Source organism: Ruditapes philippinarum, unplaced genomic scaffold (assembly GCF_026571515.1).
Source record: "Ruditapes philippinarum isolate M1 unplaced genomic scaffold, ASM2657151v2 ctg4791_1_1_1_1, whole genome shotgun sequence".
Classification (NCBI taxonomy): domain Eukaryota; kingdom Metazoa; phylum Mollusca; class Bivalvia; order Venerida; family Veneridae; genus Ruditapes; species Ruditapes philippinarum.
Window position 1 is genome coordinate 62,982 of NW_026863119.1, and position 119,642 is coordinate 182,623.

A 119,642-nucleotide genomic window follows, 5' to 3' on the forward strand; every position below is an offset into this window, starting at 1 on the left:
TGGGTTTGCGACCAGCATGGATCCAGACCAGCCTGCGCATCCGCGCAGTCTGATCAGGATCCATGCTGTTCGCTTACGAACTCTATTACAAGTAGAGAAACTGATAGGGAACAGTATGGATCCTGATCAGACTGCGCGGATGCGCAGGCTGGTCTGGATCCATGCTGGTCGCAAACCCACTATGTTGGTTTTGTCGTGACGCGGCTCAAATAATTCATTATTGTGTGTTTTAATTTATGTAGTTGTGTTTTAATCATACTCAACATTTAAACTTAAATACCGAGTCAACTTAATATTACACATGTAAATGTATAGGCAGCCTTCTGAAGGTATATGTGTCTCTTATACGTACATTGTATATCTTATACCAGACAATATAAAAATCTGGCTTTCACAAAAGTACCATGCTACACTAACTGATCAGGAGAAGTAACCGTTGATGGCATATTGCTGGTACACTACAATGATTACTTCCCCTGGTCAATAACTAAGAGAGATTTAAATAAATAACACGACTGTAGGAGATCCTTAATAAACATTCTTGAAAGAAGGTGCATGGTTGTTTTGTTGTTGTTGTTGTTGTTGTTGTTGTTTTCATTTCTGACTAGTGTGATAAATCTTAAAGTAGACATTTTATTTAAACAAATGTACTATTAGAAGGCGCGGAAAAAACAAGCATATACATATACATCATACTAATATATTTAATAGCTGGCATATCATTTTGCATGTAATGTATCAGAGATATTGCCGGTGAATTGGCAGTGTCATTAACTCGTTGTCTGCTTGTATAAATAATGAGATGTTCATCGCTTAAAAATCTGAAAGGAGTAAAAAAATATTACTGTCTCTGATTACTGTTTTTATTATTGACCCCGTTTTGCGACCGGTGATATAATTGATGGTTGCTAGGGTTTTCTTGTTTTAAAAATTGTTAGAAATATTGCCTTGTATTGGAAATTGGCACATTAATTCATTAATACCAGGACCTTACGATACTCAATTTTGGATATTAAATAGTGATTCACACTGGAATTATTAGACAAAAACAAAAAACAATGGATATTTAGTGCCTGAGGCGCAGTGACTCTTTGTGTTATTCAGCCATTTTGGAGTCGATATAAGAAATAGGTATATAAAAACAGCGGATTATGAATGACTTTTTATGTACTGTTAACAATTCAAATAAAGTCCGTACTAACCAGCGCCCTACGGCCTAGATTCAATTATAATGTGGAAAGATTAAACGATCACTCACCCATACTGACAGAGGTTTTCGTCACGCTTGAGTGCAGCGCAGATTGAAATACGCGCTTGTAGCTTCTCTTTTGGAGCTTTTCTTTAATTCTGTGTTTAACTTTTGAGACAATTAGACGTAATCACTTTTTCTTTTTTGTCTTTATTTCAAAAATTGATGCTTGCAAGCATATAACTAACGCTCACTATTCAGGATTCTAAGTGGATTAATATTTTCTGGATTATACACTTGCTTATTCATACTACAGTGTTTATGATTTGTGCATAAAGCAACATAATGGAGAGTAGCGCCGATTATGCGGAATTAGAGCCAGTGACAGTTTCTCAAAACACAGAAGTAAAAATCCCCGTTTGTGTGTCAACTAACACGTCTGACTGGCGTCACATCAAATCAATACCATCTGACCTGATTTCGGAGTGTGTGATTATGCGGAACCCCTCTATTATTGATAGTTCAACTTACATAGCTGACTCGCTGTTTGAAGACTACGAAACTGCTGATGATCTGATTGAACTAAATACTTTACAGAAAATGCTTAGGGACTTTCCAGGCGATTTATTTATTGACCGGCTGTTAATCGAATATACCAACTCTGAACCTAACCTTGATAAACTCCGAAGAATGCTCTTCGATATTGTGAAAGAATTTGACGGCTTCCCATATGACCGTGAAAATGAATTAAAAAAGCGTGTAACGACACGAAGTGGAGACCCAGTAAATGTGAAACTGGCTTGCGATATTAAAATACTTCTTAATGTGATGGAGGGTGAGGACTTTTCACTGCTTAAGGATATAATAAGTGTAACTCGACGCTCACAACGCCGTAAATCCATACGAACTCTCCCATCAATTCCAGGATGTAATGACCACAGCCAATGCCGAGCAGAATTCAACCATTTAAAGGCAACCATCGCTGCTCTGCAAGCTGATATCGTGATGATTAAACAGACATTAACGCTTAGCGAATCGTCAACGAATGCGGCATATTCTCGTAAAAGACAATAAATTGAAAGTTCACCGTATCCAAGAAGAGCAACAACTTGATCCATTCCTTCTTAACCCACCAAGAAATGAAGGTTCAGCCTAAAAGGTTTAACATTTGATATGATAAAAATATTCCTCTATGACATTGAATATGCTAAAGTTCAAAGGTAGAACTTGAACATACATTCTGAACTAACTTATATACAACATAAGTGAACCAATGCATGTTGTCTAAATTCTGTACTACATATTTTATGTTGTAAACCAGTGTATTTAGCGTCTTATTGGCAATAAGCTATTCATAACTAACTTAACGAACCATGTAGTTAATTGATCTACTCGTTACAATGTTTTGTATGATAAGTGATAGTAGTTCAATTCTTCTTTAAGACATGTATCTTTTGAATCGTATAGTTCTTAATATACACACTAGTGATACATTTGTAATGTCATTTGCAGTCTATGTTGTTTTTTTTGTTGTTTTTTTTTTGTGTTTCATTATGTGCTGATACCGAATCATTTATGTTTATAATCTGTTATACTATCTTAATGTACACACATAAATTACATGTACATGTACCTAATGTAGATATACATCAGTTTGGACATAATTATTACATTTTTTTTTTATTAAGACGTAATGGTCTATTAATGCTGAAAGTCTTTTCATATTATAGCATTTTACACTTATAAATAATGGTCTGATCTAATATTTGCCTTAATTAATGTTGTTTTTTTAATTTGAATATGTCCACGTTTTGATTTTTTTGATTGTCATATATACCAAGTTACAACACTATTACAAGTAACATGTCTTATATAATTATAGACGGTTGTTTGTTTCAAACAATGAATATCACTTCTTTCTATAGTGTGTGTTCTAAAGCACTTTTATGAACAGTAATATTTACTAAAATATGTGTATTCAAAGTTAGTTTAAGATTTCAGAGTTGTCTATTTAATATTGATTGCGCTATTTAAATTGCAATTTGTTTTTTCATTTTCAAGATACGTATGGGTGAGGATACGAATGTCGACTTATCTATTTTAGTGTTTATCCTGCGGAAAATGTATTTTATGTGTTTATAAACCGAATAAGCAGTTAAGATCAAAGCAAAAAAAAAATAAAATCAATAATGTAGAAAGTAAACATGTACAAGTATGTCGTATATCTGCGGCTTCTTGTTGTAATTGGTCATGTATGCAATCTTATATACATGTATAAGTAACAGTTAACAGTGTGATTTACTAATTTGCATTAGTATCCGATTGTCCGATAGGTATTTTAGTTTGAATTAGTCATGAAATGATCTTCCATTATAACACCTAACGTGTTAGTATGTTGACATCAAACTGAAGACCAAATGCAGATTAAATAATATCTTATGCCACATTTTTTACTACTGATATTCATCTGCACTATAGCGTAACATTTTTTCCTTTTTTTTTTCAACATTCCATTTATATTGTTCCCCAAACACATGCTCTATATTTTTTCATTTAAATATTATGTTTCTTTTTTTTCTTCCGTATTTGTTTTCTGTTTGTTTAGTTATATTTTTTCATATTGTACTGTTTTTAAGTTCGAGGCTTCTTTTTTTTCTTGTCTTGTCTATTGTAGACTATTATATTATATATGTTTGTGCTGTTACTTGTAGTCCATGGTCGCATGTTCAAAACCTATGCTTAGTTTTATTACCTAATGGGTAACGATTTAGCTTCATACAGAGCGAGCATTGGACTTTTTAACTGTAGAATTCAAAAGCTTCATAAGAATGAATTATATTTATCTCAATTATTCCCTGATATTTCGACTGAAAATATTTTTGCTTTACTTATTACTCTCAAGTTATATTTCAGTATATTTTTACGGAAAATTTTAACATGCGTCTTAAATCTAGAATTTGTATTTTTATTAATGATATTATTGATAAATTCAGGAGACGTTGAAACGAATCCGGGTCCTCTAGTTCAAACTTCTGATGAATCAAGCATATCAATTCTACATCTTAACATTAGGTCTATTAGAAACAAAACTTGATTTTATAAAGGAAAACTTGTTAGACTACGATATTCTTTGTTTTACTGAAACACACCTTACAGACAGTATAGGAACCAATGAGTTATTACTAGAGAGTTCACACACTTGTGTTTATCGTAGAGATGTAACTGCTCATTCTAGTGGAATTTTTGATTTATGTATCTGAAAATTTACTTTCATGTAGAAAAGTAGAGTATGAAATGCATTCTGTTGACGCAATATGTTTAGAAATTAAGTTTCGTTGCAATTTCCTTTTTACTTTGTTGTGTATATAGAGCTCCCAGCAAACCCGTAGCTTTTCTGGAATGATTTTGGAATAATGATTGACAATGCTTTAGATAAATATGAAAACATAGCAATTGTAGGTGACATAAATGAGAACCAACTAATAGACAATACCTATCTTAAACAAATCATGCTTTTATACAATCTTACAAATGTTATTTCGTCACCAACTAGAGTAACAAATTCAACATCTACACTTATAGACCCTATACTCATATCTGATGGTTTAATATGTTTACACAGTGACGTGTTACCAGTTCCTTCTAACACGAGCGACCATAAAGCAACAAATATATTTTTAAAATCTCCTTCAAGATGTCATAAAACAATAAAAAGAAAAGTCTGGTTATACAATAAAGCTGATTTTAATAGTTTTAAATAACTGTATATCAAATACAAATTGGAATTTTATTAAATAATATGAATATTGACGATGGTGCTGTTCTATTTACAGAAAAGTTAATCGAAATTACGGAGAAATTTATTCCACATAAAGAAGTAACAATTCGGCCGTATGATAAACCATGGTACGACTCTAAAATTAGATTATATTCAAGAAAAAGGGATAGACAAAAATCAATAGCAATTTCTACAAAAAATACTAACCATTGGACAATGTATAAACATTTTAAGGAACAAAGTAAACAATCTAAAGAAAAAATGCCAAAGAAAAGTTTTATTCTAATTTAGAGAACACTTTAATAGAAACAAATGCAAATAATCCTAAACAATATTGGAAGTTAATACGCCAGTTCATAAAAACAGAAAGATGTTCAGAAATTATTCCGCCTTTAAAGACTACAAATAACGATGGAACAGAATCATTATATTTCTCAGACTTAGAGAAGGCCAATTGCTTAAACCAATATTTTGCGTCCATTTCTCATTTAAACGATACGGACAAGACCCTTCCCACTTTAGATGATTACACGCATTCTATTATTTCTGAAATAGCTATAACCGAAAATGAAGTAATTGATATTATAAGGAATTTAGATGTAAATAAGGCAGTCGGTGAAGATCTTATTAGTCATAAATTGCTCAAAAATATATGTAGTACTGTGTGTAAACCCTATGTTTATTACTAAATAGGTCATTAGCAGAGTGTATATTTCCTTCCATATGGAAATCCGCTATTGTAATGCCTCTTTTTAAGAAAGGTGATACAAATTTAACTTCAAATTATCGTCCGATTTCTTTATTAAGTTGTATAGGAAAATTAATGGAGAGAATTGTTTATAAACATATATACAATCATTTAATAGCCAATAATTTGATTTATTCAAAACAGTCAGGGTTCCTTCAAGGTCATTCAACGATTTTTCAATTATTAGATATATATCACCAAATAGTTAAATCTTTAGATGATAGAACATTTACTTGTGCAGTGTTTTGTGACATATCTAAAGCGTTTGACAGAGTATGGCACAAGGGTTTACTTCTGAAACTTCAGAAAAATGGTATCAAAGGTAACTTGTTGAAATGGATTGAAAGTTATCTAATTAATAGAAGTCAAAAGGTCTTTGTAGGGTCTTCTTTATCACAACCACTGACTGTAAACGCAGGGGTCCCCCAAGGCTCGGTGCTTGGGCCATTATTCTTCCTTGTGTACGTTAATGATATTGTAGAAAATTTGCTATGTATAACTCGTTTATTTGCAGACGACACCTCTTTGTCTTGTACAACATCATCAATATCCGATCTAGAAGGAATTATTAATCATGATTTAGCTTTGATAAACTTATGGTCTAAAAAATGGCTTGTAGATTTTAATCCTAACAAAACAGAAGCGATTATTTTTACTTTACAATCCAACGTTAACAATCCAAAAATTACAATTTTGATGGCATACCGGTAAAATTTGTTGAAAGTCATAATAAACATTTAGGCTTAACTTTTAGTTCTAATGGAAAATGGCACGATCATATTAAAAGTATAACATTATCGGCTTCTAAATTACTAGGTACAATGAGAAAACTGAAATATTCCTTTAACAGGGAAACCCTAAACCAAATTTACATTTCATTTCTTAGACCTCTTTTAGAATATGCTTCTGTAGTCTGGGATGGGTGTACAGATTATGAAAAAGATACGTTAGATAAAATACAGCATGAGGCAGCCAGAATCGTAAGCGGCCTAACCCGTTCAGTTTCTCTCCAAAATTTATATAAAGAAATTAATTGGCTCTCACTATCTGATAGAAGAACGTACCAAAAACTTATTTTAACATATAGAATTCATAATGGAGACGTTCCTGATTATTTAAGTAATATTTTTCCAGAAAGAGTTCATAATACAACACCATACAATCTTAGAAACTCAGATGACTTTGCAACTTTAAACAGACGGACTCATATATTTTCTTCTTCTTTTGTGCCTTCGTCCGTAATGCTATGGAACAACTTGCAACCTGAAACAAGATCTGTAGAAACTCTGTCACATTTTAAATCTCTATTAAAGAAATCAATCTTTCGATCTACAGACACTCCAAAATGGTACCTTACAGGTGAAAGAAAACTCTCAGTTTTACACTGCAGACTAAGAAATGCATGCAGTAACTTAAATTTCCACTTATTCTGCAATCACTTGTCACAGGATGCAAATTGTTCATGCGGTTATGAGATAGAAGATGTTAACCATTTTTTGTTTACTTGTCCGAAATATCGAAATGAGAGAATCGATCTTTTTAACGAATTAAGGCAATTTCACCCTTTAAATGTCCAATTACTTTTAGTTGGTAACAAAGAGTTGTCTTTAGAAAATAATAATAAAATATTTTTGACTGTTCAGCATTTCATAAAAGTAAGCAAACGCTTTTGATTTTTGAAAACAAACCAGCACAATCTCAATAAATGTTAATGTATTTTTGTTTCATTTTTGCAAAACAATAGACAAGATTCTTTTTCTTTCTTCTTCTATTTTTTTTTTTTTATTCTATATTTCATTTTCTCAAAATCTATTTTTGAATTTGGTATATTCGGCAAATGTACATGTTTTCTAAGTCATTTTTACGCAAATATATATAAATCAGTTAACATCGTTAAATACCATTCAAGCTAGAGAACATGTACACCCAATCATTTTTATTGTTCTTTCTTACCTAAAATCATTTTTAAAGCCAAGTACTATATATGTGTGAGTTTTGTTACTTCTATCTAACTGATAGTCATTCTTGTAAAATAAGTTATTGTAATTTATTGCATCAGGGAAGACCCGTTGCTAATGTTGAGAGAACTTGTGGGTCAACCCTTTTGCCAAATATGTCATGTCATTGTATTGTAACTGTCTACATGTATGTATATGTCTTATTTTTGGCAATAAAATATGTTTAAATCAACGAATGCGGCACATAAAAATGCAAAAGAAGTGTCTCAGACGTTAGATAAAGAAATTAACAGTGTAAAATCATTGACAAACGATGTCAACAAGCGCCTTATTGAGACGGAGTCCAAAATCGAGAATGATGTACACGCGTGTAAAACATATATACACCAGAATCAAGAAAAATCAAAATCAAAACAGGAATCGGTGATTTACCTTTCATCTGAATTTCAAAATGCTAAAACGCGCATAGTTTATAACATTTCAAACGAGTCTGGTCTATCCGGCAAAGTGACAGATATAGGCTCAATGCCACCACCAAACAAACATGAACCTATATACCAACCTCGGGCTTCGGAAGAGCGGGCTTTGCATGCCCCACTTATGTCATATGTTCCATATGTTGCAACCCCTGCCGATACTATTATAACTGATAGAAGTAAGCAAAAACACAAAGAACATGGTGCACCACGTTTCAGAAAAAACAATATAAATGTGAAAAGAAATGATAACAAACTCGGCTGTAATACGCATCAACTCGGTCGTGTAATAGACCGACAGCAGGAATTATCTACTGCGCGAGATACTGAAGGACCTATTAACAATATTAATGTACTACATAACCCTAAATGTGATCCCACTTGGAACGCGGTCAGTGAACAAACTGAGAATGTTGATGATTTTTCTCAATATGTGCGCATGCGCACCAAACGATTTTACGTTGGCGGTTTTAAGCCACAAATCACGGAAGCGAAGGTAGCAGCTTATATCAGATCAAAGGGACCCAAAGTAACAAAAGTATCCATTTTCCGAAATAAACAGAAACGGACTACGGTTGTTCGCGTAAATGTTGAAAATGACGAAAACGCGTCAATGTTATCTGATGACCCTTACTTCTGGCCTCGTGGTATTATTTGTCGACCATGGGTGTCTGGGAATAATTATCGTAAAAGAGAAAGTGTAGAAAGTACAAACACAAGTATGCAATTCATGGACAGCAAATATAATGACTACAAAAGCCATAACAGGCATAGGTACGACACAAACTATAATAGGTTTGATGTGTTAGATATCGATGTAGAATAAAATTGCAGTAACCATGGAAACCGGAACTCGAATATTAAATTTTGCAACTTGGAATGCGAACGGCGTTATGTCTAGTGCTAGCTATTTAAGTGACCTTTTAATATCTCAGAATATTCATATATGCGGACTATCAGAACACTGGCTGTACCGTGCTGACCTGTCCTTTCTTGACACCATAAATACTAACTACATTAGCTATGCAATTTCCGATCCTTCACTGGACACCCTATCACGTAGAAAGGTAGGAAAAGGAGGCTTAGCGTTTATGTGGAGAACAGAAATAAATCATATGATCCCACCTTTAGACTTGAATTCGGAGCAGTGTATAGGAATACAAATTATGACCTCTCCAGAAACTTATGTTTATCTCATTCAGGTGTATTTACCTTGTAAAAATCATTCTATGATGTCATATTCAACATATGTCGAAGAATTAGAGAACGTCATTTGTAAATTTATCAGTAAAGGTACTGTGATCATTTTGGGTGACTTTAATACGGAACTTCCGTCTGTAAGAAGTTCTGACACAGTTATAGACTCTAGAGGTGTTAAACTATTAGATATTACAAGTAATTATAATTTAACTTCTTTAACTACATCATCTATGTGTCAAGGGTGTATATATAGCAATGTTCCTTACAACTCATGTAGAGAAACACTAATTGATCATATTTTTGTTCCAGAATGGTCATTACAAAACTTTATACAATGTGAAATTATAGAAGACAATTCACTATGTGTCTCTACACATAGACCTATTGTGTGCAAATATGTAATTCCGAGAATTGAGTGCACACGTCCTAGAGAACGAAAAGACGTCATTAACTGGCACAACGTCAAATCAAAGAATCTCGAGGATTATAAGACTTTCCTTGAAAATAGTGATGTTTTACATTTAGCAAATAAGATGCCAATACGTTCAATTTCCGATATTGATGAACTTTACTCTGGAATAGTTGTGATTGTTAATCTAGCAACAGATTTATACATACCTAAGGTAAAATTTAAACCCTACATCAAACCTTACTGGAATGACAGTCTAAAAACTGCGCATAAAAATATGACACAAGCGCGAGCACAATGGATAAGCGACGGAAAGCCACGTGACACGACTTCCGGAAGTTACAAACGTTTCAAAATAGCCAAGACCCTCTTTCGGAAAACACATCGCCAATCCGTTCTATCTTTCCTAGATAAAGAGGAATGTATGCTAGACAAAGCATCGGAATTAGATAACAATGAATTTTGGAGATTGGTTAATAAAAATAATTCAAAAACCAAATATACACCCGGTTTTGAAATGACTTTCAATGGAATTACTGTATCAGATCCGCAGGAAGTAAACGAGGGTTGGAAATCTTATTTCTCGCAACTATACTCAATAAATAATGATGAAAATTTTGATTCTGATTACAAATCATATGTAGAAGGTGAACTTGAAACAATTAAAAGTAACTATCGAAGCGAACAACATGCAAAATACATTATCACCAGCGATATGGTAAAAATAGCGCTTAATTCTTGCAAGAAAAAGAAAGCCTGTGGCCAAGACAATCTCTTTTATGAGAACTTCATTTATGGCGGAGATTTATTGATAAAATGTATCACCAAACTCTTCAATCATATGTTTGAATTCTCACACACACCTACAGATATGAAAAAAGGCATAATAACAGTTTTATTTAAGGGAGGTAACAAAAAGAGAAATGATCCAGCTAGTTACAGAGCTATCTCCCTTTGTTCCGCCTTGTTAAAATTATTTGAAAAGGTCGTTCTACAAATTGCAGAAATGGATGGTGGCATTCATTTAAATCCATCACAAGGTGGTTTTCAAAAAAAGGTTAGCTGTTTGATGACAGCATTTATGCTTCGCGAATGTGTACAATACTCCATAGAAAATAATTCTCCAATGTATACATGTTTTTTAGATGCGAAACAAGCATTTGATCACACTTGGATTTCTTCATTGTTACTTAAACTGTATCAAAGTGGTATTGATATATCTCTGTTTCAAATATTTAAATCGTTCTTCGAAAACTGTTACAGTTGTGTAAAATCAAATGGATTTGTCTCCGACTGGTTCCCCGTGCTGCAAGGTACACGTCAAGGACAATGTTGTAGTCCTCAATTCTACATCCTCTTTATAAATGAGCTACTGAACAGGATTGACATGTGTAAAAGTAGCTATAAAATTCACAACATAGTATGTGCATGTCCAACCTCAGCTGATGACATGGTCATCATTTCAAATGTCAAAAAAGGGCTCGATGAACTTTTAGATATATGCTTCAATTATGCCAAAAAGGAACGTTACTTTTATAACGCAACGAAATGCAAAGTTCTCGTTTTCAATGATAAATGTAGCAACAAAAGACAATGGAAAATGGGAAATAAAATTATAAGTGAAACAAACTCATATACCCATCTAGGCATTCTTTGCACAAATGACATGAACCTTCGCGAAAACATAACCGAAAGCTGCCATAAACTTAGGAAAACATTCTTTAGCTTAACTAACAGTGGAATAGGGAAAAATGGACTAAACCCTATCACCTCAAGGCGTATCTACGAAACTAAAGTTCTCCCAGCTGCGCTCTACGGGAGTGAATTATGGAGCGGTGTCAACGCGACACAGTTACTTCCCTTGGAACGGGCACATAGACAATGCGTCAAATGGATTCAAGGCGTTCCATACGGAACTCGTACTGACATTGCTCTCAGTTGTTTAGGGATTTATCCGATATCTAACCTTATTGATATAAGAAAACTTATCTTTTTGTCCCAACTATGTCATGCAGATTCAAATATGAAGTTTAAGCAAATTTTTGTTAATCGTTTAACATCATATTATGCACGACCTGCTAAATCTAAAGGCTTCATTCCCGACGTGATCAGTGTTCTTGGAAAATATAAACTATTTTCATATCTAAGTGACTTTTCAGAAACAGGTTTCTTTCCGTCTAAATATGCTTGGAAAAGAATAACCAGAAAGGCGGTGCACGAGCATGTACTTTGTACTTGGAAATCTAGAGTAGAGCACGATGACGATATCAACCTATTTTTAAATATACATTCCACATACGACTTCAGTTCTATATGGATTTTTCAAAGACATTTCCCGGTTTATAAAACACAATGCTTTTCGTTGTTCAAACTGATGTGCAAATATTTCGAAAGAAAATATCCCATTGTGTGTGACTATTGCAAGACTGTAACATACGAATATGCGTTACATAAAGTGTTTTATTGCTTACATTATGATAACATTAGATATAGTCTATGGACAAAACTCATATCTTTACTAGGACACAATTATTTCCGCATGTTAAGCGGTATGAGCATTGAAAACCAACTTATAGAGATGTTAAGTGGGTTCACAAGTTTTGATATAAATGACAATATACGTATACAATGTTTTATCGCAGTTGCCAAATTCTCAACTGAAATATTGTATTAATATCAGCGGTGCCAAAGAAATCTTAGAAAATCGTTAAGAATGATTGTTCTATTTATCCATGCCAATGATTTACTAACAGTCATATGTCAATTTATATATGTTGATGTTTCATTGCCATATGTAAGCTTTCATATATGATCAATGTTTTGTTAACTATCATGCCATTTGTTTAGGAGGCTAATGCTTTATTAGTCATCGTATTAGTATATTTACTATCTGTGTTTCTGTTTTGTTAAAAATTATACTCTTACTTTGTAGATATAGAATCATATTTGCATTATAACATGTAACTCTTCAGTATTGGAGGAAATAAAGATATATATATCTATATGGGTACTATTTTTGATGGCGCTGTTTAAGGTTGAAATATGGCCCGTCTGTAGACGGAGGTTATTTTAACACATATGTTTGTCCTTGAATAAGGCGGGATTTCCACTTACCCGTCATCCGACTTCGTTGCCAATTTGCGACAATCCAATTATTGGACACAAGCTCAATGTGTGGTATTATTCCATATATAAGTCTGCGTTGTTCTGTCATTGGATACGCGAAAAAGAACGGACCTTGCAGCAGTCTTTTTATCGCAATCGGTCCATCGGATAGTATTTAAATAAAATGTAAACTTGAAAAAATTGCAAAAAAGAAACAAACATATCGAACTGGCCAGTATCAATCCGATTGTCTATGATTGCACTTTAAAGATAAAGATGTTGCTATAACACTTCGATCGCTGATGAATATGTGTTATTTCATTTAAGGGATTTCAGATCTGACAGATAGATATGTATGTCAGTATTTCTTTATATAAAATAAGAGAATTGCCATTTTAAACAAAACATTTACGTGCAAAAATGTTTTACTAAGGATAATCAAGTTGAATAAATCTAAAACTATAAGCATGAACCCCTAAAGTCAGGACGTAATTGCATTTTCACGAATAGATGGCATCATTGTCATAGATAAAAGGTAGCTCGAAGTTTCAGTTTTAGTGACCCTATATAAGAATGTTTCACCCACAATGATTAAAAATATTAGAGACTTACCACATAAAAATTGACAAAAACTATCAAATTAAAAGAACTTTTATGAAACAAACCTTTATTTAATGTACAGATAGGTATTCATTGTCCTTATTTCAGTCCCTGCACCACTAGTTAACCAGAACTTCAGCTAGCACAAAATGTGTTTTTTATTTGTTTGTATTTGACCAAACTAATAATGGTAGCGAAATAAATAAGGGTTACACACCCTACTTTAGAATAATATGGTTTCTTCAGGCTGTTATCTTATAACTTCCCCGTGGTTGAGGGGTTTACACGCTCGCTTAAGATGCGAGAGGTCTGGAGTTCAAATCCCATTCCTTTGCTAAATATACATTGAATTGAATATCAGTGTTGCAATTAGTCTTATAGCCAATTTACTACAGTTATAACACTGGAAACGGCATTGGTGGCACTATACAAAAACAATTTGGTTTATAATCTCACAACCTTCACCTTTCTGACATTCTAAGACCCAAACAAATTCAGCGCATTACATTATGTTTTAAACATTACATTATGTATATACCTACGCACTCATTTCAACAATTCAGTAGACAAAAATTTCCGCTTTTTTTAAAGACTGCTTCCTAATTTAGTCTAATAACTTTAAAATATATGTTTTTAACCTCATCGTTTGCCAACAGGTTCGTGGTGATCACCTCAATTGACTAAAACATGGGAGACAGGTTGACAAAACTTTTCTTTAGAAAATTTTATCATATTAAGCTTGTGTATAGTCTGATTTTATTGACCTGTCAATTATGAATACATTATAGCACTCATTTAAATATTCGATCCCACTTCGGTTGTGTCCGTTTATTTTACGAGAATTAATATGGAGTATATAAATAACGTTTGAAAAAAACTCCCACTAGCTTAATACAGGTTCTCGTAACATCCGCAATAGCACAATCGGTTAAGTGATTACCTAATGCGTGAGATGTCCGAGGTTCGATCCCTTCTTTCGGCATTCTTTTTAGACTTATTCTTTCTTTATTATTAAGAAATTTTTAATAAAATGGTCAAGCGCCTGCAAAATTGTCTACACGGATATGAAACACCTAAGAAACACTGAATTGTCACATTTTGTATTGTATTTTACGGTACTGAAATTACATTTATTGATTTTAATCCGAACGAATTTTCAGAATTAATTCTATTATAACAAACAGTTATCTAAATGTCGCACCAATACCGCTAAATGTCGCGACTGCCGCTAATTGTCGCAAAATCATTTGCCGTTAAATGTCGCAATGTTAACGTGCGAATGTCGCACGAATTTCCGCTACCGTTAAATGTCGCAACACTACCGTTAAATGTCGCAAGATATAAATTCATGTTAAAATCATGATTAAAAGTAGTAGTATTTTAATTTAAAACGCTCTCATAGTTATTTTTACTGTAATTGCCATTTACAAAAAGTATCTTTGTTTTAATTGTTTTCTTTTATGAACCTAGATATCGAGGATTTGAGCTGCTATATAATGTAATATTGACGCTAGAAAGCGTATTCTAGAAAGATACAATTGAAATTCAAGTCTCAATAGATAAGTATTTTTCTTTTGTCTCCCTTTTTCATTTATAACCCTGATTGACAACATCTTAAAAGTATTATGATATTGTCTCGATCAGAATTCGGTTTAAGTAATTTCATTGATTTGAAGACCTTTTTTTCTTGCTAGTACTAATAGTAATACTGTCATACCAGGGCGGTTTAAGCCCAAGTTACACAGTCCCGGTTTGCCACGGTTAAGTCAACCATGATCAACCATGGTAAACCGGCGTTGGGTCGTTGAAATTCCGTGAAGTAAAGGGACAAACCATGGTGAAACGGAACAAACTGAGAGATCACCATGGTTGTCTTCAAATGTTTAATACAACCGGGGCTCACCGGCACTCACCGAGAGGAAGCCCAAATCCGTGTTCTATCGGCTTGGAACAGGGAATTGCCGGGAAACCACCGTATCTATACTGCATCCATACCGTGACAAATCGTAGTAAACCGGGATGCGTGTCAATCAATGTCCAAACGGCAAATTCCCAGTGATGACACGATGTTGCCACGGTAAAACAGGCAGAGCTACGGTAGAGCCAGGGTACATTGAGGTCACTGGCAACAACGCTCCGGTAATGTCCCGGATATTGCAGACAAGTACGGTTATACAACGATGATAGACGGAAGGAACACGAGCATGGACAATTTGTTAAATGAGAGAAGGAAAAATTCTTCAGCTGGTGCATTTTCAGCTTCAGGTACCTCAACCTCTGAAGGTGTTGTAAACACAGTTTTTTTTCTAACTTCCATCCCCTTTCCTTCGGATGGCATCTCTGCTGTCTTTTTACCAAATGACTGATGTCAACGTGGTCAGTCAGTTTTATTCTCATAAACTTGAATAGGAAGCATCGGTGCATTACCAGGGCGTCACCGGCACAGTACCGGCATCACCAATAGCATTACCGTGGCAAAAACGGCGATGGTCGGGATGGACCGTGATGAAACCTTGTCTAGTCGTGTTTCCACCGGAATCAAGCGGGAATACACCGAGTTAGCATCGGCGCTTATCGTATATATCCGGTGCTATATCGGGTTCTGAACCGGGAATACACCTGGGCTCTGTCGGGGATGTGTAAACGCAATTTGATTTCTCAGAAAAACACCACGGAACACCTCGGTTCACCAGCTTAAGACACAGTAGTGATACCGTGACCATTACCGGGACAGTGTTAATTTGGGCTTTATCAAACGGAACCTGCAACATTTTCAATTTTGCCGTTTTGGACTTTCTTTAGGGGTTCTTTTTTTCTCTATTTTATCAATGACTGATGGTCCTCAACACACATCTGAACAACTTAAGTATTCAAGGAAAATATAGCACTCAAACCCACTGATCCGGGGCCCAAAGACCAAACAATTTTCATACAGTAAACCAGTGACATAACAATTAAGCTGATGCTTATGAAAGATTATACTTGAATGTCGAATATGATATCATTTAATTGTGGTTTCTTTGTTTCGCTAATATGTTTGTTAATACAACCGCAGCCAATGCATTTAAATTTAATAGACTACAATGTACTGTTAATTTCAACATGATAAAAGTTCAAATCTTATGTTTACTTGTAGCGTATCGTTAGTTAGGAGCTGATTTTATTAATCAGTTGCTCTAATAATTAATGTACATGCGGTTGTTATCTATCTTCCGATAATGTCAAACCCCTCGCGGGGACGTAAAAAATGGTTAACTTTGGTTTTGACATTGCCTTGTTTTGAAATGTTCAACGGGTTTCCAAATGCAATCACTTATGACTTGCATACTTAAGGGAATTAGGCGGCGGAAACTGATATGTGTTTGATGTTTGATATGATTGTATATCATATGTCATTACTTTCAGCTATTGTTTAACACAATATTTGCATTTCTATCAAAAGGTATGAGGGGCCTCCGTGACCAAATGACAGCTAACTATTTACTCCCGAGAAATGATTTTTTTCATAAATGAAAAGCTAAACGTGTCGGCGTTGGTTAACCTTTTTGGTTATGTTTTTGATTATGTTTTCGCCTTGATTAACCTTTTGGTTACGGCTTATTGCTTATTCACTTAAAACATAAAATACTTATTTTATATAAAAGTAAAATGCATTTCTAAAGGAATTAAGATGATCTTGAAAGGCATTTCTCCCTTTTTATATTTTCCCCAAAACCATCACACATATTCATTTCAAACTTGAAATATTGATTGAATATCAAGACAAAAATTTCATTTTAACAGAAACGGCAAATACGTGAAAAACATGCACAGTATGAAATGCACGGTCAACACGAAAATCGACAGACAAGCTTGGTCTTATTCGAAATGGGAAATGTTTTGGGCCATTTTGAAATCTTGCATTTAGCATTCGTATAGTACTCCTTGATCATTTAGTACTCCTCACAGGTTTGCCGATCCGCGGTCGGGTGTTAGATATGAGCGAATTTCACGATTAGCAGATATTATCATATTATATGCCGGCAGTTGAGTAAGCAGATGTCAAAATTAGAAAACGTACAGAAAAATTAGTACATTTTACCATTTGTCAAACACTATTTACGCTTGGACATTGTGGCATGTAATATTTTACTCGTCAAGTCGCTTTATATATACTATGATAGATTCTCAAATAAGAATAGTTTTTTTTAATCATACTGTCAGAGTTCTAATCAGGTTTAAAAAACCTTGATTTTAATAACTGTCAAATAAAAACAATGACTTATAAAAACAAAAACTTTAATATAGACATAAAAATTCATAGCCCTATTTTAATTTTACAAACCATGAATCAGCAAATAAGAACTCTTGCTGAGATTTGAACTCAGAACTCCTCTTATGTATGTGATACAATAAAGAGGCATTTTGACAATTAAACTACAAGAGCTTAAAACTTACTAACCATGACTTGTTATTAAAAGATTAACATTCTTCCTACTTTTTTGCATCTATATATAGTTTTCAAATAGCCAAATTTAGGTATATTATAAATGAAAAAAAAAACTGGCCAAAATTCATAATTTTATCCTGAAAATTCTTTTTTAAAACTTATTTAAAGGATTTTTCAGAATCATTTCAACTATTTAGTACAAAAGAATTAAAAAAAAAAAAAAAAAAAAAAAAAAACACACACACACTTAAAATGTTTCTTTTTCATATGATTACACATTTCTAAAAGATTTTGTAAAATATTGTCAATTTTCTATTCCTTATGGTTTTTATTTTACCAAAATAAGGCATGAGCTGTTCTGATTAATAAAAAAACAACACTAAATTGAATTATCAACAGGAATAAATTCTGTCATGTACGTAAATTTTGCTTCTATAGGAGAAGCAAGTAAATGACTGCATACATTGTGTGAAAATGTAACAAATTCGAAAAAAAATTACGGAACTAAATTTCAACATTGGTACTGTGACGTCATATGATGACGTCTTGAAAAAGAACGCATGACGTTATGCGGCAAAACAAGTAAAAATGACTTAAAATCACTAAAAAGACTGGTTTGACAATTTTGCTTGTAAAATATATCAGAATGATAAGAACTAGTCGATAACAGAAAAAATCGATAACAGGATAAATAGAATGATTGGTCCTATGGATGGAGAACTATCTGACCAAAGGCTCACCCAATAAATTCCTCCGCCTCGCCAGATCCAAGGCACCAACCTATTAATTATTCTCTATCACTTCAGACATCAAGGAAATGGTGAACAATGCAATCAAAAATGTAAAAATGTTTAGTGATATTATAATAACATTGATAATACAAATACAAAATTCATTTCTCCCCCTCTGCTTTTACCATGGCTTGGGACATGCTAGAAGTTAAAATTGCACACATCCAGATATTTTACTTTCTTCAAAAATCAATCAAAATTTAGGAAAAGTAAAAAAAAAACAGATATGCATATTTCTTTGATTCAATTCAAAATTAGCTTATTACAAAATTTAAAAATATTGTTATATTAATTCTAACCACTTATTAAAGGAATAATATTGACCCACTGTTACAAATATTTTAATACATAAAAGGAAATAAATATAACTCTTACTTATGGCTTAATAGTAAATTTTTGTAGTTTTCTGAACTTCAAATCTAAATATTTAACTTAATGATGGAACATATAATTATTTTCATTTATCTGGAAAAGTGCTGTTTTAAAACTAGGCAGCATTGGGAGAAGTGTAGCGATTGACCTTTTTGATACATACTGTTTTCCTGTAGTTACAGATTTAGCTCTGGGGGATTACACCTAATGAAGTATTATACACCTTATGAAGTATATAGAGGATATTCAATTTTTTTTATAAATACACAATTTATTTCATTGAGTGGTATGAAAACAAATATTTCATGAGTGGCTACCGCCACGAGTGAAATATGATAATTTTCATTACACAAGATGAAAATAAATCCTGTATTATAGAAAAAGACTTGAATTTTCTGTTTATTATATACATTGTTTTATATTAAAATTTGAAAGATTACTTCTTAAATTTTGTTCATTGGCTGAATTTAGAAGAAAGTAATCCGGCAAGACACAAGTAAAAATATGTAAAATATGTTAATTGCAGTGAAAAATATATCTTTTACAGTGAAAAATACGGAAAATGAAAATACAAATTTTATTTCATATTTCATTTATCAGTATATAATAAACACCATTATTATGAGATATATCTATTTTTTATAATTATTTTAGAGTTTCAGGTGGTTACTATCTATCGTATATTTTACACATTTGAGCCGCGTCATGACAAAAACAACATAGTGGGTTTGCAACCAGCATGGATCCAGACCAGCCTGCGCATCCGCGCAGTCTGATAAGGATCCATACTGTTCGCTTACAAACCCTATAACAAGTAGACAAACTGATAGCAAACAGCATGGATCCTGATCAGACTGCGCGGATGCGCAGGCTGGTCTGGATCCATGCTGGTCGCAAACTCATTATGTTGGTTTTGTCGTGACGCGGCTCATTTATTTGTTGATGTTGTGTTAGAATTGAAATAAGATATCCAAATCAGTGATTTTATAGCTTGATAAAATAATAAAATAACTCCAAACAGTGTTGTTTAGCTATACAATCACTGTTTGAGATATATTATTTCTTTAAGTTTAAGCAGAAAATCTCATTTTATTTCATGGAATTATTAATACAATGATATTCTAATTATTTTCTAACAATGAAATAATTGTTTTATTTCACTTTAATCTAAAAAAGGCCTAAAACATACAGATTGTTACATTATTACACAACATTTAGGTGAATTCCCGAGAGCTATGTACAGAAAGTACCGGAAAATGGTGTTTAGCTAGTTTTTCAAATTATTAACCTTTGATTGAAGCTCTGAAGAATGGTATGTCTGTCACTGTACAGTCTATAGTTTATGAAGTCGTGCGTTTTGGTTTTGCTACACATCCCCCACCATTCTATAATCAGAGCTTCAATATCCAATATCCATGTCTGACCAATAACCGGAGAAAGTTTTGGTCAATGATTGGGCTTTTAAAGTTAATCATGCCAAGTAGTTAAAGAAGTTGATTGGTCAACTAGGGAAAGCCATGGCTTATGGTCATCAAATGAGGTGATCAGGTTGGTAATGACTGGTAGATTTATCATTGATTAAGTTCAAGTCAAGGTAAATATCATCATAAAGGTGTTCAGATCAATAATTCAGGAACACTTTGACCCATTAAGATTAGATGTACAGGTTTGTCATGACTAGTAGATGTCTGGTCAATAAGTGTAGAACACTGTAAAAATAAGTAAAATAGATGAGTAAAGATAAATAAAAGTCAGAACAGTTTATTAAAGAAATAACATTAAAAACCGCATGGTCTGCACTTCCCCTTCACGGTAGAACTGGCCTAAAAGTGTAGAACAGTTGTTAAAGATAAAACACTATATAAAATTGAGCTGAAATAGAAAAAAAAAATAAGTAGATAAACTGCATGGTCTGCACTTCCCCTTCATGATGGACCTGGGCAAAAAGTGTAGAACAGATGTAAAAGATAAAAACACTATATAAAATTGAGCTGAAAAAGAAAAAAAGAATTTAAGCAGATAAACTGCATGGTCTGCACTTCCCCTCATGGTAGAACGGGCCAAAAGTGTAGAACAGTTGTAAAGATAAGTTATACAATAGAAATGTGTGTGAAACAGTCCAGAATGAAACAGTGGAAGCTGAGCTGATTGTCAGGCCTGTCCAGGGGATATGATGGTGCTGTATATTAACGAATGTGAGTGAATAAACAGTCCAAAATGAAAAAGTGGATGTCAAGCTGATTGTCAGGGCTGTCCAGGGGATATATTTGTGTTGTGTTTTGATGTATATGAGTGAAAAAAACCAGTCCAGAATGAAAAATGGAAGTCAAGCTGATAGTCAGGGCGGTCCAGGGGGGATATGTTTGTGTTGTGTAATGATAAATGTGAGTGAAAAAAACAGTCCAGAATGAAAAAGTGGAAGTCAGGCTGATTGTCAGGCCTGTCCAGGGGATACGTTTGTGTTGTGTTTTGATGAATATGAGTGAAAAAAAACAGTCCAGAATGAAAAAATGGAAGTCAAGCTGATAGTCAGGGCTGTCCAGGGGATATGTTTGTGTTGTATAATGATAAATGTGAGTGAAAAAAACAGTCCAGAATGAAAAAGTGGAAGTCAAGCTGATTGTCAGGGCTGTCCAGGGGATATGTTAATGTTGTGTTTTTATAAATGTGAGTGAAAAAAACAGTCCAGAATGAAAAAGTGGAAGTCAAGCTGATTGTCAGGGCTGTCCAGGGGATATGTTTGTGTTGTATATTAATGAATGTGAGTGAATAAACAGTCCAGAATGAAAAAGTGGAAGTCAGGCTGATTGTCAGGGCTGTCCAGGGGATATGTTTGTGTTGTGTTTTGATAAATGTGAGTGAAAAAACAGTCCAGAATGAAAAAGTGGAAGTCAGGCTGATTGTCAGGGCTGTCCAGGGGATATGTTTGTGTTGTATATTAATGAATGTGAGTGAATAAACAGTCCAGAATGAAAAAGTGGAAGTCAAGCTGATTGTCAGGGCTGTCCAGGGGATATGTTTGTGTTGTGTTTTGATGAATGTGAGTGAAAAAACAGTCCAGAATGAAAAAGTGGAAGTCAAGCTGATTGTCAGGGCTGTCCAGGGGATATGTTTGTGTTGTGTTTTGATGAATATGAGTGAAAAAAACAGTCCAGAATGAAAAAGTGGAAGTCAGGCTGATTGTCAGGGCTGTCCAGGGGATATGTTTGTGTTGTATATTAATGAATGTGAGTGAATAAACAGTCCAGAATGAAAAAGTGGAAGTCAAGCTGATTGTCAGGGCTGTCCAGGGGATATGTTTGTGTTGTATATTAATGAATGTGAGTGAATAAACAGTCCAGAATGAAAAAGTGGAAGTCAAGCTGATTGTCAGGGCTGTCCAGGGGATATGTTTGTGTTGTGTTTTGATGAATATGAGTAAAAAAAACAGTCCAGAATGAAAAAGTGGAAGTCAAGCTGATTGTCAGGGCTGTCCAGGAGATATGTTTGTGTTGTATATTAATGAATGTGAGTGAATAAACAGTCCAGAATGAAAAAGTGGAAGTCAAGCTGATTGTCAGGGCTGTCCAGGGGATATGTTTGTGTTGTGTTTTGATGAATATGAGTGAAAAAACAGTCCAGAATGAAAAAGTGGAAGTCAGGCTGATTGTCAGGGCTGTCCAGGGGATATGTTTGTGTTGTATATTAATGAATGTGAGTGAATAAACAGTCCAGAATGAAAAAGTGGAAGTCAGGCTGATTGTCAGGGCTGTCCAGGGGATATGTTTGTGTTGTATATTAATAAATGTGAGTGAATAAACAGTCCAGAATGAAAAAGTGGAACAAGCTGATTGTCAGGGCTGTCCAGGGGATATGTTTGTGTTGTGTTTTGATGAATATGAGTGAAAAAACAGTCCAGAATGAAAAAGTGGAAGTCAAGCTGATTGTCAGGGCTGTCCAGGAGATATGTTTGTGTTGTATATTAATGAATGTGAGTGAATAAACAGTCCAGAATGAAAAAGTGGAAGTCAAGCTGATTGTCAGGGCTGTCCAGGGGATATGTTTGTGTTGTGTTTTGATGAATATGAGTGAAAAAAAACAGTCCAGAATGAAAAAGTGGAAGTCAGGCTGATTGTCAGGGCTGTCCAGGGGAGATGTTTGTGTTGTGTTTTGATGAATTTGAGTAAAAAAAAAACAGTCCAGAATGAAAAAGTGGAAGTCAAGCTGATTGTCAGGGCTGTCCAGGGGATATGTTTGTGTTGTATATTAATGAATGTGAGTGAATAAACAGTCCAGAATGAAAAAGTGGAAGTCAAGCTGATTGTCAGGGCTGTCCAGGAGATATGTTTGTGTTGTATATTAAAGAATGTGAGTGAAAAAACAGTCCAGAATGAAAAAATTGAAGTCAGGCTGGTTGTCAGGGCTGTCCAGGGGGTATGTCTGTGTTGTGTTGTGATGAATATGAGTGGAAAAAACAGTCCAGAATGAAAAAATGGAAGTCGAGCTGATTGTCAGGGCTGTCCAGGGGATATGTTTGTGTATATGAGTGAATAAACAGTCCAGAATGAAAAAGTGGAAGTCAAGCTGATTGTCAGGGCTGTCCAGGGGATATGTTTGTGTTGTATATTGATGAATATGTGTGAGAAAAAAAACAGTCCAGAATGAAAAAGTGAAAGTCGAGAGCCGATTGTCAGACAAGGGCATTATTTCTGATTTATTATCATAAATTCATTATATTTATAGAGATTTACCTGGGGTTAACAAAACAACATTCCAATCTCATTTCTCAACATAAACCATATGTTGAACAAAGTCTTTTTAACTAAACAAATCACATTTGCTTTGTTGGTTCTTAAGTCATTTGACGACTCTCCATCTTTATTGGCAGAAAAATATGCCCCAAAATGGACAGACAAGGGCAGGTTAAAGGGTAGAACCACAGATATTCTAGTCTATCTAGTAATAGACTAGCTAAAATAGATCATTCCTATCAAATTGCATACTGACTGTGTCCATCTCTCTCCATACTGATGTACAAATCTACCAGCACAGAGATGTACCAAGCTATATTTGTTTTGTTGGTTCTCAAGTCATATGGCGACTCTCCACCTTTATTGGCAGAGAAAATATGCCCCAAAATGGACAGACAAGGGCATACTAATTTCTGAATTATTATCATAAATTCATTATATTTATAGGGATTTACCAATGAAATCAAAGAGCAAGGTTTACCGTACAATACACCGTGTCCATCTCTCTCCACACTGAAACAACTTCCAAATGTACAAATCTACCAGCAAAGAGGTGTACCAAGCTATTCCATACCATATCCTTCTTGCGAGTATATAGGCACTGGGACTCTCGAAGAATTGATAGTCTCGATCAACTTTCACAATGCATGTCAAGTACTCCAATACTCTGTCACTGAGTGGCTTTGACCATCCACACATCCATCCATCATCACCATGTTTCATGTCATTCTTGCAAATTTGCCTCCTTGGTCTTAAGATTAACTGAAAGTTCACTGGTGTTAACAAAACAACATTCCAATCTCATTTCTCAACATATACCATATGTTGAACAAAGTCTTTTTAACTAAACAAATCACATTTGGTTTATTGGTTCTTAAGTCATTTGACGACTCTCCACCTTTATTGGCAGAAAAAAATATGCCTCAAAACGGACAGACAAGGGCAGGTAAAAAGGTAAAAGGGTAGAACCACAGATATTCTAGTCTACTAGCTAAAGTAGATCATTCCTATCAAATTGCATACTGACTGTGTCCATCTCTCTCCACACTGAAATAACTTTCAAATGTACAAATCTACCAGCACAGAGATGTACCAAGCTATATTTGTTTTGTTGGTTCTCAAGTCATATGGCGACTCTCCACCTTTATTGGCAGAGAAAATATGCCCCAAAATGGACAGACAAGGGCATACTAATTTCTGAATTATTATCATAAATTCATTATATTTATAGGGATTTACCAATGAAATCAAAGAGCAAGGTTTACCGCACAATGCACCGTGTCCATCTCTCTCCACACTGAAACAACTTCCAAACGTACAAATCTACCAGCAAAGAGGTGTACCAAGCTATTCCATACCATATCCTTCTTGCGAGTATATAAGCACTGGGACTCTCGAAGAATTGATAGTCTCGATCAACTTTCACAATGCACGTCAAGTACTTCAATACTCTGTCACTGAGTGGCTTTGACCATCCACACATCCATCCATCATCACCATGTTTCATGTCATTCTTACAAATTTGCCTCCTTGGTCTTAAGATTAACTGAAAGTTCACTGGGGTTAACAAAACAACATTCCAATCTCATTTCTCAACATATACCATATGTTGAACAAAGTCTTTTTAACTAAACAAATCACATTTGTTTTGTTGTTTCCTAAGTCATTTGACGACTCTCCACCTTTATTGGCAGAAAAAATATGCCCCACAATGGACAGACAAGGGCAGGTAAAACGGTAAAAGGGTAGAACCACAGATATTCTAGTCTATCTAGTTATAGACTAGGTAAAATAGATCATTCCTATCAAATTGCATACTGACCGTGTCCATCTCTCTCCACACTGAAACAACTTCCAAATGTACAAATATACCAGCACGGAAATGTACCAAGCTATTCCATACCATATCCTTCTCGTGAGTATATAGGCACTGGGTCTCTCGAAGAAATGATAGTCTCGATCAACAAACACTTCACCACTGTTAAACAACAATCCATTTTCTGAAAAAAATATTTAATTTCATGTGAAAGTTATTTAGAGGTCGGCGGCGTACTATACAGATTTTTCCAAAAATATTGTGCAATGGAATTTATGCAAATTTGATTAGTTGACTTGGTGGTAAATTGTTTATCTGGCATTACACAGCTGTCAAAACATAGCATTGATCAAGGTTGATCGTCAGCATTATTTTAAGATGGTTAATGTTTTTTTTTATGAGATTACTTTGTTTATAACTCTTGAAATAAAGATGCTATAGTAATGGAACTTGTCATGCATGATGTGAGTATTGACAAAGGAAAATTATCCTAAGTCTAGAGTAGACATCATTTATAATACAAAAAAATAATACAAGTACATGTATATAAAAATATAACAATTTTCAAATAAATTCCAAGTTCAACAAGAGCTATCGGAGGACATCAATGCTCGACTTTTCGATATAGTTGTCACAAGGATGTTTCAATGAGTATAAAAGGGGCATAAATATGTAAATAAGTAAATCAGAGTAATGGGACCTGTGCCAATCATGTTAAAAAATCACAGTGATTGAAAATGTATGTTAAGTTTCATTCCATTCCCTTCAATAGTTAGGGAGATACCACCTAACAAGCAAAAAAAAAAAATAACCATGAGTTTCATCGAGTAAAAAATATTTTACTGCACCAAAACTTTAATCTGAAATCTGGAAGGGGACTCCGGGGCGAGTAGGACAGCTCTCTATATACTTCGTATAGTCGAGCTAAAAATTAAAATCATTGAAGGGCCATTTCTCTGACAAATATGATTGAACCCAAAAATGTTTACGAGATGCACAACTAGACTTGTAAAGTTTAGATGAAATTGCACTAGTAGTTTTTGAGTAGTCCGGACAGACAGACGGAAGTTCTTACGTGACTTTCCTTTGATCTTTTAGTCACATAAGGCTAAAAAGAAGACACACAAGTAAAACAGAATAAAAAGAATCGAAGAAAATGTACCAATACCTATTCTTTTCCTAGTCACCCATTTGTTTTGCACGGACAGACAAACCACGGAGAAGTGATCCCATTATGTCACCACTACTCTGTAGAGGCAACACAAAAAGTTACAGGCCCACCAACCCTGTTAGACAACTACAACTGACAATGCCTATCAAATGTATACTTTATTCATAAGTAATATAATACAATTGTATTTTGTAAGTAAACATAGACAGGGAATGGAACCCTAGTCTCCAAAATTGCCGACAGGATACTCAACTCTATATTCATTTGGCTCAAATTGCACAGGATTACAACCAAACTTGTATTTTGATTTTATTATGATTCATTATCTTTATTATGATTTACTATAGCATCAAAGAACAAGGTTTACCTTATGACACGCATCTTTCTTCACACTGGAACAACTTATTGTTGTACAAATCTGCCAGCACATAAATGTTCTAAGCTATTCCATACCATATCCTTCTTGCGAGTATATAGGCACTGGGACTCTCGAAGAACTGATAGTCTTATCCACTTCCGCTTCATCACTCCTCTATGGTCTGAAATATCACCAGGGTTTACAAAATAACATTCTAATCTTATAATGTTAATATTTATCATGTCTTTACAAATTACTTTTCAAGTAAGCAGGTAATTATCAATGTTTCATTGGTTTTATATTATATGAAGGCCCATTCTTTATTATATGGCAGATAAAGGCCGTCAAATGAGTTTCAGGTTAGGGCAAGTTCATGCCTAGTAGAACCACTTACCTTCCAGTCTAGCTAGCTAAAAGACTATCTCCAATAGACAATTCCTATCAACTGTATACTTTATTCATAAGTAATATAATAAAATTGTATTTTGTAAGTAAACGTAGACAGGGAATGGAATCCTTATCTCCTAAATGGCCGACAAGATACTCACCTCTATATTCATTTGGCTCAAATTGCACAGGATTTCAACCAAACTTGTATTTTGATTTTATTATGATTCATTATCTTTATTATGATTTACTATATAGCATCAAAGAACAAGGTTTACCTTATGACACGTATCTTTCTTCACACTGGAACAACTTATTGTTGTACAAATCTGCCAGCACATAAATGTACTAAGCTATTCCATACCATATCCTTCTTGCGAGTATATAGGCACTGGGACTCTCGAAGAACTGATAGTCTTATCCACTTCCGCTTCATTACTCCTCTATGGTCTGAAATATCACCAGGGTTTACAAAATAACATTCTAATCTTATAATGTTAATATTTATCATGTCTTTACAAATTACTTTTCAAGTAAGCAGGTAATTATTAATGTTTCATTTGTTTTTATATTATATGAATGCCCATTCTTTATTATATGGCAGATAAAGGCCGTCAAATGAGTTTCAGGGTAGGGCAAGTTCATGCCTAGTAGAACCACTTACCTTCCAGTCTAGCTAGCTAAAAGACTATCTCCAATAGACAATTCCTATCAACTGTTTGTTGAACTAGCTGAATTTTTTTATCTCTTAAATAGATGATACTATGCATACAAAAAAATCCTTAAAGAATAATATTGTTAAATACCTAATTGCTCCATCATGCCAGTTTCCAACCAATAATGCACATGCAGCTATCCACATCATCACGTCTCCGCCACAATGTAGAACTAGAACACCAACATCTTCTTTCCAGGGGGTTTCCAAAAACACAAAAAAAAAACACAAAACATTAGAATAGGGGAAAAACAAACAGTTAAAGAACCTGGCAAGTAGATCTGTAAAACAAAAATATAGGTATTAGAGCAAACAAATACAGGCATTTCAAAATCTAATTTATTATTTACATAATTAAACATATCAAACATAATCATAGTACACAAATTCTAAATACACACGTCATAGCATAAAAAGGGTAGGTTAAACATGAAGCAAGAGGTCTAAAGGAGATAGGAAGCATAAAACAAAAATTAAAAAAAAAACATATGATTATTTTATTGGTGAAAAAGATACAAATACATATCAAATACAATACTCGAGTATGAGTATATCAAAAAACCGCGGGCGCATCACGTAGCCTGGCCAGAATCACATTTTATAACAACAACCATCAACAATAACTTCTACTCAACACATTACTAACTACAGGGGGTACAGGGATAACGTACATAAAGATTTTTTTATAAATCGCGAGTATATAAAAAAAACGCGGGCGCATCACGTAGCCTGGCCAGATTCACATTTTATAACAAGCATTAACAATAACTTCAACTCAACACATAACTAAGTACTTGAATAACATATATAAAGATTTTTTATAAATCGTGAGTATATCAAAAAACCGCGGGCGCATCACGTAGCCTGGCCAGAATCACATTTTACAACAAGAACTTCTACTCAACACATTTCTAACTAAAGGGATAACATACATAAAGATCTTTTATAAATCGTGAGCATATAAAAAACAAACGCGGGCGCATCACGTAGCCTGGCCAGAATCACATTTTATAACAACAACCATCAACAATAACTTCAACTCTACACATTACTAACTACAGTGATAACATACATAAAGATTTCTTATAAATCACGAGTATATAAAAAACCGCGGGCACATCACGTAGTCTGGCCAGAATCACATTTTATGATAACAACCATCAACAATAACTTCAACTCAGCACATCACTTACTACAGGGGGTACAGGGATAACTTACATAAAGATTTTTTTTATAAATCGCGAGTATATCAACAAAACCGCGGGCGCATCACGTAGTCTGGCCAATCACATTTTATAACAACAACCATCAACAATAACTTCAACTCAACACATCACTTACTACAGGGGGTACAGGATAACTTACATAAAGATTTTTTTATAAATCGCGAGTATATCAACAAAACCGCGGGCGCATCACGTAGTCTGGCCAAATCACATTTTATAACAACAACCATCAACAATAACTTCAACTCAAAACATCACTTACTACAGGGGTTACAGGGATAACTTACATAAAGATTTTTTTATAAATCGCGAGTATATCAACAAACCGCGGCGCATCACGTAGTCTGGCCAAATCACATTTTATTACAACAACCATCAACAATAACTTCAACTCAACACATCACTTACTACAGGGGGTACAGGGATAACTTACATAAAGATTTTTTTATAAATCGCGAGTATATCAACAAAACCGCGGGCGCATCACGTAGTCTGGCCAAATCACATTTTATTACAACAACCATCAACAATAACTTCAACTCAACACATCACTTACTACAGGGGGTACAGGGACAACTTACATAAAGATTTTTTATAAATCGCGAGTATATCAACAAAACCGCGGGCGCATCACGTAGTCTGGCCAAATCACATTTTATTACAACAACCATCAACAATAACTTCAACTCTACACATTACTTACTACAGGGGGTACAGGGATAACTTACATAAAGATTTTTATAAATCGCGAGTATATCAACAAAACCGCGGGCGCATCACGTAGTCTGGCCAAATCACATTTTATAACAACAACCATCAACAATAACTTCAACTCAACACATCACTTACTACAGGGGGTACAGGGATAACTTACATAAAGATTTTTTTATAAATCGCGAGTATATCAACAAAACCGCGGGCGCATCACGTAGTCTGGCCAAATCACATTTTATTACAACAACCATCAACAATAACTTCAACTCAACACATCACTTACTACAGGGGGTACAGGGATAACTTACATAAAGATTTTTTTTTATAAATCGCGAGTATATCAACAAAACCGCGGGCGCATCACGTAGTGTGGCCAAATCACATATTATAACAACAACCATCAACAGTAACTTTAACTCAATACATCACTTACTACAGGGGTTACAGGGATAACTTACATAAAGATTTTTTTATAAATCGCGAGTAAATCAACAAAACCGCGGCGCATCACGTAGTCTGGCCAAATCACATTTTATTACAACAACCATCAACAATAACTTCAACTCAACACATCACTTACTACAGGGGGTACAGGGATAACTTACATAAAGATTTTTTATAAATCGCGAGTATATCAACAAAACCGCGGGCGCATCACGTAGTCTGGCCAAATCACATTTTATAAGAACCATCAACAATAACTTCAACTCAACTCATAACTAACTACAGGGATAACATACATATTTAAAGATATTTTATAAAGCGCGAGTACATAAAAAATAGCATACATCAAGAACAATATAAACGATCAAATACAAAAGTTGTAAAATATCATCACACTTACTCTATTCACAAAGAACGTCTTCTCGGCGCGAGTTTCCCACCAAAAATGACCTGTTAGCTAAAATGATCACGTGGTCTGTAATCTGTGAAGCGGGAAAATTCGGCATTTTCCGCCGTGTTTCTCAACTCTGACCTTTTCATTATTGAAATATTGTTGGGCAATATTGGCCAGAGACATTTGAATATTCAATAACCTTTTATCGGCAATCATCGGAATCCGGCATAACGGTATCGATTCAAATATGATCGAGAATGGGAAATCTTAATTTATAAGTACACGGGGGTGGCAGGATAAAGCCATATACGAAAACGCACCAACAGGCAAAACATTTGAAAGATAATATATGGCCTGTTAGAGTAGTGGTTAAGGTCCTTGTTTCGCATGCGGAAGGTCGTAAGCTCAAATCCCACAACGGGTGAAACTTTTATTAGGCCTTTGAATTAAATTATTCTATTTTTGTTTTACTTTTTAATTTATTTATTTTTTTATATTTCTTTAATTTATTAATAATCATTATTTTATATATTTTTCCATGTGTTTCATTTACGAGAATGATATAGCTTATAATGTATGGTGGCTGATTTGGAACACTTTGCGCGTTGCGTTGTCGATAGCGACATACAACCTATATCGGAATCGCCTTTTCGTCGCACTGACGTCTTGTCGCTTGGCGTATAAGCCAATCCTTTGATTTGAGCGACATCGCGACAACACGCCACACGACAACGTTCGCTAGCTACAAGACGGCGCACAAAAACGTTCCAAATCAGCCACCATAGAAATCAACTTTATTTCTCAACGGGAATGATTTGGAGTGCGGGTAACTGATGTCTGCACTCCAGTTAAATTACTGTGCATGTATATGTATACGATTTAACTGTGACACTTTTTCAAACTGGCAGATGGTGCAAGTCTTTTGTAGAACATGGTCGAAGGAAATGCACTTTATGTAATCAAAATGATATTGCCGATGAATTCCACTATATGTTAAAATGCCCTTTCTTCTGTTTTAGTAGGAGAAGCCTAATTCCAAGTAAATATTTCAATCGACCGAACACACTAAAATTCAAAGAACTGATGCAGTCAATGTGGCGCCGTTAAATGTCGCAACGCCACTAAATGTCACACTTGCCGCTAAATGTCGCACCATTGGCGCTAAATGCTGCGACCGCCGCTAAATATCGCAAAAACACTACCGTTAAATGTCGCAAGATTGAACTCAAGTTTTATTGTTGTATCAAATTAATTAAATCTGCCTACTCAAGACGAATTTTGTCTGTTTGAAAGCGAGTGAATTTATAATATATGGAACTGCGTTTCAATTTTGGCGACGATAATACTCATCTTGTTAACAATGTATATTGTTTTGCGTTGGATTTTAGCTGAACTTATGCAAGTAAATATTGATAATTATATAATTGTATACTTTTGTATGAAACTGCAAAATTGGCATTGTTCTGTAAATAGTTTTGTATAATCATGTCTGTAAAATTGGCAGAAGAGAAAGCCTAACTGTCTGGCTGCCTATGGTGGCAGTTTGATGGCCTTGTTGACTGAGGAGGCAAATTGTCTCGCAGTCGGAAGAGGAAGCCTAAATAGCTGACGACCTTGGCCTTAGGAGTTTGCCTAACGCCCTGGAAGCCTAACGTTGGCAGCCTAGTATCATGAGGAGGCCGCCTAACATCTTAACATCCTATCGATGTCAGCTTTGCAACCTGAAGTTGGCAATCTAACAGCCTAAAGTCGGCAGCCTAGTAGCTTAAAGTTAGTGACTTATATTATAAATATGGAAACAATTTAAAATACAGTAAAATCACTATGAAAGGTCTTGCAAAAGCACATACAAATGCATGATTATGGAAAAAACGCCTTTACCTTAAGGGCACTGAACTTTGCAGTCTAATAGCCTAAAGCTGGCAGTCTAGGAGCCTGGCAGCCTAAAATTGGTGTCATGTTATAAAAAATGGAACGATCAAAATAATAAAATGGCATGTTGGATTTTTCCTAAAATCTACTCGTACAAATGGCTTCATAATTTACACATTTATTAATCAATACAATATACTTGATCCTGGCAAGTTACATAATTATTGCATAAATTTTTATCAAATTATTGCCATTTTCAGCAGTTTGATAATGAATATCGTGAACCTAAACCGGCAAGATGGATTTTTTAAGTACTGTCTATACTTATGGCTTCATAATTTCCACACTTACTTATTTAGAGAAAGTTCATGATATTGCCAAGTTATATAACTCTGACATTCATTTTCCCAAGTTATATTCCTTTTTTTCACTTTGAAAATAGGACCTTGTATGGTTAACCTAATTTAGGCGCGTAGTGCTCGAGGTGTTTCATGAAATTCGTGACCAGGTATTTCCTAAACAGAAAGATCGATGTACGAGGCCGATATCCAACTAACACACCGTCAAACCATACATCTGGCCTGAGGAATGGCTGATCCGAAGCATTTGATGTAATGCACAAATATTATTTTTAACATAACGCATATACAGGTATGTTTTTTCAACGTTCTGCTTAAATACAATATATGTTTTGTATTTAACTTTGCTTTTCCCTTTTAGATAATAATAAAAAAGCTAAATGTGCAATTTGTCAATAATAAAGTGAATAGGACTGAAATGGAAGATATGTTAAAGAATGATTAATTATGTTGATAGTATTTCGTATCAGACAATGCAGATTCTAGGACATTTGCACTCGGACAGTTGCCCCCTCGGACGTTTGCCCCCCCCCCCCCTGTTTTTGCTGTTGCGACTTGTCACTTGTCAGAGGTCATCTTGTGTATAGATTTTTTGTATGCCAATAGAAACATTAAAGTTCATTTATTTATGGATGCTATTTTGACTATCACAAATTTGCGCGATATTTTAAGCACAATGAAATTTCGACAATAGGCGATGAATTTGGGTAGCAAACAATTCAACAATAAAATATTTTAACATTTTTTAAAACGGAGGGGGCACATGTCCGTCCTTCCAAAGATATGAGGGGGCGAATGACCGCTACTGCAAAAAGTGAGAAAACTTCCGAAGGGGCAACTGTCCGAAGGGTAATGTCCTGAAACCCAGAAGACTACGAAAAACTTACATATGTATATTGATGGCAAGTGTGAGATACATGAATCGAAACTATATCTTATAAAGCAGATTATAAAGTGTTCTAGACGGTTTTTTTGTTATTTATTTTTGATAATACAGTTCACTATCGTTCGTACTTATTTACTATTGTCATTTAATGTTTATTTATTTTCTCTACCACTTAAATACCATGTAGCATGTAATATCTATTGTTACCTTTTCTAAACTATCCCAGTCAATGACATACGTTTTCCACTATGTTTTTCTCGTGGTATAATTCTCCCAACATATCCACTAGTCAATGAAATACCTTACCTGATCACGATTTCCACGTGATCCAATTCTCGTAACATTATTTTGTTTTCTTATCACGCTTTACCCGTGCGTACCCCAATTCTCCCAACGTGCCTATTTACCATTTAAATTACAGATAATGATATTAACAAGGTCTACATAGTTTTAAATATTGTGTTAAATTGATTGACATGTTATTTACTTATTAACTTTGTATATATCTGTCCCCATCTATTTACCCATATTTCAATATAAAACAAAATGAATCATGCTATTACATGTCTGTAATCTGATATTAATAAAAGTAATTGTTGTTGTTGTTGCTGTTGTTGTAGAATAAAATATGATCGGTTATCATAATTTTTTTATACTAAGTCACTAATAACTTTATTAACATTTTAATATCGTAAGTATGCTGTGATTACTGCCTCATAGTTTCATAGATATAAACTTGAAGCGTCCATATTGTTATATTGTGAACTTAATGACAGAAAAACCACTTAGATTACTATTACTTTGAAAAATGACGCGATTAAATAAATGTTAAACGTGTCCTTACTTTGATATGCTATCCATTATTTTTATAGAAAGATTTAATATACGGATGCTGGAATAATTATTGCTAAGTGCATTCAATAAACATTATCTTATTTAAAAAATGTATCCTGATTTTGTAAGACATGAACATTATGACAATCATTTACATTTTATTTCAATTTTTAATTTTTGATTGCTTTTCCTGTTTTCTTTGTCTGCGCATTGACAGGTCTATTTTTCCACGTGTATTTCATGACCGGGTATGTCTGACTAGAATAGACCTGTGCACGTGCAAAAGAAAGACCTCATAACGGACTTTCTTTTGTTTAAACAGGTCTATCTGAAAAAAATAGACCTGTCACAAACAATACAGGAGGTCTGTAAAAGTGGTTACAGATATCTAACTAATATCTTCGTTACATATGTATTATTCATGTCTTGTGTTTTTCGAAAGATGTCAGATTTAATTTCATTGAAATATTTAAAATGAAGCTTACAGATTAAGATTTTCATTACAGCAAATGATATAAAAAGCCTAAATTCTCAGGCCAATACGGCAGGCCTATAGCTGGCACAAACAGCCCTTTTCAGGGATAAACACCTTTCCTATTGTCACAGGTTACTGTACATTTAGGTTCTCATTGACCGCCGTACAGTGACCTACTTTTGGCTCAAAATTCATATCTTTGGCTAATACTCCGTGGAAATTGCATGGAGGTAAATTATCACCATTTTGTGCTTCAAAATTAACTCTTTAAGGACATGACTGGTGACATGTCCGGGGTCCGTACTCGACAGCCCAAGCTGCATATTGTGCCCTCGCGGGCGGATGGACCCTCATTAAGCTTAAACTACTGACTGACTGGCCAATACGGCTAGCTGTCTTCAGCCAAATAGCAAGGCCAATATGAGCTTAACCCATTATTTGTATTCTTATTATATGGTATTTACTGAGAATCTTTCATAGGCGAGTAAAATATCAATTGCCACAATGTCAAAGCGTAAATAGTATAGGCGAGTCCTCCAGAAGTGTATTAGTCATTTTAGATTTTGGAGATAGTGCAATTACAGGTACAGAAAGATGCCCCAATTCCAGAAGCTTCCCCTGGTTCTTTAACGTGCCAAGTTGTTTAAGCACCCATACATGGGACCTCGATTAAAAGTGATATCCGAAAGACTGATTAGTAATTTTAGTTGGCCAGTCCGGGAATCGAACCCACAAGGTCGAGATTACAAGTCTCGCGCTCTAACCGATTGAGCTATGCGGGCTGGCTGCTAACAAAAATTCCGGTGCATATTATATGTGTTAATCGTAAAATTCGGTCATATCTAACGCCCGACTGCGGATCGAATACTACATGATCAAGGAGTACTACATGATAATTTTTGTTTTCGATTTTCGTATTGACCGTGCATTTCATACTATGTTTTTCACGTATTTGCCGTTTCTGATAAAATAAAAAAATTTGCCTTCACGTTTGAAGTGAATATTTAATATGTATTTTGGGGGGAAAATATAAAAAGGGAGTTATTTTAGGAAAAATACCTGTCAGGATCATCTGTCCTTTAGAAATGCATTAGTACTTTTATATGAAATAAGTATTTAAGTTTAAAGTGAATATGTTTGAAATTAGCCGTAACCAGCAAAAACATCTTAGAGAAATAAGGGGAATAACTTTGCAAACTATATCTAGGATTATCTGCCCTTTGATATTGCATCATATGATCATAGTAAACAAATAAACCACATTTAAAGTAAATTCGGTAGTGTCTGAGATAATAAATGAAATTACTTAAACCAAATTCTGAGAGCGACGATACCTTTTATCTGTTGTCAATCAGGGTTACAAATGAAAATGGGAAACAAAAGAAAAATACTTATTATTGAGAATTTAGTATCAATTATCGTTTCTAGCCTATAGATTACATTATATAGCAGCTCAAAACCTCGATATTTAGGTTCATTTATAAAGAAAACAAGTAAAACAAAGATGGCAATTACAATAGAAATAACTATGAGAATGTCAAAAAGTAATATAATACTACTTTAATCATGATTTTAATATGAATTTACATCTTGCGACATTTAACGGTAGTGTTGCGACATTTAACGGTAAGGGAAATTCGTGCGAAATTTAGCGTTAACATTGCGACATTTAACGGCAAATGATTTTGCGACATCAAATCAAATACCTTACTAATCCTATAAAATCTTTCTAAAATAAATTATCATCTATATAAATCATATGTGTCTGTCTTTGAACTGTTGAATAAAAATCTTTTTTTTTTTATTTAATCAATAGATTGATCAATGGAGGTTTAATTATTTAACTTATGTGATAACTTGTACTATTTTTGTAGTTTTTTTAGGGTTTTTTCCCCTCTTTTCTCCAGTGTTAGTATTTGCTGCATGAAGAGGAGTAAATTTACAGGACTTAGATCCCAACAGAAACGATGCTAATGAATGACGACGGCGACGACGAACATGATGATGACGATGATGATGAGCAGGACAACGAAGATGACTGTCAGTAGTGAAAGTGGGTTGTTATAAGTATGGCAGCTTTTATCCCTAACCTTCTCCAATCTGAGTATATCGATTTCCTCTTTTCCGTCTGTCCGCCCCGAAATAATGTGACATGAAGGTCTCCAGAGATTTTTACATTTATTCATTTGCGTATGAAGCTGTGTACATGCTTTAATTTGTTTTATTTCATTGTTACAGTAACGTCATAGTTATGGCCACTGTGATGATATTCTTTTCAGAATAATTTTGGGGGTTTTCATTTTGTCATACATAATTATATAAATGACAAAGTTATGCCCACTATGGAAATTTGTTTGATCGTCATTTTGTGGAACTCATTGCCTTTTAGCAACTATTGACGTTTTAGTGATAACCACTGCTCCTGCCCAAATCCTTGGGGGGGGGGGTGGATAGCGGGGACATAGTTGTTACATTTTTGACATTTCTGGCACTACGGGAGCAACTGCTATGTTTTGACAGATAGCAGATAAGTTAATTGCAAAGAGAAGGTCATAACCGCAGAGCGGATACATTACGTAGTAGTTATACCATCAGACCGTTCACTATATAAAACGTCATTTTTAATGTTTTGGCTGAAAGATCATTTGGTTTGGTTCACATTTAAACCGACCTTACTTGATCTTTGTCAGAATTACGTCTCTAAAAGTGTAGTTCAAAGCCTAGTCCAGTGAACACATACACACACACACACGCACGCACACACGCACCAACACACACACACACACACACACACACACAAAACTGGGTCTGATCTTGTAAGTTTTTTTGAAATAACTAATCGCTATCGTATATATGGTTTATTAACTTTATTTGGTTTGTTTATGTGACGAACGTGTGCCTTTTTTGCAACATAAACGCGTTGAAACTAACCACATATAAAACATCATCGGTCACGTTTATGCGACAAGAGCTGTTATATTTCGTTACAGTGGTTGCTGAACAGTGTTCTGGTAAATTCAAAATGACCTACTGCCGTAAGAGAATAAAATACACAATCAACCACCTCTAGGTTCTTTTGCTGTGTATTTTTGATGCTGTTATAATACATGTATATTACGATAGTACGTCTTTTTGGATAGCTACTTAACGTGCTGCGGTTGAATTTGATCGACTGACAATGAATTAAACTGTTCATATTGTCATGGAATCTATTTCTCCAATTCTTTTTACTTTATATGATCAGCATGTTTCAGTCAAATAAGAGCTCTTTCCGTTTATCATACAAAGCAGTGATAATAGTTATGATTTAATTGTATTGTTGTATTGATATATATCCTCCTCCACCTCCTCTTCCTGTCATGGAACTACTAATACAACAACTACAACTGCTGCTGCGACTGCTACTGTGGCTGTTACTGCTTTTGCAACTGCTATTGCTACTGCTGCTGCTTTGCTGCTACTGCTGCTGCTACTGCTTCTACTACTACTGCTTCTACTACTGCTGCTGCTACTGCTACTACTACTACTGCTACTACTACTACTGCTGCTGCTGCTGCTGCTGCTGCTGCTACTGCTACTGCTACTACTGCTACTACTACTGCTTCTGCTACTGCTACTGCTACTACTACTGCTTCTGCTACTGCTACTGCTACTGCTACTACTACTGCCACTACTACTGCTACTACTACTACTGCTACTACTACTACTGCTGCTGCTTCTGCTACTGCTACTGCTACTACTACTGCTACTACTACTGCTACTACTACTGCTGCTGCTAATACTGCTGCTGCTTCCACTACTACTACTGCAGGTACTACTACTACAATTATTACTACTGTAACAATTACAACTACTTCTACAATTACTACTACTGCAACAACTACAACTATTGCTACAACTACTATTACTGCAATAACCAAAACTACTGCTACAATTACTACTACTGAAACAACTACAACTACTGCTACAATTACTAGTACTGCAATAACCAGAACTACTACTACAATTACTACTACTGCAATAACCAGAACTACTGCTACAATTACTACTTCTGCAACAGCTACAACTACTGCTACAATTACTACTACTGCAATAACCAGAACTACTGCTACAATTACTACTACTGTAACAACTACAACTACTACTTCTACTGCAACAGCTACAACTACTGCTACAATTACTACTACTGCAATAACCAGAACTACTGCTACAATTACTACTACTGCAACAACTACAACTACTACTTCTACTGCAACAGCTACAACTACTGCTACAATTACTACTACTGTAACAACTACAACTACTACTTCTACTGCAACAGCTACAACTACTGCTACAATTACTACTACTGCAATAACCAGAACTACTGCTACAATTACTACTACTGCAACAACTACAACTACTACTTCTACTGCAACAGCTACAACTACTGCTACAATTACTACTACTGCAACAACTACAACTACTGCTACAATTACTACTACTGCAACAACTACAACTACTGCTACAATTACTACTACTGCAACAACTACAACTACTGCTACAATTACTACTACTGCAACAACTACAACTACTGCTACAATTACTACTACTGCAATAACCACAACTACTGCTACAATTACTACTACTGCAACAGCTACAACTACTGCTACAATTACTACTACTGCAACAACTACAACTACTACTACAATTACTACTACTGCAATAAGCAGAACTACTGCTACAATTACTACTACTGCAATAAGCAGATCTACTGTTACAATTACTACTACTGCAACAACTACTGCTACAATTACTACTACTGTAACAACTACAACTACTTCTTCTACTGCAACAACTACAACTACTGCTACAATTACTACTACTGCAACAACTACTGCTACTGCTACAATTACTACTACTGCAACAACTACAACTACTGCTACAATTACTACTACTGTAACAACTACAATTACTGCTACAATTACTACTACTACTGCAACAACTACTGCTACAATTGCTACTACTGCAACAACTACAACTTCTGCTACAATTACTACTACTACTGCAACAACTACTGCTACAATTGCTACTACTGCAACAACTACAACTACTGCTACAATTACTACTACTGCAACAACTACAACTACTGCTACAATTACTACTACTGTAACAACTACTGCTACAATTGCTACTACTGCAACAACTACAACTTCTGCTACAATTACTACTACTGAAACAATCAGAACTACTACTACTGCTACTGGGACTTTTCTTGACGAAAATATTTCTCTTTTTTCAGGGTTAATAATTTCGTTATTCGTTGCAAGCCCAATTAAGTGTCCATGATAAAGGTCCTCGGACAGCTATATTCTACAAGAGCTCTATACTTTGTATACGGCATTACAATGCACTATTAATTAATTGGTGTGAGTTAAAGAAGAGCGGCAACAAAAAACAGAAAAATAAAAACATGGTATTCTTATATTGAATGAATTGTCGGTAAAACAGAAAAATAAAAACCCGGTATTCTTATATAGAATGAATTGTCGGTAAAACTTATCGTTATTACATATCAAACTATCACGGTAAAATGAATTGCTATGTGTTTGGCAGGTGCACAAAATCTGTCACCAGAGATGGTCGGGGCAGCTGGCAACAAAAGCGCATTCACCAGCAGTCTGTCGCTTTGCTCTGACCACGAAATAATGACATCTTATCAGTACCTTTTAATAAAAGACTGCTTAAATTTTTAATAGTTGAACTTTAAGGCTCATTAAGCTCCATGAATGTTTTTATTTCTCATGTAACAGTTTTTCACTTTTGGTGTACTTTTACAGTTTTCAAAATGTTACTCATTGGCCAATTATTTGAATCATATTTGCTTCTGTTGCGTTCTGGACATTAGTAAAGTTATAGTGATTAAGTATTTTCTATGGACGTCAAAATACTACTTTCTTACATGGTGCAACTTTTGTGACGAAGTATTTCACATTTAGCGCTACTTTCTTCAGTTAACAGTCATCTTACATGCTCTAAAACCGTTATTTAAATATTATACATGCAAAACCAATGCTTGCCCTTTCTAAAGAAGTAAAAATTTATTCTATTTAAGGCAAACTGTGCCTTTGATAACAAAACCTAGCCTTTCCCGATAATGCAAGCTCTCAAAGAAAACTACTTGTGACTGGGGAAAATGAAATGCCTGTCAAAGTCACGCATTATGTTTAAATCCATCGACATGATTTCAGAACATTACATGAAGAGGCAGATAAATTCCTTGCTACAGATGGTTTACGTTGTCAAAGAAACCAGAAAAGACGTTTTAGTTATATCGGATGACACTGATGGTTTCCTGTTGCTCTTGTGCCATTTTGCAGAACAAGCTCTTCGTGAACAAATTATTATGGAATCACTTGTTCAGGAGAGGGTTGTTAATGACGACAATGGAACAGACAAGACCAATGAATATATTTTATCAGATATTCTCAGTAAGCGGATGAAGTGTCAGGTTTTACACAACATCCGGGACTTTAAAAATAGGTAAAGGAATGTTTCTTAAAGTGTTTTAAGAACAGGAAATGCTCCCTTGCAATCAATTTGAAATATTTCTGCTGACTTTAAATCGATGTGACTTTAAATCGGTGTTATATCAGTGTACACGTTTTGTGTCCGCCTGATATGGTGTTCATGCAGACACATTTGTAGAATGTCAAATACTTGGCAACGTGTTTGGGCGTCACCTTCTGCTGCACCAAAGTCGTATACGTATAGACCGACAGAAGAATCTTTTCAAGAAACGTGAATAGAGCACATCTTCAAACATGCATTTAGAAAATGCATTGGTTTCAGATACTTCAGGTGTAGATCCAACCTTGTTCGGACGTTAAAGTGTGGAAATAAAAGGTTGTTCGCCTAAGTCATTTGCCTGAAAGGGTTTAAACTATTACCACCGGATTTTTGCAGATAATTAAATGTTCCTGCGAAAGTCAGGCGACTTGTCCTTTGCTGAGATGTCGATGTTACCTTTATGTGAGCCGCGTCACGACAAAACCAACATAATGGGTTTGCGACCAGCATGGATCCAGACCAGCCTGCGCATCCGCACAGTCTGATCAGGATCCATGCTGTTCGCTTACAAACCCTATACTGATAGCGAACAGCATGGATCCTGATCAGACTGCGCGGATGCGCAGGCTGGTCTGGATCCATGCTGGTCGCAAACCCATTATGTTGGTGTTGTCGTGACGCGACTCATATGACTGTCAGGCATGATTTTTATGCCTGTGAAGGCTGTATAATGTGTAACAATGAGCAAACATTTCTATTATTACTTGTAGATGAACATTGCTGCGTTTGACAGTATATCCAGTTATATTTTTTTGTGAAAACCAATAATCAGGTGGATAATGTTTATTGTATGGTCAATACTAATTCTAATCCCTGTATAATTATTTTGTGATTTGTTGTCGGTGTGATACTAAACATTTATAACATAACTATATACGGTTTAACAGACCATCATTTTTATTGACAAATTCACTTAAACCATGTTCATTGCTTTTTTGGGGTTTTTAAAAAAAAATTTGTCCTTACAAATTTCGGTCTTATAGTACCAACATTGCCAGAATTAAGTAATATTTATATGTATTAGGGACTCCTGAGAAATTCGAGCTGAAAATAAATAATGAAATGCGGACTGGTCTACAATGGGCACATTTTCCGTATTTCAAAAAAAACATTTGCACTGAAAAAAAACACAAAATAGAAATCTATCATTTGGATATTCCTATAAAATTCTGATTAAGTAGAACGACCGGACTTCCGTAACCTGACTGGATAGTTTCTTCAGATGTTAGACTCCAGTCTCTGTCGGGCGGGTTTGAACCTTCAACGGTAAAGGGTAATGAATTGAAGTCACCAACCTTAGTCAGTTGACCAAGGCTCGAAAGCCCATGGCGTAACACGTATGGGTATAAAATGTATCAATTATCCAAAAAAAGATATATGAAAACTTTAAATTTGTCACGGTCGTATTAAAAAGTGTATGTAATTTTATATTTTTGTTCATTAAACAACATGTGAAAATTCTACATAGTTCATATATCCACATGTATACATGTATCAACATTGTCTAAGTTTAGCATGTCATTTTTAATCTCTTCACCGGGAACTTCTCTATTTTAGACAGTATTCTGCCAGTGTTTAGTAATAAAATGTCAACAAACTTTGAAGACGAGTTCACAATGTTCAAATATGACTCTCAGTATCATTAAAATGCATTAATTGTCACTGTTTTATTTCATTTCACATTATCATTTTATTAAATTAAAATTAAACCTATGACCTTAATTTGAATAAAAAAATGACTGAAAGCTAAGGAATGCTTACTGGAGCGAAAACTTGTAAATTACATTATAATCAAAATCATCTTTGAAAAAAGAAAACATGACTTTTTTGTGTGTATATATACATTTCCAGTCTGTAAAGGTACATCAAAAATGTTGTGCTAATGGCACATGTTTTTTCATTCTTCTTGGCATATATACCATAAAATTGTGAGACATTAAAAACGCCAAATACACTATTACCACACTGGCCAGAAGCGGTGGGTACATCGCAGCCGCAGTGGAGTATTCGTTGCAAAAGCGGTGGATAAAAAATGGCCGTTGTCTGTTGTCGGTAAGTTAATTACTGAATTTTACTTTATGTTTTAATATTTTACTGGAAACACCTAGTCAGACGGAAGCCCACACATGTACTCTTCCAACTTATTACACGCACACAATGCAAACGCTTCTGTACATACCAAAATTCAAACTGTACAGAAGCTTTTGCATAAACGTCAATGAATTGCATCGAGTGCGTGTAATAAAAGTATTTTGCTGGGTTACAGCACGTCTAGTCACGTCCACCATACTCTCCAGATCTAGCCTCATGCAAATTTTTTCCTTTTCCCAAAACATAAAATATTCTTATCTGGTCGTCGACTCAAGTCCCGACAAACCCTTAGCTCAGCCGACCTCCGAGTCTACCTAAATCGACGTACCGTGCGACGCATTTCATAAATGGATTGTATATTTAAAACAGCGGAATAATTTGAAGGCGTGAAGTCAAATACTTTTGACATAGCGTACAATTGAACAACCCTCGTACAAATATATTAGAGTGAAACTGCATGTCCATATGACAAATGAAGTTACTTTTTTTACTTATAAAATGTCATTCTAAACAGGCCGACGTAAAATTGTCATTTGAGAACAAACGACTGTACATAAGTTTTCGTTTTTCTCTGTGAAATTTGTGTAACATCAGTAAATACCTTAATATATTGCGTGTACGCTTATTCATAAAACATTTTGTTCACAAACAACATCACATACATACATGTATTTTAATAACAATAAAAAGACATTAAGTTGTTTAGTACATCAAGCTATTTCGACAATACCATGGCGACAACTGTCATTTAGGAATAATATATTGGCAACAAACATATGTGTGTGTGTTTCTCAAATACAGCTTAATAAAAAAATATACGAGGATTTTACAATAATATACAGGTAACTCATATTTTTTAAATTTTTACCTGATTGATTTTCCCCCCCCCCCCCATTTATTTCCATTTTTCTCCTATGTACATGCATTTGTCTTTTTAATGCGACTAAACGAATATGCAGGTAAGCTGTTTTTAAAATGTTTTAATATAAGAGTATTTAAAGAAGTTTATTAAATTTAGCCTGCATTTAACATTTGTGACTTGAATTATGAGAACGTTATTCCTGTTGAGGTTTTTAGAGAATTTGTCAGTTGTAGCAATGAATTATGAATGGTACACGAAGCGTAACACCATCTCTCCCAGCAGTTTAAATTAGCATCAACGTTTATTTGTTACAAGATACAATTAATTACACTCAACCGAGACAAGATCTGTCAGTCACTGTTTCACAATTGCGATAAAACATTCATATGATATAAAACACCACTTTACGTTACTTATATATTGTATCGCTTTCTCTTCTTAGATTGGAAACAATGATGATTGCTTTCATTGGTGTGCTGATCTCTTGCTGCACGTGTGTTAACAGTATGGATATAATCATCAAAGCTCCGGCTGGTGATATGTTAGGTCGGACATCTAATGTATTCTTTGCCGGTCAGAGTTATACGATATCAAGTTTTCTTGGCATTCCGTTTGCAGAGTCAACACATGGACCAAGGCGCTTCGCGAAGCCTGTAAGGAAGGCTAAATTTACTGGGACATACAACGCTACCGAAGCGAAATTGTCGTGTCCACAAAATGTAAAGTGGGAGTATGGTCTGGAAAAGATACCAGTCGGCGAGGATTGTTTAAACTTGAACATTTTTGTGCCTGGTAAAAGGACCGATGACAAGCCAAAGGCAGTTATGATATTCATTTATGGAGGTGCATTTCAGTACGGTTTTCAGAATGCTTACATATCAACAGCTTTAGTAGCATTACATGACGTAATATATATCACATTTAATTATCGTGTTAGTGCTGGTGGATTCCTGGCAAGCAAGAAACATGGTCTTAAAGGTAACTATGGTCTATGGGATCAGCATATGGCCATACAATGGGTACATGATAATATTGCAGCATTTGGAGGCGATCCTACCAGAGTAACGCTCTTTGGTGAGTCGGCAGGGGCTGCGTCAGTCATTTATCAAGCTTTGTACAAAGGGAATGAGGGTCTCATTCAGCGCGTGATAGCACAGAGTGGTGCTGTCTGTACGTTCTGGTCATTTGAGAGATATCCAGATATATTGTTCAACGACTTAAGTGTTAAAAGTGGATGCCAAAGAAAAACGTTTGAAGAAACAATGAAATGCTTAAGGGCTATGGACATCGAAGCCAAGGAAAAACTTATCACATTTGAGGCTGACTTCTTACCAGTTCACGATGGAGAATTTATAAAATATAAACCTGAAGATATCTTTATCAAAAGAACACCCGAGTCAGCTAGTACGTTACGACGTTTTGCAAATATGGATATTATCATTGGGTTAAACAGTGATGACGGATTAACAGAGCTCGAGTCCTTGGCGCGAATGTTAGGAGACAATTTGGATACATTTCTGAACGGTATGACGGAAGAACAGCTAGACAGATATACGGATAAGCTGTTTAAAGAAATGAACCAGACACGAAATGATATTTTAGTAAAGTCGGTTTTACACGAGTATACCGATTGGTCAGTACCTAGAAGTGACGTCACACGACGTTCTTTGTTTCTTAATCTATTAAAAGACGTACATTTCACAGACTCTACAATGCAAACAGTGAATGCATATGTTAGCGTTGCGTCTCATAGAAATGCATATATGTACCATTTTGATCATAGACCAAGTTTTTCACATTCCCCAAAGTGGGTAACTGGAGCTGACCATACTGAGGAAATTCCGTTTGTTTTAGGATTTCCGAGATTCTATATGTACCTGTTTGGAAAGTTTTATGACGATCCGCCATTACACGTCCCACAAAATGAGCTGTATTTGTCAAAAGAAATCATGAAATACTGGACAAAGTTTGCAAAGACTGGGTAAGTAGTATCATATATTTTTCTTAATTTATGTGTATTACCACATCTGTTTCGCTCTTAAACATATGGAATATGAATTGTACGCTTTTTTGAAAGACGAGATTCGTGCTTTCCACAACACCGTCTACATGTATATGATTTAGTACTGACTACGTCGCAGTACCCCCGTACGTTATTCTTAAAGCAGCACGCTTCCAGATTCATGTAAATTTTCATGAAAATTTTGGAAGTGTATTTAAAAGTAAAATATTGTGAGGTGAACAAATAAAGTAATATTGCATATTGCAATCGGCACTTACAATCCAAGAAAATTACCAAAAAGTGGACCACATGTGCAAAAACAGCCCTTACTGCTTAATTACGCAGTAAAAATATGGTAATAAAATACAGCAAAAAGTCTTGAACTGCACATAACATGTAAAATTTAACTTGGATCTTGAATGTTTTTACCTTTCTTAAAATGTTAGTACATTTTTCTCAATATTGATTTTCTTGAAATATTTTGGCTCATCTGGAGGCGTGCAGCTTTAACACTTACAACGCTATGAAAATATTTTAAATGAACTTGTCCATCTTTTAATATAGAAAAAAAAACCAGTATGAGATAAATATTCAAAATATAGACTGACTGAATAGCGAAGAACGGTGCAGACCATGATCAAACGGCCCTTATGTGCAGGTTGACAGGCACTGGACGCATGAGTAGGTTCTGTTACCGTTAGCAGGCTTAGAGTTAAGAAAACGCTTACTTTTTCTGATGTTCGAAAACGTTAAGCAACGAAAGATGAATTCGAGGGGATTGTTGCTAAAATTTTTTAATGTAATTCATTTTTTTATGTTTTGTGTGTAACAACCGTTCGCTCAAAGCCTTTGTATTGTAAAACTTTTAATATATTCACTCTCTAAAAGTTGACGAATGCAAATTTATGCAAAACTGTAAAAAACTGACACGTGTCAACTTTTCATACAAATGTATTTATTATTAACATTTACAACAAATTATATTTTCAGGAGTCCTAATAACCCTGATGAAGTTTCCAGTGTTAGCTGGCCCGAGTATACAGCTAAGAACCGGACATTTCTTATTCTTAAAGCAGACGACAATCTGTTTCAAACAGGAAGCTTTTTCAGAGACAAGTATGTGAAATATTGGAATGAAGTTTTCCCGAAGCTCCTGAGCTTACTTCAGACAAAAACGCAAATTGTTGAATCTAAGGAATGTTTTAGTGCCAGTACTGCGGACAATAATTCTGCCTCTTCGCAATGTGTTGGTACATCAGTTATGTATACTTTACTGGTGTTTTTATTTATACATGTATGTCTATCTTCAAATGAATAAAATTATTACTTATCTTATGATGTATAAAATATTATGACACAATATTTCATAGCATTAGTTTTCGGGTTTTGTTTAATTTGATATATTCTTACTTAGTGTTTAGAAAAGGAAACAAAAAAAGTTAAAAATTAGATGGTGTTTTTATTTCCTTGCTTCTCAAATGCCTGTACAACTTGCAAGTAACTTTTAGAAAATAATTTTATCACATGAGGCCACTAATTTCCCATATAATACAACCATTAGTTTTTTTTCTTTTTATTCCAATGAACCTCAAATGTTTGCACCATGTGTTTACCAAATATGAAGCATTATTGGATCTCTTTCATCAATTTAGCCTCGTTTTTATTTTACGAGTACAAATATTCCATATCAGATCACTATTGCACTCCATCCAGCCTTTTTTTCGAGTCCAAAAATCCATACAAATCACTATTTGTATACCGTCTGAACTAAAAGAAATCATTAACAAATCCTAAATGTATTTGAAGTAAAAAAGTTTTTTTAAATTGTCAAGAAAATGGTGCCGTGATATTATTATAGAAATTAATAGTTAGTACAATACTGATTCTGATGGACCCGATACAGCTGCAAAACGTATATAAGAGTCGTCTAGCGTCTTTGTAGATTTGACAGCAGTGTACATGTACTTGTCAAATACAATGTAGAATTCATTATTGTACTCAACAATGTATAGCTTTGTAAAATGACATGGCAGTAGATGTGAGATCCTATATATAATGTCTTGTAACCTATTTTCAGACGTTACTTTTAACTGGAACGCTTTTATAATAATGGTCAATGCAAATAAAGTTTAGCTGAAAACTAAAACATAATATTAGCAGACCAAGCAATTCATACAGATACATGTATATTTTTTCAACTCAACTATTCAATGGTGTCTTGTGTTCATGTACACTTAGCCAATTAGACAAACTTTTCAAAGATCTGTCGCACGATATTCATTGGTCAGTGTACATTAAGTGTCGATTTCTGATCAATCAAATACCTGAACATTGGAAATGTCATTTTTCCTCAGACACGTTTTTTTATACATTTGAGAACGATATATGGTTCAAGTTTCAATATAGATTAACAATTTCAGGGGCGCCAGTTTAGATTTCCAGTATCCCCGAGTTTATATAAAACTTTGCATTTGATTAATTACATTATCTGTAAGAAAATCTAAAAATCAATTAAATAGATGTAAAAACATGTATGAATTTCTTGATTTATTTTTGTTTGGTTTGTTCGAATTATTTATAAGCTTTAATATTGTTTTTGTCATCATGAAATATTTCTAAAAATGTTCTTTTCTCTGACCTCCACCCATGCTTGAAATTTGAAGCGTCCGTTTGCCGATCAATGTACAGTGTAATCATACATGTATAATTTCAAAATTTAACTTGCTTGTGTCATACTTTCTGACTCACAGACACTTGGGGTTTGGAGCTCAAAACGCCTTTAAAATCCAAATAAAATGCATATTTGTCAATCCCAGCACATGTACTGATCATATATATCAAAAAAACTTAATATAAGCCGTTTTGAAAAAAAATCATATTTCAACATCTATAATAATACACAAGATAAAAATGTTCGCCGGAAAAAATCCGCACCCCTACCGTCATAATCACCATGTATTTTAATCCATTTCCAATATTTTCACATAATCCTTTGGTCCATCGACACAGAAGATATAATTCTTCACGATGATGGTTAATTTTAAACTTCAACGGTAATATAAACAACGCAACAGCCGAAATAAACATCAATATTCTCGCCGTTTTTTTTCAACGACAAAAACTTTCGATAAATTCAATGGACCATACGGCTATGAACGAAGCTATCCGATTATGTGGCCCCAGCTTTGCCGTGTGCAAAATGCGCAGCGCTTTTAAGTTTGGGAACCACATAATCGGATAGCTTCAGTCATAGCCGTCTGGTCCATTGAATTTATCGAAAGTTTTTGTCGTTGAAAAAATACGGCGAGAATATTGATGTTTATTTCGGCTGTTGCGTTGTTTATATTACCGTTGAAGTTTAAAATTGACCATCATCGTGAAGAATTATATCTTCTGTGTCGATGGACCAAAGGATTATGTGAAAATATTGGAATGGATTAAAATACATTGTGATTATGACGGTAGGGGTGCGGATTTTTTCCGGCGAACATTTTTATCTTGTGTATTATTATAGATGTTGAAATATGATTTTTTTTCAAAACGGCATATATTAAGATTTTTTGATATATATGATCAGTACTTGTCCTGGGATTGACAAATATGCATTTTATTTGGATTTTAAAGGCGTTTTGAGCTCCAAATCCCAAGCGTCTGTGTTCTGACTTAGTTCGAATCAATTAAATATGATAGATTCCTACTCTGACCTTTTATTTGAATAACAATAGATTTTAACATGTGCTCTTTTTGTTAATAAATGTGTTGTAGTGAATCTTTTATTGTATCAAGTAATCTGATAATTAGAATGATCTATATGCATGGGCGGGGTGCTTATAAAAAGGGAATCAACTATGTTTCTCCATCCTCCTAATCATACTAGTTTTGTCCCTTTGTAGTTCATACTAACACACTCTATACTTGAGAAGCAAAATACGATCACTAGCCTAAAACCAAAATAAAATTTAAGGTATTCATATAGAAGCTGAACGGTCTATTTATTTGTGCGTTTCCTTAACTTAGATTTTTGGCAAGTTGTATATCATACTTTAACTAATTTCAAACTCTTTAGTCTATTTTTCAATTATTAATCTTAAAATAAATAAACAACACAAAATAGCTTGCAGTAATGTACGTAATTTGTAATGTAAAACTTTCATGAAATGATATTAATAATAACTTTGAGATATGACCTAGCAGTGTAAAAACGCCATCTTATAAGTTACATATGTTATTTCAGCCTAACAATTATCTAATATCCATGCGTTTGAATAAAACAAACGTGTAGCATTAATTTTAAAAATGAATATTACACTGTAATTTGAAAAAAGTAAAATGTTGCCTTTAAATGCCTCGACACGAGAAAGAATGAAAAATGAAAAATGCCTTTGTATAAACAGTAAAAAAACTACTTTATACTCCGATGGTTTATCGTGTCATCTACCAAACTACACGGTTTATGCACTCCCTAACTTCAAAACATTCAATATATGAAGTGTTTTTATGTGTTAATTTTAGTGAATTTTTATGGGTGAAAATAAAATGGAGGTTAATCACATTTTCATAGCTTTGTGTTTATTTTTATGCATAAACAAGGTCGAAAGTGAAGATGTTATTGTATCGGCTCCTGCCGGACCAATTAGAGGAGAATTTACATCTGTACAATTTAATGGACAACCATACAAAATATCAACGTTCCTCGGAATACCATATGCAAAATCAACTGCCGGACAAGGACGATTTGCAAAACCTGTTAAACGTGAAAGATTTACTTCAGTATTTAATGCAACTGAAATGGCACCTTCTTGTCCACAAAACTTAGACTGGGGACCTGGACTTGACCAGCTAACAGTGAGCGAAGAGTGTTTAAGTCTTAACATTTTTGCCGGAGCCTCACGTAGTGAATTAAAGGCGGTTATGATATTTATCTATGGAGGAGGGTTTCAGTTCGGATTTCAAGACTCATACATAGCATCTGCTTTAACAGCTTTGCATGATATTGTTTATGTAACTATGAATTACAGGGTAGGTATTTATGGGTTCTTGGCCAATAAAAAGCATGGATTGAAAGGAAACTATGGCTTGTGGGATCAACATATGGCTATACAGTGGGTCCATGATAATATTGCAGCATTTGGTGGTGATCCTGGAAATGTAACAGTGTTTGGGGAGTCCGCTGGGGCTATTGCAGCCATGTACCAGGCTTTGTACAAAGGCAATAAGGGTATTGTCCACCGTGTAATTGCTCAGAGCGGGGCCGTTGGTTCAGATTTCGGCTTTAGCAGGTATCCAGATTTATCATTTGAAGATCTAAGTCGACGAATTAATTGCAAAAAGGCATCATTTGAACAAACAATTGCGTGTCTTCGAGATAAGAGTATTGATGACTTTGAGAGTTTGATAAAATTTGAAGATATTTACTCGCCGGTGCAAGACGGAGAATTCATCGACTATGACCCAGAAATTGGCTTTAAGAACATGACTAAGTCTTCACCTGATGTCATTAATACCTTCGCTGATGTTGACGTTATTATTGGGATAAATAGTGACGAGGGGTTATTAGAAATAAATACCCTCATGAAAATGTTGGAAGACAAAGATTCAAATTTTACAAATGGAGTTACGGAAGAAGTATTCAATACTTATGTTTATAAATTTCTTGAAAATATAAACAAAACCAGAGATGTGCGTATCTTGAAATCAATCAAGCATCAATATAATGACTGGAACGCCATAATTAGTGACGATTCTCGTCGTGCAATGCTTTTAACATTACTAAAAGATTTCTTTTACACGGCGCCTGCAATCCAGGCTTTGCGTGCACATTTGACTAAAAGCACGCGCGGCAATACTTACATGTATTACTTTGACCACAAACCAAGCTTTTCGAGCTCTCCTAATTGGGTTAAAGGTGCCGATCATACAGAAGAAATACCATTTGTCTTTGGCTTCCCGAGTATATTTATGTTTGTTTACGGGATATATTCTGAAGACCCTGCCAAAGAAATTCCGGTGGATGAGGTCAATCTATCGAAAGCTATGATGAAATATTGGTCGCAATTTGCTAAAACTGGGTAAGACTCATTCAAACATTTGTTTAAAACATTATTATCTTTTATATATTTTCCTCTAGCGTATTGATAACCTGCGAAAACGTTACATTTATACGCATAATCCGTAAAAACAAGTACATGTATAACTTTCATAAAAATATTTTTTTTTTCTGTGTTAAATTCATTTTCTTTTTCTGTATTAACCGACAGAAATCCGAATAATCCCGATGACTTTTCACTAGTCCATTGGCCACAGTACAACAAGACAGATCAAGGATATCTAACTTTAAGAGGTGACGGGAACATGGTTCATAATGGAAATCAGTTCTTGAATGCATTCAACTATTGGACAGAGATATTTCCAGACTTGACACAAGCGGTTGAAGCAGTCGAGAAAAAAGAAGAAAGATCGTCTGATTGTTATGCAAGTGCAGCAGGTGTAGTGTCCCTTCAAGCAGCATGGGCAACACTATCACTTTCTATATCAATATCATTAACGATATTCATGTGATGAATGAAATGATTCACAGTAAATTGATAATTGCTTGGTTAATGCAAGGTGCTTGAGAGATGTTGCATTTTTTACGTTATGGACATAATCAAATCTTGAGTCTGCAATAATTATATGAGCCGTGTCATGACAAAACCAACATAATGGGTTTGCGACCAGCATGGATCCAGACCAGCCTGCGCATCCGCGCAGTCTGATCAGGATCCATGCTGTTCGCTATCAGTTTCTCTACTTTTAATAGGGTTTATAAGCGAACAGCATGGATCCTGATCAGACTGCGCGGATGCGCAGGCTGGTCTGGATCCATGCTGGTCGCAAACCCATTATGTTGGTTTTGTCATGACGCGGCTCAATTATAATGATTGATGTTTTCATTGCATCCGATGTATCTCAGATTTTGTTATTTTGTATAATTAAATTTATTATTTTAGTTCGCCAATATATATTACCTACAAGGTATAAGAATAATGATTGTATAAGTTTGACTGTTTATACGTAAAATATTAAATGCTTCAGAACATATATGTAATATATAAAAGCCGATCTATCTTACTTTTGTCGACTATTTTTTACAATAAAATATTTGTCTACCTAAACAAGTTTATTGATTTTACTTTGTGTACTTAAAAGTAATAAATCTACGTTATTAACATACTTGAATATTCAATTGAATTAAGATCAAATCTAAAATACAAATGTAATGCAATTTATTTTTGTGATGTTCAAATATCCCGTTTCCGAAAATTAAAAAATTCAACATTTTGGTAAAAAGTTTATTCAGTCTAAATCGACAAATTATCAAGAAGCCACCAATACCCCCTATCCTTCTTTTTTTTGGCCATAACTCATTTATAATATGCATTATGTGACCCAACCCTTTCAATAAAAGAACCAAGATCCGAGAGGATCCCGGGGCAAGAATTTTACAGTACCTCACATCATTCAGACGCATTCGGAACTGCCTCGGCTATTATCTATAATCCGAAGACTGACGGAAAGGGTCGAGTAGTTGCGAATGCATTCAGACGTTAATGGATACGTAAGACGACGTAATATAACCGTCATACTTTAGTGTTGCCTCCGATAAGTCAAATATTCCTTTGTGAGGACAAACTTGTTAAATCCATGTGTCACATGTATGGAACATGGAATTTTTAGAATGTAGAAGAATGCCGCCTATATTCAAACAAGCGTATGAATTATTTTATTTAACTCTTGTTAACAAGTTGGCATTTGGACATTCACGGACCGGTGGACTATCATAAAATATTCTTCTCAGAAGTCATTGTAATTACTAATATTTTAGTATTTCGTGTAAAATCATGCCACTGCTTAATCCTCTTTTTTATCAATGGAAATTTCAAGAACTGTACGAGTAAGTGGTGTTTGAAAAAACGTTGCGCTCGTGATCAGAAATCATTACAATGAACCTTTGTACGTACAAGTGAATGTAGTTGTACACATCAGCAAAGTTGTGTCATTTCTAATTGTCACGGTTCAGAACTGTTCACTATTTAGGGGAAGAAGAAGAGTAAGCGGCCGGATAGCTCATCGGTCGAGCCGCGGTACGGTATTTCGAGAGTCCCGGGTTCGAGCCCCGGTCAGGCTGTACATTTTTCTAACCCTGTGACATTTGGCGCCGAACGTGGGGCCGTGACTGATCTAGCTCAGAGTTTAATTTACATTGCTCTGTAACTCTGTGAAATTCGAGGACGAATTTCAAAATAGCAGGGGAGTATGTCACGGTTCAGATATGTTCACTATTTAGGGCAGAAGATGTGTAAGCGGCCGGATAGCTCAGTCGGTCGATCCGCGGTACGGTATTCCGAGGGTCCCGGGTTCGTGCACATTTTTCTCACCCTGTGACATGAGTTTTGGTGCAGAATTGTTCCAAATAAAAGAAATCTTATGAAGAGAACACGTGAGAATGCGAACAATGTAATAGTTATAGTGTATGACGTGTATGAAACGAGTGCAAAATCGAGGGATGTTTCTGTCAAAAAATGGCGAGGTCGTAAACCGAGACAATATTTTGCAGAACATCCATAGATGTCGCCTTAGCCAGTGTTATATCCCCGTAACTATACGAGTTTCATATATTATAACTGTTTATCGCAATTTCGTAATTTTTTTTCGCAACAGAAGTCAGCGTGAAAAAATCTATGTGCACTTTGGTCTCATGTTCCCCTTTCTCTCTAGTTTCAAATGGAAACCTTAGATAAAATGAACAAATACCGTAAGCAACCTTACATATAAAAAATAATAAGGCAGTTGTTTGAAGTTGTTCTCGCTGTCATAAAGAAGAATAAAGCAACATTTACGACCCTTGCAAACTTAAGGACATCTAATGTTAAAGACGGATTGAGAAAGTAATGTTGAATAAATATTTAAGGGCTTTTTTCATTGGAAATAATTCATTTAGCGGATGTAACTTCAAATTTAGCAGTTGTATATTAGAGAATAAATTTCATTTCATTAATTATCCTTGTTTATATCATTTATTTATTGTTATATTTTTTGCTGATCTATACAAGTGCAAAAAATCCCAACTGTTATAATATCTGTTGAGTCTTTTCTCTATATGAATCAAAATGAAAAAAAAAACTGCACTGTTATATATATGTACAATTTTCAAATCCTCATCGAAAGTGTACTGAATATAATGGGTTAGTAAGAACGAAGAAAAAGTTCGAAACCATGCGATAAGTTCTCAAGGCAGCATTTGAACATGATTTCTAAAAACGCGTCTCAAATTGTTTGCTATTCGTTTGGACTGTCGTTCAACCTCATTCCATAATTCCAGTAACCTTGTTTTAATTTAGTTATGTTCAATTGCGATTAATGCTCAACAAAAATTTTTTTTATTAAATTACCTGGTAACACACTGATATTTATCCACTTAAAGAAATGTTTTCATCAATTTACAGGTAGGGTGTCTGGGACCTGAAATCAATAAGGACTCTTGGGATCCGGGATCGTATTAGATAATACAGAAGAGCACTCGTGATAAAGAAGTGGAAGTGTACAGGACAATATAAGCAATAAAAAGTATTTAAAATAATGAAGTGTAAAAACAAAATGGAATGTACATATAAAACTGGTTTTAAAACAACAGGTCTTCATGTTAATATGTTTAAATATGGTCACACCCTGTTAAAATTTTCAATGGCTGGGACTTGCACACGTGAGAGGTACATGTAGTATTTAATTAAGATTGTGCATTTAAATAACGAATACTACAGAATAAGGATACGTATGTTTTGTTTGTCCGTCTGTCTGCCTGTCTGTCTGGGGCTTTAGCATTTGGCGGTAGGGGGTATAGCAACCAGCCCATTCATTATTTTGTAAGACATAATGAGCCGCAGCACCAGCTTGCTGCAAGACCACTTCAATTTCGTAAATATTTCGTTACGTGTGAAAACTCCAGACACTGCTAACATATTCCAGGTCTTACAGAAGCTTTGTTATCTTATTCCCGAACCTTGGGATTTTTGCGATATAGTATGTTCAAGAGTTCGGTAACCAATTAATAATGGATGTGACCTGATTTGGATGCTTCTATAAATTCCTTGATCTGTGTAAATAGTGACAACAATGTATCTGGCATCTGAAACTGGTTTTAGAATTTTGTTATGGAGAAGGATTTGAGATTTCAAAAATTGCTGGAACTTTGCTTGTTGAGTCCCCCCCCCCCCATTTATATAGTGCTCAATACAAATACAAAAAATTGAATCAAAATAAAGATCAATTTAAAAAAAAACAAAACAAATTTTTTGATGAACTGTCCATATCTTGTAAAGAAATAGTAAAAACTGTTCTAAAAATTATTTTATTAAGTTAATATCAGAGACCATTTATATACCATATCGGTATCTGTTAATTTTGAATATTAATGCTAAAACTGTGAAGGTATACAATTGATTTTTTTCTTCAAATTTCAAATTCAAGCAGCTGTGTTACATATGACCTATTTTTTTTATGTGAAACCATGCTGTAGATCATATAAAATATTGTTAACCGAAAATGTTTGGCGATTATATACTGCAGTATAACTTACAAAGAGCGCATGTTAACGACTCAGGTCAGGGATTACTAACTATATCATGGGTATGTGTATATGTATCAATAACAGTTTAAAACTAAGATAAGATAAGATAAGATAAGATAGATAAGATAAGATAAGATAAGATAAGATAATCTTTATTTAAAGTCGGTTTCATAAAAACATATAAACATTAGCTATATAAGCTATTTTCCGACAAAACTTATTATCCTATAACAATTCAAACAAACAATCTGTATAAAAGAAAATATATAAAAGTATTAAGAAGATCAATGTACATTTATGAAAGACTCTGTAAAACAGTTAAGATTTATCAGCACATATAAATATGGGTAAGAAAGCATTAAATGATTAAAAGCAAATATACATTACAATCAAACATCACATAAAATTACATCATACAAGAGTTCTATTTATGTACACAACCCTAAAATCAGAAAAAGGATTAGAATTTTTTAAAAATTTAAATTTTTTAAAATAAATTTAAGTAAATGATTCAATTTTATTTTATTTAATTTTATTTTATTATTATCTAGTATAGTTAACACAATCCTGGCATCCCCGACCTATAATTACGAAATTATCTTCCTTTGTCATTGCCATGGAGATAAATATAAGATTTGTTTATATATCTATGTCATTGCTTTTCAAAATTGTCTTTGGGTCAATTACAAACTTAATTTAGTTAAAATCCTTTGGGTTCAATTACTGGAATTTTTCAAAATGGCGACCATTTGTTGACAGTTACCTGTCCGTGGATTAATTTCCAGTCTTTCATACCAGTTGTTGCTTCAGCACGGAGATAACTATGTAATTATGTGAGTATTTAAAGTATCTTTCTATATTTGAACGAAATACAACACTTTTTGTTGTCAATTTTCCAAAATTACCTGTTGAATTTAAGAGAACAAGTCTGGACAAAACGCTGAATTTTTTAGAACTTATGTAGACGACTTTTTTAAATGTGTTAAAACATCTATAATTTCAAAATTAGGATTCGTGCAAGCTAACACTGAAATAATCTTTATGCTTCACTTTTATTGATTTTGCTACAGAAGTTATAATTTCTTTACAGGACTTCTTGACGAAGTTGAAATTCAAGAATTACCGTCGATAATTTTGTCTGGAATCAGAAAATCACACTGATTTCCTTATTTTTCGAAATGCATTATTTACAACAATTAGGTAAAATGGCACATGTTTTGTAAATCAGACAGATACATTGTATAGATACAACCAAAACCATTAAAATAATATGAAATTAGGCAAAGCCTATGAATGGGGAAGGCGTTAAAAATTCCTTTCATTTTTTCCGATTTAAAGGTGTCATTCGGTATTACATGCACCGCTTTCGTTTTCATTTGGAACACTCCACGATTATCATTTATCCGAAAAGTTGAGATTTGTTCCGTTATCGGAATACCCCGCCTATTATCATTGAGTTACATTGTAAATGGTGGCGCCGAACTAGAACTGACACTGAAAATTTCATTGATAGGTATAGAATTCTACATATTTTTTAATTGCTTTTTTATTTGATTTTCTTTTAAATATACACATGTAGTCTATAACCGGGCAAGACAAAGCCTGGACCCGCTTCGCGGGCCCGGTCTTTGACTTCCCTGTATAAATAATTAAAAAAATTGTCACAATTAGGGTTTCTTAATCGGACAAAAATCATATTCGATCATCGAAAATAATCGAACAACCCTTTTCGATCAATCATTGATTATATAATCGAAACATTAACAATAACAATAACAAAGTAAATATGTACAATGTTCATATCATGCTTTAATATTTATAAGAATTCCATTTCCATGCATGTAACCACCACTTTATCAACTGAAATAAATAAGTTTAAAGATATACTATGCTCATCCTTGCGTAAAGTATTTTTATCAAATAAATTCATTAAAATCTATGAAATTATTATGTGTCACTTTTCAAAAAAAAAACAATGAATAAACTATGTATGGGAATAAGTTAAGTTGGTCCTTTCTTTACAAAACTGCCATTTTTTAATGACACTAAATATTGATATTGCAACCACCTTTAGTGTGTAGAATAATTTTTATAACATATCTTCTTTGTGTGAAGTCAAAACATATTTATTTTATATTTACAAAAAGACTGAGTAGCAATTTTAAATATTTTCTAATGTTAAATTTGAGCATAGTATACCTTTAAACTAGCATGCCTCACTGTCAACTATTAACTCCATGGTCACCAGTATACTTTCATATTCAATTGAATGAAAATTATTGTTTCAACCAAAACTGGCTTTAATTTAGTGTTTTTATAATACAGTGAGTCACTTAAGTAACAGCAAGAAAATAAATTACCGATAATCGATTATTAAACTTTGTAATCGATCATCGCTGATCGGTTCTATAAACGATCAATTTTCGATTATACTCGATCATCGTTTAATCCCTAGTCACAAATATGCCCACTCGAACGATGGTCATTATGATAATGTAGGTGGTCTATAGATCACTTTCAGTTTCACATCCTGGTATAAAGCGACACACTGATTGGCTTATGATAATTATATTTCTGATAATGGGAGCCGAGGTTACAGACTTTCTATATGACATGTGAATAAACATTAATTGGGGTCCTTAGCAGTGTTAAATGTAGGACCTTTGATTGGGACTTGACTTTCTCAGCACATTTGACTTATATAATAATCATTGATATAATATATCAGGGCTCAGCTACATTGGCTTTACATAAAGATCTGTACATGCGGTAAGTAAAAATACAGGGCAAAGACGTAAACACTTGATGTTCAAACTTGGCGAAGTTCAGAAACATTAGGTGACTTAGTGAAGTTAGTCACTGAAATCACTCAGATGCTATGGAGAGCCCTTATAATTGAAAGAATTTAGATTAAAATGCCATTGATACTACACTATTATAAAATATGGTAATAATAATTAGTGCTCGCCAATTTTTTTAAGCCAATCACCGACGAGGATTTTTCAAATTTTCAGGTTTCAAATCTTAATAGAACAGATTTTATATAAACTGGACGTTTTATATTATAAAACGCAAGTGGGCGGAGCACTAAGCCGGTAAGAGTGCATATTGGATGTTCTTCGTAAATAAGAAAGCTACAGTCGCTTCGCAAGCTCCGCTCCTTTTTAGCTTTCTTATTTACGAAGAACACCCAATATGCACTCTAACCTATACATAAAACCTAATTTCTGGCATTCTTTATAATTACAGAGCAAGATTATGTCAGTACAGTGTTGAGAACATAACACAACAAAGAGTTGAACAGAAAGTTTAACTTGCAGTTTAGTCTGTGGGTGCGTATTATCTAGATACAGTAATCAAGATGATGATAAACGACCAACTAATCCTCGAGGAGGATTACGATGAAAACTATGTTCCCCCTGAGGATGAGATTTGTGAATATGCCCAGTGTATTGGTATTGACCCTGATCTGGAACCACATTTGCTATGGATTGCTAGAGAAGGCATCAATGCTCCCCTCCCTGAAAATTGGAAACCTTGGTATGTTTGTATTTTTATGTCAGCAAAATTATAAATTTGCACTGTGTAGTTACATTAAGTACTGTGCGAATGTATAAAAAGACTAAGTTAAAGAATTATTTAACACACTGTTAGTTTCTTCAAGATAAATTATACTAAATTTGCTCAGATTTTGATTGTTATATTTTTTTTATTCTAGTAGAAAAGTAACTGTTGTCCTACTTTACATAGTGATTTTAGTGCTCTGTCATTTGTCACTTAGGCATGCTGGCCTTCGTCATTATAATTGTTTATCTAAATTGGAACTCAAATCATTTTTTTGTTTTGGAACAACACACCCAAAATTGTTATCTTTTTTTCCTCATTTTTGATTTGATGTAATTGATATATTTATGTGTTTATGATAATACAGTCAAGATCCAAATGGTGATATTTACTACTTCAACTTTGCCTCTGGTGAGAGTATATGGGATCATCCATGTGATGAGTTCTATAAAAAGATGGTAACTGAAGAAAGAAGGAAAGTTAACCTGTCACAAAAACAAGGTAATTATAATTTTATTGGGTTGTCAATAATTAGGTTGATCTTTAACTGCTGTGGATTTAAATCCTGCCAAAGTACATTGTATTGAAAATATTGCTGTTTAAAAGCAGACTCCTAGAGCGTGTTTGTTCTACGTTTACCATTTTGAAGTGCTAGTTCTGATTCATGTTTTAAGTAAAGCACTTTGACTTAGGGCCATCCCTCACCCTGGGGCAATAGGCAGGGTTTTCATTTTTATCTGAGGCAACAGGTGTGTCAAAGAAAACAACCGATTTGGCCAAGGGTCAAGGGGGATATTTTAATCTACAAAGTGAAAATGAACCAATTTTAAGGTATTAGGACCCTAATGGGCACTATCAGGAACTAAAGAATTTACATCATAGGTCAGATGTATACCTTAAAGTACACCTGTATGCAAAATTTAAACAAAGTTTACCGTACGGAAATCAAGTTATGGCCACTTTTCTGAATTCAAGCTAGGAAGTTATGAGGGCCCTTTTTTTTAGAAATGAGGAACCTTTAAATAATCTGCAATAACATTCTAATGAAAAATGTTTTCCCATGAATTTTTGGTAAGAAACAAATAGTACCATTCAGCTAACAATCCACATAAGCAAAATTATGGTTTCTACTTAAAATTTATGAAATCTGTATAAAAATGTTACCCTACCCCACCCATTTTTACCACATGTCTGACCATTTTTCTACTTAGGGAGGCTAATTAAAAAAATTCTTAAAATTTACCCAAATGAGTGCCTGTTTTAAAAGTTTCCCTAAATTTTTAAAAAAGTATATTGGTTGATCTTGTGAAATATGAAATACTTTTACCGTCTAGTTTTGATTATATTACACTTTGAAAATATCAGGTACCATATTTATTACTAGATTTAGCATAATTTAGCCAATAAATACCTATATAAATTAAAAATTCAAAATTAAACACTTTTTTCTTTCCATATGGGACATGAGAGATACATAAATAATGTTAAAAGAAAAAAAGAAAGAAAAAAAAAGTTGACCCTTCTGGGGATTGAACCCATGGCCCTCATTTTCAATGTAGTTAACAGTAATTCTAGCCTATTAGAATACTCTTCAAAGCGGAGGTAATGCATTAGGGTGCTAATACCTTAACAGCAATTTAAGCGATGATATGGTTCGCCAATATATATGTTAATAATAAAACCCACTGAGTAAGGGTCGTCCTTACTTATAAAAAATGCTGTTATTTAAATGCTGTTTGTGTACATTACACAGGTATGCATTTCTTACATTAGGTAACTGTGTTGCAGTTGGCATTTAATCTTTAAAATGTTGAATTATTGACCTTTACAGATGCTTAGATGCAATGTATATATGTCCTTATTTTATGAGAATGCCTTCAGTGCAAGTCCTAATGTGAAAAAGCTGGATTCTAAATTAATAATGATATGAACTTAATTTTGTAGGTGGAATGGCAAAAAGAAAAGGAAAACCAGGAAAAGATGATACAAAAAAGAAAAAAGACAAACTATCACCAGAAAAGGTATTTGAAAGAGCTTTTGTAAACATAATAATAGTTGGTAAAAATAGGTGTTGATATTTTGTTTCTGAAGGAACCACAAAATGTCATTGTAATGATAATGTAATACATGATATGTTTCCATATAGTAAAAAATGATTGTTTCCTTATCACGGAACTCTTGTTTGGCAAAATCTTTGCCAGGACATTGGGGCCCTTTATTTTGTAAGTTTAAAATAGTATTTTTCCCTCTATTCCAATAAAATTAACCTTAAAATCAAAATGAGAGATATAGATTGCATTGATCAGTTTTGTTACTAACACTGTAAACAAACATGACATTTTAGAGACTTAAAATAATCATCAAATCATGAAGCAGCTAAGGTTTTAATTACAAAGTAACAAATAAAATAATTTCATTTCCAGCAACTTGGACCTTTAAAGGCTGAGCAGAGTTTAGGTACTCCAGCTATGCATAAACAACTAGGCATGGATCAAAACAAGATGTCTGGGGGTCAGATGTCTGGGGGTCAGATGGGGTTATCTGGTGGACAGTTAGGACCATTACGGGGATCTGCAGGAGTCAGTGGACCAGTGAGTGCTACTTTTATTAAATCATTGATCTAGCTGGACTGTGTGTAAACAGTAACAGACTTACAGTGCTTTGAATTTAAAACAAGTCATTCTAGAGGGATTAAATGGTGAATTTAACCCTTAATCTGCTGGAACCAAAAGTGGTCAGTCTTTGCTACCAGTATAGAGCCAGGCCAGCCAGTCTGACCAGGCTCTATACTGTTGGCTGTCTTAACTTTAAATTTTTATCTCGATAACCCCGAAAACATGATTATGAACTGTTCCAAATGGAAGCTGAATAAATGTATTTAAGAAATTCATCAAGTTAAGTGTTAAGCATTTGTTAGTTTAGAGACTTGACAATGATTCCATACAAAAGTGCAGGTTCCACTTGCGGGTCAGGTACTAGTAAATTGTTATCACCACCAAATTTTTTGATGAAGAAAATAAACCTTTGTCAAATAGTTCAGTTTCATGTGACTTTAGCTATGACTTATGTTTTGTTGACATTGAATTATTTAAGTTAATTAAACAGAACATTAAATCTAACTGTTTAACGATTTTATATTGATTTTGATTCTTACGTAATAAAAGGGCAGAACTGTATTCATTGAAATATTAAGCTTCTGTCACCAATGTTACAACAGTAGAAATATCTATGTACTTTTACAAAGAGTGTCTAAAGCTTCATTCCTTTGAATTCAATTTAGTTAATTTTTTTCTAGTATTTCTATTTTTGTTTTTTCATTTCCAAGATTTTATGCTTATAAAAGTTTTATAATGTCTTAAAAAGCTCCTTTATTCTTAGTGCTTGATTGAGTCTTTTTATTTCAAGTAAAATTTAATAAGAAAGAATGTTTTAATTTGTTTTCTGTAATTTTAATAGTAGTACTTATATGTTGTAAATTGTTGCTAGGTTTCATCACCACAGTCTGTAAGTTTCTATCTGGTATACCATACAAAGTATACTTCTAGTTGATACTGACTGCAAATATATATATTGCCATATATTAACTAAAAATATGTATAGTTGATTAAACAATTTAAAGCTTAGGTAGCATGTTTCTAGCCTTGTAATGAGTTTTCTTTACTGTAGCATTGCTATGTGACCTTTACCATTTGTTGTATGGACATCTTGAAGTGATTGAATATCTGTAACAGTTTTTTTTTGCCTTATAAAATATAACTTTTACCCAAAATCAGCACCCTTCCTAGTAAAATAAACAACAGTTTTTCCCAATATCCGACTTTTAAGTTCCCAAAACTACACCAAACAAAAGTAGACAAATTATATGTGAGTAAAGCCACATGCAAGCACATGAGTAAAATGCATACCCAGCTCATTTTGTACTTTCAGCTTATAGGCTGAGCTTTTCTCACCAAATCATTATTTTTGTACTCAAGACTTATTGTTGATAGATCATTGCTTTGCACGCTATTCCGCCCACCCCCTTCCAATGAAAGGCTATGACTGAATCCCTCAGTTCATCGTGAGTATTAGTACAAAGCATTTTGTGTGTGAAAAGAATAGATTTATCCCAATTTGTTGGGTTCCAGCAGTGCACCAATCCCACAGTAAAGGAATAAAGCACTGGCAATGTTCACATGCATGATTGCAAGACTAAATGCACAATAGAATAATGCATGCCATTATAGCAGCACTGCACCTTCTCATAGATTTGCATGCCATTATCACTATTAAAGATTTAGTCCTCTTGAGTTTAAATTAGTTGTTAGGTTGGTTTAAATAAATTTAAGTATAAGAGATGAATACATTTTCTAAGAATGTTGGCTAACTGTGGTTGCTTGCTTGACTATTTCTCATTATAATTTTCATGGTTCAGAGAAAAGTTTTTTTTATTTAAACACAAAACTATTGAGACTGAATGGTTTGTGTGTTTTTATGATTAATGAAAACTATACAGTAGTTTATTTTTATTATCTATCTTTTGCCTCAGATAATTTCTATATTGTTATGATTTTTTTATACATTCTCCAACGTTTTCATCTTTTTCTTGAACTGGAGCAAACTGTGTTTTGAAATGTTACCTCCCTTTTTCTTGTCTTTATCTAATACTATTCTGAATTTATGAAATGGACTTTTTCTTGCTTTGAATTTAGAACCAGACCATAGTAAGTTTGAGGGATTTCAGAATTATTATAATATTTGCAGCCAACAGTATAAAGCCTGGTCAAACTGCACTGATGTGCAGGCTGGACTAGGTCTGATCTGCTGCTGTAGGTCTCTGTCCTGTCATTATTAATGTGTAGAGTTTTATATACATGTATTACAGATCATATTTGTATGTTATATATTTATATATTTTGTTATGTTTCAGATACGATCTAGTCTCAATACTACCACAGGGTCGTTAAACAAGTCTGGTCAGGGTATAGGTGGCAGTGTTAACCTGTCATCACACATGACCAGTAGTATGTCACTACCTGTATACTCAACAGAATACGAGGATGAGGTATATATACCTACTATTACATAATTATCCCTTATATTAAGTTTAAAGTTATACCACCACTGTAAAGATTGCATAACGCCTTTTTCAGCTTGACTTGTGCAGGACTGCACCAGGTGCCCTTCTGTTCATAATTTCATTCATTATGATAATAACCATAAAAAGTACAATACTGGTAACATTTTTACCTTAGTCTTTTACCAGCAAGAACTGGCATGTGTTAAAGGTGGTTCTTTGATGTCTCTTTATGTTGCAAAGACAGACTGTTTTTTTGTTCTAAACATGTTTATAATATCATAATTATAGGATATATTTGAATTTCATTTAAAATCACATTTTATTAATTGGCTGGACTGGAGGCTGATTATTAATATTTTATAAGTACAAGGCACTTTGTCCAATTCATAAGGTTTAATAAGTAACAATAAATGAATTGAAAAAAAAACAGCCTTTTTCATTGTCAAGGGTTTTTCTGAAACCTTTCGATACCAATTTTCTACTTTAATTTGCAGTGTTAAAGTTGAATTATCCCAGTATGAATATGTAATCTGCATGTATTGAAGTGTGGTTTAATCTGAGGTTAATTTAGTAATGCAAATATTGACTCAGGGAAGTTATTAAAATTTTCATTTATTGTATTGAAAGAAAAACCATAAAAAACTGATTATATATGGGCAAGTTGAGGTCTTTGAATCCATGGTATATTGTATTAGGTAATTATCTAAAGCCATTCATCCCAATCAGCTGTCATGAATATTGTAGATTACACAATATTTCATCTTTTTCTAAATCTAAGTTTTATAAACTTTTGATATGACCGAATGTTGCAAAAACTCTTTTTTTTTTAAATTTTCTGCTTTACAAAAGATATCAATAACAAAGGGTGACAAAATTTGCCAAATACATTACAAGCTAATAATGAATGGAAAGAAAATCTTTACTTTAGAATTTGATGAATTGTTTATTAAAGCTATTGTCCCACACAAGGACGTGTCATTTCAGAAACAAAGGTTCAAGTGATAAAATTACATATCATATACATGTATTTACATAAAACTACATGTAGATGATTTATACATGTCTAGCTCCCAGAAATAACAGTTTATCAAACTTTTGGCACATATAACCAGCTATGACCATGAATCGTTGCAATGTTTTATTTTGTGAATGTAGGTCTAGAATTGGATAGATAAATATAGGTAAATGATTAACATAGGTAAATGAACATCTCAAGCCCATTTTCATACTTCTGGTTAATGAAGATCTAGACTTGAAATGATAAACAGGTAAATGATAAACATAGTTAAATGTACATCTTATGACCATTTTCATACATTTTGTGACTGTACATGTACTCATGTAGATCTAGAATTGGAAAGATAAACTTAGGAAATATAAATATTGGAAAGATAAACTTAGGTAAATTGTAAACATAGGTAAATGTAAATGTACATCTAAAGACCATTTTCATACATTTTGTGAATTTAGATCTAGAATTGGAAAGATAAACATAGGTAAATGACAAAAATAGGTAAATGATAAACATAGGTAAAAGATAAATATAAGTAAATGATAAATATACCAATTTTAAACATAGGTAAAAGATAAACATAGGTAATATCGGTATACATCTAAAGACTATTTTCATACAGTTATATGGGCAATAAAAAGACATACATACATCCTTTATTAAGATTACAGATAGAATTCCACTATTTAAAAAAAAAAAAAAAAAGTTTCCCATTGGAAGAATGATTTGCATGTTTATTTCATTTATTTCATTATGCACAATCAATAATCCCTTGTAAAATATGTGTCATTATTTAAAAAGTTAATATTTTTGTAATCATTGCTGATACTGTGTGTGTCATAAGGTTTACGGAGAAATTAATTGTTTTGTTACAGCATGAAGAGAGGCCTCACAGTAGAAGACAGAGTGTAGATGGTGAGGCACAAGATGTTGCTGCCCTAGGCTATGAGGTATACCTTATCTATTAATGTTTTTTATCCCTTACCCCTGCTTTATTTCTTAAATGGACTTGTCCAGCTTTCATCTTTTGGGACTGTACATTATAAAGTTAGGGGATATCAAGATTTTTTTAAAAGTAAATCAACCATCAGTTTGGAGCCTGATTAGACAGCAGGGATGTGCAGGCTGGCATGGCTCCCTACTTGTGGTTAATCCCTCATTTCCAGCAGGTTATGGGTTAATTGCTTTTGTTTAATTGTTTGTTAATTGAATTTCCCAGTCTGATTAATACCATATTATACCATACTGCCCAGGCACACTCTGCCATTAACCTTTTGCTGAAATTTTCATTATTTGGCTACTGGAATCATAATTTGGCTACAGGGTTTCATTATGAATCCCATGTTTTGCTATTTTGATAAAATTTCATATGAAATCAGAAAATCACACTTTTGGCTAAAAGAAATTTTCAACTTAAGTAAGCAAAGATTACCAATTCTACTATCCAATAAGGTGTTTGCTGAATTCAGCCAGATAGATAATTATGAAGGAACCAATGTTGAAAAAATGTTAATTAATTGTTAAATATTATTCAAGCCCTTGTCTGCCTTGCAAGATTTGCAAAAGTATGTTTATGTATGAGGTATATTGAAAATAAATGGCTGCTTTTAAATATATTTCGGTGTGACTTTGTTCTAGTTCTGTTGGGTAAAAGAAAGTATTACAACTTCTTGTTACAGGATTCAGAACATGATAGTGACGATAGTGAAGACTACGGGAAAGATGTTGTAAGTAAAATACATGTTTTATTTTGCACTAATTTTACTGTAATGTTTGGCCATAATATGTCATCATTGAATAAAAGTAAATCCAGCTCATTATTTCAAAGAAATGTTCTATGCTCTCAAACTAGGTATTTGAAACAAAAATTGAACATCTTGAAACAGATTTACTGTAATTTGGTTCTTTTAAGTATTCTATGACTACAGTCTTGAAACAAATATTCTGTAACTAGGTTCTCAAAACTAGTATTCTGCAGCTAGGTTCTAGATAAAAAAAATCTGCATCTGTGTTGTAGAAAAAAAAAATCCCAAACTATGTTGTAGAAAAATAATTTCTGCAACTAGGTTCTAGAAACAAGGTAATCTTGAGTGAGATACAACAGGAGGTAGTAGCTGACTGCATTACATGTTATATAACACAATTTCAATTTGAATTGCAGTGTATTTTATTAGTTAAAAAGATTCCTGACAGATTATATGGGCCTATATAAACAGTTGTTTGCATAAAGAGACTCAGGTTATATTGCCAACAGCCATTTATATAAATGGCCATATAACCTGTCACAAATCTTCATAACGAATTTATAATACAGCAAACTTCCATTTTTACAGGAAATAAATGAGATTTTTTGAGAATGGAAAGCAGCTGTGCATATAAAACTATGCAAATGTTACTATTATCCAATGAAAAACGGCGTTACATATGTGCACAGGGCCTTTTTACCCTCTATTACAGGGGCCGGTATAGGGCTGCTTCCCCAAAAACAATTTCTTTAAAATCATGCAGTTTTCCCCAAATATTGAATTTACATCAAGTTTTTTCTTCCCCTTTTGCAAATATACCATGTAATTTTTCCCCAAAATTTAGGGCTGGGCTGCTTCCCCAACTTGTGAAAAAAAGCCCTGGTGCAATGTAATAAAATATGTTATAACTTTATTGTACAGGATTTTGGTATAGATAAGAATCTGTCAGAGAGGATTATGGACATTGAAAATGACCCAGCACTAAGAGGTTCCCTTGAGAAGGTACATTTATGCTCAAATTATTTAGGAAAAAAATAATCATTTCACATTTAAGGTAGTCAAACAGCTTAGGAGAGAAAAACATTTGTAAGGTTATGGCCCTTGGATTTGTGAGATTGAGTCCTTAGCAAGTTATCTGCACTTTTGATATATTTTGGTCAAAAACAATTCATCTATGTCATTTTCCATATACATGTACATCTGTTTAAAATGAAATAAGAAGGCTAAGTTGGCAATTACTTGTTTGAAAACAGATTAGTAATTCTGCATAATTCAAGAACACTCCCTAGAACTAGCTATGTGACTGAAATATTAATATGCTGTTGTTTTTACCACAACATAACTAGGGAAATGGTTGGATTTTAATAGAAATACACCCACGGGGATAAGTGCAAAGTAAATTAATTCAATACAAATTTATTTTCCACCAACTTAGAAAGAAAAAACAAGGCCATCTATTTATTTTTTGTTTTTATTATTACATTTGACATAAAAGGTCATTTGAAATAAGAAAATATAATGGAGAGTGTGGTAGTGCAAAAAATAAACAGGCAAAATAGCAATGGGGGCAGAAACATCAACGTCAGAAAGACTTTTTGCTAAAGTTGTATATCATATGGTATGGTCATGTTGTAACAGGTGCCTTATTGGATTTATGTCATAGAAATGAACAGTTTATGTTAAAACAAAGATGGTGTTCTTAAATTTATCACTCTGTCCACTCCCTATATAGATAATATTCTGTTAATTCTTTTTTTTCCTTTTTGTTTTCTTTTCTTGGCTAACTTGAAAAGGACACTGCTTTCTTTTCTTGGCTAACTTGAACAAATAAGTTAAACATAAATTTGTCTGTGCCATTTAGAGTTCTGCCAATATATCTTAAACATTTTGTCATAAAAGACAATTTTTTTGAAGGAAAAAAAAAGATGTGTTGTGATTATAATGAGTACAATATAAGAAGTATTTGTTTTTCATTACAGATTTTATATTAAAGACATAAGTACATATGAGCCGCGTCATGACAAAACCAACATAATGGGTTTGCGACCAGCATGGATCCAGACCAGCCTGCGCATCCGCACAGTCTGATCAGGATCCATGCTGTTCACTTACCAACTCTATTACAAGAAACTGATAGCGAACAGCATGGATCCTGATCAGACTGCGTGGATGCGCAGGCTGGTCTAGATCCATGCTGGTCGCAAACCCATTATGTTGGTTTTGTCGTGACGCGGCTCAAATATAATCTAGACTCTAAGAAAAATATTATTACATTATATTTTTGACAGGATTTTGATGTGACACTGTCAACAGCAAGAGGGGATGAAGTCAGCAAAACAAACCTGCTAGAAGAGGATCGGAAACGACGAGCAGAAATGGCAGCAAGTGCTGCGGAAAAGTGAGACAATTGTTATTAAATACACTTTATATTGCATGTCTGTAGATTTTTTTGACCATTTTAGGTTAGATCAGGGGAATATTTTATAGTCTAAATCATAGTAACTAGGTAAAATATATTTAAAAGTTTTAGTTTAGTTTAGAGTTTGGTCATATGGAAAATCAGTGTAAAAAAAGGTCATATTTTGATGAATATAGTCAAAGCTTGTTACCATATAGAGTCTTTAGTTAATTTGTAGGATCGTTAGTTAAGATGCACACATTGTTAGAGCCCAATTTTGTCACGTCTGTGTTTATGTTTTGTGTACTGACATGATTGTTTCTTTAGATTTTGTGTATGAACTAAAATCTCTTTACATTTTTGTGTATGTACTAAATTGTGTACATGCATTATATGTTCAGAATTTCTTTATGTACAACTGGTCACATTTCTTTTCACCATACTTGCAACAAGATGTTGATAACAAAACTTATTTTGTCTTCTTTAAATCATTTGTTATGTTTTCATTGTTTTCATCTTGGCTGAGCATGTTTTGTTCATGTTTTTTTCTCTCACTTTTCCTTCATGTCTGCTCACATGTAAATATTGGAAGTTTATTAACATGTACAGAACATATAGTGAAATTAACAAATTCATAGTAAAACAATGCTTGTAGCATCTTTTTACGGCATGTAAATTTTTAACTTTGTAAATGAAAGACATGCAATGCAAGTTTTAATTTGTAAAATACAGTCATACAAACCTTATCTGTGAATGTATCTTCTTTTTATAGGCAATTTATAATGTTACTATTGTCATTTTGTGATGAATTACGTTCACATGGGTCGTTAGTTATTTTCAGTCAGATATTATTTTCTGTAAGGAAGTTATTTTCTGTTGGAAGTTGTATCCTGTAGGAATGATAGCTTTAAATGCCACTAAGATAGTAGAAAAGAGGCCTTGCACCTATTAGATTGAAGTGAAAATGTTCATTCTTTAAGTATATTACTCCTGACAAAAATCCTGTATGACTGAAATTAGTAGTCAAAATACAATTACATGTACCTAGAGCTTGCAGTTATTTCCATTTACCCCTTTACTTATAAAAGTAATAAATTATAAAGTAAATATGTTTTTTTTGTATTAAAATTTTGACATTTCTTTCACAACAGACGTATATTTGGAGGAGAATCCTTTGGAAACTCGCAACAGTATGTTTTAGAGTGAACAAGCATGCCTTTTTATGACACTTTAGTAACATCGTCTCTAACTAGATAACATGTGTTCAACAGCATCCAACATAAGATTGCAAAGTTTTGGCATATTTGACAACTTTCTGTGTGTAATTAACAGTAATAATTGTCAGATCACTTGCCCCTTACGGCTTTTAGTTTGAATTGTGTCAAAAACTTTGGATTCTTTCTTGTGAGTAAGCTATTCAGCTTATCTTAAGAAAGGTCACTGCTTCTGCTCAAGTGCCCACTCATGCCTTAGATAATGCTCATTCTTAGGGGCAAGTAGCCAACAGTTAAGAGTTGGGTCAGACTGTATTGATGTCAAATAATAAGTCACGGTAAACAAATTAAAAATGCACTAGTTATGAGCCGCATCACGACAAAACCAACATAGTGCGTTTGCGACCAGCATGGATCCAGACCAGCCTGCTTATCAGCGCAGTCTGATCAGGATCCATGCTGTCCGCTATCAGTTTCTGTACTTGTAATAGGGTTGGGAAGCGAACAGCATGGATCCTGATCAGACTGCGCGGATGTGCAGGCTGGTCTGGATCCATGCTGGTCGCAAACACACTATGTTGGTTTTGTCGTGACACGGCTCATATATGAAATGTGATGAGATTTACAATCTTATCTTGGATGTTTTCCCTTTAAGTTTCAACATTTTATAATTATTAACACTCCTCTTTTGTCTGTAACTAGATGGTGGCATTTGCTTATTTTTGTGTTTTATTTTGCACCACTGCAAATAATTTCTTTTCATTTTGATATCAACTTGTTTGTTGTGGTAGATGCTTAAACAGGCTTTTATTTCAATTTATTTGGTGGTTTTTATTAATTCTAATTCTCTGTGCTTTCTGTCGCAAAATATTTCATAGGAAGTTGCTTATCCTTTACCCCATATAATGGACTTGTCTGACTTTTTAGCTCACCTGTCACAAAGTGACAGGGTGAGCTTTTGTGATCGCTTTTCGTCCGGCGTCCGTCCGTCCGTCCGGCGTCCGGCCGTCGTCCGTCCGTAAACTTTTGCTTTAAATGACATCTCATAAACCACTGAGCCCATTTCATCCAAACTTCACAGGAATGTTCCTTTGGTGGTCACCTTTAAAAATTGTTCAAAGAATTTAATTCCATACAGAACTCTGGTTGCCATGGCAACCGAAAGAAAAATCTTTAAATATCTTCTTTTAAACAACCCTAAGAGCTAGAGCTTAGATATTTGGCATGAAACATCTTCTAGTGAGTGTCTACCAAGTTTGTTCAAATAAAAGCCCTGGGGTCAAAATTGGCCCCGCCCCAGGGGGTCATAGATTTTCCCTATATGCATATAGTAAAAACTTAAAAAAATCTTCTTTTAAAGAACCCAAAGAGCTAGAGCTAAGATATTTGGCATGAAACATCTTCTAGTGAGTGTCTACCAAGTTTGTTCAAATAAAAGCCCTGGGTCAAAATTGGCTCCGCCCCGGGGGGTCATTGATTTTCCCTATATGCATATAGTAAAAACTTAAAAAATCTTCTTTTAAAGAACTGTAAGAGCTAGAGCTTAGATATTTGGCATGAAACATCTTCTAGTGAATGTCTACCAAGTTTGTTCAAATAAAAACCCTGGGGTCAAAATTGGCCCCGCCCCAGGGGGTCATTGATTTTCCCTATATGCATATAGTAAAAACTTAAAAATCTTCTTTTGAAGAACCCAAAAAGATAGAGCTAAGATATTTGGCATGAAACATCTTCTAGTGAGTGTCTACCAAGTTTGTTCAAATAAAAGCCCTGGGGTCAAAATTGGCCCCGCCCCGGGGGTCATTGATTTTCCCTATATGCATATAGTAAAAACTTAAAAAATCTTCTTTTAAAGAACTGTAAGAGCTAGAGCTTAGATATTTGGCATGAAACATCTTCTAGTGAATGTCTACCAAGTTTGTTCAAATAAAACCCTGGGGTCAAAATTGGCCCCGCCCCAGGGGGTCATTGATTTTCCCTATATGCATATAGTAAAAACTTAAAAAATCTTCTTTTAAAGAACCCAAAGAGCTAGAGCTAAGATATTTGGCATGAAACATCTTCTAGTGAGTGTCTACCAAGTTTGTTCAAATAAAAGCCCTGGGGTCAAAATTGGACCCGCCCCGGGGGTCATTGATTTTCCCTATATGCATATAGTAAAAACTTAAAAAATCTTCTTTTAAAGAACTGTAAGAGCTAGAGCTTAGATATTTGGCATGAAACATCTTCTAGTGAATGTCTACCAAGTTTTTTCAAATAAAAGCCCTGGGGTCAAAATTGGCCCCGCCCCAGGGGGTCATTGATTTTCCCTATATGCATATAGTAAAAACTTAAAAAATCTTCTTTTAAAGAACCCAAAGAGCTAGAGCTAAGATATTTGGCATGAAACATCTTCTAGTGAATGTCTATCAAGTTTGTTCAAATAAAAGCCCTGGGGTCAAAATTGGCCCCGCCCCAGGGGGTCATTGATTTTCCCTATATGCATATAGTAAAAACTTAAAAAATCTTCTTTTAAAGAACCCAAAGAGCTAGAGCTAAGATATTTAGCATGAAACATGTTCTAATGGGTGTCTACCAAGTATGTTCAAATAAAAGCCCTGGGGTCAAAACTGGCCCGCCCGGGGGTCATTGATTTTCCTTATATGTGTATAGCAAAAACTTAAAAATCTTCTTTGAAAAAACCCAAATAGCTAGAGTTTAGATATTAAGCATAAAACATCTTTAAGTAAATATCTACAAAGTTTGTTCAAATAAAAGCCCGGGGGTCAAAACTGGCCCTGCCCCAGGGGTGTCATTGTTTTTAACTATATGTGTATAGTAAAAACTTAAAAAATCTTCTTTTAAAAAACCCAATGAGCTAGAACTTAGATGTTTAGCATGAAACATCTTCTTATGGGTATCTACCAAGTTTGTTGAAATAAACAAATAAAAGCCCTTGGGTAAAAATTGGCCCGGGGGGGGGGCCTATATACAGGTGAGCGACCTCAGGGCCATCATGGCCCTCTTGTTAATTTTTAACCATCCATTTATGGTTTAAGGGATTTCAATATCAAAAATGATAAACCAACAATATACAGCCTGGTATACTCACAGTAGATAAACAAAACCATTGTTCCATGTCTTGTAAGCCTATACAATTTAATGTGTACCATATCTTGCAATTACAAGCTGAAGCATAAGCACTTGGTTTCAGGATAAAAGCCCTTTTGAGACCACTAAAAACGTAATTTTTCCGCTGTTTTTAGTAAATTAAAAAAATTACGATTTTAGAATCGAGACATTGAGTTCTACAATCCTCTCAAAAGGGCTTTTATCCTGAAACCAAGTGCCTATGATTACAATCACTTGCTACTTCCGAACAATGTACCTTTCTTTGGAACCTGTATTTGTTAACTTGAACTTTTCTTGCAAGAACAGGACATAGTTTTGTATATGCACTGTGAAGTTTTGTACAGATGTACAAGCTAGCCAGTCATGATACTGGTGACCTAGGCAAGTCTTTTATAGCACTAGTGTGTTAACATACAGTTAACAAACTGTACTATTTCTATCTGGAAAGCCTATTGCATAGAACTTTAATATTTAAACTAGAAATTACAAATTTGTTATTGGTAATTAAAGTTTAAAAAATGGTCATGTCACAAGAGTTTGAAATAAAAAATATGATAGAATTTCAGCTACCTCTCTAGAAAAACAATTTTATAAGAGGCTCATTTTACTATTGTTGTATTATTGAGGTATTTTTTTATTTTAAACACATATTGTCCTATCTTGCAAGAAAAAGGGACAGTTTTGATTCTGTTTTTAAATTTTTTAGGCATCAGAATTTAAGTTAAACTGTTTAATGATAAAAAATTATGTGTCATCAGCATAAAGTTATGTTTCAGTAATGAATAAGCTAATATTTACTCATTTAACCTATAGACTGCTTTCAGCAACTGAATTTACCATGTGACCAGTGCAGGCCAAGTTTAGCCAACACTGATTTCTATTCAGTCAACTTATTTCACATTTTCCACTAAAATGAAAGGTTTTGTCTAGAACATGTGTTCTAATACTAGTAATTAGTTAGACAGCCATGTTTGAACATGTCCTGTACATGTATTGTTTCGGAATATTTAAATTAGTATGTTGATATATTTTTATTTTCAAACATGGTCTTAAAATAATTATTAGAAATTGAACTGTACCTTATATTTTATTAATGGTCATATATATAGTCCGCATAAAAGATATCATAAATAAATTAAGTATGATAAAAAGATCTCTAACCAACATAGTTTATCAAAATATGTTTATCTTTAATAAGATTCATCAGTTGATGTGATAAACAACAAAGGTAAATCATAATAGATAAATCAGCACTTGAACATCTCTTGTAAATTCATTTATCAGTTCTTGAACATTTTATCCATCAAATCATTTATTATACAAAGTTAACTTCATCTGATAACAATTTAGACTACATACAATTGTATGTACAGCTATATATTAAGGTTATTTAACTTATTTGAATGGTTTTAATAGACAAAATAGGAATTATAATATTTTCAGATATTGTTATTAATATTTACAGAATACCGGAGGATTTAAAAGGTGACCAGCAAAAGATTCAGACTGCCAATGAGAGGGCCCTACAAGAGATGAGGCAAAGAATGGAAAGAGAGCTAGAGGAAGCTAAACTTGAACTTTTAGAGGTAAACAAGGTTTAAAGTTGTAGGTGATCAGGGTCAGAGGTCATAAAGTTAGAGGTGATCAGGGTCAGAGGTCATAAAGTTAGAGGTGATCAGGGTCAGGGGACATTAAGTTATAGATGATCAGGGTCAGAGGTTATAAAGTAAAAGGTGATTTGGGTCAGAGGTCATAAAGTTATAGGTGATCAGGGTCAGAGGTTATAAAGTTAGAGGTGATCAGGGTCAGAGGTTATAAAGTTAGAGGTGATCAGGGTCAGAGGTCATAAAGTTAGAGGTGATCAGGGTCAGAGGTCATAAAGTTATAGGTGATCAGGGTCAGAGGTTATAAAGTTAGAGGTGATCAGGGTCAGAGGTCATAAAGTTAGAGGTGATCAGGGTCAGAGGTCATAAAGTTAGAGGTGATCAGGGTCAGAGGTTATAAAGTTAGAGGTGATCAGGGTCAGAGGTTATAAAGTTAGAGTTAAACAGGGTCAGAGGTCATAAAGTTATAGGTGATCAGGGTCAGAGGTCATAAAGTTAGAGATGATCAGGGTCAGAGGTTATAAAGTTAGAGTTAAACAGGGTCAGAGGTCATAAAGTTATAGGTGATCAGGGTCAGAGGTCATAAAGTTATAGGTGATCAGTTTCAGAGGTCATAAAGTTATAGGTGATCAGGGTCAGAGATTATAAAGTTAGAGGTGATCAGGGTCAGAGGTCATAAAGTTATAGGTGATCAGGGTCAGAGGTCATAAAGTTAGAGGTGATCAGGGTCAGAGGTCATAAAGGTAGAGGTGATGGGACAGAATATAAACTTATGATATTCATATGTATTAACAAAAAAGTTGATACACTATATGTTAAATCTCTTTTGTGGAATGACCATATGAGTGTGGAAACATTGTGATTGTATGAAAATGATAAAAAGTACTCAGTTGTTAATACTTAGAATTATTTAAGAAATTGTACATAGTTATGATACATATTGTATATCGATGGATTGCTGCAAAATAGACGTAACTCTTTCATATTATTTTGAGTTACAGCTAGTTTGCACCAAACCCTCAATATTTATGATATACCATTGTTAAATCTTTATTGTTCAGGATAAAGAAACAAGGCTGAGAAAATTGAAGAATCAAATCAAGCGTGAGATAGAAGAAGAGGAGTCTAGACTGAGACACGAGAAACAGGGGACAATAAAGTAAGTTAAGATATATGAGATAGATTGTAAAGCTGCTATGCTGTGTAGCATTTTCACATATTTTAACTTGCTATGTTTTAATGTATGAGATTATTATTTTTTTTGATAGTGATATATTATGTAATATTTTGAAGTGAGTGCGAGTTTTTTTATGTGTGTGCCTGTTTTTAGATTTTTACTGAAGTTAAACATACATGAATGTGATTACGTCATCGACATAAAGGGTTTTGTAGAAACAAGTGCAGACTTTAGTCTTATAAGAATACACTTGAAGTATTTAGTTATGTATTTAAATAGAAAGTGTGTGTGTGTGGGGGGGGGGGTTGTCTATGCAAGAGCATTAAGATTGTTTTAGTTATCTTAGAAATTGCTTGTAAATGATATATGCATGTTAAGGAGTGGCCCACTTATTTATTTGCTGTAAGGCAGACTAGACTAGTATTGATAAGGTTATTGCTATGGCCATCATTGACATATAAGTAAAAGTTGGTTGTTCCTAGTTATTTTATAAATGATTTCTTTGCTTTGAAGAGATCATTTGCCTGCTAAGCTCAATAGGTAGAGCATGTCTCGAGGTTTGATCCTTGGACAAGGCTAAATTTCTTTGTGACAATTGATTTTGGACATTGAGTCTAATGGTCATGTTTCTTTCAATGCTGATTCAAAAATAAAATGGGATTAGTAGTCTGTCACTTGCTGAGAAATTGGTAATTACTGGTTAGTAACCAGGAAAGCTGGTTAGTTGGACCAATGGCCGAGATATGACCAAAGATGTGTTAGAAATTAGAATCAACATTAAAACTAACCAAACAAATTATTATAGAAATCAATGAATTTTGTTATTATTTCAGTAATAATATTTCATAACGAGTAGATCTTTATGAAACTGCTTACTGAATTTTGTTATGAGTAAAGAATAAAAAAAAATTGGTTTCTGTGTAAGGTATGGTGAGAAATTTTCACGTATAGATACATTTATAGACCTTAGTTTGCTGTGAGTTTTATTGTAATATTAGCATGCAAAGTTATATATAATAAAATGCTTGTATTGGCTTGTATATTATAACATATAGTTACTTGCTTGAAAATGTTTACCTCCTTTTTGCCACCAAAACAGATCTCTACAGAGTGAAGAGTTTGATAAAGGGGCATCACTCTTGCAGTCTGACCATGCAAACAATTTAGAAAAACTTAAAGAAGATCTTGCTGAAAAACAGAAGACAGAAGAGGAAAACCTTCGGTAATTTAACAGGATGTTGTAAAATTGTAGGAGAAGCCTCAATCTGACATACCATAAATTAATTAAACTGTTTTTCCTTTTGTTCTTTGTGTTATTTCTCTTATTAATGGTACTGTATTTCTTTATTCAATTTCAAATTTTCTTCTCTTTTTTTTTGCATAACACCAGTAAAAATGTCTGAATTGTGTTTTTGAGTTACATATAACTGGTTATATAACAGATATATTGAACATATGCATAGCAAATAGACTTTATCAAATTGACTTTTTTCACTTTGAATTCAGAACCAGATATTGTTTAATAACAGATTTTAAGGTTAAAAAACTGACATAATGTACCTGTATAATTATACATTGGTAAGAAGTGCAATCAAAAATAATATATCCAAATCAGTGATTTTATTGCCCAAATAAATCACTGTTTGTTTTTCAGATCATTATATCATCATTTTATCACTCGGGCTATGCCCTGGGTGGTATAATTCCTTGCATCTGAACTCCAAACAGTGATTTCATATAGCAATAAAATCACTGTTTTGGTTGTATTTTTTCTTAATAACACATAGCACAATACTGTCTAAACTCATTTTTAAGAAAATAAAGTAAACATGTACTGGGAAATAACCTTGCTTAAGGATAATGTATTAATGTATTCAAGTATTTTTTTTACTTACCTTTTCTATATATATATTTCTGTAACCTTTGTATACTTACACACCATCTGCTCATAAAACTCTTTAATTAGATGTAATTAGACACTTAGTGAATGGTGTGTTGTAGTTGTTTTTGTATCTATATATGATACTTGAACAATGTATTTATTGAATAACAAAAAAAAGTTTCCACATAAACTTAACAGTGTAGGTATGAACTAGTTAAAAAAGAAAATTACACTTTGTTAAATGTAGAAACTTAAATGGTTGCCAAGCCTTTTTATCAATAAAAATAAAACCTGTAGTTTGAATATAATGTAATTTATGTACAGTTTACTAATACTGTTGTTTCCTTATATGTAAAATAAGTATGACATGAAGCACTTGGTTTAAGAAATAGTAGTTTAATTTCACTAAATGTTTCTAGGTCACCTTATGAATTCAGTATTTCATTACTTTTTAATAAAGCAGGTGTTTAATTTGCATTGAAGGAATTTCATTAGAAACTAATAGTGATTAATATGTCATGTTTTATGTAATAACCATTATAACAAGTTTGTGTGAAGGATGGGGGTGCTAAATAATCACGGTTTCCGCTGCAATTCGCCAATTCCCGAAATGCAAAAAAATAATTTGGAAATGTATGCATATCCTTCACAATATGGTAAATTAAAGGGAACAAACATTAATTAATTGATAGTGTACTTGCCATTTGTGCATGAATTTTTGTCAAAACTGCTTTAAATCCTTTTTGATTATAGTTGAGATCATTTTACAAGCTTAGTTGTGCTCATATATATTGTAGTTTTGCATATTCTACAGTCTTATATTATTGTCTGTGAGAATATTAACGTATTACATACTAGGCAATCTATTGTAGAACACTATGATTTCTACTCAAGTAATACATGTATATAGGCAATACTGTTAATGATAGATGAAATCTTATAATATATATATACTGTGTTCAAACTGGATTTGAAATGTTGAGAAAGTACACCAATTTAACAATAACATTGATGAAATCATGTCAGTATAGTTGGTCACAGTACAGTCTCTCAAATTACTAGCCATCTTTTAATAATGTGTTTTAATCATATCCATATAAAATTAACAAAATTATATCCTCACCAAACTTTTATTAGATAGTTCACTGTTCTCTTTTATAACATCAATATTTAAAAAAATTCCCATTGTAGACCTTTCAACATAAATATATTGATATAAAGTACAGTCTAATGTTTATTATCCATGGCAATTCCTTCCGTGATTTTTTTTTTCTTTTTTTAAATTTGAAAATTTCCAATTTTCATTTCAACATTTATCTTCAGACGTGAGATGGAGGAAGCCTTGGAGAAGTTGCGACGGGAAGTGGGGTCATTACAGATGGAGGAACAATCCAAACTAGAGGAGGAGAAAGCTAAAGCTCTTGATAGACTAAATAGAATGGTGAGAATATTGTATATCACATAAACTGCAGCGCAGGAGTGAAATAAAGCTGTTTTATAAAAATGATATTACACTAGTGTAATATAACTTTGAGGTGAAGTCATTTGCACTTTATATAAATATAGCATTCAAGCGTGCTAATGTTAGTGTTACACTATAGGAGCGTCAAAGAAAAATGACTTGTGTTCTCTTTTTGAATATGTGATAAGTAGAATATTATATTTGTGTCTTTTTTAATGAACTTGTTTAATAAAACAATATTATGCTCCCCAGAGGCTCGCTTAATATAATTTTATTCAACTCGTTCAATAGAATTAGTATTAAACCTACACTCATTCAATATCCTCTATATATGTTAGTTTATAGTTTATGTAAATAAGTTTTTTTATTAAAATAGATAAATTCTTACGTATCTTTCCTTTAATATTTTCTCAACAACATTTTGTATTTTAAGCAATTTCAATTCAGCTGTTAGTGTTTCTTATATCAGATGATTTGTTGGTTCACATAGAATGTTGTTGACTGGAAATGTGTTACATTTGCATAAATAGTATAAAAATAAGTCAACTACAAATTCATAAAATTCCCTTTTATATACCAACCTTTCAGCTGAACATTTGCGCACAAAGTTTTAATTGCATTTCTCTATAATCAAAATTAAACAAGCCTACATGTTCAGTCAAAAGTTGAAGACTTCTTGACATACTCTCAAAGATGTAGATTTTACTGCAATGTAGTCAACACTTGAAAATTTGCTGACATACAATAAAAAGAAGATTTTTCTGAAATACAGTCAAAAATGGAAAATTATCCATTCCCTCTATAACAGGTCGAAGACGCAACCGAGGCTGAAAAGAAAAGATTGGAACAAGAGAAGAATCAAACTATAGAAACATTACAGGCCAGACATAAACTAGAGCTGGATAAGATTAAAGATGACCTTGACAGAAAACACAGAGAGAAAGTGCTAGAGGTCAAAGATGAACTAGGAGACAATCATGATATGGTATGTTATATTTGTAAACAGATTTTTTATAATGACCTTTGGCTAAAATCCTCACATTTAAGGAACAATGAGTTATCATTTTTATAAAATTTGTATATTGATACTTATGTACTTACATGATTATTTGGCAGTATAACTTTTTGGCAGAATTTTTGCCATTTTTTTCTAGACATGGTATGAATGAGATTGGTAAAAATCTTGGTTTCGTGACAATTTCCTTTCTTAATTTTATCAGTTTTATTTGATTTATTTCTAAAAAGGTTGTACATCAATGAAGTGAATTTTGATAATTTCAGGAAATAATGAGAATTAAGGAGGAGTTGAAACATATACAAGAGAAAGAAAAGGAGATGATGGAACAAGAATTAGAGGGAGCAAGAAAGCGTCAAGAGGCCCTCAATGATATGGAAAAAGGGGTACATATTCCAAGTTAATATTGAATTACAATAGGGGTTCTGAGCCTTCTTTGTAAAGTGGTTAATGGTGGTGACTTCAAAGTCACTGGCTAAAGACACACCAGGGAGTTTTGATTTTTTGTTGAGCCCACTTGCAGTGAGCTCTACTAAGTCACCACTTTTGACGAAAGTTCTATGTATATTTTTATGTGAGGAAGCTACCCAGCTAGCTTCAGGATAGTCAGTGGTTCTACTCAGGAGCTTATTGGTGCCTGAAATAAAGCACAGCCTTGCACCATAAGTCTTCCTTCACAGTTAAAGCATGAAAATTTGCACTGCAGCTTTAAATTTTGGTACAAGTTGGCCTAGAGTTTTCAACTGATACTTGCTTTTCATTCAGAGCCATATGACCTAAACCGTGTTGGTGCCTGTGAAACCAAACAAAACAAACATTGTTATCCATAGGATTTGTTTGTTTTGATTTAGAGCCTTTATAGTCAGATTACCGATATAAGGGCCATCATGGCACTGTTGTTGATTTTTCTTGTAAAATTTCCAAATGTTAAATATGAGTATATGACATGTATACAATAATATATCTAGCTGGATGAAGTGTTGGATGAGCGAAGAAAGGAATTACGAGACCAGCATCAGAAAGAACTGACAAGACTTAGAGAGGATCATTCTACTCAACTTAGAAAACTACGTGATGAATACTCAGATAAGGTAAATAGTGTTTCTATAGATACCAGTGTCTCTAGCCTTCTATTAGCAATAACTAGGCCAGCCTGGAAATTTGTTCAATTTGACTCAAACAAAATTCTTTACTCATTGACCTGTGATGTTCATGTTATTTCCTTGTGTAGTGCAAGAGAGAATCTGGTTTTATAATTCCAGAAACTTCCTGGTATTGTTACAATTATAAGGAAATTACATATAATGAACAAATAGATGATAAGATATCCATTGGAATGAATCTTTTAAATTTATTCGTTATGTTTTTATTGAAATGTAAAATGAAAATTAGTTGTTATTGTGTTATTTTGCCCACATTATGAGGAAGTTACGTAATTAGGCAAAAATAACAACAACCAACAAGAAGAATTAAATTGACCCTGTTTGTTCATTAGAGAATATTACATAAGAGACACATGTGTGTTTTGTTAATTTGATTAATGGAATAAAATGACAAATTCCTAGGCTTGGCCATACATGTAACTTAAGTTCAGATGTTCCAGAATGACTTCAATTATATTGCAATAATTTAAGATATATAAGAAATAAGTTCAAGCTATTAAGACATAATTATTATGGATTTTTTTTGCATATTCATCCTACAATACCTGTTTTATTATCATTTATCACATAAATTGAGGTACAGGATTGTAAAAAAGTCATTTGAATGAAAGGGATAATACCCTAGTGTGATATCATTCGTCATGAAATCATTTACATTAATACACACATAGCATTAAAGTGTGCTGATGTTGACTAAAATGAAAATTTGATTCTTATGTACATGTTATTTTTTTGCTTTTTAGTATGTGATAAATTGTATATTTTATTCCTGTATATTCACTACTAAAATAACTGAACAAGTTGAATAATTCAGTTTTTAAACAATGTTCATTCAGTGTCCTCCATTGCCATTTTTCGTTTGTATATTTATACCTTATTATCGAGTTTGTTAGGGGTCATAATGAGATGACATGTTTATTACAAAGTGTAAGTGAAATACCAACAAAAACATATAGTATTTTCATTATTTCATGCTTGTTATTTCAAGATTCAAGTCTGCATTTGAAATTGATTTGGGGAAAGTACAAACTTTAATTGATAAAGACATCAGATTTACCTGAAGAGATTTACATACCTGAGTTTTATTTTGACATATTGAAATATTTTAACTTTGATCCCTAAAATTAATGACCTCAAATAACAGAGGTAAATTTTCAAGATATTTTAAAATTCACCATAGTTATTGGCTGCTTTGAGACAGGTTTTATGCATGTTTTAGGAAAACATCTTGATAGTTCATGTATATATTTCATGTATATTAATTTCCCCTTAATTTTCTTGTTGAGAGTTCATATTCAAAGGAGTCAAGAAGGAAGCATATCTGTAAAGATGATTCTTAAATTGTGTCCGAACACTTTTGAAATGTTAATATTAAAGGCCAATTATGCCCAAGAAATGCTTAAGTTTTCAAAAGATTTTATTTTTTTGGTGTTTCTTTATAGTTTCCAAAAAGTAACCCTCCGCCAATTACCTGAACCACCTTATTCTGTTTCGTGGTAATTTAGTATGGAAATGAAAATACTACTTTGTTTACATTTAGCTACTTTTATGACAAATTATTTCACATTTAGCGCTACTTTATTCAGGTAACCAACACCTAAGGTACAATAAAACCATTATTTAAACATAATAAAATTCTTATTTGCTTTTTCTAAAGAAGTAAAAAAAATTGTTTCTTAGGCATATTGTGCCTTTAAAGGAACACTACATAAATGTTATAATTTATTATATATTTTGTTATAATTCAGGAGCGTGATGAGAAGAAATTATTGGAACAGAACATGGACGCGGAGAGACGTAAATTACAGAAACAACATGATAAAGATATGGATGAACTACGACGAGAATTTAACAGGAAACGTGAAGTTCTTTCTGAACAACTGGAAGATGAGGTCAGTAAATTTATGTCTGAAAATTTTATCCATAGAACTTGTTTAGCTTTTTAGTCAGCCTTTTTGCAAAAGTAATTTTTTTGTTAATAATTTTTTTTGAAAAGTTCAATTTTAGAAAGTTTTTACAATTCATATAGTTTGTATCCACGAAGTATACGTTTCTGCAAAGTTTGCTCAATGACAGATCAAACAGGTTGGTTAAACAAATTTAGAATATAAATTTGAATCTTCAGACATTGATAAATATAGGCATTTCACATTCTGCTGTAATTCTATATTATAGTTACACAGTTTATCTCCAGAAACATTAGACATTAGAATAGCTTACAGCACTTGTTATAAGTACAACCTCTGTTGAGCAATCACCTCTTTACAACAACCAGTACCATTTTATTTTTCCAAAAGTATGACATCACAATAAATTTAACCTCTGTAGAGCAAAACCTCTCTCTTATAAAGCTTTTAGACATTTTGCAGTAAAGCAGCTTTTGGTGTGTTATTTCAATGAGGGTTTGCTATACATGTGTTTCATCATTAATATTTTGCTCTTTTTTCTTCTTCTTAGATTATCAATAATATATTTCCGTCATAGTCTTAATTGATATTTGATATTTTATATTAGCTATGCTTTAAGTGTTTTTTTTTTCATTAGACATGAATAGAGTACAGAGTGTGCTATGTTCTTGCTTCTTTTATTGAGGAATTGTACAATTAATGTGAAATCATACTGTTTTGAGAAAAATTTCTTGTAAAGATCTTAAAAGTTAGATAAAGTTTTGTGTTGTAATTTTGAAGAGAGGCTATGCAGCTATCACTATATTTGACGAAAAATGACAACCAGTCTATAAATGGAATGTTTCTATTGGTTGATTTCAAACACGTGACTAGAATAAAACCAATCAAAATGCTACGATCATAGACTGGTTCTTAATCTCAAATCTAAGCCTGGTCTATTGATGCATTCTTACATAACTTGAGAATCATGTTTTTCTCCCAGTTACAGGGATTTCCCTTATCTAATTAATGAACAAAATCAACAAAACTATTTAATGTATAGAAAATCAATGTTTTCAAAAAAAATTATTCTCAAAGTATGTACATTTTAGAATTGAAATAAATTTTGATTTAGAGCGTGTTTTGATATAAAAGTGTATGGAGCGTTGTCCAAATGTTTGTAGTAAAATATTTACATATCACTCAGATTTCAGAAATGATAAATTCTGCTGGGGGTGTGGGGGTAGGGAAGGGCAGAAGGGGGGGGGGGAGAAGAGATGATCTTATTAAATGAATTACTAGCCAGTAATTGTGTAGATATAAAGTAGATGCTTATTGTTTGTACATATGACATCAGCTTCAGCATTTTGAGGCGGAGTTAAAGCAGAAGAAGGCAGAAGTGATTGGAAATTTAGAGAAGGAGGTGATATACATGATCTATGTTGTCATATTTTATATGCATGCTTGTACCAGGTTATTGTTGTCATGGAAACGAAAGTGCATGAAAATATTGTCATTGTTGCATTGGAAAAGAACTGTAATATTGTTGTCAAATGTCTTTATGCTTTCTGTTTCGAGTATCAGTGTTGTTTATGAATATAGTTAGAACTTTTTTTGTAGCATGTACCTTAATAAGTGACTATTGATGATTAAACTAGAAAGATAATGACTTCTATCTATTTTTTTGAATACCTTTATTAATTACACTTAATAGTAAAATGTATATGTATGTGTAACTTCTGAACATTGATGCTATCACATCATTCGTCACCAAATTCTTGAAAATGACAAAGTTATTTTTTTTTTGCATGTGCCAATCATTTATTTAGTTTACCTGTTATATTAGAGAATGTAAATGTAGTTATCGTCCTGTCCAACATTGCTTAAAAATATCAGCAACACTCAAGACATCTTTCTGAACTATAGTCATTGTAGAACAAAATATTGTAAAACATTTGTCAGAATTGTTTCATCTACTTTCATCTGATATAATGTAGCTGTATTAATGTGGAGCACCATTCTTTTTTAGCTGAGCTGTATAATAAACATTCACAGGGAGAGCTATATCCCTACTTACAAAGTGTCACTTCCACAGCAGGGCCACATTTTGACTAAAGTTTTGTTACGCGCAAGTTTTTTAACGAAACCCGTTAAACTATTTCTTTAAAACTTAAAGCTATTAGTCTTGAGAGAACAAAACGCTTGTCTTGGGTTTTGACAAAGTTATGCCTCTTGCTCATAGGTATATCTCTGAAGTTGATACTTCCATGGTATTTTGGTCCCACAGTCTCACCAATTTACGTGTCTTTTAAAGACCAAACAAAATATTGCTCTGTTTTGGGGCAGATTTAAAAACTAGTCAATTAACCATTCTGAATATATTATAACAAACATGTAAAAATGACTAAAAGTTGACCGTATTTATGTCACTGATTAATTGATTGAATACTGACAACTGAAGGTCATTCTAGTTTCTAAAAGTCGTCATGTGTCCTGATTTATTAGAATTAATCAATGTGTTTACTATCTAAACATTATGAAATGGTTCGTAAATCAGTAACACTATGCCTATATGTGATATTTTAGTCATATTTTATGTTTTAATGTTATATGATAGTACCTATTATATGTGATATTATGACAGTTTCTGGAATATGAGCAGTTATTGGAGAAACACCAGCTGAATTATATAAATACGGTCAAACTCAAGGTGACATGTTCTTAAAATGTATTATACATTTTGTATTATATTATATTCATACCTATTGTTCATAATTGTATATTTTATATCTATTTTAATTTCTATATATTATTTTTTCATCATTTTAAGTGCTTCAGATACTTTGTTCCCATGCCTTGAGACTTTTAAATGTATTTCTAATACACATACATTGTATTTCTGTAAACAAAATTAATCAATCAATCTTCACATCCTGATTAACCTGCTGTATTAAATGGACTTGTCCTACTTTGTATATTGAAAAGTCTATTGTAAGTTTTAAGTAATTTCAATATAAAAATACTAGATTAAATGTTAACCTGTAGTCCGATGTCACCAGGAATAGCTGGCACATCTACACTGTCTGATTATGGTCTCCACTGTTTGTTATTCAGTTAGTACCAATACATATTTTAAAATTTTCTCTAAAACTGATGAATGGTTTTGTCCAGATTTAATGATGGACAAGTCCATTTATGGTATTTAGCATGGTACCATTTAAGCATTTAGCATGAAAGACTGTATTGACTGTATACAGGCAACTATGGTTTACCTATGTTTCAAGCGTAAAACTGTAAATATTGTCTGACCTAACATTTTTACTATTGGTTTTGCTTTGTTTTAGCATTTTCATATGTCTATATTACTTTTAATTTAAAGCAGAGAATTTTTTTTTTTACAAATTGAGCCGTGTTTGAAGGAAGAAAACAATTATAATTTTATTACACATGTGTAAGTTATATTCCTGATAACACACCTCTAGCTATCACCATGTACTGTAAGTAAGTACTATTACAGCTTAGCATCAAACATTCACGTGGGTCTAATTTTAAAAAAATGATACCAGATATTAGGATGGCTTATTAAACCACATGACATAAAAAAATATCTCATAATGGCTTAAATATTAACAATATTGCTTCCTTAACATTTCAAGTTATTAATTTTATTGAATTATATTGCAAACTGAGGCTTTGTTTAGTTGTAAACTATACAAAATTTATATTAAAAGTGGAGTTTTTTTTTTCTCAGTACAGTTGACTCTCAATAAGTCGAAATCGCTTTACTCAAAATTCCGCGTTAGTCGAAGAATTTCTAAAGTCCCGTCAAATTTCCTTCTTTAACTTTGTATTTTAACTCCGCTTAGGTCAAATTTTGACTTACCGAGACTCCTGTTTAGTCGAAAAGAAAATTTGGTCCCGTCAATTAAAATCAAACATATTTTCATTTCAATAAGTCGAAGTGTGAAAACAGCCGACTGATCAAAGGTCGGCGACATCAAGGCAGGACGTTGTCACTCGTGATTCACACGTTTCATAGTAATTTTAATTGCCGGTCATCATGTATTATTTAAAAAGTGGATTTAATCGGTTTCAGCGCTTAATTGATTTTAACAGTTAGATAACTAATTTAAGTTTTAATTAATTTAAGTGTAATTAAGTTTACCTGCAGACTAGTCTTACACATTTCTATTAGAAAGTTGACTCGTTCCAGTCTAACAGGCTTTAGTCAAATAACAGCCTAGATATCAAGGAAAACGACATTTGTTTAATTAATTTTCCGTCATATTGCATACATTAATAACTACCTGTTGACGATAGTTGATACTTTCGTTTTCGTCCGATGATCAATTCACTTCAAATATTAGATAAATTGTTGTTGAAGTAAATGTGTTATTGTGCTTTTATTGTAATGAATTGTCGTGAGTGCTTATTAAAACATGTGCATTGCCGTTGTCAACAATAACAAACCTACTTCTTTGCACATTCAGTAGGCACATGTATATACATGTACGAATGTCAACGTAATGGTAGCAGATTCACTTTACTCGAATTCCGTTTCTCTCGAAGTAAAATGCCACGTCCCTTGGATTTCGAGTTACCGAGAGTCAACTGTATTTAATAGGTCAAAAACTGTCATATATGATGGTATAATGGTGTCTGAAAGTTTTTTTTTTTAGAGATTTACAATTTTTTTTAAACTCCCTAAAACAATTTTTTGTTATAGAAAAAAGTTTAGTATTAGCCAGATATTAAGTAGCTATAAATTAATCAATGGAATGTCTAAGTATTTCTGGAGCACTTTTGTTCTGTTTTTTATTTTGTTTTTGTATAACCTATGTTAAAGTTATGTTATATTTTCTTTTTTTTTCTGTTATGGATAGTTATTATAAATTTTGCATTTTTTACATGCCTTGTATACCATTTCATTAAAACTTTATACATATAACCTTTTAATATACTCTATATATAATATACTGTATGTATAAAAGTGCATCAATGCTTAACCTGTTGAGTACATGTATCTTTTTGATTTTATTGACATGTATAAAGTGTAAAGTCCAGACTGACATTCGTGTCTTTCAAAAAGACCTTCAGAACAAAAAGCCGCAAATGACTGGGTGCCTCTTACAGTATCAAGATTTTAAGATTTTCAAATTATCTAGTATACCATCATAACTAATAAATATGAGAGCCATGTCATGACAAAACCAACATAATGGGTTTGCGACCAGCATGGATCCAGACCAGCCTGCACAGATGCGCAGGCTGGTCTGGATCCATGCTGGTCGCAAACCCATTATGTTGGTTTTGTCATGACGTGGCTCATTATATACTTTATGAAAGAGTAACAACTTATACAACTTATTATATCATATCGAGTCATCGAGAATTCTTTATAAATTATGATAATTACTTTTTTCTGCTACGTTAAATATATAACTTGTAGGACATTTTTGGTCTCAATCCATAAAATTTTAATAATAACAGAATGATTTAATTGAATAAAAAGGATTTTCTTAATTTTCTTTCTGTTATATTAACCTTAAACAAGTCAAACTATTTTGATAGTGTTTGTTGTTTTATACAAGATATTATGTTCTTTTAAATGATGTATATAAAATATTTAACTGTAGAGATGCTACCTACAGTGATGGTATACCTATACCAGTATTAAACTTGTCTAGTCTGTATAATTGTAAAATATCTAACCAGACTGTGAACAAATTACTTCTCAAATTAAAGTATTTTTACTGAAACCCCTGAAAAAAAGCAACATAGTTCCAAATTAAGTATGAATCAAACCAGGGACTAACGGAACCATTTTTTAGAGAAAGCTATCTGGGTACCTTACGTGGGTATATGCTTACCGTGTTTCTGTGTGTACTGAAATAATGCTAGGAGGAGCTCCTGAATATTCTTCCTTCTGGGATAGCTGAAAAGTTGCCATGTAATCTCAGCGGTGTTGATTAGACTAAAAGCAAAAACAGTTTCAAATTGTAATAAACAGCTATAATAATGTGTAAGGTTAATATATGAACCAACATCATCAAAAATTATGTTCGTGTTTTGAGATAATGACATTTGTGTTTCTTAAATACTTGTTGCCTTGTTTTTAACATCAAAGATGTATTGTCTGTAACTTATGAAAATTATGATTTTCCTTCTGAAATTAGTGTTTGTTTATATTTCTGACTTTGATGTAATGTTTGTAAATAAGGAGTCAAATATCCCTGATACATCTCCAAAATATATCAGGGTCTTTTACTACTGTATTCTTATGTTTAAATCTCATGGTCTATGTTTTGTGTATTTCAAAGGAGGAGGAGCTTCAAGAGAAGAGGGCGGAGTTTGAGAGAAAGAAGGCGGAGATAGAAAAATCAGTCAGAAATCTGGAAACTCAGGTTGGTAAATGTTAAATTCATGATCAGGGTCTGTTTACTATTGTTTGAAATATATAAAAAAGAAGTTTTTCTAAAGCGCTTAGCAAAATAATTACAAACAACATTCTTAATTTGAAAAGTAAAATTGTCTGGGGAATGTTACCTTACTCTTGAAGAGCATTGTTCGGATACTGTACAGCTTAAAAAAATCCTGTAAAATTAAGGTTTTATTAAAAAGTAGAAAGTAGGTCTTGAAAGTAATTTATTCAGTTTTTTCCTGACTATTCAGACTGATATATTTTTTATAATGTTAGGAAAGAAAACTGGAGGAGAAGAGGCGTAGATTGAAAGAAGACAAGGAGAAATTTGAAGAGGAAACTGAGGTAATCTTTAGAGATGTTGAAATATATTGGTATATCATTGCATAGCAAAATACAAAGATATGCATTAGGTTTATATACCATTTCCACTGGAATAGACTATACTGGCAAGCATACTAAATCCTATATAATGTTATATGTTTATATATATTTAGAAACACATTGAGCAATATACCAAGCATGCCTGTTTGGTATATTTACCATCACTGCTATAGTTATTCATTTCGGCGAGCAAAAAAACATTTTCCTATCAAGTTTTCTATTTTATTAGCTCAATACATGCATTGATGCAGCAGTCTCTAACAGAATATCATAACATTTTGACATATTCCTTGCTTGGTTAAATTAGATAAATATATAAAAATGTAAGAACAGTGTAACAGTTTGGCAACTTATTCTTAAATAAATTGATTTTGTAAATTGTAGATTGATTGATAGTTGATATAGTTTTTTCATAGAGACAATCTTTAGTGATATCTATCTTCTATCTTCCGTTAATGTCAAACCCCTCGCGGGGACGTAGACATGTAACTAGACATGATATTAGAATTGTTTTAAAGAAAATGTTAATAACATGATATTTGTAGCATTGTCATGTATAAAGAAACTCAATCACAAAATTTATTATTTTAATTAGTGTACCATTTTTCATTTTCTTCGAAGCAGTATTAATTTCTTTTGTTTTATAGTAATTTAATTATTCATTTTATTATCATCAAAGGAGGCATTTGCTAGCAGGACTGTGCAGCTCAGTGCAAACGAGATAGAGCGCATGAAAGCTGAACGTAAGCAGGTGAATGATGAATTAAAGGAGGAGTCTGAGGCCCTGGAAAAGGTGAAGGCGGAGAGACGTGCCATAGAGGGCGAGCTTCTCAAGATGAAATTAAGCCGCGATACAAATGCTAGAAAACTGAAGTAAGTTACACAGATGATTAAAGTTATACAGGAGGTCTTCCTCCACAAGAAAGTTGTCATTTGACCATTTAAGTGTCAGTATTACATAAAACACAACTAAACAATGTTACATTGAAAAGTTGGTGTAAAACATCCCTGCAGGGAAAAAACTAAGGAATTGAAGATCATTTTAAGATATTAAGGATATTAGTTAAAAATTAGGAGGCTTCAATAAGATATAGAATATCCCGAACAATTTGATAAATTACAGTATAGCCTGTGCAGAGTGACCCTCTGCATAGCAATAACCTCTTTATAAGTATATTTTATTTCAAGTACCTCATTTTAACCCTTATCATGCCAACACCGAGATATCTCGGATTTCATGTCCTTGCCACAGCAGCCGACACCGAAATATCACGGATCTGTTAGTAATCCAATACACAACGGGGAATACACAAATCAGCAATGTCATACTGATAAGAAATAATTACCAGTGAATGGGGGAGAAGATATCTTAATTGTTCTATAATCTGGGGTCAAGTTAAACATAAATAATCCAGGATGGTGCGAATGTTTTCAGTTTTATTCATTTGTAAAAAGTTCAGAAAAATGACAGAAGGGCAAAATAGACAAATGCATGTGCAAGATGTCTTAGAACAATTGTTTGATGATGAAAAAATACATAATTCTAGTTCTTGTTCTAGTAGCACTGATAATTATTTTGATCAGTCAGAAAATGAGCAGGAATATATTGAGGATTTATTACATAATTTGCTTAATAATTTTTGTTCTTTTTTACATTTCTTATGATATTTGTATGCAAATTTATAAAATAAAACTCAATGAAATAAAATAATTTTTATATCATTAAGTAGATATTTTAATCTTCTTTTAAAAAATGTATAGGTTTACGTATCAAATAAAAATAATAAGGTAGAACGAGAGGTTTAAATCACCTAACCCCAATTAACCTTAACTTACATAAATTAATTCGGCACTGCAGGTAGTTAGCAGTGGTAGTTTACTCGGCATGATAAGGGTTAAGAATCGGCAAGCATAACACAAAACATCAAGATTTTTATTTTTAAAAAAATGCCTTCTGCCATCACAAAAAAGTAGCTTGAGTTACAAGATACAGTTTGCCTTGTTAAAATTAATTTTAAGGTCCATTGACTAACTTGCTTTCATTGATATCACTAAAATTCAAGGTTTGATTATTGGTTTAATGGTCTAATCCAATCATCTAGTAAAAACCAACTTTTAAAACATAAATTATTTGAAATAATCAGGAGGATAAAATTGCTTTTAACAAATTGTTGCAAATCAAATCATCCTTGAAAACAAGCCTGTAGACTGTGTCAAAGGGAAATTGCTGAACAGATGATATCATATATTGTACTGTGTTATAGGGAAATGAATGAGAACTTCCAGTGATGTTACAATTTGTACAATGTTAAAGGGAAAAAAATAGGTGAGAAGTTATCGATATATATTGTAATATGTTATAGGGAAATGGGTGAGAAGTTGTCTAGGAAGGACAAGGAGCTAGGAAATGTGCAACAGAAGCTTATAGAAGCTGTGGAGGAGGAGAAGACGATTGCGGAGGAGAAGTTGCGTAACAGTCAGGCAGATAGGAGGCACATGATGAATGGACATGTAGATAATAACAGTGATGAGGAGGATACACATAGGGGTATGTACTTACATTGATGATTGAGTTTTAACTACACTTTGTTCATAAGTTCTCCTCTTTATGCTCCAGATGAAACTGCTCCTCAACTGATTGATCTTTCACTGGTGCTTCAACCCCCTTTCTTAATATATAGACTATTGTTATTACTTTCCAGTCTGTTTTATGTAACTATGTAACGGGCAAGAGACCATGCTTTTTGTTGTTGTTTTTTTTTGTTTGGGGGGGGGGGGGGGGGGGGGTAGGGGTTCAGGGGTTGTTTAGGGCCTAGGGTGTATGGACAATTACAAAATGTGCTTTTTTTTTTAAGAACACAAGTCTTTTTTATCTTATGTTTTTAAAGAAGCATACTTTATTTTTGATATCAAATAAGCTTTTACTATTAATGTACATCATATATAAATGGTGTATAACCTTTGAGGTACATCAAAACCAAAGCATGTATGTCATCATGCATCTAGAAACTTCCTACTCAATTAGAAATATTTTATTAAAACTTTAAAATTAAAATTTTAAATGTCAATTTCCATGGCATTCTAAATGTAATTTTCTCACATTCATTTGTTAATGTACACCTGATACCATAACCTTCTCATAATGTGAGAAAAGAAACAAGAAAAAAATAATAACCATTTATCTTAAACTAATATTTGTTACTTTGTGCTGAGGTCACATGGCACTGTGCAAACTATTTGATTTAAGATCTGCCTGCACAAAAGTTTAAGTTTTTAGAAAAGAAGGAGGAAGTTAGAATAAAACATCTAAAATATTTTTTTTATCTGTTATTTAGTTGCATTACTTGACTGTAGTTATTGGCATACAGTCTCATAGATTTCTTTGTACGTAAGCCATTGTGTGCTTGATATTTCTGTACTTTTAGTTCTTTCTTAACTCATGAATATTTCACATATTCCTTGGTTGTCATTGACAATAAGATTATTATCAGCTGTATCAGTTATTGTTTAAAAAAGTCATTTAAATCATTTAATTATTTACATGTTGTTTGTTATTGTTTGAAGTGGAATAACTTATATAAAGTCTTGATTTAAAATAGAATGTTACATTCTTGTATGTTAATGTTATTAACTTTAAGTGGCAGCATGGCTAAGTAGTTAACATGTCAGACTAGCTATCTAAGGATTGCTAGCAATGTTTGTTCAAACCCTGTAAGGGCAACATGTTGTTTCCTTGAGCAAGAAACTTTACACTCATTGCTTGTTGGTTTCAGGATCAAATTGGAGAATGTGTATAGCTAACAGCTTCTTACACAATCGGACTAAAATAAATTCTATTTAAACCATTGGTATTAGTTGAACAGAAATTGTTAGACATACTGTAATCCCCTGTTAAATCCACTCCACCCCTTATCCTCAGAATATTTTTCTTTGAAGCATAATAATAGTTTCCATTCTTTTAAGTTAATAAAGGTTAAAAATAGATTCTTGTCTTTTCCATATAGTTTGGCAATGATTATGATTATATAAAAGATTAATCTTCTACTGTTTAAAACATAATCCATGTTTTCATTCTAGATCTGCAGCGACTGAAGAGAAAGAGTAGAGTAAGGAAAACCAAGGTTGACAATGATGAATACGCAGAGAAAAATGCTTGGAATGATTTATTATCAGATGATGACAGTCTTACGCTAGATCTACCACTACATAGATATGGGTTAGCTTCTTTTTATAATTTGACTATTTCAAGAATAGGAAGAAGTATTATACTCACCCCAGCATCACACTTAAATTAAGTTTTTGTATGCAAGTTGATATCTCTAAAATTACTGAAAGGAATAGATTGAAACTGTACACACTTGTTTTCTGTGATAATCTGACATGATGAGCCACACAATTCCCTTTACTAAGAATAGTTGAGTGGGCTGTTTATGAATAGTTTTTCTTTGTTACTTAAACAAAGCACTCTATTACATTGATAATGATGAAGTTGATTAGGTTATAAGTACAGGTATTAGTAAAAAATAGAAAATATGTGTGTTTAAGATTGTTTGATGTATTTGTTCTCTATTAAGAGTGTTATATTGTTTTCATCTTATTTGAATGTCATTTCAGGTTGAAAGAACATGTATCTAAGGAAAACAATGCTATAACTGTATCTAAGGAGTTTCTACGTAAACAACGACAGTCACTCAAACGTCGTCAGGCAGCACTGCAAGCGGCAAAGCAGGAACTTGTTAGAGATATTATTAAACAAAAACAGGGGGTAAGTCATATGATATGTTCATTTACAAGTGAAGAGAATTAGGCCTGAAATAAGAATATTCATATTTGTCTCATATTTTTGCATTATTGGTATACAAACTGGGATGTATATTTGAATAAAACTTTGGTTCTTAACTTTGAACATATGCTAGGCATTCACAATTTTAATTGTTTGAAATCTATTTGCTAACATGCCAATTTTATAAATTGATATAGAAAATGTTTAAACAAAACAATATTTTACCTACCTACCCTGTCAAAACTTGCATAGGTCTCAGGATGAGAAACAAATATATTTTTGAGACTGACTTAAAGAAATGCTCTAGTACTCCTAAAAAGATAACAGTTTTTTAGAAGTCAGTGATATTTATATAGACTTGATTTCTTAGTTTAAGCGAGTCAAGTTAATTAGTATATTTTCCAGAGACATGAGATTATTCTTGTATTTTAATAACTGTGTAGCAGGAGTAGAATATAAAAATACAAATTAAACTAATTTGTTATGCAAAAGTCACGAAAAACAACCACATTTTCTTTTACTTATGCTGACCATATTTTATTAGACGTTGTCACCTGAGAGTGCACATGTCCTTGATGATGTAAAACAGAGTTTAGAGAAGGAGGCAATGGATTTAGAACGTATGACCATACAGATGAATGCTGGGAACCGGCTTCTCAAAGAGAAAGAGAAATATCTTCACAAACTCAAGTCCAGGGCATCAAATGATGTAAGTATTAACCATTAATGACATGTTAATTTCTTTTTTAAGGTTTTGCCCAGCTTTAAATTTGAAACAGTCCATTCAAAGTTCAAGGGATTTCAAAATCAAAATACAAAAATTAAGCTGCCAACAGTATAAAGCCTGGTCAAACTTCAGTTATATTTGTGAAAATGTCATGTGTTCTTGTCATGACATTTCTGTAATCAGATATTTGTTTGAGATTTCTAAAAATAATAAAAATTTTGTACAATATGTATAAATAAAGAGCAATAAGAGTATAAATAAGAGCAAACCTTATCTACATATACATTATTCTCTTTTGATTTGCTTTACTCAATGACATTATATTGATAATGTGTAAAGAAAAATAAACAAACAAGAAATAATGAATCATGCAGGAAGTGCTAAAATGTTGTAACTTGTATGAAGTAAAGTAAAAGATACATCTGTATTGTACCAATTTGATAATTTTCTTTAGATTAGCCAGGTTTTTGAAAGACATGCTCTGATGAGAGTTGACATTTATCTAATCTTAAGATATCTAAGTGATTTTAATATCAAATAATGAAACAGCCATTAGAATAGGGGCTAGTCATTCTTCATGTCTGTACTAGACATCCTTGTTTTGTACATACGGTATGGGCTATTAATTATTGTTGCAATTGCAGTAGAAAGGTCAACAATTAATAATACAGTCGAATATCATTTTCGCTCGAACGCCTGTGCAAATTTGCTCAAGAGATCAGTAGTTTGAGCCAACTCAGGTTCAACTATTATCACAAAGGACATTGGCCTAAACTTTTTTCAACTTACATCGGTCAAATGATAAATACGTCAATATAATTGTTTGTTAGTACATCAGTTTGTAGAATATGTCATTTCTTTTAAATTCGAGCGAACAAAGTTTAACTGTATGTTATTTTTTGTTTTTCAGTTCAACAGTGATTCAGACCTGGATTGGTCACCATTTGAGCATAACTACAAACCAGCCAAGTTACCAAACTTTGATCTTAGTGATGATGAAGGTAGTAGTGGTATAAGCAGCACAGATAATAGTCTAGATAATGTCCTACAAGGTACAAACTCTAACCTAAATCTTCATTGTAAATATGTCACAATTATTTTGGAATACTTTTGAAATATCTGCCGACCTATTGCCTCATGAAGAACATATTTCACAAAGAACACATTTCACAAAGAATATATTTTACATGGAACACATTTCATAAAGAACAGATCTTACAAAGAGCACATCTTATAAAGAACATATCTTACAAAAAAAACACATTTTTCAAAGAACACATCTTACAAAGAACACATCTCATAAAGACACATCTTACAAAGTACATTTCTCATAATGAACACATCTTCCAAAGAACACATTTTACAAAGAACACTTCTTATAAAGAACACATCTTACTAAGAACACATTTTACAAAGAACATATTTTACAAAGAACACATCTCACATAGAACACATCTTACAAAGATCACATTTTAGAAAGAGCATGACTCGTAGGGAAACACATTTCATAAAGATCACATTTTACAAAAAACACATTTCATAAAGAAGACATTTCACTTTTTATCTCACCTGAGCTAGCTCAGGGTGAGCTTTTAGGATCGTTGAATGTCCGTCGTCTGTCGTCCGTCCACACTTGTTCGTTAACACTCTAGCGGTCACATTTTTGCCTCAATCATCATCAAACTTTGTCGGGATGCTTATCTTGGTAATAGCTCGGATGAGTTTGAACATGGGTCATCTCGGATGAAAAACTAGGTCACAGGAGCTAAGATAGAAAAACCTTGTTAACACTCTAGCGGTCACATTTTTGCCTCAAACTTCATCAAACTTGGTCAGGATGCTTATCTAGGTAATAACTCAGATGAGTTTGAACATGGGTCATCTCGTATGAAAAACTAGGTCACAGGAACTAAAAATAGAAAAATCTTGTTAACACTAGTGGCTACTGTTTTAATCCAAATACCCTGGATTTTGGTCTGAAAGTTTGTTTTGATGATTTCTAGGTCAAGTTTGAATATGGGTCACCTGGGGTCAAAATCGAGGTCAGACTGCTCAAATTTGGATAATCCTTGTTAACACTAGTGGTCACATTTTTGACTCACCTGTTATGAAACTTGGTCTGAGAATGCTTGTCTAGATAATTGTTCGGATGAGTTCAATGGGTCAGGTGAGCAATCTAGGGCCATCTTGGCCCTCTTGTTTAAAGGTTGCTCATAACTCTCTTGGGATTTTGATTTGTAGAGGCCTTTAATTGAAGCTGAGGTCGAATCATTAATGATCTTATGAAAATGCCTATTTAACTTGAGTTTAATGTGTCTAATAAGTCTTAAACTCCTTGTTAATCTGAAAGTGAGGTTTGAAACTTATTTAATAAAAGTTGTTTTTTACTTTCTAATTGAACAGAAATAAGTTCATTTACCTTAAAATTAAAGGCCGATCTTTATTTCTTTATGGAATATGGACTGACATCTGATCTGTAAATGGATTTGAACAATTTACTATGTCAATATTTTTGTTTAGTCCTGTCCTTTCTTCTTACTGTATCACTTACATGATTAGTGCACCGCTGATTTACTTTGAAGTTGATTTACTTTGAAGTTAACTTTACTAAGTACTGTTTTACATATTTCAGCATTACATAAGCAGGTAGACCCCTCCCAGCCAGCTATAATTTCAGCACAGTCAACTGGTCCCTTACCCAGTGAGAACAGAGGCACATTAGATGGTAACGACCCATTAGCAAAGTCATTAGTCAAGATTAACATGGAACTTTCCAAGGTTATACAGAATATAGGGTCCCAACATAGTGCCTCAAGTACTCCTGTACCAGGATCTAATAATCCAGGTATGTTGTGTTGAAATTTAAAAGTTATAGATTTACAATTAAAAACTTATAAATCTCCATGTTTTTTGCATGAATTTCTTGAAAGAAGAAAGAATATTGCTGAAAATTAATCAGTTTTTTGATACAAAAAGGAGAAAATATCTAGTATATAAGGATGTGAGTTATGAATATGTGTACAAATTAGTAAGGAAATAAATGAAAATAAGATATTTTTCATTCCTAGTAACCGCCTCCATGGTGGAGGGGTTAGAGTCAATGACTTCTAATCCAGTTACCTCTCTGGCGTGGGTTCGATCCCCGGGAGATGCTTTGGTAGTTTAGCCCGGAGGAAGGTAGTCTAGTACTGGTGTAACTCTCCAGGAACGATGGTTAGGAAACTACCTGCCTATATGACTGAAATACTGTTGGGAAAAGGCGTAAAATGAAACAAACAAACAACCATTCCTAATATTGGATATAACAAAAAGGATTCAAAGTTTTATTTACTTATGATGCTTTCACTGGGATATTTTAAGTAAGCAAATGTATCTTTTTTCATTTTTTTTCTTAACCCAAATTTATAAATTTTTCCTGGTGTACATGTTTTAGGGGCAGCTCCTCTAACGTTTCATGGCCCCGTTTCACACCCTCCCATTACAATGGTAATGTAAACCCGCAGCACAGGACCCTTTAAAGCCTGCAACCAAAAATGCTGTAGCATCTGTCCAGGGATCAAACCCTTACTTGTAAGCTTTGTGATCAGAACAATTATTGAACACCAAAATTTAGTTTGCTATTTTTTTTGTGGTAATAATGGAAAAACTGCTGGTATGTCCTACTTAACAGTATGTTAGTGTATATATCAGTAACAAAACTTTTATTAAAGCTGCTTGCCTGCAGATGAGCCAAAATATTTCAACAAAATTCAACTTCCGAAAAATGTACTAAGAATTTAGGAAAAGTATAAAGATTCAAGATGCAAGTAATAATTTACATGCTCTGTGCGATTAATGACTGGTTTGCAGTACATGTATTTATCACCATATTTCTACTGTGTGACTAATGCAATAAGGGCTAATTTGCATATTTTGACCTCTTTTGGCAATTAAGTGGACCCTTAAGCAATTAAGTGTTGTTTGCATTGTGTAAATGACTTTCTTTTTTAACTTCACATTATTTTACTATACGAAAGAAAAAAGAATACCAAATAAATTTAAATAGCAAATTTATTTTGTACGAGCATACGCTGCAATTCAGCTTGTATCATAGCTTTTATACAAGTCAAATAGATCAATAAAATATATAATGGAGGTAATGGCCGCTCTGAATAACCAGTCGAGGTATCTCGCCTGATTCCTATAAACATGTACCTAATGCAGCGAAACAGCAAGAAAGCCAGACGTGTCGCGCTAATATTTAATTTCAAGCTTATTAAATAAAAACACATGTGCCATACTGAAACCATTTAACATTGGCTACCGGGTAACCAGAACCGAATGCCAAATAGTTTACCGGCTAATGCAAAAAAATGTGACACATCTGACTTCTTCCATGAATAAATTTTCGCCACAATAAATTGATTAATTTTACTTCTCTTAAAATAAATTTTCGCCACAATAAATTGATTAATTTATCCCCCAAATTTATTCATACTATATTTTTTTTATTAAAGAGGCCGGTAACAACTTTCCAGGTCTATACATGGCGTGATCCTAAATGCTTGACAATAGCATCCTTAATATAATCTAGGTAGAATTCTAAACCTACTGAATTGAGATGTACGCCATCATCTCGAAAAAAGGCCGTGGCCGCATCAATATCCGGTATAATGATATCACTTAAACCTGATGACGTAACAATTTTTCTGGCTAGACGATTAAGGCGTTTTCTTTTCATTTCGATAGGTCGATATCCCCTAATAGCGCCTGACCAATTTTGACGTTGTAAAATATCAACCCAGATTATCACAGTATGAGGAAAGGCTTCCCTTAAATATGAAATTTCTTGTTCAATTAAAAGTCGTAGTTGTACTGTATTGACCGACACAAGGTCGTTACCACCTAAATGAATAAAAATAATAGAAGGTGGAGAAGAAAACAACACCTGCATTTCTATTAGGCGTCTAAAACCACCCCATCTGAGGCCTCTCTCTGCCCACCAGGCAATGGACACATCCTTCAAGCCCAAATTCTCCTTAGCCGCATTCTTTGCGTAATTCCCGGCCCAGTATGGGATTGAATCCCCCAGAATCCAAACATCTAAATATAAATAGACCAGAAAAAACAAATAATTTTACATGAACAGTGTTAAAAAGTGCCTTGAGATACAGCTAATTATGTCTTACTTATTAAAAAGGCTTAAGCTCGAATGTAGTTATTGAAACACCCAGAATTCCAGCGTCCTAACTGTTTAATTGTTTCCGCTGAATAACCCAATGATGCAAGATCAGTAGCTCTACCAATTCTAAAACTATGACTTTTATATGGTGCCACGAGCGTAGAATTAAAACGGATGGATTTTGATAAAACTGATGAAAACTGAGACCTAGTTACGACCGTACCATTTTTGTGACAAAACAATGAACCTTGGACATTCGGTCTACATACTAAGTAATTCTCTAGCGCCTCTACAGGGCAAGGTAGTGAAGTCTGTCTCGGTAATTTTAAGAAAACTGGTTTACCTCTCTGATTAGTTTTAAAATGCCTAAGACGAACCATTAAATAATTGTTGTTATGTGTAAAAGACACATCATTTTCTTGTAAAGAATTCTCACAATGGTTAATACTAGTCGCCACCAATTCACTCACACGGAAAAGACCAAAATATGCAAGAACAAAAATCGATGTAAAAAGTTTCACCTCAAAATTATCGTAACAAACCATAGGTAAAGAATTGCAGATGTTAACTAAAACTGATAGAGTTATAGGAGCACGGTTGTCAAGCGAGATTCTACTTCTATGGCAGCCTTCTAATAATTTTCTGATGATAAAAACTTCCTTTATGTCGTAAAAACCATTAAGTTTATGGTAATAATTGATCCCTGCCAAGTACGTTGTGATTGACTTAGGTGACAGACCTTTCTCAAAGCAAAATGATAAAAACAAAATAATATGTTTTACAGGAATCGGTGATTGCTTTTCCATCCCATATTGTGACCGAAATTTCTCAAAGGCTGATAAAGAAGTATTGTATGTTGACCTTGAGTTGGCCGCTATTCCAGAGTGAATAAGCTTTCCGGCTCTAAACTGAAGATGTGCCAAAGGAAGGGTGGGACCAAGCAGGGTATTTCGTCGGCGTTTGGAGCTAACTCTCGAAACCTGGTCAACTGAAACCGAGATAAAGCGTCACATATATTGTTTTGGCAACCGGGGACATGCGAAGCCTTAATCAAAATATTGAGCTTTAAACAACGTAATGTTAACACTCTAACAATACACATTACCATTTCAGATTTGGAAGTTAATTTATTCAATATATGTACCACTGCAAAATTATCACAGTTGAACCGTATCTTTTTATTTTTAAGCTCATAACCCCATATATATAGTGCCGCTAAGATGGGAAAAAGCTCCAAAACCGTTATATCCTCTGTTATGCCCAACTCATGCCATACTTCCGGCCACTTAGCATGACACCAATGACCTTGAAAATATACCCCAAAACCTAAGTTTTTGCCACCCGCACTATCAGAAAACAACTGAACATCATCGTTTGACACCCAAAATCGGTCATGAAAAACGGAAACCCCATTAAATTGTTTCAGAAAATATAGCCACATAGTTAAATCTAAACAAATATCTTTTTTTACTCTGATATGGTGATGTGGTTTATTTAAGCCACAAATTGAATTGATTAAACGACGAATGAAGGGTCGTCCTACTATGACTGCTCTACAGCAAAAATTTAACGAGCCTATTAACGATTGCATTTTCTTAAGTGTTGTTTTCTTATTTGACAGACATTCCTGAATTTTCTTTGTTACTTCTAGAACTTTAAGCTCAGGTATACGCACGCACATTTGGTTTGTATCTAATTCTAAGCCTAAAAAAGTCAACACTTCCGTCGGACCCTCCGTTTTGTCTTCGGCCAAAGGTACGCCAAGCTCAGACATTGTATCTTTAAAAGTTTTTAGCGCATGCGCACATGTTTCCTTAGATCTGTCCCCTCCTAAAAAATCATCTAAATAATGCAACAATTTCGCAGAAGTTAGATTTCTCTTAACAGAAAACTCTAAAAACCGTGCAAATCTTTCAAATGTGATACAACTTATAGAAGCCCCAAAAGGTAGGGCCTTATCAAAGTAATAATTCTCGTCAAAATAAAAACCTAACAATTCAAAATCACACGGCTTAATAGGAATAATACGGTATGCACTTTTGATGTCCGTCTTGAATAATTGACAGTTATGACCTAGATCTTGAACCATTTTGACTGCGTCATCAAAGCTTGTGTATTGCACAGTGCATAACGCTGGATCAATATGGTCATTAACCGATTCGCCTGGCGGGAATGACAAATGATGAATCATTCTATATTCACCAGGCACTTTTTTCGGCACTAAACCAATTGGTGATACAATTAAATTTTTGATTGGTCTTTTCTTAAATGGGCCAGCGATGCGGCCTGCGGAAAGCTCTTTACTTATTTGAGACTTTATTATCTCTGGATTAAGTGAAGTAGAACGCAAGTTTTTTGAGTCACGTGGAGCACGTGGACCTGAATACTGAATAGAAAAGCCGTTTTTAAACCCACTTAATAAAAACGAAGCTTCAACTTGATCGTAATATTTTAATAATTTCCTTAAAACTGAAAGTTTGACAGGTGATTTTGCTAAACAAAAAATATCAGAATTAACTTCATCTAACGAACTAAGGCCGGATTTTTTTGTGCTATCAATTTTTTCTCCCATTTTTAGAGTCGCCTCTTCTGTAGAAGGGACTGGCACGAAAGGATTTTTGCGGGGGCGTTACAGACTCGCTTGACAGCTTATTCTTAAACTGATTAAAACTGCCACTTGTTGATGACTGATTTTTAGTGCACGCAAATTCTGGATGAGGAGCCGCGCACGTGTTACACACGTGGGCAAATTTACAATTTCGCCATGAGCAACTACCTCTATTGAAATCATTACACGGGTATCTAACGGAACTTGATGGGGCTTTGGAAGGGGGGCGCAATTGCATGCAGCGCCACCACAAATCATTATTAATTTTTTACCATGAGGCGGGTGAAATAGCTTGACGGAGGCGAAACTGTTCGTCGTAAGTCCGCCATGCGACGCCTCCCTGACGTAAAGCGCATTCTCTTATGTTGAACATATAGTGCAACATTTCATACATTTTATCTGCGTGTGCCGACAGATAAACAGACATGTATATTATAAAGGCGTTTGTCCATTTTTCTATGTCAAATATCGATTCCTTACATTCTTTCTGGGCAGTTTCAATTTGACCATTTGCATTTAAGCGAAATAAACTGCCTGAACAAAACTCGGACAGCTCAACAGCCCCTTTGAGCAAAAGGGCTAGGTTAATATATTCACCCTTGCAAATTTGTTGCTTAAGGGAGCTTGGAACATGTGCCGCAATATCATCGTCTGCTATGCGGACCATGGTTAACGGTGGCGTAGTTACCACATTGTTTGCCGAATATAAACCCGTGCTGGCCTTTCGCGGGCCTGAAAGCGGGAGTTCTAAAATATTTTGCGCACCACACCCCTCATTACTATTACTTAAATTTGAGCTTGGAATAATCTGAGACTCTTTAAGAATTTGTTCAAAGTCTATAATGTTTGACCTACCGGCTTCGTTCTGCAGCATGCGCTCATCAACGGAGTCCTCCAACGTTAACGCTGTAGAAGCTGGTCTCTTTCGGCCTCTCGTTGTTCTAGCATTTCTATCCTCTTCCTGAGGAGAAGGCAATGTTACAGCTGTCCTGCGACCACGTGGCATAGCGTTACACAGCAAATTGAATTCTCGTAAAGGTACTATAAGTCTGAATGTGTTGTCGAAAGCAAGTGGGAGAATTGCGCGATTTTCACGTATTTATAGCAATGTAACTGTAAGCGACTGTAGCTCAGTTTATGTACGTATGTGTAATGACATACTTAATAAAAACGGGTACCAATATTAATGTAATACACAGACTATTTCTTTCTCGAAAATAAATTGAATTATTTTGAATGAAAATAATTATTAATATTTTACATTTAAATATACATGTACTTACAAAATATTCATGAAAATTAGCTTTTGAATCTGGAGGCATGCTGCTTTATTGATTTGCATAAAATTCCTTATCTTATTGAGCATGTTTATCAAATGATAATTGTCTATGACTGCCCAAGACCCATAACTCTAGAATGACTGTTTACTTAGTTTACCAATTTAAAAATTTAGAAAATTAATATAAAGTCTTGTTTTACTATCAAACATAAAGACTTGTTAAACAGGCTGCATACACTTTACCCAACTAAATATCTGAAATAGACTTGTCTATCATACAATCTTGACAAAATCATTCATTATTTTTAGGAACAATTTTGAATTAATACAGGCTAAATGATGTGATCTGATTTCTTTTTTTCATTATTTTTCTTGTTTCTATTTATTTTTGCTATATTATTGTTCCCTATTTTTTCAGATACAATCCTCAACATAGAGTTGACTATGCAAGTTTAGTTTTAAATGCTGAACAATCTTTAGAAAGAAAATGGAGAAAATATTTTGGAGGTAAGGGTAATAATTGATATCATAGGATTTGAAATACTTGGTACAAAATTAAAAAAGACATTGATTTCTTAATTATTCAACTCATGAATGCTGCAACAGAGTGGTACCTGTGGTCTTTCTCCACCAGTAAAGTTAGAAAGTTAACATATGACCATGTTAGTGTATGTGTCACGCAAAACCAAACCAAAACAAAACAAAAAAAGTGATTATAGAACTTCGGATTACATAAGGAAATCATACATGGATCAATTTATGCAACTGAAAGTTGTTATTGTACAAGCCTGTTGTATTCTGAATATATGGAAGTTAATATCAGAATTTTCATAGAAGACTCAAGTTTACATAATTTAATGAAATTTAAATATAACAAGTTCAAATGTAGATGTAAATTTAACAATGAATTACATTAATCCAATATTTTTCTCATAAAGACTTTTGCATCAGCATTTTAAAGCAATACAAATTTAAAGCTCTTACTGTTATATTAACAGATCGACGACCCCCACTTACAAGTGCCACAGGTTTTGTGCCATCATCTTCTTCCTCATTTGGACATACCCCTATCAGGTATATTATCCCTTAATGAATAAAGAGAGTTGGATGAAATCTCCGAAAGCAATGTTCAAATACGATCATTTTTATTGCAAATTAGACATTGAAAATTCCAAGTTTTTCATGAATAAATGAATGCGTTACACAGAAAACATGTTCTACATTGTTTTAAATTTCATCAACAAAAAAAAATGTTCATCAATCATCTGAATGTGAGGTCTCTGATTAGAAATAGTTTAGATGTTTTTTAGAACATTGCTTTGAAGGTTTTGTCTTATTTTCTGTTTCCTTACTCTTTGATTTTATGAGACTTTAAATCATGGTCCCCATGTATAAGTGATAAATCACTTGGCATGCTAAAGAACCAGGAGAAGCTTCTGAATTGGGGCATCTTTCTGTATTTGTATCTTGCACAATCCTCCAAAGTCTAAAATGACTAATATTCTTCTGGAGGACTCAACCAGTGGTGAGTATAAATAAAACTTAAAAACACTTGCCAACAGTAGTGTAATATCTGGTCAGAGTGCATAGAGATTCAGGCTGGCCTAGCTGTATACTGGTGGCAAAAGTTAATTACTTTCAGTACTGCAGAGTAATGGTTAAAGGTGTATAGTAATAAATATGTACATGGGTTTCAGACATGATAGGAGTTTTGAGATAAGACGGACATATAGTGTGAGGGAAGTAGGCTCATGGTATGACCAGATTTGAAATAGTGTTGTCCCAGTAAATAATTCACTATCCCCCTTTACACTGTTGAATATACTGTACACTTTGTGATGTTTTTTTACCCAAACCTTTGGAGTTTTCAACAGAAGTAACAAAAGACCTCTGCCACATGAAACAAAGGCTAGACTCATATAGTTAATTCTACTGTTTGATTTCTCTATTTAAATGTTTTGATATTCAAAAACTAACAAGTAGACAGTTTAAGTTAAAAAAATCTTGAAAAGTCTGAATAAAAACTCTGTTTTTATCAAAAAATCTTTAGCAAATTTCATTTGTACGGGACAACTGAACTCAATATTTTCCCATTATCTTAACACATAGAAAAAATTTGCCATTAAGTTACAGATGAAGGTTTCTTAAATCCCTGTCAAATAAAGTTTAAAGGGTAGAAATATATAAAAAAATAAAATTTTGTTAATAGATGGATCATTTTTTATATGTTTATTATATTTTTATTGATCATGCTTAAAGGATATTTACAATCTATCCAAGTTTGAAAGATTTAATAATCCTAAGGTGAGATTTTTTGATAAACTAGTTATAAACAATGTATCACAAGGCAAAAAAATACACATGGTTAATTTATTTCACTGTTTGCATCATCTGAATATGATTATTTTGTGTTTAAATGTTAAATTTTAAGTTGTATTTGTTTTTGTTTCTTTTTGTAATTATTTTTGAAGAAAATTATTAGTTTAAAATGTCATATGTTTGATAAATTATTATTTATCATTTATTATTATCTATGAATGATAGATATTGTCACCTTAGTGCAGTTACTGGTTAACTCCTTATATGATTTAATAGGAGTTAATTCTTTACTGCTTTATAAGTGACAATAATATGACAAGTTAGCAGGAATTATGCTTGCTACATTGTGTTTGGCAGAAATTTGTCTTGATCACTTAAGTTAGACATATCACTCACACATTTCACATTAGCTTTCTTTTAAAACATACATGTTTTCACTGACATTTATTACAATCTTGGTTTCTTATACAAACTAAAAATCTAAATTTAAATAATTTTTTTTGTGAGTATTCGAATATAATTTAGCTGCAGTAAATTATTTGACTGTAAAACCTGAGTTCAGTTTCATTTAAAAAAATATTTTTCTCATGCCAGAAGTCTTATTTTCTATAAGTGTATGTACTTAATACATACATATCTGTTTTCAAGATATCTCATTACAAAATACTCCACCCACCAGTATGATTCAAGAATTAGACCAGTCTATTGATCGAGCTACTGAATGTTATTAACGCATCTTTCGTAATATTTTATGTAAGATATGAACTAAATTATATTGCACACAGTGGAAAGAGTTTATTTTAATCTAATGTGAATTCATATAATGATAATAATTAAAAGCTTGATTTCAATTTTGTCCAATCAATTTTGAGTGCACTTCCTGTAAAGATGAAAACTTTCAAAGCTGATGGTTTTATTATTATAATAATGGGTGTTTATGCAATACTGAGAAACTTACTGCATTATTATAATTACACTCTTGTCGTTTTGTTAATATTTTCTTTCCCATTGTCCAAATATAGCCATTTTAGGCTGGTCAATTGTTCATTTTATTATACTTACACCAGTATAACAGATGTCATGTTTCCTTGCCAGTATATAATTCTGGTTTGTCATTCCCTTTGATCCTTAATGACCCTTGTCTCTTAGCACCTGGCTAATATTATTGACAATATCAAATATATCTGGTATGTTTTGCTTTCAGGTCAAGGTCACTAATGTTAACATAGATTTCCTGCTCTTCCTAATAGTCTTTAATTCAAAGAGAAATTATTTAAGTTCTGGTTGTCTTAAGAAAAAAAAAAGTGACAGTGGCAGACAAGTGTCTATTTAACATTCACTTTGACTGCATCATGCTATAATATTACTTTTTGAAGGGAAAAAAGGAGACTAAAAAAGATTATCAACATTTTGAGAAGTGAAATTATTGAACATTTATGTTTTCATTCCAAGTTTTAAAAAAGGTTTCTGTTGCAAATGAATATATTCAAGACTAAAAAGTTGTGTAATAATTGTTATCTATTGAACACTTTAATTGAATAAAAGATATCAATTCAGTATGACTTTATGTAGGCGTTAAAATTGAAAGAAAGAAAATACATAAGAAAAGACAAAAGATGAAATAATCAGAAAGGTTTTGTCAAGGATGTCAAATTACTTCCGTTGGGAGGAAACCCAGGTGTTTAAACTGTTACCTTAATTGTTTAATTCTTTTTTTCTAGAATATTTTTTATGTTTATGTTTAATCTTGTGACAACTTGTTCTTAATAAAATCTAAATTTATTATCTTGGGGAAATTATTTTGCACAAAAATCAAGATTTATAGTTATATGTAGCTTGTTTTTTTAATTAATACAATTCAGTTATATTGTTTATTGTTGTTTTGTATATAAAAGATCTTGTACTGGTTGGGATTTTGTATAGGAAAGTATATTTAAATATAGAGTTTGCAAATACTTGATCTTTGTGTAATGGTAGGTCATCCAAAACTTGGAAGCAGCATGCTTCGAGATTCATGATAATTTTCTAAATGTCTTAAAAAGTAAAATACTTTAAATGAACCAAGTCGAAGAAAGTAATCTACACTTACAGTCCACATAAATTACCAAAAAGAGGTCAAAATACACCAAAATAACCCTTAATGCAATAGTCATGCAGTAGCAATGTGGTAATAAATATTGAAAAATCAGTTATAAATATAAATTGCACATACATTTCACATTTTTATACCTTTTACATTTAAAATATAATAGGGTAAATAACAAATCAATAAGAAAAAATCAATAAGAATTTAATCTTGTAAAACTGATTTAATGAATTCTTCATATGTGATAAAGGTCAGGAAGGGAAACATTTTTATATGAAAAAAAAAAAAAACTCATTGGCACAATCAATTTTCTTTTCTATTCTTTCACAACATGTTTTTTGTAAAACAATCTCAAATGCTGTATTCAGTAGATATTCAGTAGAATTATATAGAAAACAGATATCTACTGAAATATCTTATACTTTTTTTAAAGTTTTTTTGTACAGAATTTAATATAATGTTTGACTTACTGATCGAGCTAATGCTATGACCAATTTTTGCATTTGCAATAATGTCAGTTATATGAACTATTGTCAGTTGGTTATATAAACTGTTTTACTAGTATATATTCTTATTGATGACATGAATAGGATTGGTAATTCATAATAAGCACTGAATTTTTCTTTTTAAATAACTGACAATTTATTTCTTTAGTGTTTTTTCCCCTATGAAAAATGTACCATAAAAGGGCCTTTATTATTAAGGTGTTTTTCTTTTCTGTTTCACAGGGAACAGTTACGACAGTTCAGGTCAAGCTTGCATGATATACCCGGTGCTGTAAACCCGCCCACAATAACTCCATCAGCCAATGAGAGGCTTAAAGGGTTCAGTACTGATGACCGATTGGCTGAACAGAAAGAATGGTTGAAGAAGTTTCAGCAAGATTTGAGTTTCGGCACATCAGGGTATGGTGCGGCACCAAGCTATGGAATACCAAATTTTGGAACCATGAGTGTAGGACCCACTTATGCAAAAGCTCCCGGCTCAGATGCGGGCTCTGTGTATCCTTTTTCTGTTGTCTTTCTGTGAAAAAGTTTTGGCATTATGTTAATGTGATGATTAATTATAATTATTCACTCACGTTGATTCACTGATGTGTAAAAGATACATTAAATGTTATTGCGCTTTGTACACTGTCTGATAACCAACAAATGTATATTAACAACATATTAATTTTATGGAGTCAGTTTTTATTTGAGGCACAAACTAATGATTTTTTAGTTGAATTTACTTTTCTGTGGCCAAATTATTTGTGTTCAATTTGAAAATCATTAATTTTTGTTTGTAAAATGTTGAACCATTAACTGCACATTTGTGCAATCTGGTCAGGCCATATAATTTTTTGTCGAGCCCACTTGCGGTGAGCTTGACTTAGCCACCACTTTCAGTGAAAAATTCGATATATGTGTGTCTGGATTTGTCTAGTCTATATCTTGCTCATTTCTTGATGGATTACAAAATAATTTAGTACGAATGTTCACCATGATGGGGTTGTGTGTCACGGCCAAAACCCAGGTCCGCCACTAAAAGATAAAGGTCACACTTTGGGGCTAGAGGTCACAAGAGGTCAAAGGTCAAATAAAGATATCAAAATTTGGTTGTCTGCACTGTATCTTGCTTATGCTTTGAAGTATTATGCTTAGTGGTCATCACCTAAGATGATGCAATGTCAAAATTTTGCCTTTGGTATAAAGAGGATGTGTTGTGCATATCTCACTAAGTCTTATGTGTACATCTTTCTCCTTGATCTGAAGCTTATAGGTTTAGTTTGAATTAAGGCGAGTGGGCTCAACATTCTGCCCATGGGCATGTCTTGTTGTATTTCCATATTGAAAATCCTGAAAACTTCATATGGTCTGTGTTCCAAATTCAAAGCAGTGCAAATTCATTGCTTTATGGTTACTTAACAATGAAATAAAAGCAAACAAGTATTTCAGTTACAACATAATGAGTCTGCAGACATTTTGAATAATCATTAAATAAGTAGAGGAAAAAATATGTGAATAACTCATACATTAAAAACCTTAACTATGCACTTAGTAACAGTTTAACAGGTGAATCAGAGAAAGTTACAGAACCCGTCTCCTGTTCAACTCCGACACGACCTTCCGGCGGATCTGGTGGCGTGAGACTTGAACTTGATGAAAATGACGAAATACGAGTACGAAAAATATGACATCAGTGATCGGATAGTGAAATATTTTACAGAGGAGAAGTTGTTTACAATGTTAGATGTTTGAGATCGGATGACAACATGTTTATCATCAGATCATCAACATCTGTGTAACTACAGTCTTTTTATAGTTCTCAAACTATATTAATAACGAAGAGAGAAGAGGTTGCATTTGGTATTTGATCAATTGTTATTAAGAACAAAACATTGATGGTCTTCAAAGTGTAATTTTTTTAATTAGGCAAGAGCTGTAAATCATTACATAAAAAAGTTATACATTGTCATCATAGAATTAGTTTATACAATGAGAATTAGTTGTCTCAATGAAAATGGGGTAAAATGTAGAAAACAATAGTAAAATCACAATAAAAGATGTGGTCACAGTGAAAAAATACTTAAACAATGTATAAACAATGAACTTAGACATTGAACAAATACTGACGCTGTAAAAGTCTTTCATCGAAAGATGCTCAAATATTGATTGAAAAGAGCTTTTCCACATTGAACAATGTCAAAAAATGCATTGTCATAATGAAAATTTTCACATTGAACAATGTCAAAAAATGCATTGTCATAATGAAAATTTTCACATTGAACAATGTCAAAAAATGCATTGTCATAATGAAAATTTTCACATTGAACAATGTCAAAAAATGCATTGTCATAATGAAAATTTTCACATTGAACAATGTCAAAAAATGCATTGTCATAATGAACAGTTTTTTAGTTGTTTTTTTTTTTTTTTTTTTTTTTTTGGGGAGGGGGGGGGATATTTGATCAGAAAGAGGTAGAGTTACAGGAAAAGTATAAGGAAAAGTATAATGACAGTATTGGTCTGGCTAAAGCAGCATTTATTCTAACATAAATGGTACTACACAACGATATTTACTCTTCAAGCAGGTCTGTGATAATCACATTTAGTATAATCTTACTGGCTAGAAGCTTGTATCGAAAACATGTACAGCTTTTTATTTTGCTGGCTAGAGGGTTTGTTTGTTTTGTTCTTTAGCATTTTTCGAGAAGTAATAAAGAAAAAGTTGGCCATATAAAACAATAATCTATTCTGCTGAAAAAGAAGGGTGCTGTTGTAAAGTGGTTCAATATTTTATAAACTGTATTTCGAGAAGAATTAATTTTAATTCTAATACAATCTTTTCGTGTTTTTATTTTTTTTTTATTTTAATGTCTGTTAATATATGAGAGAAGTAAGAAGTGTGAGCATTAGCTTTATATTTGTATTTTTTTACATTTTTATTTAAAAAACAAAAGATGTAGATACTCAGTGTTTTTAGTCACTTACTGTCCATTTTATTTCCTGATTGCTTTCATAATGAAATAAGGAAAAAGTAAGAAGTAAATTTCAGACAGAAAAAAGTATCCATTATAATTTTGGAGATAACATTGTGTATTACATGTATTAAGGACAAAAAGTAAAAAAGTAAAACAAAGAAGTGAGCAAAAGTGGGTTATTTTGGAGCAAAGAATGGTGAATTTTTCTTTTTTGTATATAATTTATATTTTGTTATTGTTCGCATCATGTAAATAAATATTATTTTGAAGGTATGAAAACATTTAAAGAAAAAAAAATTGCAACTTCTTTATAGTCTTCCAGTTATACTGTTTTCATGTCTTCTTTTAAAAATATGTTCATTTTTTTTTTTTTTTTCATAAAAAAACTTACATTGAAGAAAATGTCTTTTTTTATTTTGACCAGTTCCCTGGAATCTTTCTGAAACTTGTTCTAGGTTCAAATATATTATAAGGCTATGTTATATTCTTTTGTTCAAGATTTTTTCTCGAAAACAGAACGATCCTTTCAAAGGTATGGGAGCAAATCTGTTCGCAAAAATTACAGACTATTTTTTTAAACAAAAAACATTGAACATGATGTTATAAATGCATCCATCTATTGTTTATGAAATAATACAAGTTTTACAGCCTTGACTCCTAAGAACTAAATTTTGTCATTCTGGGCATTCTTAAGGATTTCCGTTCTTCTTTATTCTATGTGCTTGCTTTGTGAAGCTTTTGATTTTATAAATTGATTCAAATATGTGTCGAGGAATTAAATTGATATCTGTTTATCAAAATCATAAAAAAGAACCAAAAAACCTAGACTTGATCATTTATATATACCCGGTATGTAAATGTTATCAGGTAAGTGCCAGTTTCATCTTACATTTTTAAAAACTGGCATTTAAAATGTTTAGGTTCACTTATTTATCTGCCAAGAGAATCTCATTTAGCAAGTGATTTTTGCATGACATTTTACACAATTTTATTTTTGCATTAATTTTGCAAGATATTTTTAGTGAAACATATCTCTTTCTGAAATCCGTCCATTTTCTACTATGACCTTTGTGTACTGGTTGTGATGTGTGGATTCATACAATACTGTTAGTGCTGGTGTTTTTTGTCTAGAATGGTTGTGTTGTGATATACTCATAGAAAAGTTTTTTATGTGTTGTGCTATACTCATAGAAAAGTTTTATAGTACATAGAATTATGTATAATTGTGTGTTGTGAACCTACATTAGCAAGATTGTGTATTTTATTGAAGAGGTAAAAATTTAACAAGCGTTCATGTTAACACAAACACCTTCCAATAGAGCATTTCTCTATCACTGGTCCTTTTGATTTACAGGTGTACTTTTTAGTACGAAAAAAAATAAATTGAAATATACTGTAATTTTATACTATGTAAGTTCTTTCATTTGAATAAATCTTATTCCATGTATAGTAGAAACTTAAGTGTTTTTCAAATTCAAATACTGCTTTAATCTTTTGTCAAGGGTATGGAAACCTTGTCACAGATTGAAATTACATATTAATGGCAGCTGTTGCTTTCCATAGTTATATTTAAGTGGAAACAGTCATACGCATTATTTTATTTGGATGTGTTTAGTTTTCAGTACTACATGATTGTAATTTTTTATTAAAAATACTTCTGTTAAAAGTGTCTGAAAGAATTATTTATTGTTTTAAGTCCTGTAAAATAATTCTCGATTTTCCTGAAATAGATTCAGAAATGTAATCTTATGTAATACTAAGCATGATGGAGGTACCTGTTTAACCTACTAGTGTTAAATTGATATACATAAAATAGAAACCTCTGACATTTATAGTAAATAGGTAATCATTTGGTTACAGTAATTCCAGTTTGTTTGTTTTTTTGTTAATTCACACTTTCCTTTTCAAAATAGTGTAAATTTAATTTTTTAGATTTTAAATATTTTTTTATATTTTACTTCATAAGTAAGTGTAGTAAAAGATTTTGGATTCAAATTGCATTCTGGTTGTAGGGATAAGTGAAATTTTGTTAAAGAAAAAACAATAGATTTTAATATAAATTTAGTTAATTAATTTGCATAATGATATCATGATGGACATTTTTAGTGAGATAAATATCTTATAGTTTCTGTGTATAAAACATAAAGTGAAATCATTTTGTATGATCTAATGTATATAATAATCAGTGTGAAAGTTGTAAATGATGTATTTTATACACCTTCATTTGGTTCTGCATGCCATGATAATCATAAATGAAAATAAGATTAATTAGTTGAAGAATTAATTAATTAATCTAATAATTAATAAGTCCTCTTATATATCTACATACACATCAGATTTTGTTCTGTCTATTAGACATAGTTGTCTAATTACTATTGCAATGTTTTATTATTGGTAAAACTATTCTAATCACTCAACAGAAAAGAGTTATGGCACTTGAGTTATCTCAAATAATGCCTTTGCAGGAGAGTTATGGCCCTTGGCTTTTTGAAATAATGGCCATGGCAGCATGCCACCAATTTATTCATAATGTATGCCTCAATTGTCTGATTTATTCAAAACTATGCCAGAATTAACGTAAGTCAGTGGGGTGATTTTCATGACATTTCCTTACGTATTTCATAAACACAGTGTGTATAATTTATTGATAGAATCGGATGACAATAGACGTAGTTATTTAAATAATGTAAAGTTATTATAGTTTATTGTTAATAAATAGAAACTGTGTAATATTATTTTAAACTTTTACAATATTGTTTAACCTACCAGACTTTGTTAGTTGATCTGTCTATAAATGATTTTTTAATTATCATATCGTATATAAGTTTTTTTTCGACATAATGATTGTAATATTTAATGCTACCTATTGAATTTAATGATTTCCTTTCATAATTGATTGATGGAATAAATTGTAAAGAATTCTCATTAGATCTGTAGAATTGACAATTTTTAAAAATTTATTCACTCAGCAATTGTACAAAAAAAAAACTTATGAAATCAGATTGAAAGTTGTAAATGTTTAAGATGATATATTGACTTTCGTATGTAAATCAGATAATATATTTTACGAAACATTAATTGCAATATTTAACTAGTAAAAAGTATGTTAAAAGATTCATTTCTGCCACTTTCAGATCAATTGTTAAAATTTTCAATGGAATATTTGTTATCAAGCCATATTTCCAACCTGCTATTGAATTAAGAGGGGCAATAATTCTTTACAAAAAAAATTTTCCTTTTAAGATTTATAAGATTTTATAAAGCAAAAATTGTCCAATATGGATTTATTACCTTTTGATTGGCTAGTATTGAAAAGGGCTTGTTTCTAATCAGAGATTGACAATTCTTTACAAAAAAATATAAGCTGTGTAAAAAAGAAAAACTGAAATAAAAAGAGTTTGAAGCTCAATAAATATTTAACCCATAATCTACTATATTTTATAATGGATCTGTCCAGCTTTGAATTTGAAACAGTCCATCAAAATTCAAGGGATTTCAATATCAAAATACAAAAGTTAAGCTATAAACAGTATAAAGCCTGGTCAGACTGCATGAATGTGCAGGCTGGTGTAGCTCTATGCTTGAGGCAAAGGCTGACCACTTTCAGTTACAGTACCGTAGGTTAAGAAGGAGAGCTGTTCAGCTGTAGTAAATGTACCACTTTTTACTTAAAAATCAATACATCGGCAAAAAAAACAAACAAATACAGGTTGTAACTCATAGAATTTCAAGAAATTAGGTTTTAACTCGATGAATAACTCTATGAATTTAGGGAACAGGTTGCATCAATGTTATTTTGAATCTGTTAAAAGTTGTCAGTTCTTAATTGATCTAGCAATTTTAATGAGTGAGTCAGTATTTTATTTTAATGAAATATGTTAACACAGTTTATAATATGTACAGATGTGTTAATATAATTTGTGTATATGTACAAACAAGATTAGCATTTTGCCTTCATCATGTTGAAATGCTGTTACTACCTAGTGTAGTCTATGCAAATAAATTATTTATGTATACATTTGCTTTTTAGTTTTTGAATCCTTAATAATAAATATATAATCCAACCTTAACTTATTATCTCCCATTGAAGATAGAGGGATCCCATCAAAGACAGAAGGATTTAGAGTAGGTTTTGCCTTCCAAATTTTGTCTATAACAAATTGTCTGAAGTATACAACTTAAAAATTATTTTAGTTAAAAACCTCAAATTTTATGAGGTTAAATCTTATAAAGAAAACTGCAGTGCCAAATAGTCTCAACTGTCTAATATTTTTAAACTTCAAACTTAAATTTTTCTACATGGCATAACTCAAGAAGACATTGAAATTTATAAATTGATCTATTGATATATCTTATAAAGGAGAATTGCAGTGCATATGAACTAAAACTCTCAATTTTCATACTTTTGAGTTGGTAGAGTTTCATCAGAAAGAAGACATTTTCATTTGGAATAAAAGGGCATTTTAGCCATCTCTAGCTTATGATTACAGTTATTTTGTTATACATTGATAGA

The 119,642-nt window shown here is 33.1% G+C and overlaps 4 protein-coding genes and 1 long non-coding RNA gene across 5 annotated transcripts; 3 read left to right on the plus strand and 2 right to left on the minus strand.

Annotated features, from left to right (window-relative positions):
- Nucleotides 1-20,453: 20,453 nt before the first annotated feature.
- Nucleotides 20,454-25,735, minus strand: LOC132721181 (uncharacterized). Its single transcript, XM_060705441.1, has 3 exons — nt 25,051-25,735; nt 24,267-24,547; nt 20,454-20,764 (listed from the first exon to the last, which is right to left on the minus strand). The coding sequence occupies exons 1-3, from the start codon at nt 25,144-25,146 to the stop codon at nt 20,710-20,712; spliced, it is 432 nt and encodes a 143-aa protein (XP_060561424.1). The 5' UTR covers nt 25,147-25,735; the 3' UTR covers nt 20,454-20,709.
- A 1,417-nt stretch (nt 25,736-27,152) lies between these two features.
- LOC132721177 (uncharacterized) lies at nt 27,153-27,947 on the minus strand. The gene is made up of 2 exons (XR_009624430.1): nt 27,796-27,947; nt 27,153-27,311 (listed from the first exon to the last, which is right to left on the minus strand). It is a non-coding gene; the product is annotated as an uncharacterized LOC132721177 (long non-coding RNA).
- Nucleotides 27,948-37,403: 9,456 nt separating this feature from the next.
- LOC132721183 (mucin-2-like) lies at nt 37,404-40,932 on the plus strand. The gene is made up of 2 exons (XM_060705443.1): nt 37,404-37,476; nt 39,248-40,932. The coding sequence occupies exons 1-2, from the start codon at nt 37,404-37,406 to the stop codon at nt 40,762-40,764; spliced, it is 1,590 nt and encodes a 529-aa protein (XP_060561426.1). The 3' UTR covers nt 40,765-40,932.
- A 4,411-nt stretch (nt 40,933-45,343) lies between these two features.
- On the plus strand, nt 45,344-53,712 carry LOC132721184 (uncharacterized). Its single transcript, XM_060705444.1, has 4 exons — nt 45,344-46,979; nt 47,991-48,309; nt 51,519-53,068; nt 53,258-53,712. The coding sequence occupies exons 1-4, from the start codon at nt 45,451-45,453 to the stop codon at nt 53,556-53,558; spliced, it is 3,699 nt and encodes a 1,232-aa protein (XP_060561427.1). The 5' UTR covers nt 45,344-45,450; the 3' UTR covers nt 53,559-53,712.
- A 4,623-nt stretch (nt 53,713-58,335) lies between these two features.
- Nucleotides 58,336-114,352, plus strand: LOC132721185 (centrosomal protein of 164 kDa-like). Its single transcript, XM_060705445.1, has 34 exons — nt 58,336-58,431; nt 60,856-61,146; nt 61,538-61,671; nt 63,115-63,191; nt 63,594-63,761; nt 66,080-66,214; nt 68,117-68,191; nt 68,921-68,968; nt 69,908-69,988; nt 71,275-71,384; nt 72,536-72,574; nt 77,175-77,295; nt 78,375-78,472; nt 79,590-79,712; nt 81,696-81,813; nt 82,643-82,819; nt 83,116-83,235; nt 83,818-83,940; nt 85,761-85,904; nt 87,256-87,321; nt 92,219-92,302; nt 92,596-92,664; nt 93,383-93,576; nt 95,067-95,251; nt 96,781-96,919; nt 97,318-97,468; nt 98,031-98,195; nt 99,124-99,265; nt 100,846-101,058; nt 101,717-101,783; nt 107,680-107,768; nt 108,260-108,335; nt 112,395-112,667; nt 113,707-114,352. Exons 2-34 carry the CDS (start codon nt 60,968-60,970, stop codon nt 113,840-113,842), a joined length of 4,119 nt encoding a protein of 1,372 aa, XP_060561428.1. The 5' UTR covers nt 58,336-58,431; nt 60,856-60,967; the 3' UTR covers nt 113,843-114,352.
- Nucleotides 114,353-119,642: the final 5,290 nt, after the last annotated feature.

What these genes read in the sequence shown, in the direction of transcription:
- LOC132721181 (XM_060705441.1), bottom strand. Translation starts at nt 25,146, where the DNA reads ATGGTATGGAATAGCTTGGTACACCTCTTTGCTGGTAGATTTGTACGT. An exon ending in TGGACACGGTGCATTGTGCG is followed by an intron (nt 24,548 to 25,050) that starts GTAAACCTTGCT and finishes GTGAACTTTCAG; the next exon opens with TTAATCTTAAGACCAAGGAG. An exon ending in TGGACACGGTGTATTGTACG is followed by an intron (nt 20,765 to 24,266) that starts GTAAACCTTGCT and finishes TTATTTTTACAG; the next exon opens with TGTTCTACACTTATTGACCA.
- LOC132721183 (XM_060705443.1), top strand. Translation starts at nt 37,404, where the DNA reads ATGCTAATGAATGACGACGGCGACGACGAACATGATGATGACGATGAT. An exon ending in GCAGGACAACGAAGATGACT is followed by an intron (nt 37,477 to 39,247) that starts GTCAGTAGTGAA and finishes CTACTACTGCAG; the next exon opens with GTACTACTACTACAATTATT.
- LOC132721184 (XM_060705444.1), top strand. Translation starts at nt 45,451, where the DNA reads ATGATGATTGCTTTCATTGGTGTGCTGATCTCTTGCTGCACGTGTGTT. An exon ending in TACATGTATGTCTATCTTCA is followed by an intron (nt 48,310 to 51,518) that starts AATGAATAAAAT and finishes TTTTAGTGAATT; the next exon opens with TTTATGGGTGAAAATAAAAT. An exon ending in TCGCAATTTGCTAAAACTGG is followed by an intron (nt 53,069 to 53,257) that starts GTAAGACTCATT and finishes ATTAACCGACAG; the next exon opens with AAATCCGAATAATCCCGATG.
- LOC132721185 (XM_060705445.1), top strand. Translation starts at nt 60,968, where the DNA reads ATGATGATAAACGACCAACTAATCCTCGAGGAGGATTACGATGAAAAC. An exon ending in TCCTTTGGAAACTCGCAACA is followed by an intron (nt 72,575 to 77,174) that starts GTATGTTTTAGA and finishes TAATATTTACAG; the next exon opens with AATACCGGAGGATTTAAAAG. An exon ending in GAGAAACAGGGGACAATAAA is followed by an intron (nt 78,473 to 79,589) that starts GTAAGTTAAGAT and finishes CCACCAAAACAG; the next exon opens with ATCTCTACAGAGTGAAGAGT.